The sequence below is a fragment of the Pteropus medius genome, unplaced genomic scaffold, assembly GCF_902729225.1.
Source record: "Pteropus medius unplaced genomic scaffold, Ma_sr-lr_union100, whole genome shotgun sequence".
NCBI lineage: Eukaryota > Metazoa > Chordata > Mammalia > Chiroptera > Pteropodidae > Pteropus > Pteropus medius.
The window spans coordinates 27,222,825-27,367,003 of record NW_024344378.1 but is presented as its reverse complement, the minus strand read 5'-3'; the positions used below and the strand labels follow the sequence as shown (position 1 = coordinate 27,367,003).

The 144,179-nt window shown below is 36.8% G+C and overlaps 1 protein-coding gene across 2 annotated transcripts; it reads right to left on the bottom strand.

Annotated features, from left to right (window-relative positions):
• Window positions 1-76,181: 76,181 nt before the first annotated feature.
• Window positions 76,182-137,643, bottom strand: HTR7 (5-hydroxytryptamine receptor 7). Of its 2 annotated transcripts, none has more exons than XM_039871756.1 (3): window positions 136,753-137,643; window positions 85,356-86,119; window positions 76,182-77,928 (listed from the first exon to the last, which is right to left on the bottom strand). In XM_039871756.1, the coding sequence occupies exons 1-2, from the start codon at window positions 137,628-137,630 to the stop codon at window positions 85,357-85,359; spliced, it is 1,641 nt and encodes a 546-aa protein (XP_039727690.1). In that variant the 5' UTR covers window positions 137,631-137,643; the 3' UTR covers window positions 76,182-77,928; window position 85,356. The 2 variants fall into 2 exon arrangements, with proteins under 2 accessions (XP_039727690.1, XP_039727689.1); XM_039871755.1 differs by having other exon boundaries at window positions 85,361-86,119; window positions 136,753-137,642.
• Between the last annotated feature and the right edge of the window lie 6,536 nt (window positions 137,644-144,179).

Here is a 144,179-nt window from a genome sequence, read left to right as displayed (position 1 = left end):
GGCCCGGCCCATCAAAGCCATTTCCAAAAGGGGATGGCTGGAGAGCAGAGCAGCAGCAAACACTGCGAACAGGTACCCCATTCCCTCTAAATTAAAATCCTGTCATTCCTCCACTGCCAGATACAGCAGCTAGATGTTGTACTTGACCTACTTTTGATTCCATTTGTCTGCTAATGTCATTGGGCTCAATTTATTGATGGTTAATAGGCTCTTTCTAGAGAAAGAGTCATGACTAGAGAAAAAGAACTTAACGTTGTTAGTCAGAAGGCTTTTCCTGGAATAGTAAGATCAAATATCAGAGGGGCTCAGTCTGTAAGGCTTGGCCCGGACAAGTCTTGGATACCTCAGCCTGTGTGTGGTCCGCACGAATCAGCACCAAGGCAGTGAGGATGGGGAGGTGGCAGACATTGGTCTGGGGATGAGAATGGGATAAAATTGAGGGATATGCCCTGATGATTAGGCTTCAAACTGAACACAGGTCAGCAGCCTGAAAAGGCTATTAAAATAAGAATATTCTCCATCACTTTTTGCAGAGGTACAAGCATACTGCCATATCATTAATAATAGCAGTGTGGGTTATGGGTTCAATTGTGCATATTTAAATTCCACCTTGAAATCCATGAAATCCACGAAGAGCAGAATTTGTCCAACCGACACTTTTGGTTGTCACAGTGATGAGGAAAGGCAGGAATGCTAGGTGTCCCAAAACACATGGGATAGCCCCACCCAGCAAACAATTGTCCCCAACTGCACATGCTTTTTACATGTTACTCCAGAGAGCTGTGAGGAACAATACCTATGTATGATTATCAGAGCCTAGAACATAACTCTGTTACCTTTAAACACAAAGTATCTTTTGCAAGATATTAATTTTTTAAACTTTAAAATGTTTTACTAGAGTTCAAACAATTAAGATTGTTAGAAAATATTTTAGAAGATGAATAAAGTTAGAACTATGAACTCTCAATCAGAAATATTCTTATTGGGCTAAAAATGATGCTATTAAATCAAGTGAGAACAGTTGGTTGATATTGTGTTTTCTCTGTGTATACATAAGCCAAGTTTGCTGATTCATTTGAATTCTGGTAGTTTGCTGGAATCTTTTTTTTGAATTAAAGTTTTTCAATTACCGTTGACATACAATATTATATTCATTTCAGGTGAACAACATACTGATTAGACATTTATATAACTTTCAAAGTGATCACCCAATAGGTCTAGTGGCCATCTGGCACCATACATAGTTATTACAATATTATTGACTACATTCCTTATGCTGTACTTTACATCCCCATGACTGTTTTATAATTGGTAGTCGTACAGCTTAATCCCTTTTGCTTTTTTGCCTATCCCCCGCAACCCCTCTCCCATCTGGCAAGCATCAAAATGTTCACTGTATCTATGAGTTTTTCTGTTTTGTTTGTATGTTTCTTTCAAGATTCCACATATAAGTGAAATCACATGGTTTGTCTTTCTCTGATAATTTTGCAGAAACTCAGCCACTATGTAAATCAAAGAAAGAGTTTCCATTGTTCGAAACTTCCAAGAGTTGTCTGGACAGTACCCTGACTTAATAGCAGCACCGATAGTAGGCTGTGAGTCCCAGACTGTGAGAGCCTGCACTCGTAGTCTCTGCATTCACAGAGGTACCATGTATAAGTGAGTATCTGACATCTTCATTAGGTCTTCTATTGTGGTCATGTTTTGAAAAGTTACATATTGAAATACATATATCATTTTAGTAGAATTACTTTCTTTTTCTTGCTCCTTCATATTATCACTAAGATGTTATATTGATGTTTTAATTGTGTAAATAGGTATTTCATTTTAGAAAAATAAAGAGGACATTACAGAATATAATTAGGCATTAGGTCTGACAAGTTTGAGAATCACAGTATCAGATACGAGGTGGCTAAGAAACTGGGAGGAAAGCCCCTCTCAGCTGCTTGCCTTTTCCACTATCTCCAGGAAGAAAATTAAATGGCTCTGGTGGGCTCTATTATCCCAGGGAGCTTCTGGACTGCAAATACAAGTGATTCTGCTTAAGAAAATTCCTGGGAGCAGAAGCCAGAGTTAGCTCCAGGACCATCTCAGAAATTCGAAGCTACCCTCAGTCCCAATTAAATTCCAAACATACTTCAGAAATGTCAGAGGAAATCTCATCTCCTTAGGGTTGTGAGACCTAGCCATGAATGTCTTCTCCTTTAAAAGAATAACTCACAGAGAGACAAAAGGAAGCCTAATTAAACAATTTTCTATAAGAGGGCCAGCTGGAGGCTTACCAAATTTTTCTACACTGGGTATCAGTACCTTAGCTGAAATCATTAAGTATATTTCCTTTGATCTGATAAGGTTTTTTTTTTCATGTTTATGAGGATTTGGCGGTGATGATGATGAGGTCAGTAAAGACGAATGTGCTCGCTATGATACAAGCTGGTACACGGTGGACTAGAAAGGTCCTGTGGGTTCTGTTGTTAGTCTCCAGCTCCTCCTCACTAAGCAACATGGAGACAGCCTTTAACCGGTGTAGCCAGGGGATCAGTTCTGACCCAGCCAGGCTCCTCCTCTGTAGGTACCACATTGTTCTTGATCAGCAGAGCCTCACTAAGGTCTTTGGTTCTCATATCAGGGTAGAGCGCACAGCTCTCAGAAAAGAGGACCTGGAAAAACTACAAATGAATAATGCCTACCACAAGGCCCCACCAGAGTTGCAGGAAGACGAGACCTCAATGTATAATGCCTGTTTCAGAAGATTCTGGACGTTGACACTGGGTGGGACTTGGAGCCCCAAATATCATTTCTCAGGGTACTCATGATTTTACTAACTTGTCAGCAACAATATTACCATTCCCAATCTCCCAGGGGCTTGTCTGATTCCAAGTGTGTTATTTCCATCCATTTCCCTTAGTGAAAATATTGAAAGTTCAGTGCTTAAACTAGCTGAGGAAATCTATGTTGTACCCAAAGCGTGGCACATTAAACCCAATCAATCTCAACTGAAGTGCTTCTCACAGAACTTGCAACGACTTATTACTATCATCACCAAAAGCCATTTACAGAAAGAGCTATAGATCAAATGTTGAACTCTTAAAGACTTGGGAACTTGTATGGCAGTTTCAGAGAAATTTTCCTCTGAAGGCATTATAAATAACAGCAAAAATAACAAAACACCACTACTAATAAAATGCTATAATGCATCCTACTTATATTACAGATGTAGTGCTAAGGACATGTGGCTTATACCAGCTCACTTACTCCTCACAATAACTTCATGATAGAAGTGTTATTTTCCCCAATTTTCAGACAAGCAAGCTGAAGTTCAAGCGTGTTAATTAGCTTATCCAAGCAGCTTGGAAGAAGAAAATTTGAACCCAGGACTATCAGGCTCCAGTGCCCTGGTTTTTATCACTAAACCATGTGAGGCAGTGTGGACCATGGATAGAGTATGAATCCCAACATAAAACATGTCCCAAGTCACTGGCTGTGTGATCTGGAATGAGAATCTTGACACTGAGCTTCTGCTTCTATAAGACTGTGGGCTGTCTGAATTGGTCAAATCAAAGGAAAGAAGAGAGTTGGCTGAGGCTGGGCTGGCTTGTTTATTCTCTAAACCAGCTCTGGGAGTCCACTGAAAGGTCAAGCAGTGGATACTGCCAGGTACACACTAACTGGGAGAGCTGGATGTACATTGCACAATGACGGTGGCAACTAATTTATGAATTTACATTTGCAAGGCCAGTGCTCTAGATGCTATTCATTTCCTGGTCTGGCCCTTTATACAAGGTGAGGAGTTGGAACAGCTGTGCTCTACAGTTTTTTGCTCTCTTGAGTGTTTGCAATCTGAACACAGCTGTGATAACCTCAACCTTCTGGATTTTACTGCTATCAAGTATTGGAAACTGCTGAATGAGCAGCCCAGCTACCACTTGAGAACTCGTGGGAACCAAATCCAAAGGAAAAAATACAGAGATGTATAGTACATATATAATCTGTAATACTATGCTATCTATACTATATATCAGCCTGATTACTAGCTGCTTATATACAAAAGTATACAAAAGTTAAAACTATATATCAAATTGAATACTCTATATCACATGACTGAATATAAAATGAAAATAAAACACCCAGCAAAATAAAATTAAAAGAATATAAATTTTATCTAACTATAGTTCTTGGGAAAAAAAAATAAAACAAAAACAAAACAATAGCATGGTTCTTCTCCAGCTCTGCCACTAACTAGTTCTGTAAACTCTTTAAGACACAATGAGGTCTACAACTTAAAGATCAGATGATTTAAATTACAGTGTATCACAGCACTGATTCACTTAATACAACAAAACAATTCAGATGTGCAATAACAACAAAACAAACGGAAATTCTTTTTTTACTCTACCTGATCTCATCTTTGTGGGGCTCTCATTCCCACCCATGATGGCAAAAGAAACACTTAAATTTGACAATTCAAGGTAATTTAGTCTCAAGTTTTTAAAAACCTCCTTCAGTGTAACAATTTTTTTGGAACAAATAATCCATTCAAACTCCCTCTCAGAGCAGTTTTGCCCTTTCCCCAATTTCAAGGTTCCCCTATTCCCTCCTTTTTCACAAGATAATATCTGGGTAGCAGAAAAGTTTGCCAGGAATCTTCTCCTTGGTAGGGCTGGGCCATCTGGTCTACCTGCTTTCCTTACCTCACTGTTCTGCAATGCAAATCTTGTTGGTGCAGACAGGTTCCTAGGCACTCTACTGGTATCTGTGGAGATGCAGCTAATCCTGGTGATTTAGGGTGTCAGGCTGAGCCCTGCTCCTAAATCTCCTAAAGATTGTGGTCAAAAGTTCAAGAAATAAATGTCTGAGAAAGTACGAGAGTCTATCTTATTCACCATTCCTATTATTCCCACGACACCAATAACCATCTATAGTAGATGACTCGACATGTTTTATCTCCAGTCCAGACTATTCCTAGAGCACCTGACACATGTAACCAATGACTATTTCACATCTCCATGATGGTGTCCGAAAGGCACCTCAAACCGAATATATTCAACTAAATTTATCATCTTTATTATTCCTAATTCTCCTAAATCTGGACTTCTTTTAGTGTGCCTTAAAACAAGAAGTGCATTTACCAACCACCCAGCTATTTGAGCTAGAAATTTACAGTTCATCCTTAAAAGCCTCTCTCCCTCAGCCTCTATATATGATCCATCATCAAGTCCTATTGCCTTGACCTCCTAAATAACTTACAAATCTGTCCCCTTCTCTGAGTCTGCTGCCACCTCCTAGTCCAAGCCACCATTGTCTCTCATCTAGACTTGTTCAACTGCCTCCTGACTGGTTTACCTGTATCCATTCTTTCCTTCTTCTAATCCATTTTTTCCACCTCAATGTTTGCTAAGTAAACACTATACCATGAGCGTTCTCTCTCTCTCTCTCTCTCTCTCTCTCTCTCTCTCTGTGTGTGTGTGTGTGTGTGTGTGTGTGTGGTGAGAGAGAGAGAGAGAGAGAGAGAGAGAGAGAGAGAGAGAGAGAGAGCGCGAGCGCTCTTAAAACTCTATTTATCTTCCCATTACTCTAAGGTAAAGACCAAAATATTTAACATGGCTCTCAGAATCCTATGTTACCTGGTCCCCATTTGCCTCTGCAGCCTCCCCGCACACACTCCTCTTCACTTTTTGAGTTCCAGTGACACTGGTTTGATTTCAGTCCCTAAATCTGAAAAGCTTCCTCCTGACACAGGACCTTTGTCTGTGCTATTCTCTCTGTCCTAAAGGCTCCTCTTCCCTTTGCCTGGCTAACAAACTCTTCCTTTTGACCTCACCTTATCAATATTTCCTTGAGGGGCTTTTTCTAATCTTCCTAACAATGTATACTCTCCTTGTCATATGTGCCTCTTCTCAGGTATGTATACGATTCTTTGATTAACATACATCTCTTTCACAAGATTAAAAGATTCAAGACAGCAGGAATTAAAGGCTTTTCTCATCATTATATTCTTGACACTCAGAACAATGTACAGTAAGATGCTTCCATATATATTTTTTATTCATATTCATTGAATATATAACTGAATTAATAAAATCAATCCAGAAATTATTTATTATGTTTTTTTAAAATTCAGTTAATGGTATTTGTAGCATTGATTCTTAACTGGAGAATGTTTTCATACCAGAGCATTTGAGTGCAGTCTATACCATCTATTAGCCAAGTAAACTTTGGAAAATCGTTTAACTCAGTGGCAGCACTGTATTAATACCTGTTTTCAATCATAGCACTACAAATAAAGTATCATGTTATTTAATGTAAGGCATTATAACTGTATTAGCAAAGTTTAAAGACCTTTTAGGTAAATGCCACAAAAAATACATAACACATAATTAATGTTGAAAAAAGCCTTATAATCTGCCCCCCACAGACCTCAATTTTATATTAGTTAATATGGATGTTTAATCAAATGTTACATTAAATATTTATGGAGGTGGAGGAGGAGTAGAAAAACCAAAGCTACCTACACAAGAAGAAAAATAAATCTGACTGACATTTATCATATTGGAAGTTAGAAAAAAGTAAAATCAAATCTACAGTTAAGCACAAAGGCTGCAATTTATATACCCTATCAAGGTACGATTGCCCTTTCACGGAGAATATGCAAGACTTCGGAGAGTGACTCATCAAAGTAGTCCATCTAAGGAATATACTTTGGAACATTAACCAAATGATAAGTGAAACCAAAAAGAGGTCTCAAGATGGAAAAAGGGAAAGATAAAGGGTTTGTGAACAATTAAGCATAACTGATTTGTGCATAGATGTGGATGTAGAGATAGATAAACATAAAGATATTGATAGACATAAAAAGATAAGGATAAACTATCTGACATTGCTTAACATAAGAGTTAAAGAAAGACTCTTGAAATAGCAGGGACATACTATAAAGCAGGGGTCCCAAGTCCGTGGCCTGTTAGGAACCAGGCCGCACAGCAGGAGGTGAGCGGCAGGAGAGCAAGTGAAGCTTCACCTGTATTTGTAGCCACTCCCCAGCGCTAGCATCACCGCCTCAGCTCCACCTCAGATCATCGGCATTAGATGCTCATAGGAGCACCGGTTCCTGGTGCCAAAATGGTTGAGACCACTGCTGTAAGGACAACTCCCATAGACATTTTTTTTTTCATAGACATTAAGTTATGAAGGAAAAATCTAGCAGTTGAGAGTAGGAAAAAAATGAAAGTATTCCTGAATTTTAATGGTTGAAAGAGAGGAAAGAAAGTGGAAAAAGTGAAAGTATTTTAATAACTTATTCTGTAGGATGTGAAGAACTAGAGAAACAGAGCATCAAGCAATTGGTGCGTCCCACACTAGGAAAATAGTTGGGTTTATCCATCTGCTGGAAAACAATCATTAATAAAAGGGAAAAATACAGTAGAACTTCCAAATTAAAAAGGAGAAACTGAATATCTAGGTTAAGGAAAAGGAAACAGGAAACAAAATTAAAAATGCAAAAATTGAAGAAATGAATATATATATATATATATTGCTATTTACAGAAAACACAGAAGCTTAGGTGATAAAGAAAGATGAAAAATAAAAGAATCAGCACCATTGATATCAGATAAGGTGAAATTTAAGGTTAAAACATTACACAGGATTGAAAGAATCATTATGTAATGATAAAAAACACCATTCAGGAATTTAGCTAAATTTTAAACTATATATACTAAAAACATGGCAGCAAAATATGTGGAGTAAACACTATTAGACATACAAGGAAAATCTGAAAAATATGCAATTGTAATAAGTAACTTCAACACAATTCTCTCAGAATCTAGTCATTAAAAGTAAGGATATAGAAGAATTGAATAATACGGTCAACACCTCTCTGCTAGAGCAATGTCTATTCTCCTCTGCATTGAAAGGACTACCTTTCAAATGTATTCAGAAAGTCAGCACATTTTATTAATTGTATTAAAGGGTATAAAAAATTAATAATAGTCAATAAACTTGATTTAAAAGATACATGTGTAGTGGTTACCAGAGGGTAAGGGGGATGGAGGGAGGGGGAGGAAGATGGGGTCAAATATGTGGTGACAGAAAGAAACCTAACTATGGGCGATAAACACACTATACAATATATGTATGCCTTACTGTTGAATTGTACACCTGAAACTTACTGGATTTCGTTAACAAATGTCACTATAATAAAAAAAGAAAATTACATAAATTTAAACTGGCGAATCCAAAAATAAGTAAGTAAGTAAATAAATAAATAAATAGATAGCTAGATAAATAGATAAATAAATAAATAAAAGATATATGCGGTGGGTACAGGATCTGGTTTTACCAGCTTTGAGAGCTCTGAGTATCCCTTCCCATCTCCATCTTCAGTGATGTTAACGGTGGTAGGTAGAAATAGGCTGTGGTGGGAGTTCATTCACCAAGGAAAATGAAAAATGCTACAAATGCCACAAATCATCCTGTCGGGAGAGCTGGTTTTTAAGCTATTATCAGCACACCACTGGGTCTATGCATGGAAATTTACATTCAAATAGAGAACATACTTTTTCTCATATACTCATGGAATATTTTGGAAAATTAATAATGCACTTGGTTCGATATTTTAATAGATTCCAAAAAGAGAGATTTTTACAAACTCTATCTTTCCAATCATATCAATGAAACATGAAATAAATAATATAAAAGTGGTAAGAATTACTACTGAGAAATTTAGAAATATATTCTTGGTAAGTCTTACATCAAAAGAACACAATGAAAGAATCACTATAAAGCAATGAAAGAACCAGTCATTCCAAATCAATGGGATAAAGGAAAAGCTCTACTCCAAAGAAATTTTATAGCCTTAAATGCCTTTATTATTAAAGAAGTAATAGTAAGGGAGAATAATGCAAGGGGCCTAAGTACTAATATCCAGAAATTGGGGAGAAAAAAAAGAAGAAGAAGAAAAAGAACCACAAAATGAACAAAGAAGCATTGAAGAGAGAACTAATAATAATAAAAACAGGAACTGAAAATAAAGAATAGAACGGATAAAAAATAAAGAAAACTACAAACTAATTCTTTGGAGAGAAAAAAATAGATAAATTTTTTCATCAGGATCTTGAATAAGAAAAAACAAGAGCAAAAATAGAGCAATATTAGAGTGAGAAAAGAAATATAATCAAGGATGCAGGAGCAATTAAAAAATTATAAGAAAATTTATCACTAAATTTTTTGTTTAAAATGCATTCAAAACACATCTGAAAATGCTTCCAGTTGAAAAAGACAAATTTTTAAAACTGATCTAAGAAAAAATGGAAAACTCAAATATTCTAATCACCATAAAATTGGAAAGGAGTTTAAAAGTCTACTTAATTCACAGAGGCATCAAACCAGATGGGTCCATAGCCATGTTTTAAAGAACTGACAAATATTTATTTAATCTATTCCATTTCTACAAAGAAGATGAAAATTTCTCCAGTTAACTTTTAGAAGATAAAATTATTCTAACTTCAAACCCAATAAGGTATTAACCAAAGATGAGAGAGAGAAACTTTCTTCCGGGTATAAACTCCATAAGGACAGGGATGTTTACCTTTAAATACTATAACCTCAGTACGCAGACTAATACATGACATAAAACAGGTGTGTGATATACAACTTTTGAACGAAGAATGGAAAAAATTCTCCTTATGAATATAGATAGCCAAAACTTAAAATAAATTTTAGCAGAGTCTGACAACGCATCAAAATATTTTTTATGTCAAGATGATGAAAGGACATTTGATATTCTAACATTTTAAAGTATTTTAATTAAAATCAATATTATAGAGAGAATGATACATTATACCAACATTCTTTATAATTACCATTTTTTTAGAAGGGTCTAAAAAATTCGATAAGTAAAAAAAAGTAAAATAATTAAGATAAGCACTGAAATAAAAAAAAGTATTTGTTATTGCTGATATATGTTCCTACACCTAGAAAACTCTGATACCTTGAAAAAATTTTCATAGAAATCATTGAGTGACAAAATCAAAATGTACTACCTAAAGTGAGTATATTTCATTTTCTAAGATAAGGACAAAAATATGCAAAAGAGAGATAATACTTAAGCATGGATATATACAAGGTTTTTATTTTGGATTATCACATGGCAGAGAACTGGGTAAAGGAAGAACAGAAAGGAAAAGATAGGCAAGCTTCAAATTAAAAAAATATAACAAAATTAAGTTAGATTTTTAATTTTATTAGTAAAATGGTTGTAAAAGATTCATTTATTTATTTTCAAAAGATTGCGTTGCTTCAAAAGATGGTATAGAATAAAATATTAAGAGGTCATCCTTTCCAACTCCAACCCAAGCAAACACCCACCAACTGCCCAGTGATATATTAGCCATAAGAGGGAAGCAGCAGGCCAATCACAGGTATACGTGATTTCTCTCCCAGTGGGCCCCAACAGAGGGCTGGTTTCACTCCTTTATGTTGCTGTTCAAATAATAGCATGATTAAAATTTCTAATTGTTTATTTTCCCTAAACTGTTTCTAATCCCACTGCATACTTATGAAACTAGGATTCAGTGAGCCTAGTTCATTCTAAAACAACATCCTCTTACCTCCCACACACTATTTGATCATGATATTTATTTAAAAAGATAGCTTATTAAACCATTCAGATGAATGCTCATAAATACAATCCATGATTGAATGAAATCAGGAAAAAAAAAAGAAGAAAAAATGTCACTCTGAAGTGTTAAGTGATGTTAGAAATGTTCAGCATATTTTACCTTTTAAGGTAAGAAAAATATTAGAGACTTAAATCATCTCAGTTTATTAAGATCAGAATAATATATTTGATCCTACATTTTTGTTTTACACTTGGATATAAAATATTTTAATACAAGAAGTCAATCCCTTATCACATATCCCCTATTAGGTATATTTCTGATTCTAGTGCAATACTAAAATTATTCTTGTATTTGTTTTCAAGGTGCCATTATATAAAATCTCAGTTCACACAAGTCCATGGGAACAAAAGATAGAAGCACACAGATTTTATGTCTTAAGATATTTGATATTCTTAAATTGGACTAAAAGTTTTAATTCCAAAAAGTTTTAATTATTTTATCATAGACTACTAACTTTTTCATTTCAAAGAAAATAAGGGCTTTAATTGTTCATCTTTAATTTTGTAATTGTCCTTCTTTATGTCTTTTTAAATTAAGATAGCTTTGAAAATCACAAAATTATTGTTTTGATTAAAAATCTTTAAGCTATACCTAACTTCGTGACAGACTCATTTGTTTAGTAAAAATATATAAAAATTAACATTAAATAGCACAATTACATTCCTCATCTTTAACCACCCTTCAAGAATCAAGAGACACATATCTGTGGTGGTTAGAGAGAAAGTGAGGGGTCTGGAGCCATTTGTTGGCAGAATCAAAACCAAGCGACAGAACTAAATTTATTTCCAAAGATCTAAGATACCTAATCTATATATTTTTTTAAAAGTTCAATTTCTCCTATTAATATGAATCTGACCCAATTCTTTGCAAAAAAAAAAAAAATATCCAGGACATGTCATAGTAAAGATACACTTGTCCTCGTTCTTCATATTCATAAGCAGTAAATAGTTACACACCGAAATCATTCTTTAGTCCCCAAATTTCCCCTTTGTTCAAAAAAGGAATAAAGATAAACATTTCGGTCCATCCTGACACAACACATTATTGTTAATGCTTAATGAATATCCAACTTTCCCCACAAGAGTGATTCTGTGAAGTCAGAATCCTTGTCTATTTAGATCTCCAATGCCATCATATCTTGAGCTTTGTTTAGTTCCTGGAACACCAGTAGGAACTCAATACTGGTAGAAACAAGAAGAGAAGGAGTTGAGAGAGGAGGAGAGAGAAATGAAGGAAAGAAGGAAGTCAGCAAGCCAGCCAGCTTAAATGATGAATTATAGCTTATTGTTCAATAAGTGGTCACAATTATTATTTCTGTCAGTACTCATATTTTATGAAGAAAGTTGTTAAGTCTATTTGCTTTCATTTATAGACTTCATTAGCTCTTCAGACATTTGGTGGGACCTTAGCTACAACATAATCAAATTATCAGGCAACATCCGTAAAAGAAATTTATTGTGACTTCTGTTTTATTTCTAAGCTAAGTATAGAGTACCCACATTTTAAAACTAAAACGACAGCAAAAGTTTCTCTGAATGAAGAAGAGCAAGTTCTGTTTTTATGAGGAAATGGATTTTTCGTTAAGTAGCAAGTTTGTTTTTTCATAGAGTTCGTTCAGCAAAACAGTGTTTTTTAAAAATACTTATGTTTAAATATAGAGCACTGAAAGTCCAATTCAAGAATGTTTTCTGACCACAGAAAGAACATCTTCACTCAGTTGCAAAGACGACCAATTTTCACCTACTTTATACTTTCACTCTCAGTATTTTGTTCTGAGGTACGAAAACAAGCAATAACACTCTGTTAGCCTTTAAAATTTCTATTACAGTCCACATAATCATCTCAAGAGTTCTATTATATTTAAGCACATTTTCAGAAAAGTTATCATACTAAAAAAAAACATGACTATTTGTCAACATCTTTTCTCTGTTGCAAAATGAATTTTCCCCTCCCCTGTCCTTTCTCACCTGGAACACTTTCTCATTGTTTGAAATCATTTTAAACTGAAAAAGTAATTTTCCATCTCTATTGATTTTATCCAAGAATGAAAACTATGTGTCACGAATGTCAGTACTTTCCTATCCCTCACCAATGTCAGACATCATTAATTGATTATGGCAAACCTAAAGCCTAGACTTGATCACAGAATGCATATCAACTTAGGCTTCAAGGCAGTCACCTGCAATTAGTCTGTTTAGCTGAAAGAATACTTGTTTTGCCATTGCTGATCTAGAAACTATCTGAAAGCAGTTAAGCCAATTAGATGTCTTGACATCCATTTCTGTTCTATTATTCGTTCTTATCTACAAATCATTTTACCCCGAGGATTTAGGAGAAACAACTAAAGCAATCCTTCATACTCAAGAGTAATAAAATGTCAACATTCTTCATTCGGAGGTCAGCAATCAAGTAAGAGAATGGTGACTAGGTACAAGTTTAAATACTGAGAGTTGTGTGTCCTAGGGAAAAACATTTAACCGCATTTATCTTCTGAAATTCTGCATTTATCTTCTTCAACTCAAAAATTGGAATCAAACTTTATGATCTGAATTACACTATCCTTCCCCAACCCAGCCTTTCAGTGATCAAGACTGCAGTGTCTATTTAGATCTTGTGTGAGTACAAGAAAAAGTAAGTACATGAGAAGTAAGTAGTATGTATGTTATTGGATACGTGGAGTAAGTTGGTCTTGGAGACAGGGGAATGGAAAGGAGATTCTAAGAACGGGAGAGAGTATGAAACTAACTCTGCCTATCCAGGTTGACAGACCATGGAACAAGAAAGGATTGAATGCTGCTGTAGGATGGAAAATCCAGGGGGTGGAAGCACTTGAAATTGAAGAGAGGATGGAGAAGAAATAGAAACTCTGCTTTCACACCTTGATCTTAGTTATTTAGGAGCCATGTTTTTCTCATTGATGAGTGAAGTGATAGGCAGTGGTGACCGATTTTTTATATATATACATATATAGAGAGATAGATAGATATTAAATATATTTACATATTTATTTTATATCAAATATAGTAAACATATATTTATATGTTTAATATATCAATATGTATGTATTAATATATATTTAATAAATACATATAAATATATTTATATATATTTACAATGAAACCAAAAGCTGGGTATTAACCTTTAGAATCTCTAGAAGTTTGACTGATTCTATTACAGAAATGGGCTGGGGCAATAGAACAAAGTGAGTCATCTCAAGTATTCATATCCCAATTCCAGAAAAAGTACCCTCCATATCAAGAAAAATATCAAAAGACAATCTTAGTACAAAATATTTGAATCTATGATCTTAGAAGTATATCTACCAAATCCTTTCCAGTTTTCTCCTTCATATCATCTTATTTTATGCACTGGAAATGATAAAAATAGTGTCATGAGAGGGATGCTGCCAATGACAGTGCTCCTTGACCCCCATATTACAGAGAGATATTCGCATAGACACCATGTGAAGCACTGCTACTCCCTTCAGGACAGGCTCAGGACTCATGGCATACCAGCCAGACCCACATGACAAAAGGACCAAAGAACCTGCTTAGACGTATTCAATTTGGAGGGCAGAAAATGACAAATCTCCCTTTAAAGGGACCCTGAAGGATAGTCAACTTCTAATGGCTCTTAAAAAGAACTAAACATGAATCTGCACATGGGATTCTTCCAGAGTGTCAAAGTTTTCTAGCATCTTCTGTTACCTGTACATACATGCAAACTAATTCGAAGAGCAAAACAAACATTAATTCAACCAAAAAACACTTATAAATTATATCTAAATGAAGAGTGTTGGCAGAGGGTGAAAGAAGGAATGGCCGCAATCACCTAGCCAAAGCCTACCGTATATTTTATTTCAGAAAGCGTGGTGTCTGTGGTGCTTTTGCATCTGTATTTATATACTGCGTTATGGTCTATCCAAGTTACTCAAGCATTCATTTGATGGTACAGTATGTTTTTATATTTGAAGCTATGGGATAGGGATGACTCCTCATTACAAAATAAATTGGAGGAGGAATTGGGCATTTATTTGGGTTGATAATCTTTAGAACCCAAACTCAAGCAATCATCACACATCCCCACCATTTTTACTCTTACATAGAAGTAGCAAAAACGTAATTGAAAAAAAAAAAAAAGTTAGGAATCCAATGAATACCAAAAAGCACCAACATAGGCCACAAATGATACAAGTAGAGCAGCATACTTGCAGGCAAAAATTTTATCAGGTTAATATGTTTAAAATGAAAACGTGCTCTCTGTAAGACAGAAAAGTATTGATCCCTGAACTACAATAAAATATTTGAGTAGAAGAAATTAATTTCTGTGTACATCCATTTCTTAATCCCTAAACATTCGTGGTCAAAACTGTTCTAAGAATTGTAATTAATAATGTAAGTACTACTTTCTTATACAGAGAGATGGTCTTCCCAACACAGTAACATGGAAGCCATCGTTTGAGTGGTTTCCACATAATGGGGATATGTCTGCTCCAAGCTGCCCATGTCATTTACCTGTACCCCATTACGATCATACTTGCTATGTAGTATATTTTGAGATCATGGCTCCATTTATGTACTTTTTGCAAACTGAGAATCAAGCATGTGAACTCAATCTCATATAAACATCATTTGTGAAGGATTCAATTGAGATCCTTTGTCCTCCCTATTCCTATGAAGATAATAATCCAGCTTCCAGTCACCTCAAATTATATGAAGTCCTGGTTTAAAAAAAAAACAAAAAAACACTGCCCTGAGATCCACTTCCCATTCCTCTCATACAGGCCCCTACCTAATTCTGAAAGCATAATCTGATTTTTATAAATACGTCAATGTGCCTCAGCATAAAATGAAACATAGTATCATCAGAAGAAAGCCCAGGAGAGTTTATGAAGGCTCAGAATCTTCCCCATATTTTTCTGTTTTACCAAATATATTTTGAATCAATGAATCAAGTGAATAGGTGAATTCAGTGTTCCTCTCCCCAGTTCTAAGTTTTTCCTTTTGGGAGCGGGCAGCTTGAAGAGAGGGACACTGCCACAGCTTCCTTTCACATCTTTCAGAGCAGTTGAAATCTAGAAACCATTACTAATTTTTTTGTCCAGTTGGAGACATGATTGCAAGAGAGAAGAACCAGGTTGTCTGTATCAGTCAAAATTCTCCAGAGATTCCAAATCTCTCGCTCGCGCTCTCTCTCTCTCTCTCTCTCTCTCTCTCTCTCTCTCTCTCTCTCTCTCTCTCTCTCTCTCTCTCACATCTATCTATCTAACTATATGGATAATTATATGAATATATAGGTAGATATAGGTTAAGATATAAGAGATATATATATAATATACATATAATTGGATGGTATATATTAAGATATAAGAGATATATATATAATATACATATAATTGGATGGTATATATATGAGGAAATCTGTTTGAAGGAATTGACTCATGTGATTGTTGTAAGTGAGAAATCCAAAATCCCCAGGGCAGGCTAGCAAGCTAGAAATTCGGGCAAGAGCTGATGTTGCAGTCTTGAGTTCAAAAATCTATAGGGCAAGGAAGCGGGCTGGAAATTTTCTCTGTTACAGTCTCGGAGCAGAATTTCTTCTTTTCCCTGAAATTTGTTAATGTTCTTAAGTCTTCAACTAATTAGATGAGCCCCACTCAAAACATCAAGGGTAATCTCTTTTATTTAAAGTCAACTAAAACTATAAATATTAATCACATCTACAAAGTACCTTCGTAACAATACCTAAACTAGTGTTTGACCAAACAAATGGACACTAGCCAAGTTGGCACATAAAATTTAACTGTCACAGGGAGAGAGAGAAAAATGGCCTAGATGATACAGGCTCTGTTTATCCTTCCAGCAACTAAATCAAAGTTGTGACAAAAACAAGGAGCAGCAGCAAGAAAAAATCACCTGGGATCTAGATGAACAAGCCATAAAACTACGGAGAAATCCAAGAAAGCACCTGCAATGGCAGAGAGTAGGACGCGGCAAGGACATGAGGCTGCCCGATCCCGAGCAGCTGAGTGAGACGGAGGCTACAGAAGTGGCAGACGCCTCTTAAAGAGGCCGTGTCCGTGAGTGGATTTTTGCAGTGACAGACCTGCTCTCTCTGAGCACCAGTGCTGAGTCGGCTGTGCACAATGGACACCAGGGACTTACAGGGAGACGTTGTCGGAGTGAGGGCCGAAGTGAGATTCGCTTGATACAGAAGTGTCGGAGGTATCTATTGTTCCCTGTTGAGCCCTCCCCGCTCCCAGTGCGAGGACACAGCACCGCCATTGCTGAGACATCATCAAACTGGATAACAAAGGTTGCTCCACCCAGAGGATTCCCTGAAACTCCACCTCCCCCAACTAGGGCCCCACCCAAGCCACACCCAGGTGTATCCTCAGTGAGTCAGGTGCTCCTTGCTGAGACCCACACTGGTAGAAGCAGCTGACCTTGGTTTCTGGTGTGGCCTTTTGAGACAACTATAAGCACAGCATCTGTGGATTGCTTGCTAAATCTTAACAGGTGGCTCCAGAGGGGTAAAGGCGTGGGCTAAATTTGGTCTACAGCTGAACCCCTCTCTTGACTGTGCCACTAGACACCTACTTCACAAGTCCACACTAATAATACCCGAAGACTTAGGACCTTTACTTAGTACATAGAAATAGACACGGAAAGGCAGCCAAAATGGGAAGACAAAGAAGCAGAAACCATATGACAGAACAGAACAAAGATCCAGATATAATGGAGTCAAGTCATCTAACAGATGCAGAGTTCAAAACACTGGTTATAAAAATGCTCAATGAACTTTTGGGAAATGTAGAGAACTCCAACAAAGAGACAAAAATAGAGATGGAGATTGTAAGAGGGAACCAGTCTGAAATGAAGAACACATTATCTGAGATGAGAAGTATATTAAATGGAACAAACAAAGGAATAAATGAAGTGAATAAAGAAGAGGATCGTATGCCCTATCTAGAGGACAGGAAAACCCATCAGGACACTCAATCAGAATGGCAAGAAAAAAAGATGCCAAGATTAGAAAAATAATTTAAGGATATGTGGGACACTATTAAGACTCCAAATATTTGTCTGCTAGGTGTAGCAGAAGAAAATCAACACATTGAAGAGCTGTTTGAAGAAATAATGATGGAAAACTTCCCTAACCTGGTAAAGGAAATGGACATAAAACCCCAGGAAGCTCAGAGAATCCCAAAAACCAGGGGTCCAAAGAGGCCCACAACAAGACACGTCATAATTAAAATGCCAAATGTTAAATACAAAGAAAAAGTTTTAAAAGCAGCAAGAGAAAAACAAATAATTACATATAAGGGAACACTCATACAACTGGCAGCTGATTTCTCAAAAGAAACTATGCAGGACAGAAGGGTTTGGCACAACACATTCGACAGGACGAAGACCCAGGATATACAACCAAGAATAATTTATCCAGCAAATAATAATTTATCATTTAGATTTGAAGGACAGATAAAGAGCTTCCCAGACAAAAATAAACTAAAGGAATTTATCACCACTAAGCCAGAATTACAGGAAATTTTGGAGGGGCTTCTTTAAGCCTCTCCAAAATAAAAACAGGAATAAAGAATGGTAACAACTACATTCCTATCAATAGGTACCTTAAAGAGAAAAGAATTAAGTGCTCCAACCAAGGGATGGAGTGGCTAAAAAGATAAGAAAACAAGACCCTTACATATGAAAAGGAAGAGAATGGAAAAAGATATTGCTGTGATGGACCTAGAAGGTATTTAAGTCAGACAGAGAAAGATAAACACTATGTGATTTCACTTATATGCAGAATTTAAGGAATGAAAAGAACAAACTAATCAAAAACAGACTCACATATACAGTGGACGATTTGGTGATGGACAGAGGGGAAGGGTGTTTGGAGGGCTGGGAGAATGGAATGAAGGGTTAAAGAAGTACAAATTAGTAGCTGATGGATGGTCACAGGAATGGGAAGCACAGCATAAGGACTGCAATTAGCATTAATACATCGGCTAGGTGGAGGGTCAGGGGAAGGAGGAAGCAATTGGGGAGATCATTTTACTAACTATATACTGTACTGTATACTTGAAACTAATTAAACTTTAAAAGTAAAATAAAATAAAACTTAGGAGATTTGTCCATGAACACACACACACACACACACACACACATACACACACAATTAAAAATAATAAAAAAAGAAAAATAAAAAAAGAAAAGGGTGAAATACATGAGGTAGAAAAATAACATATAAAACTCTTTGAACATGTAAAAAAAACTTAACTGTCACACAGTCCTACTGATATCACAAATTGTTGATCTTCCGAAAATAAATTCTTTACATATCATTCTGATAAGTTTATAATTTTTCTTGTTCTAAAGTAAATTCAAGAAATGTAAAAACGATTGCTTCATGCACACAGCATAGACCTTTTAGAAGTAAATGAGAAATTTATGTCACAAGTAAGCTTTAGAGTTTTTTAAAGATAAAAGAAGAGCTCTAAAATATTGCAAGTTTCTTCTCTATAAATATAGGAGGAATAAATTGGAATTTGAAAGCATTGTAAGGTCAGATGTCCAATGCTGTATCACCACAGAAGTATATGACAAGAATTGAAGCAACAGAGCTAAAGTCAACACACACATAATACAGGCTACACCAGCACCTTGGGGTTCTTTTTATTTTTACAGAAAAAAGAAACACATCTGTTTTTAGGGGTTTACATTCTCTGTGATTGCTTTGATTTCAGTATATAAAACCAGGGGAAAAAACGAAAGAGTTTTATTATTGCCAAAAATTTAACAATAGAGAAAATGTGGAACTGATTTATTTAATCACACCACAGATTCAACATCCTATTGTTCTAAAAGTTCCTTTCATTTATTCATCAATGTTATTCAACATTATTGCATGCCTGCTATGTCCCTGGCTCTCTCCTGTGGCTTGGCAATGTAATAATTCTCAGCATTATGGCAGTGACCCTCAGAAGGAACTGCTTGTGTTTATAAAATAACTGTGAGGCAGAGAGATAACAATTTTTCTTTGCATAAATGCATAAACATTGTCTGAATGGCTACCGCCACCTGCCAGATAGGTGCGACAGCCAAGCTGAGGCGACGTTTGTGTATGCTTGGTAACATTCCTCTTTGAAGCATGCCTACCCAACACATCCACCATACATGCTCCCAAATAAATCATTTTTCTTTCTCTCCTGGCCCCTTAGTTTTTCCTCAACATAGCACAAATGATCACTTATTTATTTTCATCTCTTTCTTATGAAGTTCTATATCTTTCGCTCTTTGCATAGTACCTAGAATAGGGCAAGAGAGTAATAGTGATTTGTTGAGTGAATGGATAAATGAATAAATGAATGGCAATTCACAATTACATGAACTCCCAAACCTGCCCTGGGGCAGGGAGATGAAGAAAACATATCCTATTCCCTGACCAAACAGGTATTCCCAACAGTGGACTATCTACATGACCACCTCATCTTTGAAACATGTACTGCCAAGAACAATGTGGACCCTTTCTTCACTAGAGAGAATTAAGCTCTACTGCCTTAAGGCATCTATTATATGCCTTAAGTTAACTTCTCTCTTATGCATCTAGGATGTTCTGCATTATCCTTAGGAAATCTGAGAAGACAGTCACCCAAATTATTTTCTGCATTCAGTGGAGAAAGGCTGAGTGGAGGTATCCCCCATGGCTCTGGGGCAATCCTTCCATGCTGTAAATGCAAGTACACTGAGTAACTATAGACACAAATGCTCTTCGACTTATAATAGAGTTGTCTTGATAAACCCATTGTAAGCTAAAAATATCGTAAGTCGAAAATGCATTTAATATACCTAAACTACCAAACATAGCCGAGCCTAGCCTACCTTAAATGTACTCAGAACACTTACATTAGTCTACAGTTGGTAACTGTCTTGAGTTTCATCACGAGAGTAATTGCCTTCCTCTTTTTCCTTTCACCAGAAGCAGAGGAGCTCACCCTCGTGATTGCATGGCTGACTAGCAATTGCAGTTTGCTACCGCTGCCCAGCATCATGAGAGTGAAGTATTGCATATGACTAGCCCTGGGAAAGATCAAAATTCAAAATTCGAAGTACGATTTCTACTGAATGCTTATCACCTTTAAACCATTATAAAGTCCAAAAATCATAGGTCAAACTATCGTTAAGTCGGGGACCGTCTGTAGTTGCTCTTCAGTCTCAGTTCCATTTCCCTATATCCTGTTTAACCCGACTGGTTTAATTCTGTATTGTTGGAAGGAACCCACATTTAACTCGATTATTTAATTCATCACTCTTAGGTAACACTTCTTCCCTCCTTAAGTCAAAAGCCTCCTTGTCAGCTTTTCTACTGCATGATAATGGGGCCCTAGGCAGAGTGAGTTCCATGCTTCTTGTCCCTTCTTAGAGAAGCTATGTTTTTCATGCAGTTTCTGATATTTCTGATATTTCTGCATTAGCCATAGAGAACAGTTAATGCCAAGAATTTCGGGAGATCAGGGAGGTGGGGGTGAACACAGAACCTGTCTATCAAGTCTGTTGCAGTGTATGCAGCAATAGGAGCTAATTTGGGGGCAGTCAGAATACCAGGTGGAGGAGGCGATAGCAGTACTGACTGTTCCCCATGCAGGGGATGCTTGCTGCCTGGCTGACTCACCATCTTATTTCCCTTTCATCATTCTTCTGAGGAAAATAGGATTCCTTTTCCTTCTGTTATGCTGCTCTTGGTAGGACCCTAAACCTCAGTGCAGCTGAGAAAAGAAGATGAAAACAAGAAGGCTCAGTCACGTTTTATGAAGCTTCGATGTAAAGAGAAAAGAACCCACTTCCTTCTGTTTCCATTAAACAAAATACAGCTCAGCAGTTTGCTTATGTTTTTCACATATCCCTTTTGTGCTTTTGAATTTCTAAAGTTAAGATCCTCATATAAAACCCCAAATAGTATATAGAACAGCCTAGAGTGGTTTTCTAATGCCAGTTAGTTTTTCTTTGTGTTAGAGATATTTGCCATCATTGGGTTTAACATTGGGTTTAAATATGAAAGATCAGCCGTACACGAACTGCCCCCTTCCTTGAAGGCCTAAGTCTATTATGGGTGTGTTGACCACACCAAGTAGGTCCCTATTTGGTGTGAATAACTGAGAAAAATGAGATCAAGTATACTTCCACGCTTCCTGATGATTTTCCTCTTCAAAAAAACCATTAGAATAATAATGTACTTGGTTATCTAAACAGAGTTTATTAAATATAAATATATATTATAATAGCAATAAAAGCGAATACGTCTAGACTGCTTACCATGAGCAAGCAGGTACTATTTTAAGCATTTTACATATGTCAGTTCATTTAATCCTGACAAAAATCCCATGTAATAGAGGCTACTATTAATCTCATTTTGCATATAAGGAAACTAAGGCACTGAGAGATAAGTACCTTCTCATCTACAGGCCCACAGTAAGTACATTGAAACAGTATTTTAAAAAAGACAGGTGAAGAATAGTACTTGTTGTCACTAAATTTAGTTTTTATCACCACTTAATTAAACTTCAGCTCAGGAAAAATTTTATTTTCTTAAAAAAAAAAAAGTCCTTGCCATAGGCCAGACCTCCCCTCTCAGCTATTTGCAGTTTGCTTATTATAACTGGTGCGTCCTCCCGCTGACAAGTTAAATTGAAGCCTGTTCTCACTAAATATTCATGCCAAAGGTAAGGGGAAGTACTATCTGTTCATGTGGATTGTTTCTGCATCAGAAATAGAAAAACTGAGACTTCTGAACTAACTCACCAAGAGCTCCCTCAAAATGGGCATTCTCGCCATTATCATCTCCCAACCCAAAAACTTTCTCTAAGGAACCAAGTTGCTTGTTTATTCAAATAGCTATCCTCCCTTTCCCAAGGAGTTCCTTGCTATAGAACTATGCTGTTTCTGGCTAACTTCTGCTTAGCAAAGATAATTCCTTACCGGGACTTGACCCTGGAACAATTAAAAGAACCATTTAGAAAGAATGGTAGCTTGTAAATACAGTTACATACTGCTCCCCTCACTAAATGCAAGTGTTTGGGGAATTTTAAGTGAGCCTTTTACCTAAACCAATTATACAGACCACAGTCTCCAAAATAAAATTTGCTGCGTTTTAAATCCTAGGCAAATTCAAGATTACAAATGGCCTCAGATTGCACTATGGACGAAGAGGAAAATTTATAGATCCTTAGCTTGGATTATAGTTCCTACTTTCCTCCCCAAATGATGAGGCTAATTTAATTAGAGATTCTAGACTCCCAAGCCTTTAAAGCAATGGCCCATTTAGTGCTGAAAACAGGAAACAACACACCATTTCTCTTCCTTCCTTTATCCCCATCTGCCCCTCCACCCTAGGTATGGGAACATCTCACAGACAGTATTCTGGGGGTTGAAGGAATAGAGCAGGTCAGAGAAGTCTCAGACTAATCTTATATACATGGCTTGTTGTAGGGACCCACAGGTTTTTGTCTAGGAGGATACATTAAAGAGAAAAGTCAGGATGATCAGAAGCTTCGCAACATAATGAACCCCATAATCAATGACAGCTAACTGTTAGAAGCAGAGCCAAACATTTGTACCCAGGCATTCCAGCTTCAGAATCCTTAAGCTTAACCACTATATTCCAGCTGCTTCTCAGAGTAGAAGTTTTATGCTGACTGTCTTCCTCTTCCTGGCCTCAGAGATAAACAGTTAGCGAATTACTTGGGGGTTTGTAGAGAGGGTAGATTTCAGAAAACCCTGTTTTTTTTAAGGGGGGGGTGTCGTTTTGTTTTTGGAGGGGCCATTGTTTATGATACTGACAAAAGACTCCTTATAATAATTATAATGTTTGTCTACCCTTTGGACACATCGATCCGACTTTCCAGGGTAGAAGTAAACAATAGTTAAGGCCCCCATTTGTACTTACAGCTAAGACACTTTAAGAATGACGTACTGTGGGGATCATTTCATAAATTATATAAATGTCTAACTGCTATGCTGTACACCTGAAACTAATACTGAATGTCAATTGTAATTGAAAAAAAAAATGTTAGGAATCCAATGAATACCAAAAGCACCAACATAGGTCACAAATGATACAAGTAGAGCAGCATACCTGGAGGGTAATTTCTGATCCCGTTTTATCCCACTACATCCAATCAGTAAGAATTTGTTAATAGAAACATTTCAGTTTAAAGTCTTTCAATATTCCTGACATTTACTTAGACTAGCAGAACAAAGAGTAAATTTCATTGTAATCTAGGGGGTGGGGAGGTAGACGGGGTAAAGGGGGTCAAATATGTGGTGACAGAAAGAAATCTAACTATAGGAGGTGAACACACAGGGTAAACATATATATGCCTTACTGTTAAAGTATACAGCTGAAACTTATTGGATTTCGTTAACCAATGTCACCATAAAAAAAAATTAATTAAAAAAATTTCATCGTAGTCTATAAAAGCAAACATGTCATTGTACCATCCCCACTGTAGAGTTTCAAACTATCAAACTCCATTCCTCCAGAAATCTAGGATAATTCTGGAGCTTTCGGAGCCTTGAATATAAACCAGAATGTAAAGAAAGCCCAAACTTTATTTACCTTACACACTAATGTGTTGCAGGTATCTGGAAGGGTGCCCGGCAGAGAGTGGCATTGAATACACTGAATGAATATTGGTAAATGAATGAGTTGGATCAACAGAGTTCTCTGGTTCCATTCCTGCTTTGAAGGAACCAGATAAGATCCTTGCTTTAATTTATTGTAGAACTCCTTCTGCTGATTGCAACCTGAAACATGGCACACAAAGGATATCTTTGTTCAAATTTACGTCTCTAACACTATTTTAGGAGCCCCAGAATGCATTGACTATGATTCCAGTATCTGACCACTGGTTGAAAGTAAAAGCCTCCACCCACCTAAAGCAAGTTCCTCAAACTCACTTGCATAGTAATCTAAGATAATGGTTAAGAATTTGGTCTTTGGGATCAGACCTAAATTCAAGCGTGGATGCCACCAATTATGAGCTATATTTTGCACCTCTCTTAATCTCTGTTTCTTCATCTTTAAAATCAAGGTAGTAATGCACCACAGAGGTATTATATGAATTGTATTAGATAAAAATCAAAAGGGTTAGCAGAGTGCCTGGCATATAGGAAATGCTTAATAAATGGTTGGAAAGAGTGGAATGGGAACATGCTGAATACTTACTCTTTCATTCTGATGTTCAATCTCCATGTAATATTTTAAAGTCCTCATTTTGATCATTAAGAGCACACAGATTAGACAATTATCATTTTTTCTTTCAGTCTGTGTCCCTCAAAGCTCAGTGAACCTCTCAGAGAATTCTGATATCTACTAGCAATGTGCCATGGGAAACTTGGCAAGAATAGGGCTCAACACCACAGTATTGTCAGTAGTGTCATGCTCATAATATGTTTCACTAAATGAAAGAATTTATGTGGTTTCCAGAAATACTTAGCTTGTTTCTAGGTCAGGGATGCTCATCTATGCTGCTCTCAGGCTGCCTTTCCAAATAACTTGAATAAAACTGTTCTTGACTATTCCATATCCTGAAGAATCCAAACTAACGTGTCATCCTAATATCAACATGTAGAGGAACCTCTTAAGACTTTCTGGTCCCAATCAGGAATTTTGTTTCGTGTGCTGAGGGTATCTGACTTAGTCACAGAAAATATTTGTGTGCTCATTTGGTGATATGAGCCATAAAATATAAGACATGTGTTGCCTTTAATCGCATTTAATTTGCTGAAGATTATTGCTATCACCAGTAATGTGATCCTAAGAGAAGTAGATTGCTGGATTCAAGGAGGAAGGGAAATGAAGCTAAATTTTTTAAATTCATACAATGTACCAGAAGCTAGGATATTTAACTACCAGCATTTACTGAACTTAACATGTGCCAAGCTCTGTGCTAAGTGCTTTCATGCCTGTGATCTCTCATTTAATCATCACACCTATTCTTTGATGTTGGTAAAAACAGATTCCTATTTTCCGGCTGGGAAAACTGCATCACAAAAAGGATAACTTACCTAACATTCCTTATCTAAGAAGTGGCGAGTGCAGAACTTAAACCTAAAATCTGGATCCCATGTCTAAGATTTTTCTCACTACCATTGCATATTCTCTAAGATTGACTTAAGCAGATGTTAAAATCTTGACCCTCATAATTGGACCAAGTAGGGGCATAGGATCTAATTTTCTGACTGATATACAGCAACAAGTATTATCACATAGGAGGATAACTTTATGGCCTCTCTACACCAACGAGATGAAGATGCATCCCAAATTCTCTGTCAAATGACGAATAAACTAGATCTTGATTTCTCTAGAGATCAACTGGTTTGTAAGCAAATTCTGAAATTCTGTAGTCTTTGTTTATAATTTTGTTGTTTGAATCATGGTCCAATTTCAGATCAACTGGTTACATGAAGTAAGCTTTCTTTACTCATTCACCAACTTCTCCTAGCTCATGGCTTTTCCTCTAAAACCTTTCCCGGGTATTTTCATAAAAATAGGTTTCATAATCAGAAATATAAAGACAATCATAGCAAGGCCAGTTCCACCCCCAGGACTGGCTCCTGAAGCCATGCCTCAGACCCTTCACTTGCTTTTAAGACAAGAGTAGAAATAATTGGGCTGCACTAGTTCTATTTTTATGAAATTATTCTGAAGAACAGTCATTATGTTGGGAAAATTCTGCCTTATCCATCTCCATAGGTCTGCTAAATGAGGATAGCAGTTTGTGAAAAAGAAGTAGTAAGCTTTTAAAACCACCACATTTCATATAGTAGTTGGTTCCTTACATATTTCAATGGGGATGGCCTCGAAGCCAAAATTTAAAAAATATATATCCATCGGTAACTCTAATTTAATGACAAGTCTTCTCTGTAATGCTCCAAACTGTATGACATGTTCGGGGTTGGGGAGCGGGAATCCTTATAAACATATAAATTCACATCATAAAAGCAATGTTATGAGTATTTAACTATGGGATCGTCTATCAATTAGTGGGATATTTATTTTTATGATGGGTCCCTAATCTGTGTTCCTGAGTGGGTGGTGGACTTGTGCAGCATATGGTTTCCCAACAGAGCTCTTCCGTATCCTGAGATTTGCAGTGACTTCAGCAGCTTTCACATATGCAAGTGGTGTAGGGCAACTGGAAGAGTTTCCAGGCCAGAGATGTTGGCTCTAATCCTGGTCCTGCTGGTAGAATTCACTTCATTTAAATAAATTTCCTCATCTCAAAAATGTGTGGATTTAATTTCAAAGTCCTCCGGAAGTCTCACGCTTTAGAGTCTCCTTCTTCTAATTCCCTCACCCCAGACACACAACACAGGCTTCTTCACCTCTTCTTCTTCCCATTGCAAACACCACTGGAAGCAGGGGTGCCTACTCAGGCTGGTCTGATTGTCAGACTCCAGGCCATTCATGAGGGCACTTTCAATTCTGAGTGGGGTCATCGTGCAGTGGAATGCATACTTGGGAGTGGAATGTACTTGGAAGTGGCTCTTCTTTCTTGCTCCCATCCACATAGCTGAAGTGGAAAGTTGTCCCAGGCTTGTTTTCTGCACGGCTCCGCTCTCTCTTCTCTGTCAACAGCCAAGCCTGAGACCACAGCTCCAGTTGCAGCCTAGGTTATCCTAGGCTTTGTATGGGAAACAATTGCATTCTTTCTTACAGTCTTTCTGTCCTTCTCCCTCTTGCTGTAGTTCCATTCCCCTGCAGCTGGCTGATACGATGAATTGGGTATAACTAGCTGGCGGGAAAAAAAAAAATTATGTTCATATAGTCCAGTTAGCTTTACCAGAGTTCTATGGGCTGGGACCTCAAGCCCAATTGTCAAACATGTATCTTTGTCAATTTACTTTGTGTGCTTCATATAGGTACACCTTACCAGAGAGAGCAGGAGGGGGCCTAGGTGGAAGGCAGATGTTCTGAATCCCTTGTCTCTAACACTTTGTTACCAATAATACCATACCAATGAGGTGATTTGGAGAATATTCCTTGATTTCTAAAACAAATATAAACAATTTGATCACAAGTTAGCTTATACCCTGATTAATGTAGAGTTTGCATAAAATATAAGCTCTTACCTGATGAATGTATGGCAAAAATCTGTCTGAATTAGCTCACATGAAGCTCAAATCTCTCTCTTTCTCAGAGTATCTCTACCTCTATCATTTTTTCCACTGTCTGTTTCTGTTTCCCATGCACACACACAACAGTGTGACCATGTAGGTACACCACTGAGAGAGACTAAGTCAGCTCCTTCCCAGACAAGCCATCTGAACCAGGGAGCCTCCTTTTGTGGCCCAAAGAAGAAATAATATAATTGGTCCCAGTTTTTCCTGTCCATAGCCCACATTCACACACACCCCCAACAGAGCATCTGGCTTACACAACCTAGCATTTTCCCACCCACTTGAAGCTGTGCACCTCAAATAAATTACTGCAACTATGGAGAGTGAATTCTCAAGAGCAAAGACCTGGACTGAGAAAATGTACAGGCAGGAGGCAGCTACCTTCTATGCCCGGTGGAGCTCAGAATCAAACTAAACTCCCTTCTTGCTTTTCCTTAAGGACGTGACTTATCAAAAATGAAACTTTCCCCCCCCCAAAAAATGGAACTTTCCAGATCCTTGGCCTCTATGCTTTCATGAGTATCCTATCATTTCCACACCATTGCCTGGAGCCTAAATGCTGCTTTGGGTGTAAAAGAAAAAAATTAAGCTGAAAGAATATTTAGCAGACATCTCTTCAGGCAGTTATGAAAACTCAGCTAAAAGGATTATGTCTAGCTTCCCAGAGAAGAAAGAAGAAAGACAAAAGTATTCAAGAACTGTCAAATTCCAGAGCCCCTTTAGTAAGTACTTTCTTTCCATAGAGGTAACAGATGCAGGCTATGTCAAAGATTTTTCGTTTCTCTAACTCTCTCTGAACAATTCTCCAACTCTTGCCATTAAGTGACTCTAATGTTTTCTAATGCACAAGCACATTTATAGAAATCAGATATGGGATGTTTCCGACCGTTCCGGAACCTTAATGTTGGAGCCTTGTAGAGACAGTTTTAGCAGTCTTCTTAGTTATAATGGCTACTCTCTTATCTTTTTTTTTTTCCAGGAGGAAAGTGAGACCTGGGGTACAAGGACAGCCGAGTTCCAAACCCAGGCTGGAGCTGGCTCCCCATAGGGCCAGGGAAGCTGTGCCAGGGACCACCTTCTGTACTGCACCACAGCCTTGGACAGCTCTGGTGAGGGATAGTGGGAGAGAAGTCAGGAAAGAGGAGAGATGGGAACTGTGTTCCTTAGAGACTTTCCCATTTCACCTCAGGGCTGACCAAATGTACTTGGTAACACTGTATTCCTTAGAGGTACATGAGGTAAGTCTTTCTTTCTGGAGTGATCACATGTGTTCCTTAACCCATCTGGCTTCCTCAACTTCCAGGCAAACGCAAATACCTAGACCTCCTACGAGACTGGTTCCAAAGATTAAGTTTGTTATATATTGTAAAAGTATTATATATTTAGAGTAAAATCTTCAATTATGCAGAATGGTATATGATAAAAGGTCACTATCACCTGACACCCCAATTTACCACCACCACAAGTAACCACACTTTCCAGTTTACTTTATATCCTTCAAGAAATGATTTATACATATGTAACTGAATCTATATATAATACTTTTTAAAATATTCAAATGGAAATCACACAAAGCATACTGTTCCATTGCTAGCTTTTTTTAACTTAATGTATTTGGACATTTTTTTCATATCGGTACACTCAGATCTAACTCATTCTTTTTAAGAACTGAATATTGTTTGGGCAGACCATGATTCATAAGTCCTCTAATAAGTGACCACTACCTAACTTTCAGTTGTCTATTACAAGCCATGCTGCAGTTAAATTATTTGTACACATATCTTTGCATATCTGTGCAAGCATATCTTAGAAGTGAAATCCATAGCTTAAAAAGTATACACACTATAAATTTTGATAGATGAAGTCAGATTGCACTCAACAATAATAATTGAAAGTAAAGTCTTTGCTTTTCCACATCCTTTCCAATACCCAGTATTCACCAACAGGTGAAAATGGTTTTTTTATTGTTTTAATTTACAGTTCTTCGATTATAAATAAAATTGTTAATATACCCACTCATAAATCCTAAGTGCTCCCTATTTGTACACACACAGATACACACACAAAAATATATTTTCTCTGTGAACTACTTATTCATATGCTGTACTCGTCTTTTGTATTGTTCATTTACTCTTCTTGATTTGAAAGAATACATACATACACGTGAAATTACTATGTTTATCATATATAAATTTTTTCTACTTTATCCTTTGGATTTTTTTACTTTGTTTGCAGTACTATTATAATACTGAAGTTATTACATTTTTAAAAACATAACCCATTTTATTAACCTTGTGTTCTATAACTTCTAGGTTTAACCCAAGAGCTTTCCCACTACAGAATTGTTTTTTTTAAATTATTGGTATTTTCTTCTAGCATTTTATTACTTAATCCTTTAAGTACAAATGTTTTAATCATTTGGAATTTATTTTGGTGTAAGACATAAGGTAAGGATCTAGCTATATATTGTTCCCAAATTTCCAGTTGTCCAAACATAATTCATTACCTTATCTAATTTGCCTTACTGATTTCAAATACCATCCTGAATGTCAAATTCCAAAACATATGCAAGTCTATTTCTAGACTCTGTAACCTGTTTCATTGATTTTTCTATTTCTACCTTGATTATAAACTGATTTAATCACTCTAACTTTATTATGCATTTTAATATCTGGTAGGGCTAGTTTTTCTTCATAACTTCTTTAGCATGTTTTATTTTCAAGCTGGAAAATTTGCAAGCAGACACTAGCTTCAAGGGTGATGGCTTGGGTTTGCCTGAAGGATGACTATTCTTTAGTTCTGTGAAAAGCCCCTTGAGTGGGTCCTATGGTTATACAATGCCCACGCACATCCTGGGGAAGACCTAAATGCAAACACAGATGCAATCTGTTCCATGGAAGCCAAGGGTTCTGTTTAGAAATGGAAATTGGGCAAGATCTTTTAACAGATCTATGTTTCTACAGTTTATATAGTCAACAGAGAAATGTTTCTTCCCTAAGTGTGAATTTATAATGTCTTACTCATAAATATGAGTACATGTAGCAGAGTGATGTGTGTCTCTGTCACCGTTTGTGTCCGAGAGCTGCAGAGATGGGATAGGAGATGTAGCATCAGAGGGAGGTCTGTGTGGAGTCCTAATGCTCTCTTCACCCTACAGAGCAAGAGTATGTAAAAAGAAACAGGCTGGGACTGATGCGGCCCATCCCAGCCTTGGGATCTTTATTCCACAATTGGTGCCATGGACAACTGAACACCCTGAATTAGGAAAATGTATATTGTTAAATTTCAGAGTTCTGATTTATTCTAGAGCCTTCAGAGAAAAACCTAATTCCTGTGGGTGGCCTTTTTCCTTCAGGAAATGAATATTCCCAGTCATTCTGGAAGAGGTGTAGAGAAAAGTAGGTGTTTGGAGTCATTTAGGGTTTGGAGGTCTAGACCCCAGATAAGGGAGATGTGCTAGAAGGCTCTGCACTGTAGGTGGTTACACAGCAGGCCGAGGGCCACACTGAGAGGGAATTGGGGAAAGAGGTACACCTTATAGATGACCTCATGGAGGGGGCTTTGAAAGCTGCCATATTTGGAATCTTTTTGCACTCTCTCTACTATTGTTCCCTTCTGAAACCCCCAAAGCTTCATAACGCCTTGGACCATCTAGCAGGCATTAAAAGAAGTGACTGTGCCTATCTGGCCAAAAACAGTCAAGGGACATCCAGCTGCAAGATGAAGAGAGCTGTGAAAGCAGCAGGCTGAGGGTGAGTCAGCAGGAAATGAAGTGACAGAGGACAGAACCGTAGGTGGCTGAGGTGGCGACAACCACCAAAACCGATTTCTGTAATGTAAGAATTTCCCAGGGAGTCCCAGAAAGACTTAGGCAGGGAAACCTGTAATAAACTGGAATTTCTACAGGAAGTCAAATTTGGTTACTAAGGGGAAATGTGGCCTCCACCTATCAAAGAAGAGTCTTTTCTATAATAAATGTTTAAATTTTGTAAACTCTAGTTTTGTTCCTTAAGGTGAAGTATGCTTTTACTCGTTAAACTAAGTTTTTCAAATAGGCCAACTTCAATGTAGGCTCACCCAACAGTTTTCAAATAGTCCAGTGAATCCTATCAAGACAGGAAGATTCTTTACCTTAAACAAACAAATGAACAAACAAAAGTTAAAATCCAGCTTATCCAGATAGTTACCTCAACTCTACCCTTTCTTATCTTACTGAGGACTCCGAGATCCATCTTGGTTGCAACCTTTGCTGGTGAGCAGGGAGAGGCCTCTGATGATGGACAGCTCTGGCATTTCCTTGTGAACATGGCCTGTGGAGAAGGACTTTGCTCTTTCAGGTATTACTAAATAAAAATAAGTAATATTGAGATTCCCATGAGCCTGCACTGTCCTTTCTCTCCTACCCCTCCTCTACCTAGGTGAACAGATCTAACCTCTCACCCTTCCACACTGCCCTCCGACTACCTTCTGAGTCTTTGTTTCAATACAAGCCTCCTTTGATATTCCTCTGAACTCAGTTAAAACCAGACATAAATGTGGATTGGGGGATATTCCTCTATTCCCTATAGACCACTTTGTAATGTGACTCTCAAAGTTACCTCATCCTTACACAGTCATGAAAAAGTGTCATTTGACTCAAGTGCCATCAGTCTCTGTGAGTTCACTCATCTGTTTAATAAACACTTGTTAACACGTGTTTATTGTATTCCCAAGTCTATACCATGAAAAATAGAGATGTGGATGGTAATATTAGCTTTTATTTTGACAATGTTTTTATTTTAAAAATAATGTCAAATGCATTACCTCATCTAATCCTATGTAGAAGAAATGTCTGTGCATTAAAAGAAATTTAGATTTCTTAGGAAACAATATCTTTGTTCCATGCCAATGGAAAAATATAACAAACTTCATAGTTTCTGTTATATTTTACAAAATAAGAAAATTAACATGAGGTCAGCTTATCCTTAGAAGGTTTCTTGGAGGGAGTTGACTCAGAGTAAATTTTTTTTTTAGGGATAAATATAAGTGATTTTTTTAAAAGTTATTTTTATATAACCACAGCATGGAAATTTTGAAAAGAAAAAAGAAAAATCCACTATTCTAATTGATATTATAAGCACATACAAGGAAAAAATAATGAAATTATACTGGACTATTACTATATACTGGACGATGTCTTTCCATTAATCGTCCCTCATATGTTATATATAGATATACCTGGGTATATATCTCTCTCTGTATATGCGTGTGTACGTATACATATATAAATTTAATATTCTGATTTTTAACTTTAGGGCATAAATATTCATATGCTACTGCAGTGTTTATAACCATCACTTTGATATTTGTATACATTATAGCGAGTGATTGTATAATAAAGTATCATATAACCATTGCCCCATTACTAGGAGTTTTCCAACGTTCCAACTATTTTGAGCAACGGTCTTTCCATATTGTTGTTTCCTTAAGGAAATTACCTACAGGAAATCTATTTTAAATAATCTATCTTCTTTTGAGTTTGGGCTTTCTTGCTGAAACTATGATAAGTCCTCACAAAATTAAGATGATTGAAATCTTCACAAAAATTTTTGCTGCAATTTTCACTTGTTCAAATCTACATCCATTCTTGAGTAACTTGTACTTCTTTATAGACTATTTTTTCTGACTGCTCGATTCCTCTGCAAAGTAAACAACATATTTTTCTGTCAACTTTCTGTTTTATAGATGTAGAACCATTAACATCAATAATATACACTGATTAAAATAAAAGTTTTGGAGTCTTTAAGAAATAAACATTAAAAAATGAAAAATGAATCAATAGCAATACCAAGTGCTTTCTCTGGATTAAATTAAACAAGAAAGTATTTTCATCCTGTGGAATCAATCCTGTGCATTGATGACAGACAGATTTAGGAACACATTTTTGTAGGTACTATAGTGGATTTGCTTCTGCTTCTATTTTCTCTTTATTCCTTAAGTCTGCATGAAAACAAGAAATGTTCCTCATTTCCCATCTGCATACTACTGTTCTGCTATTCCTTTAATTAATATGTCCCCCTGAAATCACCATTTATATTCCTCCCACATTGTTCTAATTCCATCCAAAGATCCCATTGGTGAGCTGTGCACAGTGCTTGCTAGCATGCTATTGGTGGTAGATTTTATAAGAGAAAGCAAATCAACACTTCTGTTACCTTTAAAGTTTCACATCCAGAGATGGTCCCTGCAGTAACTCCTAGACACTTTTTTCGTGCAGGGACTTGCAGTGCAGGTTACTTAAAAAGTGAAGAAATGTGCAATTATTGCAGAAACAAAACCTGCAGGACCAAATTCCTCCAGCCAAAAAAATAAGAGACCCACAGGATACATGCATTTTTAAATGTCTCTATATACATCTCAGGATGTGAAATATAACTTCATAAGGTTGGTTAGCTGTTTAAGCTCTATATACAAAGAAAATTGGAGAAATTACAAACAAAAAAATGTTAAGGTCTTTTTTATGTTTAATGTTATTGTTAAAGAAATTCATGTTCACTGTAAAAATTTTAAATTCACACAAAAAGCACAATGAAGAAAATAAAATCACCAGTAATACTTTAATCCTTTACGTTAAAAGAACCCCACTGTTAAAATGATGGATTTTTTATAAAATCATAATCATGTTCTACATCAGGATCTACAATCATGCTTTTTTCAATTAACAGTATACTGTGAATAATTTCCTGTGTTGTGTCCCGAAACATGACTTTTGTCATATATTATATATGAATATACCACAGATTAATTCCTAGTTTTTAACAGTTGTGGGTTTTTCTATTATAAATAACTGTAATTTTGACTTTATATAAATTTTTGCACATTTCTTATTATTTCCTTAGTAGAGGTTTCTGAAAAAATTCCGTATTTTGCTGGTCAAAAAATATGAACAATTTTAAAGATTTTTAGCGTTGTTGAGCTGCCTGTGAAGGACATTTCATTCTTTTAATCTATGAAAATGTACTGCATATAACTCCTTCCTATATTTAAATTTTTAAAAATCAGTTGTGATATTGTTAACCAACTTGTAAAACGATCTAAGCGTGCCTATGTATCTTTTCTTCAGTTCTTTTATACATTTAATCTTTTTGTTTCTATAAAAACTACGTAACTAGAAAAATGCCATTTCTAGTCCCATCATGCTCATATCTGGAAGAGACTCACAATTTACTTCAACCTTAATATTTATTCCCTTCAACCAAACTATGCTCTCAGGAAGGGAATTTTTAAGATTAAAATGAAAAATCACTCCTTCTGATAGGAAAAAAAAAAGTTTTAGACTCTAAGATGGGCACCTAATATTTTAGCTGCGCAGCATCCCTTCCTCCCTTGGATTATTTATTTTTGGTGGAAGGCGTGGGTTAACAACACCTGCTCTATTCCACCTGATTACAGAGCACTTGCCAGTCAGTGTCCTGCTCCTGGTCACAGTGATTCATTTATCCCTTCAATAATTATTTATTGAGCACCTGCTTTATCCCACACATTCTTCTATGATCTTGAAATTTGGCAGGGAGCAAAAGTGAAAAATGCCTTGCTTTCTTGGCATTTAGGTCCTAGTTGGGGGAGTTGGCCAAGTTAGACCAGTTGGAATTATTATCTAGAATTTTATATGCAGACAGGGAGAAAAATACTCTTTCTTTCCCCTTGATTGTTATGTTAATATTCTAGAACTCCCAGCTGCCGTGTCCTCTGCCACGTGAGGGCGCCACAAGAACGAGGCCAAGACTATTGTAGAAACAGAAAAAAGGCTGAAGAGTGATGGAGAGCCACAGTCCTGAAGCTGTTCTTCATCCCCAGACCCATCCCTGTGTTTCCGTTATGGATACAAGGTCAGTGGCCTAAAAAGAGTGCTGAGTTTTGCTGCTCATGCTTAAAAATGCAGAGAGTAATGCTGAACTTAAGGGTTTAGATGTAGACTCTCTGGTCATTGAGCACATCCAGGTGAACAAAGCTCCCCAGATGCAGCACAGAACTTACAGAGCTCATGGGCAGATGAACCCCTACAAGAGCTCTCCATGCCACAGTGAGATGATCCTCACTGAAAAGGAGCAGATTGTTCCTAAACCAGAAGAGGAGGTTGCACAGAAGAAAAAGATATCCCAGAAGAAACAAAAACTTGTGGCCTGGGAGTAAATTTAGCATCAAATAAATGCTAATAGAAGTTAAAAAAAAATTAATTTTAAATAAGGAAGGCAAGGAAAAAAATGAAAAAGCATTAAAGGATGTTGTATAGATTTAGTAAACATTGAAGCTTTTTTTTTTTTTTTTTGCTATCACCTTTAAAGGTAAGGTTTATGAAATGTTATTGAAATTCCTGTTCTGATAAAGAGAGAAAATTTTATAATTAAGCTGGGATATCAAAATTATCCTTTTGGCATACTTAATAAGAGCTCCTCATCTAAGTCACCATTGGTGTCCAGTCCACCTTCCCTCACCCCTTTCCTTGCCTGCAAAGTCACTGAGGGGTGAAAAAGTTTAGTTTACACTGGATTGAAATCTAGAGTGGAAAGTTCTCAGCTGAAATGACAAGAAATACTAATGGCAAAAATACCAGGCAAAATCCACAAGTTCAGGGACAGACACTGTTAGGATATATATATTCTAACACATATGTACATAAATGCAACATACATATAATATACATATATATTATTAAAAACAAAATTCAACTAAGCAAATTTTAAAGATCTTATTGAGTTTATTCAATGATTCATGAACCAGGTAGCATCCAATCTAGCAGACAGAAAGGAGCTCTGAGAAGCTGTAAAAAATGAAAGACTTATAGACAGAAGGGAGCAGGAACAGAAAGTTATATTAGGAAAAAAGTAGGTTGGTTATTGCAAGGTTACTTTCCTTTAGGGGATGACAGGGGTCTATCAGGTAAATTACCTAACTGGTGCTGATCGAGTGATCCCTGATTGACTGGTTTAAGATTCTGTTTCATGGGAGAGCTGAAACTAAAATTAAGTCTCGGGTTGGAGACACGGGGCTTAGCATAGGCAATTCCACTTCAGACCTGTTTCATACACACACACACATATATATTTATCCTGGGTATTCAATTCAAATACATACATATATATATATATATGTATGTATGTGTGTATATATATATATACATATATATATATATACATATATATACACATATATATATGTATATATATATATACACACATACATACATATATATATATATATGTATGTATTTGAATTGAATACCCAGGATAAATTGAAACAAGCTTCCTTTCTCTGTCAAGAAATGATTCCACTATTAATTGAAACCCCAACCTCCACCCTTCAAAAAAAGAAGTGAGTTATAAATGTGCCAGAGTTGCTGCCCTTCTAAATCAAGGGCCCTCCCCTTCCCTAAATCACATTTTTATGAAACGAAAAAGAGATCAAATTAAATTGCTCAGAGAGCCATCAAGAGATCACTTGGATTTAAAACCCTGGAGAATCTCAGAACCAACCTGTCAAGTAATGTGTGTTATCTTATGGGCCGGCAGTACCGACAAAGGCAAGCCTGTGAGGTTGGTTAATCAGAGAATCACAAATGCCTTTTGAAACATAACCCCCTCTCCTTTCTTCCTATTTGGAGTCCCCTCTATTTGTATGCACCCAATGCCCTCTTATTCTACTATCTCATGCTTGGCTTCATTTTTTCACTTGTAAAATGTTGGATCAGATTTCATAAGATCCTCTTTAGCTTGGAATGATAAATTCATTCACTTTTTGGTGTCATGAACCTAATGATCACCAGACCCTGTAAGGAAAACTACACTCCACAAATATTTACTAGAGACTGAACATGCTCAGTGTTGTCACTCAAAGAAGCTCCAAAGAGCTCCCTAGTCTAAAAACAATACTTTTTAAACAATACTTTTTCCACTTAGCTTGAACGTTTTATATATTTAGAAGGAAGATGTCCAGTCTCCTTTAAAAAAAAAATCCTCTAGTTAGAGGAAAGAGGAACCATTTTTGACAATATTGAGAAATTGCGAAGGTTAGAAATCATGTGGTAAGTGATAACATACCACTCCCTTTGTGATGCACTTATAGATAAAATACTAGAAAACCCAGAGGTAAGCTAAAAACAGCCCAAACCACAGAGGCTTGGAAAACGATGACTTCTGTTCCCTGGGGCGTGACTAATAGTGAGTGGCCTTGCAGGAAGTCTCAGAGCCACACTTGAGAGCAGTACTCTGTGGTGTATGGAGAACTGAGTGAGCCTTAAGTACACTATTTGTTATTCGATTTTAACATCTACGTATAGCAGTTACTGTTTCTAAGTAGATGGTAAAGTTCAAGAGACTAATTTTGTTCTTTAAAAAAATATATATATAACATTACATAAAAAGCACAAGGCAACATGTTATCTCCTTATCCCTCTTCAAATAGTTCCATCTCATATAAGCCTAATACAGACCTAGGTTACCCAACAGATACACAACTCTCTGAGAAGGGAACTAGTGCTGGGAGGGAACACTTTAGTGAGCTTAGCTGTCCATCTCTAAACTGCATCAAAATTCCCCAGGGGATGGCATAAAAAGGAGATTCACAAATCCACATAGGCCTACTGACTCAGAATGAGGGTAGGGCCCAGGAACTTACATTGCAATAAGCACACTAGGCCATCCTTACACACACAGAACTGAGAATGACTGCATTAACCGACAGTACAATGTCATCACAGGAAGCATCCAAATAGAAGGCCAAGATACAGAGGTTCTAGCCCAGATGTCATTGTTAGCTGTGAGGCCTTAGGGAAATATCACTTTTACAAAGGAGCCTCTGATTAAATTTTCTAAAAGATGGATTTGAACACCTTTATGACCACTTACACTTCTGTTATTTGACATTTGAAGACAAAATCTTAACGGGACAACTCTCCTGGAGAAATGTTATATTCATGGCACCATTCCAGGCATTTAGAGGTAGGAGGAGGGAGCGGGAACCTCCTTGTCCCCGAAACATATGTGGATAGCCACTCTGCGTAACAGGACGGGAGCTGATTCAGCGGTCAGGCCCGCAAGGTCTAAAAGTTCTAGAATCAACTTGGCACCTGGGTGTGTAGTAGGATAACCAGTGACAAGGGGCAATTAAATAAGGTAATTTGTCTGGAATATCTTCTGGGTTTTTTTTTTTTTTTTTTTTGCTAATTCTTGCACGTTTTAAGTGCCTGTTATGTGAAAAAAAAAAAACTATTAGAGTTACTGGAGACACAAACTCAAACAAGACAGTTTTTTTCCTTCAAGAATCTACAGTTAAGAGGGAAAGACAGACAAGTTCACAGATGACTAAAGTACTATTTGACATGTGCTGCGGGATAAGTGAAGATAGAAGGTAAATGGAAATGGGGGCACCTAAGCCAACCTATGGGAAGGAAGAAGTAGAGAAAGCTACCTAGAGAAAAGCATGCTTCCTCTGAGTTAAGAGGTTGTAGAATATAGCCTGTTAGATGAATAACAACATCAGGTACATGTAACAGCAAATATATGAATGTCAAAGGCAGCAAATACCATAGCACCTTCAGATAACTGCAAGCAATTTAGTCTGGCTGGACAAAGAATACCTAAGTGAAACATGAAGCTGTAGGAGAGGTTCCATGTTAAACTTCTGAAAAGTATAAGGAGAAAGTGAAAGAGTCTAAATCAGGAGTACCATAATTAGTAACAGTTCTACTCAGATAGCACTATAAAAGGTAGGTCGAAGGGTGGCCAAGATGGAGGCAGAGAGACCAGTTAGTAAGTTGACAGACTGATGTATTTGAGAACTACATGAGCTTGAACCAGGGCAATGGCAGTGGGATCACAGACAGGAATGGAGATACATTATTGAAAATGTGGGCCCTAGGGGCTTGTGATAGGTTGGATACAGCAGTAGAAAAACATAAGCACCCATTATTTAAAAAAAAAAAAAAGACAAAAATTCAATAAAATTTAAAGAGAACAAAAAATTTTTGGTTCAAACATGCCAAATCAACAGTTTGATCTCATGGAGCTGTCTTCTGTTGCCACTCTGTATCTCTCTAACAGACAATTCCTAAATTAATGTTTCAGGAAGCTAACCTTCTCTTGGACATGGACCTGCAACCTGGAGCTTAAAAAATGGCTCATGGAAGTGCTTAGGTATTCCCACAAGTGAAAGATAAGCTGTCAAACACTCATGTTACTTTGCTCAGGTTTCTTCAAGAAATGCTATTTGTCACTTCACTGAGCTCCAGGTCTAAGCAGCCACAAAGAGTGAAATGACTCCTTCCAGTATATTAACCACCTCTATCCACTGTTGACCAAGAGTAAAATAACAAAAAGAGACAAATGGGAGAAATATTCCAGAGAACTTCATATCATTCAGAAACAAGAAAACAAGATTGATTCGTAACAACAGAAATAAACAAACAAAAGCTAAAAGAATAAACTCCCAAAGCATCACTTCCTCTCATTTTTCCAATCCCTCCATTCATTGCACTCACCAAATACTCCCTGGTAAAAGGTTTTGATGCGTTTTGAGAATTCCCAGGAAAGTCATAACATGAGAGTGTCAGGAAATTGTGCCACAGAACATGTCAAGGGCATGTAGTCAAGATCCTCCCTCTGTTTTTTTTTTTGGATTCTCCTCCAGCAACAGTAAGACTCCTGCCAAATAACTACACTGGTGTAGGGACAGGGTACTCCACTGAGAATCAGGAGAGCTGGAGTTCAGTCTCAGCTGTGTCGTTCAGTCTCTCTAAGGCTTGGTTTCCTAATTTGTAAAAGGAGAAATTCATAGTTCTTGTCTTGTCAACTTCAAGGGGCTCCTGGGAGGATCACAATAAGATAAGGTAAATACAAACCTCTTTGCAAATATTAAAACGCTACAGTAACATATGCTTGTTTAATTATTGTTCTTCTTACTGTCATCAGATGAGGTATTAGGCTAGCTCAACTGGCAGATAGACCAAATCTATCTTCATTCCTGATCAATCCCCAAACCCTCTCCTCCTTCTTAAGGTGAATTACTATTGTCTGCCATTTTCATGTAAGAAAGATGATATATGTGAAAACCAGTGAGAGCTTAGAAATTTATTCTAGTGCTCCTTGTGCTTTGTTGACCTCAGATGGATGTTACTAAATATGTTTCAATTTTATATCAACTTGTAGACCAAGTGGAACAATAAATGCAATGCCCCGCCCTCCACTATAAACTTGGCACATCTCGTTATTTAGAAACTGTCTGAATAAAATTCTCAGAAGAAGCTTGGTTTATTCATAAGAATTAATGTGTTTGCTTCTATTTTCTCCTACTTTATTGCACTTCTTAATATGTCAGTGAGTCATCTGATTACTCGTGAGAATCCTTATAGATAAAATGGAGTTAATAAATTATAATACAAATCACCCAGTTAGCAAACTCCCTAGCAATCCTAAATTACTTTTTGGATTCTAAGTTTTTCTTAATGTTCTAAGATAAAAGTTTTAGTAACATATCAGTATAACTAGTAATATTAATATCCTCTTCTATGTAATCCCATTCTTAAGAGAATATGCCAAGAAAGGAATGATTATAATCACAATTACATGCCACCAGAGCTTAACTGTAATCTTATAGTAGTAACCTCTAGTTCTACAATGATGCCTCCTATCTTTTAAAGGTGGTTTGTATTTTTAAACAAAACATAGAACACCAGTGAAATGACAAGATGAGCCCAAACCAAAATAGATGAATTGTTCTTATGCCTAATACAATAGCAGCAAATCAGGACATGGAAATTGTTGATATGTCTAAACGACATCACACATTTTAGTGATGAATCTAATCAATTATCTCAGTGTTGGACCAGCTGCAATATATTGAACATCCAGATTAATGGCTGAATTTCCCCTCTTTTCAGACTCATATAAACCTAGGCAAATACAAATAGAGAAGGGGTGGTATGTAACAAATGCAACCATAATATAATAATCATTAATAAAGTCACTTTAGAATCACAAGTTATAGAATGACAACGGGGAGACTTCGGTATCAGTGACATGGCTGACTAGAGTTTTATAGAAACTACTCCTGGAACAGCTCTAAAACTTGAAATTCTAGATTACATATTTTTAAACCCTTCTTAATTCATAGCTGAGTTTGTGGGGAATGAAGAAATACTTAAGAGTCAAAAGCAGGCACAAATCTGTGATAACATGAATGGATCTTGAAGACATTACGTTAAGTGAGACAAGTCAGATGGAGAAGGACACATTCTATACAATGTCGCTTCTACGTACAATCAAAATCTGAACTTGTAAACAGAGAGTAGAATGGTGATTACCAAGGGCTGGGGCTGAAGGATGGGAAAATTGGGGAGATGTTAAGGATACAAACTGATAACTAGTAGATAAATAAGTCCTGGAATCTAACGCATAACACAGTGATTATAGTCAACAAAATTGTATTAAAAACTTCGAATTTCCTAAGAGACTAAATCTTAACTGTTCTCAACACAAATAAGAAATAATATGTAACATGATAAATGTGATAAAAATATATAACAAGTTAGCTAATACTACTATAGCAATCATTTTGCAATATATAAATGTACCAAATCAATTTGTTGTACACCTAAAACGTATACATGTTATATGTTAATTATATCTAAGTTTTTTTAAAAGGAGGTACAAATCAATTATTAAGCCCAAGAGATTTAAAGCCTGGGATTTAACAGACCTCAGGAAAACAGGAAAGGGTAAGAAGTCTATTTGAGATTCTAATTAAACCTAGAAACCTCCTTGCCAACCATGACCACCAAAGTGTTTCATCCTTGAGGGAGACAACAGGTATACCTCACCTTCTTGGCTTTGGCAGTAGGAGTTGGGCAAAAGGCTCCCTTTACAATTCCTAATCACAAGCCCATGATCAGGCAAATTTGGGGCCAAAATGCTAATTATCTGTGTGGACCAGGTCAATCTAAACTAAAATTTTAGTTTAAAGTGGTTGCTGGTTTGTTATCTCCCAGGAATCCATCGGCAGCAAAAGAAAACCCCTTCTGTATTCACAGACTTTCAGCAGTGAACTCAAAGAATTCAAGATAAAGCTCTCAGGAAAATGAGCATACAACGAAAAATCCCTAAACTCATTAGATAAGAAGACATCATAGTAAAAATGCAACAGCTGAAAAAAAAAAAACTATAGAATCAAATCCACAAAACTTCAGATACTGGAATTTTCAAATACAGAATACAAAATATGTTTAATTTATTTAAAGAAATAAAAGAGAGTTCTTAAGTATAAGGCAAGAACAAGTTACTATCGAAATACACAGATATGAAATAGAACTAAATAAAACTTGTTGTTTCAGTAATTAGAGACTAAGGAACACACACAGAACTTTCCACTGGGGACAATTAGAAAAGCAAGGTAAAATGTAAAACACATCTTAAGGGCATTCTAGAGCTCACAGGATAGTGAGGATTATGATGCTAAAATTCTAGGATAACTGGAGGTTTTAGAGTGCTTAAGACTGCCATTCTGCTGTGGGTGTTCCAGGGGAAAACTGACTAGTGGAAGCTAAATGGTGTTAAAGAGCTAAACAGAAAGACCTAGCTGCCAAAAAAGAAGACTGGTGAATGCCTCTGGCTTCGTTCTAGGACCCTGAGGAGCTATACCTAAGATATAGGAGTTTCCTAGAAATCAATAGGCACTCACAGAGACTCCAGCTCAGCTTTGAGTCACATCAATCTTTAAAGTTTATCTCGAATGCCTATCTACATCTACCTAGCAGAAGCAAACTTAGGTCTTCATTAGAGGAAGATAATATCATCTAATACTATTTCCACAAACATTTCTTTCCACATGGAAATCAATAGCACAAAGAAAAAGAATCCTCATGTGTTTGCAACTTCAGAAATATTACATTTAATTAATATTTCATCAAAGAAATCAAGTGCAAATTGGAAGTTATTTAAATTGTATTTAAAATGACATATCAAAACTCGTGGAACACAACTAGAGACAAATATAACTTCAAAGCATGTATTAGAAAAGATTGAACATCGATGACATAAACGTCCATCTCAGTAAAGTATAAAAACCTCACAAATTATAGCTGAAAGACATAAAGAGTAGAAATTAATGAACTAGAAATAATACATACAATAGAGAATATTAACAAAGCCAAAGTTGTGTGCTTAAAAAACTAATAAAACTTATCAACCCTTAGAGATGTTAGTCAAGAAAAAAGGAGAGATGAATTAAATTCCTAGAAAAAGAAAATTTTCAAAAACGATGCAGAAGAAGTAATACATCTGAATACTTTATAACAATTTGAAAATGAGTCTTTAATTAAAAACCTGTACTAAAAAAAAAAAATATCGTTGCCCCACAAGAACTTGACCTCACAGGAAACTATTACCAAAGAATACACAAAGAATGAACATTATCCAACTCATTTTATAAGGCCATAATAACTTTATTATTAAAATTTAACAAAATGTCACACCAATAAATTTAATTTTAAAAAGCAAAATATACAAATAAGTAAAAATAAAACTTGAGAAGAACATTGCAAGAAAAGAAAGAGGCCAAACCTCACTCATAAGCATAGATGCAAGAAATCTGAAACAAAATATTAGCAAAACAAACCTAACAATTTATTTTAAAAGGAGGGGTAGGTTTATATAAGAAACAAGTCAGGGAAACTACTTATGAAGGCAGAAAGCTATATTAAATTTGTGTACAAAAATACAAAAAACAGCCCAATTGAAAAATAGGCCAAAGACCTTTATAGACATTCTTGCCAAAGAAGATATACAGATGACAAATAAGCATATGAAAAGATGCTCCACATCATATGTCATCAGGGAAATGCAAATTAAAACAACAAGATAACAGTACACATCTATTAAAATGGCCAAAATCCAGAACACTGACAACACTAAATGCTAGTGAGGATGTAGAGCAATAGGGACTCACACTCATTGCTGATGGGAATGCAAAATATTACAGCCACTTGAGAAGATATGCATTTTGCAAAAGCCATAGAACTGTACAACACATAGAGTGACACCTAATGTAAACTATGGACCTTAATAATGATGTGTGAATTTTAGTTCATCAACTGTTAACAAATGTACCATTCTAGGGGGAGATGTTGGTGGTAGGAGAGACTACGCAGGGGGTTTGTGGGAAATCTCTGTACCTTCCACTCAATTTTGCTATGAACTGAAATCTGCTCTTAAAAATAAAGTCTATTTTTAAAGCTTAGACTGTAGTATTGGCGAAAAGATAAAAATATAGGACAATAGAATAGAGAGCCCAGAAACAGACCCATACATTTATGGAAATTTGATTTATGACAAAGACAGTAGTTCAGAACAGTGAGGAAGAATATTATTTATAACACATGGTCCCAGAACCGTTGGATAACCATATACAATAAATGAAACATGACCCCCTCCTTCACACCATACAGAAAAATGATTTTTAGGTGAAACGTAGAGCTAAATGCAAAGGCCAAAAATAAAGGTCCTGAGAGATAATGTAGGAGAATATCTTCATGGCTTAAAGGTGAGGAAAGACTTCGTAAACCAGACACACAAAACAGTAACTATCAAGGGAAAGATTAATTAATTTTAATTTTAATTTGCATTTTCCTGATGACATATGATATGGAACATCTTTTCATATGCCTATTTGCCGTCTGTATATTTTCTCTGGCGATGTGCCTGTTTAGATATTTTCTTATTTTTTCAATTGGATTGTTTGTTTTCTTATTGTTGACTTTCAAGTGTTCTTTATATATTTGGGTACAGGTCCTTTATTAGATATGTGTTTTGCAAGTGTTTTCTCCCAGTATGTGGTTTGTTTTTGTTTGTTTGTTTGTTTTGTTTTTACTTTTGTTTTAATTTTCTTAAAGATGTCTTTTTTAAAAAAGTTTTTTTTAATAGAAAAAAGGACTCCTAAAATAATTGAACATAAGAACTTCATGTTCAAGTTGAATAACAAATTAGATGGCTTGAAAAGAGAATTAGTGACTAGAGGTTAGATGTGAAGCAGTAAGTCAGGAGGCAGCACAAAGGAATAAAAACATGGAAAAGTAGAAAAGAGGCAAGAAGGATAGTATGAAATCCAAAACATGTCTATTCAGAATTCACGAAAAAAGAGGGCAGGGTCAAGAAGGGAGAAACACTATTTTTAAGACATAATGTTTAAGAATTTTCTAGAAGAGAAGAAATATGCCAATTATCAGATTCTAAAAGCCTAGCAGGACAGACACACATTGACATAACATGAACAAAGTACAGATTCCAAAGACAATGAGAAGATATTAAAACGATAAAGAGAAAAAGCATAATTACCTATAAGTGACTAATAATTATTTCCCAGCAGCAATGATAGAGGTCCTATCACTAAAGTGCTGAAAGACATAACTGTCAACCTAGAATGCCATATCTAAAAACATTTTTTTCAATAATGAGGGTGAAACCAAGACATTTCTAGAGAGACAAAAACTGAGCATTTTCCTTTAATTTATACTCACACTTAAAAAAAATGTTTCGAATGACAAGAGGGAAAGTAACTAAAATAAACCAATGCCTTAATGAAGGCATCTTTTTGTTGTTTTGTTAATTATTCATTAGTGGCTATAACATTTTTAAATAGTCGGATTGGGATAAATAAGCAACGTGTTCCAGATCATTCAAATCCCAAATCTTGTAATTGATTTTCAGAAGAGTTTGTGTCTAATCTATGGCATTTGACTTATTCTGCCTCAAAAAATTTCAGTAATAGGGCCTGAACTAGTAGGATTTAGGCATGTCTGATCATATGTAATGAATGCGTGGGTAGCCTCCCTGAGTTGATTTTCATGACAATGATTTGTTTGCCTGCTTGCTTATTTCTACTGGAGACTGAAGAAGTTAGTCTTTTTCATAAGTGCCTAAGAGGAAAGACTAGGAAAATAGGAGCACAGCATGATGTTGGTCTCAAATTTGGTCCTCTTTTTCCTGGACAATGTCTGCACTGTGATAAGAATGTTTGGCAGTGTTCCAGAGAATTTATTTGCCACTACTATTTGGACAGAGGTACTGGCAGCAGTACTCAATGAGCTTCTTAGGCAGCAAACACTGATGAGAGCCCAGAACAAAAGATACCAGAGAGTTTACATGAGCACATGAGAGAACACCCCTGGGAATTCTCAAAAATAATGGGAGAAGTACTCTTTTAGACAGATCCTGCATAAATAGAGAGGGCAGAAGTCAGTGGAGAACAGTAACACCTTTGCAAATGCACCTGCACATAGAGGGCACACGTAAGAGAAAGCATGTATGGCGTATTCCTGCTCTGGCCATGACATCTGCCATTGGACCAGCTCTCACAGCCTTCCTTTCTTGAACTTATGCTCTGTAGCTTCTACTAAATATGCTTTCAATTATTCTTGAGAACCAGGACAGAGGAAGTTTTTGGGGAGAAGATGAACTCTGGTGGCATAGAGCACTATATCAGTCCTTTCTGTGCAAAATGGCAAGCATTCCTTACAAGTGCAATAAATGGCCTCATTGCATGAGTGAAAAAATAGAAGAGAAAGTACAAGAGGAATAAATCGAAGCCAGAGCATGGAAAGCAGAGCCCTACAGAAAGAGCAGGGAGAAGTGGGGGGAAAGCAAGAGGTAAAGAAACAGAGAGAAGCATAAAAGCAAAGAGGAGGAAAGTAAGGGAACAAAGAGAAGAAATGAATAGAAAGTTGATAACAAGAAAAAAATATTTCCTGGTGAGAGTAGGTTGTCTCCAGCACTACACCCCAAGGAGGAAAAAGAATGATGAATCTTTAGGAAGAGAGCATTCCATAGGAGAAACCGACCAAGTGGCTAATAGATAAGGAGCTAGAGTGCAGAGAAACCAAGACCCCTTCTCCGGTTCATCAGCTTTTGCCAGCTCCCTAGAGGTGTAAGCACAGAATTCAGTGTTTATGCAGGTTTGCCTATAAGTTCAACGGCATAACACGTTAGGAGTTAATTTTGCATAATTATGTGTAGAAAGTAGGAAAGAATGACTATTTATTTTATAAATTATACATTCTCACAAAACAATTCTAGGAATACTATATAGTAGGGGGGGAAAAAAATAAAAAAGTACCCAATCCCACCAACCAGAAATTAACATTGTTACCACATGATAGATATCATTTCAGGTAAATCAGATAAATCTATCTATGCACATACAGATGTATATGCATATATATGTACATACATATGCACATATAAATATTATATAATATATACACATATATTTATCCATGTATAGACACAGATACACAAGCGCACACACCTCTCTCTAAACAAACACATACATATATATTTGACACACACATAAATGTATGCGTGGTTGGATATATAGAAGGATGTACAGAGATATACAAATAGATGAATGATAGAAAACTAGGAAAGAAGGAAGGAAGAAGGGAAGGAAGGAAGAAAAATGGATGACAGACTTGAATAAAAGGACTTACACTATCTACTATTTTTAATACCATAATTTCAGGAAGTCAAATTACCTAAGCATTTATCCAACTTACACATATACAATCATATAAAAGAAGAAAAGTAAAAGTGTACATAGAGCAGACAATTAAACTTACATTCCCCTCACACATAAGCAAGAGAGAGTGAGTTCCATCTGCTGCCCCTCATTCACTTTCAGTGAAAGTGTACCTCTCATTGGTTTGAAACTTCCCCTCCCCCTATGAGGACAAGAAGAGACCAAAGAAAGGCAGGCCACTCCAAATAGGTAAGTGGCAGGTTTAATAAGGAAGAGAACTTACCAGGCTTGTCTTGGTGCCACAAAGACAGACCTCCATACCCACCTGCCAGAATTTTAAGTTTATATAGAGGCCTCAGCGGTGTTCAGTCAGGTATTCAGTCCAGATGGTCTCAACAACACCTCACTCTCTCAAGGCTCAGTTCCTGGAAACGGCTCCAGCTGAGGAAATAGTGGGCGCAACATATGTTTCAAGGACTAGGAGGGGATGAGGAGCCTCTGTTTGACTCGATCCAGTTTGCGGGTCAAGCGACAGTCACATCCTCCCGATGATCTCCTCCATTAGTTCTTGTAGTGCAAGCCTCTCACAGCACTGAATGTGCGCTTCAGTATTAAAAAAGAGGTATTCTTGGCGTAATATGGTCCCAAACACAAACTTACTACCTTACTTAGTACAATAAGTCCTCATTTAAAGTTGTCAATAGGTCCCGCGACTTTTAAGTCAAACGGCATATAAGGAAACCAATTTCGCCACAGGATAATTAATATAAACAAGAGTTAAATTCCTAGGGCATATTTCTGGTCACAAAAGTATCCCCAAACTAAATAAAGACTCAAAACACTTCTAATATCGCACATTGAAATAAATGTGAGCTACACATACATTTAAGAAAGATAAATAAAAATAAGTAAAATAAATAATAAATAAATAAAAAGATTTAAAAAAAGGTTTTCCCACCCATTTATTCTAGGTCACGGTTACAGTGGCCGGAGCCTCTCTCAGCAGCTCAGGCCACCAGGCAGAAACCACTGTGGACAGGACGCCCTTCCACTGCAAAGCGCACCCACACCCACACCCAGACCGGGACAGTGTGCACAGCTTTGGGATGTAGGGGGAAACGCATGCGACGGGGGAGAATGTGTAAAATCCACACAGACGGCGGCCCAGCAGGGCAGCAGGTTGTTTTTCTCATCAACATCAAAACAAAACGACGCTGAATGAAGTGATGGTGATCAAGGACTGACTGTGCACACACTGAGTAAAGTGGTCTCTTCTGAGGCTGGAAATTAAATTGGCTATGTTGAACTTACTAAGCAAAAGTGACCTTCGCCACCATGTACTTTCCGCGAATTTCAAAGAAAATTTTGACTAGGTTTAACACCCACATTCTGAGATCATTTCGAAGCTTATATCTTAAGAAAGATTCCATTTTTCACTTTAGATTTAGATTTTTTAATTTACCAGAAGGCTCTGACGAGCAACTGAAAAATCACTAAATCTCAAATTAATATTCATTTACAAAAGATTTCATTTATAAAAAGTACCCAAAAGACATAGTTATTTTTTAAAACTATGCTTAGAATTCATTATCTATTTTAAGTTTAGTTAATATTTATTAATTCTCTTCTTTGAAAGACATGGAAATTAATGCTATACTTTCTTTCATCATCCCTCCTTCAATGTCCGCTTTTTATTAGTTATATAATTATTTCACAATGTCAAGATTTATAACACCGTCTGTTCTATAGTCGTACTCCCCATTGTCACTTGTTCTCTCTATCCCTGAATTCTACCACTACTGCACACGCCACGACATCACCGTTCATCTCGATGTACTAAATTTTGTCACTGAGTAGATTTTTCAAGATTGGCTCGCAGAGACCACATCATTGAGAATGCCTGTTCTATAATTTCCCACTAGCATAACCAAATCACTGGATATTGGTAGCTACTCCATTGTCTTCAGGCATTACATGGTGATATTAAGAAGCCTGAGGCCAGACATATTTTCCCCTCATGTAAGACCTTTATTTTATAAGATGGGTGGAGAAGTCAAAAGAAAAAACATAAATAAAAAGAAAGCAATCTCATAAGGTCAAGGCAGAACCATTTCCCAGTCTCTTGTACAATTTGCAGTGAGTTTTAAGATAAAATAACTCATTCAAATCTAAAACAGATTGCAGATTAAAAGTCTGTAGGCAGATAATTCAAATGCAAAAAGCAGAACATGTTTCGAAAATTCCAACTACCAGAAATATAATCTCAGCTAAGCATTTAGCAAAATAAAATGTAGGTAATACTGAACATCACAGTTTTAATTATAGTAATATTTAATTCTTAAAATGTTTCTCTCATAATGTTACTGCTTTGACTTGCAGTCTTAAACCTGACATAGTTCTATGGCAACAAATTACAAAAATTGGGAATTATTTCCATTTTTGATCCTTTAATGTGGAGTAATATTTATTTACAAGCAGTTTCTTAGTTGAAAAGAGTAACGATACACAAACATTGGTGCTTATGTGCGTGGATAATATCTTGTAGCATAATTTGTACTTTTAGGGAAATGACGCCTAAGATATTTGTAGAATTCTGGTTTCTAATATTATCCCATTTAATTTTAGTACTATGTAGTCCTAGAAAAATTTTTTTCATTTTCTTAACATTGGAATTTTTTACTCTTAAAATTCGGTAATTTGCCCTAGATATGTCAGAATTTCAATTATTCTATATCGAGATTGGTTTTTTTCTTTCTAAAATAAACACTATCTTCCTATCTGCAACTTCATGTTTTTATTTAGTTCAGGAAAGTGGTCTTTTATTTTTGTTCAATACTTTTTCCCTTATGTCTAGAGTTACAAAATAGGTATACAATAAATATTCCTTGAATGCATAAATGTTTGAATATTTTTCTATTCCATTTATTCTATTTTCTTCAGAAAATCAATAATACTTATGTAAATTATGTTTTCTGTCTTCCAGTTTGATCACTTTTTTTTACTTTTTAATCTTTGTATTTTCCATTTTGTTTTTGTGATTCCTCAAGCCTGTCCAGCATTCATATCTCTGGCTGTGTTTTCAGCATTGTTACTTTATACTTGTTGCTTCTAAAGTGTGTTTCATCTCTGTAGTGATTTTATTTTCTTGCAGTACTTTCCTAAATTCTACTGACACTACTCATTTTCTGCTTGATGTGTTATATATAGTCTCAGAACCCTTTGAGATCCCTTTAACAGAACACATGGTCATTTTTTTTTTTAAATATACAGACTTATTCTGAACTCTTCCTATGTTTTGGGGGTGTTTTTGTGATGTATTTTTTCTACTTTTAAAATGAAACAGCGATACTTATTCCAGTAGAGCCAACCATTAGCTAAGGAATAAATGTGGGAGGGAGAGATTATTCTAGATACTGCACAATGTAAATTCAGGTTATGGCTGTCACCAAGCCTGTCACATCTACCGGTGGGCCACGAGCTTTGGTGTATATGCTAATAGTTTTAATTAGAATAAAAGAAAACAGCCATTTGGACCTCTTCATCTACTTGGAAAGGGTGCTCATCTCCAACATTCCTTCCAGATAACACATATAAATAACAAAAACAGATTGGAATAGGTACAGCCCCCACTGTAGATCCATCACGCCCAGCAAAACAGACCCATCTCTATCATTTTTCAGCTTTCCACAGGAGTAAACGTTTATGAAGATTATACTTCTGCTTGTTGTTGTTCAGCATCACAGTGGAATATTTCCTCCTCCCCAGTGAACTACTGAAATGGTAATGAAGACAGTTGGTAAATAATAAGCCCAGGGATAAAAGGGGAAAAATTAGTTAGAACCAAAAAATGTGTAACTGAAAGGAATGCTTGGGAGAGAAGGAAAGGGGATGACTCATTCTCCGAATTATGCAGGAGGCAAAAGTAAGTGTATAGGAAATTCTAATACTGGAACTTAGAGTTTGAATATTGCAGAATGTTTGAACCAATCTATGCCACTAGTGAGACAATCAATTAAGCTCTGATTACCCTGTTCACCTAAAAATAAAAGACCAAAGTGAGAGGCAGTAAGCATTTATTTGAGATGCAAAAGAACAGCCATTCAGGAAGCAATGATTCAGGTAGAAACCCAAATAGCGTTCTGATTAGGGGCGAAGGCAAAGGTTTTTTATGAAAAAGAGACAGAAAATAGTTACATGAAGAGAAAAGAGGAATTTCTGTTGGTGTTAAGTCAAGGAATGAAATTCTATAGGTGCAAATAAGCTAAGTTATTCTTTAGGTATACATGGTAGTGCTAGATTCTAAAGAATGTCTTTAATTTTCAGTCTAGTAGTCAAAATGTCTGCTTGCTTGCTCTATTTGCACAGTTGTTTGAAATACAACATAGCTTTGGCCCAGTCCAAAGGTGATTTTGTCCAATTTAAACATTTCAGAGATTTGAGGAGTAGGATGTGCAAGGCAATTCCTCTGGGATGACAGCTCTGACTCTATTTTGAAGTGCCTCCATTTATATAATTTGTCACAACCCACATTCATCCTCCTGACTCACATATCCAGTACCTATATGGAAAAGCCAAAAGCTGAACAAATATTCAAATCACAGCCCTGACTTGTTCTGCTCCTTCCCAAGTGCTTCCTCTCGCCATGCTGCAGAACTAGGGATTGAGAAACCTCAGCTGATTCTGACCAGGAGCTGAGAAGCCTCCGGGAGGGCACAGTTGCTGAAATCTACCAGAGGGCAAGTTCAGAGGTGGAAGATCAAATGCTTTGCCCCTTTGTCTCTGAGGCTTAAAACAGCTGTCAATCGAGTCCTTTCTATGATATTGTAAGTGAACACCACTTCCGTGCTCTCCTTCCTCCTGCTGCCAGTAGGATGGATTTAGACACTATGCAGTGTCAGTGAAGTTTCCCTTTCAGAGATGCCTTTCTCTGCCATTGAGAACTATTAACCCAGGTCTCCACGAGGGCAAACTCACTCAGTGAACTGGGTCCTCCCAGAGCCACAAATATCCTATGATTCTGAAGAATGATACCACGAATCTTTAGATTTGGAGCATATGAGGGAGATCTGTATGTTTCTGCTCTCAGGTCCCTCTTTTGGTCCAGAATACAGTTTGGAGCATAAATGTCTCATAAATTGCAGTTTAGAGTGTGACCATTTTATTGTTTCATTGAATATGAAAGGTTTTTTCCTCCCATTTTTTTTTCATTTTTTGTTGCTTTTGATAAGTTTTAAGAGGAGTAAAAATGTTTTTATAAGGACATATTTAACCAGGTACTCTATAAGTTTGATTCAAATATTTAGCACCTTTTGATTACAAATCAGTACATATACAGAGGAAGTTTGGTGGTTTAGAGCATGGAGTCTCAAGTTGATTTAAATCTGCCTCTATCAGTTATGAGATCTTGGACCAGTAATTAAATCTCTCTATGCCTCAGTTACCCCACATGAAAAAAAGTGGAGAAAACAGAATCTTAATGATAAAGTTATTTTTGGACTTAAACAAAATAACCCATTTTAAACATTAAGTATATATATAGTAGGGGCACAAAAATGCTACTTACTATCATTACAAATTTTCCTTTAAAGTGCCCGTTTAGAAAACAATGAAGTATTAATTGATTTGCCATACCTAAATCTAGGTAGACTCTATCAATCATCAAATGTTTATACTTATGTCTAAGTAAGAAAATGAAGCACTCTTTCCCTGAAGGAAAAATATGCAGCACTTTCTTTTATTTCTATCCTACAAATGTATCAGTGGAATATACTACCAACCCTTGATAAAATTATAGCACTTCACAAGGCACATGTATAGTCATTATTATCTTTGATGCTTCAGTAATACTCTGAAGCAGATACGATTCCTATTATGTAGATAAGAAGTGACTTGTACAAGATGTCATAGAAGGATCTCAACTTAGACTTCTGTCATCCCAGCCTCACTATGACACATGAACCCTAATCAGAGAAGAGCAGAGGAGCTAAAGGAGCATGAGTCATCCTCTCCTCCTCTAAGGTAATGGCAGAAATAAAATAATAAAATAAACAGAACCAATATACCTCTCTTCTTTATGGCCATGCAACTTAGGAAGGCTTAGAAACTTTCTCAAATCCTATATGCAATAAGGAAAAAAAAGGAAGAAAGAAGAGAAGGAAGGAAAGAAGAAGAGGAAAAGGAAGGAAGGAAAGAAGAAGGAAAGGAAGGAAGGGAGGGAGGTGGGGGAAGGAGGGAAGGAACAAACCTATTTCTGACCTAAAAAACTTGACAGCCAATCTTATACTCTCATAGATCTAAATAACATGACAATTGTATTTTCTATAATCTCTGTGGAAGCAACTTATAGCCGTGCCTGACATTATCAACTGATTTAAAGCTTAACTTCCCCCTGGTTCCTGAAAAATAAAAAAAGGATGAAGCTTGAAGAGATGATAGCAAGAGAAATTAGAAATGTAAGCCTACAAATTGTTCAATAACAGCCTATCATTGGGAATTGAGAACTGTTTCACTAATGGACAGCAGACAAGATTGGCTAGGGCAGCACTGCTCATGAGTTAAAGAAAGAATTTTGTAACTGGCCTCTCTATTTTGAACTCCAAAAATCTCGACGTCTATAGTAGTCAGTGGGTGTTCACTCAGAGTAGATATTTGCCTGTCACAATAAATGGAAGAGTTCTTTAATACATGCCTTTATAAAAATGTCAACAATTTTATTAGAATGATTGATCCCACCTTGTAACAAGATCCATGTACAGGTTTTGTAATATAGCTAACATAAGCACATGAAAATGCAGAAGATATTTTAAATGGGTTTCTTCCCCCAAAAGATGCTCTCTCTCTAGCTCTCCTATCAATGTTTAGCTTACGTTCCTGTTCTGATCCATTTTACAGTATAAAGGAAGGTTTTGTTTCTTAGCTTTTGGGCAAGAAGCATAACTCTCAGATTGAGTTTGAGTTGAAAAGAACAATCACTGTTAAACATCCTTGCGGAGATCAGAGCTTTAAATGTTTAGCTGTCCTAATCGCACTCATTAATCAGGAAGGCCAACAATAGACTATTTTAAGAGCTGCAAACAAAATAAGTGTTTCAGTGAGGAAGATCCATTTAGGATACCTAATAGCATCTTTGCTGGGAACTTCTCTAAAAACAATTGAGAAATGAGCTACAGACACATTGCCAATAATATTCAATTGGTCAAATATTTCTTTTAGTTGAATTTTCATATTTTTTCTTCATGTTTTAATCTCTTAAACTAAGTGAACAATGTCTCAGAAAATAATTAGGCATGATAGGCACCATGAAGTTATTAATCTTCAAAACTTCTGCCTGGCAATTTGATACAATGTCAAGACAATTTCAGTGTCTTAATATTCTTCATATAGCAATCACTTAAATAATTGAAACAAATTTTCTAAGTCATATTCTTCCCTATTTATTCATAATTATCCCATCAATTGAAGTACTTTCCTGTAACTTCAACCATAATATAATAAGTGCTTTAATCAGATAAGTTTAAAGTTTAATCAACTCAGACTTCTATGTCTATGGAAATGTTTTAGTAATCTAAATTAAAATCACATCTGATAATTCACTCATTCCTCTCAATGGTATTTGGTAGTTCAAGGAGAGACTTATGTCATGGGTTAGCATTTAATGGCTTTGTACTGCATTAAGCAAAATTCATTTTCTTTAAGTATAACGTAAATTGCATTTTAATATCTCTAGATTTCTGTATTGATGAAAGTGCAGCAAATTTACTATAAAAATTTGAACAGAACTGTTCAGTGTTATTTTTTCATCTCCATATTTTAAGGATATGAATTTGCTTGCTTAAAGACCGTCTGATAAAATTCTAGTGCTTGTATTTTGAAGGGCAGGTAAGCTCAATTGCATTAGAATCCATGGTGACATAGTCAAAGTAAGCATATGCAAATTGTTTATGCTTTGGGAATAACCCACTCTGTTATAAAATTCTAATTGGAATATGTATATTCTATACACATAGACACAGACAGACAGACGAACAGATGGTGGGACACACACACACACACACACACACACACACACAGACACACAGTCTAGGTCTACAGAGCTATTGGAGGCCAAAGTCTGTGAAATCAGGAAGCCACTATGGCAGACAGTCTCTCAGTACACAATAATATCAAGTACTGTGATTTGATTGATGCTTTTTTCCAATTATATGTTTCATCAACATTTGGAAAATGCAGGAAACTATAAGGAAAAGAATAAGAATAATCTGCAAATTTCACTTAAAATTAAAAATGTACTTACCATTTAAAAAACATAGAAAAGTATAAAACATCTTGAAAATATAGAAAAGTATAAAAAAAGTAAAAATCACCTGCAATGTCAATATCCAGAGACAACCGCTTTCAACAGTTTGAACACACACACGTATGTGTACATCTACATCAATATTCAAGGACTTACACACATATATTTTTTATTGGGATATTTTTACTATGTACGCAGCTTCTTACCTGGAGTTTTTCACTTGAAATTATGCCATTTGTTTATTATTATTATTATTATTAACTGTATTTCTAAAACATGTATTGTTAATAGCTGTAAAATATTCCCTTTAGACTATTAGCTCCATGAGCATACAGACTATCTTATTCATATAACCAGTAACAAGTATGACATAACTTAACCGTTTCCCTATTGTTTGACATTTTTACTACTATGTTACAATATTAATGTATGACTTTTCCCAGACTTCTCTCTGCCTGACAGCTGTTTAGTTTCTATCTCGTTCCCACCCTCAGAGAGGAGTTCAATTTTACCTGATGGTTCCTTGAGCTTCTGTGATGCAGATTTGGAAGGAAAGCGACGAAGCTGAAGTCATAGAACAAGAGATGGTGAGCCAGGCCTGGAAGAGGAATTTTCTGAGAATTTTCGAGGACAAGATGAATGTGGGAGTGAGGGAATTAGATGGGAGATAAAAAATATTGCAGTGGTCTATGCAACCTCTTCACAGCATTTTTAAAATGCAAGTACAGAAACTGAAGTAGAATCAAGGTTTTTTGCCTGCTTGACATTCATCCTTGAGTATTAGGGCAGCCTAACTGCTGAAACAAAAAATCCCCCAAATCGCAATGGCTTAATTAACATCATTAACGTTTCTGTCTCACTCATGTCATGTCCAATGGGGTGTCAGTGGGTAGCCTTCTTGTGGTGATGTAGAACTCAGTTCCTTTCATGTGGTGGATCTGACATCCCCCAGGGCCTGTGGGTCCTGCACTAGTCCTTCCATTTCCTGCCTGAAGATGAAGAAACAGAGAGAGCACAGAGGACATTGCTGGAGTTTTCATGAGCCAGACCTGGTCCTGGGTGGACATCATTTTTGCCCCATTTCATTGTCCAAAACTCAGTCATGTAGTTAGTCCCCACCTAGCTGCGAGAGAAATCGGGAACGTAGCTTATTGTGTCCCAGAGATGGCTAGTCTCTGCTATCACTGCCTACTCGCTGAAGTCTTGGTAAAACTTTTACTTGAGGTGTCTGTGTTCCCCTGGCCAAATGGTGGACACAGGGCCCAAAGAAGGCTATTTTAAATCTCCCTCCCAAGTGTTTGTATCTTGAGTAAAGTAAAAAAAGGATGGAAAACTGGGCTGGTTTATCCTGATAGCGCTGACCTATCATGACCATTCATTTCTTCCTAAAAGCAGGATCCCCACCGTAGCCTTGGACCTGTCTTTTATAAGAACCAGATATTCAACTTCTCATTCACATCCATGATATATATACCCAGACCTTCCAACAATTGCCTTTGTTGCTTGAGTTAGCCGCAGTTGTTTTTTGTTGCTTGTAATCAAAGGACCCTAACTAATACAAAACTTGAATTATTCTGGAATTATGTTTGGTTGTTATTGTTATTAATCTGTGTTTCTTTACTCATATCACCACTTTTGGATGATATCTTTTTAAAGGTTACACAAATAATGTTGAGATAAACTAATTTGTACATAAATCTTTACCTTATTTCTGATTATTTTCCTAAACCAAATGCCTAGATAAAATATATTTTTAAAAGCATTTTGATACTGAGGAGAAAAAAATGGCATAGATGATAGAGGCTCTGTTCATCCCTCTGGAGATCAAATCAAAGTTGTGATGGAAACAAGGAGCAGCAGCTCTGAGCACCAGCGCCCATTCGGCTACACGCAGAAGGCATGAGGGACTTACAGGGAGATATTCTCAGAGTGAGAGTCAAGGTGAGACTCGCTCTGTACAGAAGTGCAGCAGTATCTATTGTTCCCTGTTGAGCTCTCCCCACTCTCAGAGAGCAGACACAGCGCCACCATAGCTGTGACATCATCAAACTGGGTAACAGAGGTCGCTCCGCCCAGAGGATTCCCTAAACCCCACCTTCCCCAGTTCACAGCAGCATCCACATCACATTCAGATGTATCCTAAGCAAGTCAGATGTGCCTTGCTGAGTAGCTACTACTCTCACACTGGAGGCAGCTGGCCTCGGTTTCTGGTGTGGCCTTTTGAGGCAACTATAAGCACAGCATCTGTGGATTTGCTTGCTGAATCTTAACAGGTGGCTCCGGAGGGGTAGAGGCTTGGGCTAAATTTGGCCTGCAGTTGAACCCCTCTCAGGACTGTGCCATTGGACACCTACTTTACAAATCCACACTAATAAGACCAGGAGACTTAGGAGCTTTGCTTAGTACATAGAAACAGACATGGAAAGGCAGCCAAAATGGGAAGACAAAGAAGCAGAAACCATATGACAGAACAGAACAAAGATCCAGATATAATAGAGTCAAGTCGTCTAACAGATGCAGAGTTCAAAACACTAGTTATAAAGATGCTCAATAAACTTTTGGGATTATAAGAGGGAACCAGTCTGAAATGAAGAACACATTATCTGAGATGAGAAGTATATTAAATAGAATAAACAAAGGAATAAACGAAGTGAATAAAGAAGAGGATCGTATGCCCTGTCTAGAGGACAGGAAAGCCCATCAGGACACTCAAACAGAGTGGCAAGAAAAAAGAGGCCAAGACTATAAAGATGATTTAAAGAGGATATGGGACACTATTAAGGCTCCAAATATTCGTCTGATCAGTGTAACTGAAGAAAATTAAGACATCGAAGAGCTGTTTGAAGAAATAATGATGGAAAACTTTCCTAACCTGGTGAAAGAAATGGACACAAAACCCCAGGAAGCTCAGAGAATTCCAAACATCAGGGATCCAAAGAGGCCCCACCAAGACACATCATAATTAACATGCCAAAGGTTAAATACAAAGAAAAAATTTTAAAAGCAGCAAGAGAAAAACAAATGATTACATATAAGGGAACACTCATACAACTGGCAGCTGATTTCCCAAGAGAGACTATGCAGGACAGAAGGGCTTGGCAAAAAAATATTCGACAGAATGAAGACCCAGGATATACAACCAAGAATAATTTATCCAGCAAATAATAATTTATCATTTAGATTTGAAAGACAGATAAAGAGCTTCCCAGACAAAAATAAACTAAAGGAATTTATCACCACCAAGCCAGTATTACAGGAAATGTTGGAGGGACTTCTTTAAGAAGAAAAAAACATGTATTAAAAACTGGAATAAAGAATGGTAACAACTACATTCCTATCAATAGGTACCTTAAAGAGAAAAGAATTAAGTGCTCCAACCAAGGGATGGAGTGGCTAAAAAGATAAGAAAACAAGACCTTTACATATGAAAAGGAAGAGAATGGAAAAAGATATTGCTGTGATGGACCTAGAAGGTATTTAAGTCAGACAGAGAAAGATAAACACTATGTGATTTCACTTATATGCAGAATTTAAGGAATAAAAAGAACAAACTAATCAAAAACAGACTCACATATACAGTGGACGATTTGGTGATGGACAGAGGGGAGGGGTGTTTGGGGGACTGGGACAATGGGGTAAAGGGTTAAAGAAGTACAAATTAGAAGCCAATGAATGGTCATGGGGATAGGGAGTATGGCATAGGGAATGCAATTAGTATTAATACATTGGCTAGGTGGAGGGTCAGGGGAGGGAGGAAGCAATTGGGGAGATCATTTTACTAACTATATAGATGTTTAACCAATGTACTGTATACTTGAAACTAATTAAAATTTATTTTAAAAATAAAGGCATTTTGATACTAATTACATATTTTGGTCATTTAAATTTCAATACATCTTTTTATATCATAAGCTTTCTATTTCAGCGTTAGAAAAATCCGTTTTCATCATTATAAGTAATAGTAAATACAAGAGCGCATTCACCACACAGTCTAGTGTTAAAATTAGATTATGAATATAATCGTGAGTGAGGAAATCCTAGATACAGTATGAGCTTTCTTAGAAAGCTGTGTCCTCGGTTGCAAGAGGAAGGCAGGGAAAGTGTGACCACATCAATAGTGCAACCATCTGCTGCTTATTTGATTTTGGTTGTGGCCAGTTCAGATCTAGGTTTCAGTGAAAGCCATGCCTTGTCCCCATTCTCTCTTATTCCTTTCTCTTTTCTCTACACTGTCTTTTAGCCTCCGTTAAGTACCAGTCCACTAAGGTTCTGCCACAGAAGTCAGTCAGATCTTTATGAAATCACACATGAGGTCATACTATTGCATGAAGACACATTCTTCCAGAGAGGGCTGGTCTGGATTATCTTCTTGGCTTTGGAAACAAAATGGTAATTTTTGTGATACAAATATTCATGTATCCCAAAAATGGAAATAGAAAAAAAGCTTTAAAAAAATTCCTAAAAGAAGAAAAGATTTTTTGAGCCCTGCATACCTAGCACAATTCTTATATAATAAAATTCAACTGTAAAATTAGAGCAGCTGCCCCTGGTTAACATTTACCTCAGGTGTGGTCAACTCAGCCAAGTATTTTGTTGTTGTCCAAACTTCTTGTCGTGCTGTTTGAAAAATACATTCTTTATCAAAATATTAGTATAAATTACATAATTAGCATTTAACCCAAAATATAATATGCTATATATTTAAAGAACAAGCACAAAATTAACTAAAGATTAAATCTTTAACAGAGCACTGAGTAAATACTTTTAATAAGATTAGAGCGGAAAAAATCTTTCTTAATTTGAACCAAAGCAAGAAAAAAAAAAGTTTTAAAAAGCCACCTATCAAAAAGACCCGGTAGGATCATTTTGTGAGAAAATTTCTAAAATCTATATGTCATAAATTTCTCTTCTGAGCCCTGGAACAGTTTAAAGAAAAAGAAATACTGCAAATATATGTTATAAGCAACATGACACTATTACCAGATGTTACTAAAAAAAAAAGCTACTAACTAATCTCACTTACAAATATTGACCAAAAACTCTAACAAAATATTAGGAAATAGAACTGAATAAGACAGCAAAAGGATAGTAAGTCATTAATAAGTATAATTCATTCTACACTCTAAGGATAATTTGATATTAGTAAATAAATTAACATAATATACTCTCTTACTTGCCAAAAACATTTAATTCCAAATATATTTCTGATTTTTTAAAAAAATTGTAATGAAAGGTTGAATGGATAATGCCTGAATAGTATGATATGTACGTATTACAGTACATATTGTAAATGAAAGGCCAGTATTACACCTAGTGGATAAATAATGGAAGTATTTCCATTAAAGTCAGAAATAAGATAAGAATATCTTAGATCATCGCAATTATTTAACATTGTTCTGAACATTCAAGACAATACAATTAATCAAGAAAATGAAACAAGAGGAATATATACTTGAAGGGAGGACACAAAATTATTAATATGTCGAACTAATATAATTTTAAACCTGTGAAGCCCATGAAAACAAACTGAAAAACTTTTGGGACTATTAAGAGAATCAGTAAGGTAGTTAGTTTAAAAAAAAAAAAAATATATATATATATATATATATATATAGCAATAATGGTCTTTTTTTATACCAATGACATCTAGTGAGAAAACTACTACATTTACAATAGCAACTAACAACAAAAAAACAAATAGAAAAAATCTAAAAAGAGACGTATAGTAATGAAAATTATAAAATTCTACCTAGAAATACAAAATAATTATTGAATAAATTAAAAGACATACCTTGTTTCTGAACAAAAAGATCTGGTATCACAAAGATGGAATTCCTTTAAAGAGACTATAAATTGCATGTAATCCCAATCAAAATCCCAACAAATTTAACAAATTTATCTTAAAATTAATCTGGTAAGACCATAACAAAAATTATGAAAGGGGTACAAAGGAGGGGACACATACTTCCCCTCTTAAAAAGTAACATCTTTATTTAACAATAATGGTTAATAACAACAGCAACAACATAGATGGTATTAAGGGAAAAAAAAAAAAAACAGACTGCCAAGGGGCAGTGTAGAAAATCCCAGAAACAGACTTAAAGTAGTATGAAAATTTAGTGTGATAAAAGTGGCATTTCAAATCACAGGGGAAAGGTTTGTTACTCATTAAATAATTTGTGGAAATTGACTAGCCACTTTAGGGAAAAAATTAAATTTCATAAATTAAATTCCAGTTAGATTAAATTTTTTAATAAGTGTAAAAAATGAAAAAATATAAACAAACACCTGTAATAGTAATAGAGTGGAACAAATTTTTCCTGACACCAGAGTCAGAAACCATAGAAGAAAATGAATTTTCATAGAAATTAAATATTTCCTAGCAACATAAACAAAAACAAAATAACACAATTCTTGAAAGATTTAGGAAAAACTAGTAACACAAATAATGGAGGAAGAATTACTACTACTATTGTATGAAGAGCTCTTATGAATCAATTATTTTAAAAAATGGTCAGAGACATTAAATTCATAAAAGAAGAAATTAAAATAGACAAAATAATATTAAGATATGTTTAGTTTTGTGATTTTCTAAAATGCAAATAATAACAACAAAAACAAATCTTTTTAAACGATAAGACTGGCATCAGATAAATGATAAAAACCAAATATTACTGCAGAGGAGCCAAATTTTTACCTCTGCCCTTTTATGAGCTTTTGGCTGGGCCTGGGAAGTAAATTGACATAAAACAGATTAACAGGAGAAAAGCATATATACATTTACATTAAGTTTTACATGACCCAGGAGCCCTTATAAGGAATGAAGACCCAAAGAAATGGGTGTTTATGTTTGCTTGTTTGTATATTATCTGTAAACATGGTCCTTGAAAAATATTAATGGGGATTTTTTGAAGACTAGGCATTTCATTCTTCTAGGTGCCTGGAAACATAACTCATCCTGAGCCACTTCAAATTAGATTAAGAGATCTGGGGTTCCCTAGACCACAAGAAAGTTTTTTCCCCCTTTTCTCCCTTCCTACCAACTCAAAGCAGCCCTATCTGAAGACACCTAGGGGTAGAAAAGGGAATTGAGGTATGGATGAGATTGAGGGTGAAATGGGGTTAGTTATGGACCTTTATCCTGAGGATCTCTTAGTCCTGTAAGGTCTGAGCTTAATATGGGGAGAGTCTCCCATTAAACTCCCATCTTGGAAGATCCTTTCATTTCTGTACCTCGAGTTCATGGTAAGTGAACCCAGGTTTGCCCTATAAGCAATTACTTCAAAACAAAACAGCTTTGGGCTCTGCTTACCTCTCAGCTACCCTATCCTTGTCAAATGCTTTCAAGATGTTTTTCTGTTTCGACTTTATCCAGCTATTTTAGTTCTTGCCACTAGAAATGGTCTAAATAACATCGCCTACAAATTATACTTCTTTCATTTATTCTTACCAACTTTGGTGTTTTTATGATGTGAAAAGAATTTCCAAAGTTAGGTCACATTTCATGTTATTCTCATAAAACATAAAGATACTTGTTACTGTAAAAGGAAGACTATAACTTTTCAATTATCATGGAATTTCAGAATAAAGCCCCAAACTGAGGACAAAAAAAAAAAGATTATTTTCTTCACATTCTGAAGGGAGGAACTATGGATCTGTCAGACACCTCCCTTCAAGTCTTGCAAAATGACAGTGGGTTCTTTGATCCTCACTCCCACCCTTAATCTAGTCATTCTAAGCAAAAAAAAAAAAACGGGTTTGTTACGAGAGTGAGGGAGTCAGGGACTTCTAGGCCATATAGGAAAAGTTGGGGATTTCCTCCTCTCTATTCATAGAGAAAGAAAAAGTACTCCCCTTCCAGACCAAGTAACAAAGTCTCCTAAAAAAAGGTCTCATAGAAATTAGGGGTTCCTGCAATAAGGTTCCCCAGCTAGTTGACACTGAGCTATAGAAGCTCGGGGTAGATACAAATAGGGTGCTGTGAGAGAACTGGAGAGAACCTTACATGAATCCTCTGGAGGTTAGGGGTCAACCTGAACACAGAGACCAAAGCCATCCTCTGGCCTGGGTCAGAGCTTGGCAAACTTCACTGTGCATACGAATTACCTGGGGATTACTATGTAAAGCAGATTCTGATTCAGTCAGTTGGGGATAGAACCTGAGTTTCCATATTTCTAACAAGGTTCCATGCAATAACGTTGTTGCTGGTCCCTGGACCACACTAGGAGAATAGACACAGCCTAGGGAATTCTGAAGTGGGAAGCCTGGCTGGAACAACTCCCACAACAAAGAGAGAAGAACGCATTTTCTTGAGTGAGGAGCACATACTCCTAGCATTTGGATGAAGTAGACATCACAGAAGCAGGTATGCTTGAGCTGGCTTGAAAGTCTTACCAAGGATTGTATGCCAGAACCAGAAATATACCAGCAGCCACTGGGGTAGGAACTGGGGGTCTTATCTAGAGAGCACAGAACCTACATCAGAATGGATGTGTCCAAAAAACATGACACACAAAACAGCCAGTACCCAGACACCTGCCACATGAAAGAACCACAAACTACACCTGCGAAATAAAAAGACTTTTTGTCCCTTTGCTTTGTGTCTTCTTTTCTTATACTCTGATCTTCCCTCTTTTTCCAATCAGAGAGAAAAAAGAAAAGATAAATGTGAACCCAGAGACAACACCCTCTTTCCCACGAAGGTCTCTGAGTTACAGACCTCAAATTAAACTGAGCTAAGGGGAAGAAGAGATTTAAACTAGCTTTGGGATTGAAATTTTCAGCTGGATCAGAATGAAATTTTTAACACTTTAAAGTGAATCCTAATCACTGAAAGAAAATTTCATCACTGAAAGTGACTAGAAAGATTGAGGCTTGCTTGGTATCCAGGGTCCAGGAAGGGAGATCTGACCATCAGCATTGAACAGAGTAGTGGGAAGAAAATTAAGGCCATTATCTATATCACCCATGAGGTTCAGTCCATTTCATAAACCAGTTATATTTCAATGGCTCAATTTATGCCCACTGCCCTGGCCGAGTAGCTCATAAATCAGGGATTGCCTATATTTCAAACAATCACTAAATATCCCTTTTCCTAAAGGGATATTTAGGAAAGCATCATGTTTAAAAGAATCAAATCTTATTAAACCAATCAACAATCCTAAATTTTTAGTATGGTAACAAGTTGCTTCTTTTTTTTTTTTTTCATTTGTACCAAGTTATCTATATATTTAGCCATTTAAAAATATATAATTATCATCATGTAGTCAGAAGTGTCCATATGATTCGATGCTTTGTATGGGAAGGAAAATTAGCAGTTCATTTCTATAGAGGAAACCCTCTAGTAACAGATCAAAAATATGAATACTTTGTTAAAGGAAGTATTTTTGGCTAATTCAGTCAACATGCTGTAAAAACTAGTTCCCTCCATTACAAATACGTACATTAACAACTGACAAATGGGCATAGATATAAGAAGGCAATCCACAGAAGAGGAAATACAAATGTCTAAACAACACATGACAAGAAATTCAACCTCACCAGTAACCAAGGAAATGCAAACTTAAAACCACAACATGATAGCATTTTATACCCCTGACTAGCCAAACCTTAAAAGCTGACAATACTGTGTCTGAGAAAATGTAAAAATATGAGAATATTCTCATACACTGCTCTTGAGAGTGTAAAATGGGGCAACCACTTAGAATTTGGCAAAATCTAGTTAAGTATATACACACCCTCCTCCACAGCAATCCCACTTTGGGCATATCACAGAGTTGTTGGGCATCTGCATTTTTTGCACATTTACTCTATAAAATAATTTTGGAAAACTATTCAGCCACTTGCAAATTTTTAAATAGACATGTAAATTTTTAAATTACAAATGTAAAAGCTGCAAAAGATTGTTATCCCGACATTTCAAAAATAAAACTGTGATGTCATATCTATTCAAAAGTAACATCAGATAACCAATACTATTTTAAAAAATACATAAACAACTCTTGTTTAACATTTGAAAATTTTTCCTTTTTTAAATTGTATTTCCATTCTACGTCACCAGTGAAGTTTACCTTAATGTAATATATTTTTATGTTTGAACGTCTTTCATTAATCACCTTATAATTTCTGTTACAGAAATGTATATGTAATAGTAAATGGCCAGAAGTTTTTCCTGTACCTAAAAGACCCCGAGGGTTCAAAAATTTTTTATTTAAAAAATTATCACTAAATGACTATGTTAAATAGTAATTTAAATATAGATAATATGGCTTATTTTGTATTGATAGTAATGACATAGTTTTCTCTGAAAATATATCAAAGTAAATAAAATAAGTCAGCTCAAAGAAAAATATTTAGTCAATGGCTGTACTGCAATACTTGGTGAATAATTACTATTATATTAAGTACTACTAAATTACTATTGGTCAAAAATTAAATATATTGAAAATTTTGAAAACTATTAAACATAAAAATGTAAATGTTTTTTGGAAATTCATCTTTTAATGAAATGGGAAAGGTTTTTTCATTTAGTTCATGAATCCAGATATATTGTTTATTGCTAAAATAAAACAAGGCTTGTAAGTTAACAACAAAATAAAAGGAATGAGGCGGTAGTAGTGCAAAGCTTTCAACAGCATATTAATAATTAAATGCATTTTTATAATAAATTACACTAAATATACCTGTTATATAAATCTAGTAAGTACATGATAGGAATGAACAAATAAGGTGAGAATTGGTTGATGGATGAAAATGAGCAGGAAATCTGAGTCTAAATGAAGACTGTATATGGAATTATATCTAGTCATCTTTTTGCAGATAATGGAAATGTTTCATCTACAAGTGAATAAGCATTCAAGAAAATATAAAAACTAACTTATTTCCAACATAAATTTCTTTTACTTAAATATGTAATGTTGATCTCTAAGAAATAAACATGGAAATGTTTGCTATGTGTTCACTGTCCCAATAAAATGAGACACCATGCCCTCTATATGTCTTTACGTGTTTTGCTCTCACAGGAGTCCCCACCTCAGGCATGACATGTGTTTTGACAATCAGGAGAAGGAAGAGCAGTGACCATTAAACAAAACCTGTGTCTGGCTACCATCTCTACAATATATCTAAATCCAGATCATCCCTTCATGGGTCATAAAACCGTCTCTAACTCCACTAAGTTGGCCAAATTTAGCAAATGCTCACTCACTTAAAACAGAGGACATGTGAGTTAAGTTAAATTTGAATTTCAGTAAACAACAAATAATTTTTAAGTATGAGTATGTTCCCATGGCACCTATTGAGACATATTACTTTAGAACATACTTATATTAAAAATAATACAAAATTACTTGTTTATCTGAAATTCAAATTTAGCGGGACATCTATATTTGACCTAGATTTTAAATTACACCCAAGAAATATGTTCAAGGAAAGACATGAAGCTCTATTGCAGATTTTATAGGCCCTCAATTAAAGGAGGCTGTGTGGACCCCAATATTTTGAATTGTACCTTTGGGGAACAATATTTAAACTGTTCCAAAGTGAGTAAGAGACTTTTCTTTTGTAAAATGGGAAAAGGAGATGGTGAATGAGGAAGTGAGAACTTATATGTGGCCCTCGGGCAGGTCAAGTTAGGGTCTGGAAAGCTGATTGCTTTAACAACCATCCATACTGGGAAAATCCATATGTATGTGTATGTGTGCGCGCGTGTGTGTGTGTACATGCACAAACACAAATGTACATGTTTGCACATATATAAATAGATGTTCTCATATGCGTATGTGGGGTGGTGGTGGTGGAGTATTGGTACAGGGCAAATATCCTAATTTAAAGATCAGTACTCTGGAACAGAGCTTCCTAACAGGTCTACATTATATGGGTAAATGGATTATGGTTGTGCCACAAGATATTGCCCTCTTTAGTCCTCAGGGCAGCCTTGGTTTAGAGGCACAGTGACATCTGGCAGGGTGACCCAAGTGAAAAGGGTTAGGAAGCACCATATAGAAGAAACTCTCACTCACATACACAGGGTGATACGTCTATAAATGCTCACAGCAACATTCTTTGTAGTTAAAAAAAAAAAAACTAGACATAAACTAAATGTCCATGACAGGAAAAACAAATGAATAAGTTACAGTATATTCAGCTAACCAAATTAAAATGGATGAACTTGAGCTCATTTCTCAATATGAAGGGATCTCAAAAACCTAGAATTAAGACAAAAAAAAGCAGGTTGCAAAAGGATGGCAATACATGTAAAACTTATACACTTAGGTAAATTTTAAAAGATGACAATCTGCAGTATATTAAAAACATACACACCTTGATTAGAAGGATGTACAGTAACTTTAGGAAAGTGTCTGCCTCTGGAGGAGGGATGGGATTGAGGCGGAAGAACAGAGCAATGACAGAGGACATCAGTGCATTAGGCTCTGTTCTGTTTCTTACATTGCTATTCATTTAATCTTCTCAACAACTCCATGATGTGCTGGACAATATTATCCCATTTTACAGATGAAGTAATTGATGCACAGAAACACAGAGGCTAGGGAACTTGCCCAAGGTCACATAGCTCTAATAAAGTGTACATAAGGAGTCCTTAATTGTGTATTAATTTTTTTCTTTTATTAATAAAGATAAAATAAATGACAAAACAACATAATATGTGAATGGGTGTTTATTACACTTCATCCTTTTCAACTGTTTTGAAATATTAAATTTAAAAGCTCCGTTTTATGTTTTCAGAAGCTCAAACTTGTCTAACAAGATCATTCTAAAACTCTAGTTATGATTTCAAGGAAATATGTCTTTTTCAACTGTCCTCACGAATGGTACATAAATTAAATAAATTAGTGTCCTTTTTTATATTTGCTGTGGTGAAATAGAAATGAAAAGATTTTATGTGAATCTATATTAGATAGTATTGCCATAAAATTGCATGCCCCTCTATAATTCATTTTATAATATTTAAGGGATGGTTTTCGTCCAAAAAAAAAATATGTGCTTCGCATGATCCAAATGGATAAAGAGGAATTAGGCCAATTTTTCCCTTGATTTAATTAACTTTTTTCTTTTTAATTTCTGCAGATAAGTTAAAAGCCAGTATTTAAAAGCTTGCTAAATTAAATTTCTAAGAGCCAAGGGAATAAGCAGTACAAAAAGTAGTCTTTGATCATGCACCCAGAAATAGTTTCAGGTGTTAATTTTATCTTCACTTCCAAAATATATTCTAACATTTCATACAGATCCATTGATGAGGAAGTTGATGGAATAACAGTAAACATGATGACAGTAAACATTCTTCACTGGAATTGCTCTCTTAGGCCAGAAAAACAGCCAAAAATGTCTCCTGGAAGATTCCCACAGAGATCAGGATCAGGAGCAACTGGCCAAAACTCCCTGACAAATCTCAATTGCTACCTAATTACCTTCATTCGTGTTTGATTTTAAAAGCTAGGGATGCCCTCAGTTATGGGCTCCAGTGTGGCCAGGACAGAGACCTAGCCCAAGTCCTGTAAGTGGAGTTAGATAAGAGCATACTCTCAGCTACAGGGACACCTAGGGGGGTCTGTAAGTAACTAAACAGCTATAGGGTTCACGGAATCCTGGTCAATGAAGGAGGCACACAAGGTATGATTTAATCTACTGTCGCCACCACCAACCTATCACACTGTCTGAGATTTCTATCAACACTCTCAGGTTCAGATATTGATCTAAGGTGTTGGCCTGTCCCAATGTAACTATGTAAGAAAAGGACTTTGCCCCTGAATAATAGTGTATTTGATTAACTAGCTGACAGTTAAGAGATAGCAAAAGATGAGAGAATGAGACATAGGACAGATAAGTTTTAATGAAAATATGGAAAGGTATACATTATATGGCAATAGCAGTTAGGGTAGTGTATCAGTTAGGGTTCTCCAGAGAAATAGAACCAATGGGTTATTATATATTATATAGAGGTTATTAATATATATATATCATATGTATCTTCACATGCACATAAAATAATGTCCTATTGGTTTACATATTATAAAGTTTTATATGTATAAAGAGGTTATGAAGAATTCTTACGTGATTATAGAGGCTCAGAGTCCCATGATCTGCCATCTGCAAGCTGGAGACTCAGAAAATCCAGTGGTGTAGTTCAGTCCAAGTGCAATGGCTGAGAACCAGGGTCCGATGGTCCCAGTCCAAGGGCAGGAAGAGACCGATGTCCCATCTGAGCTGTCAGGCAGAGAGTGAATTCTCCCCCTACCTTTTTGTTCTATTCAGATCTTCAATGGTTTGGATGAAGCCCACCCACAGTGGGGAGGGCCATCTGCTTTACTCAGTCTATGGATTCAAATGCTAATTTCATTTAGAACAGTCTCATAGACACACCTGGAAATAATGTTTAGCCAAATATCTAGGCACTCCATGATCCAGTCAAATTAACACATAAAATTAACCATCACAGGCAGGCTACAACAAAAATGTATAACCAAGAGAAAGCACTGAGATACTAGGCACCTGGAAATAAGGAATCCAAGAATAGGATTAGGAAGCAGGAACCACAAACTTTGCTCTAGTCACAATTATCTGGGATTTGACCTTAAACAACCACTTTGGAGTATTCAGTGTAAGAGGAAGTATTTGGAGAACCGAGAGTCCCCTCAGAGTTCAGATACATATTTCCAGCCCACAAAACCAGTCAGTAACCAATGAGATGCATTTTGTGGAATGGAAGGATGTAACAAAAAGAACACATATGCTGGAGAGCTCGGTTTTGCTCCTTACAAGTTAATGTCCTTGAGCTCTGTAAGCCTCAGTACCCATAAAATGACATAACAACATTTTAGGGTTGTGAGGATTATCAAAATGGCTGATGAACAATCAACACTCAATTACTGTGAGCTATTATTAATCACTGCCATAACCTATACATACACACACATACAATGGTGAAAACATGGACCTTAGCCAAGGTCAGCATCTCATTCTCAGTGGCTAATATTCAACACATATTTCACAAAGATCTACTCTGTTTTGTTGACAAACATTTGATCAACTGCTTGAGCATGGTGACAGAAATGATGCATTCATTCTCAGTTACCTCTGTGCTAGCATCAATATTAATTAATTAATGCCAGCAGCTACTCAGTAATGTAGAAATTAGCCAGCTATGCACATGAACCTAAGCATCACATATCTTTAAATATAGCTGAAAACTATCCAAGGTGATTTGTGGATTCTTCCATAAGCTTGGATTTTTGGTACCAATAATAAACACTGAATACTGAAGGAAATGTAAGAGTTCGTGAGCATGTCGTATATTTCTCTGACAAGATTCTACAACCATATACAAATGCTTTAGATATTATTTCATATTAATCATGCTTTCCACACTAGTAGCACAGAATCAACCAGATAATTCACTTTGCTGGTACGTTTGGAAATGGCAATTCTCAGTGTTTGGGACCCAGGTCAGCTTGTACCAGAATCATCTGGTAGGCTGGTTAAAAGCCCTTTCCAACCATCCACTGTACCCCAGGACATAATGAATGAGAATCCTTGGAAATGGGGCCAAGGAATCTTTACATTTAACAAGTTCTCTAGATAATTCTTATTCAAAGTAAAGTTTAGAAAATACTGAGTTTAAGATATAAGGTGGTGTGGTTACTGGATAGAATTATCACAACCTTTCGCCTTCAAACTCTGACACTTTGTCAAAATTGAGTCTCTTTTCTTACTTAAGAACAATCTGGTTAATATAATCATCCTAAAAATTAAATACCTTTCAGTGTCTTTGGGTCAGCATTCTGGATTCAATTTAAGTGTAGATAACTGAAGAGCAGAAACACAGAGTGGGAAGGAGGGCGAGGAGTTTAGTCGTTTAAAGGCTTTGGTTCAGGGCTGCAGGGAACTCTGCACCATTACTGCTCCAGGCACAATTCTCAGATGAGCTGTTCCTTCCCGTCCGCACCCTCCCTGCTTACATCACGTGCATCACAGCATGCTGTGGAAGAGCCAGCACACTTAGTGTTCGGCACGTGTCATGATTATGCTACAGTCATTTCTAAGCCAGGGAACTGCTAGGTTTTCCCTAATTAACAGCACACTTTCAGAGGACAATGGTCAGCTTTTGGTGATTTTCTTTTTCTATATGTTATATTTGTCCTGACCATATTTACTGAAATGTAATTTTATGTCTATTGAACCTAATTAAAAATAAAAACAACTGGACTTACTTTGTTTTTTTCACTTTTCTTGTAATTCACTTTTACTATATTTTTCAAATACGTTAGCTATATGACAGATTAAAAAAAATTCTTCACTAGAAATAGTTTGCAAAGCACAGCTCTGCACCACTCCTGTAAATAAAATAAAACACAGCTCTAAATTTAACATCTTTTCACCTGCTAAATAATAGGGGGTTACACCAGATCATCTATGAAATTCTCTAGCTCTGTAATTCTCCATGGATAGTTATATCTCACTTTCTTACAGGTGGATTATTCACTTTGTAAATGATCCGGGACAAAACATTATATTTACAGCTTACTTTCTGCTGCCTCTCATTGTAACTCTGCACTTTCTCTCCCACTGTGAGACAGTGTGGGGTTAAAGAATAAACAGCATTTTAATAATAGCCTCATCAAAATGTAATTAAAAAAGGTAATTTGGCACCAAAAATATTACATAATACACACCAAAGATAAAGTCTAGACATTTCATACCGTCTGCTATTTTGGATTACCACTCTTTCCTACACTGAGTTTTAAATATTTATATCAATATACTGAAGTATTTCTTTCTGAACCTTCTTGTGCTTGCCTTAGAATACATACATTTTATTATAATCATTGTGTAACATTCAGATTCTTTGCTAAACTTTTAGCTTCATGAGAATTGATTATTTCTTACTCACCCCTGAGTTCTAGTGTTTTAGAGTCTCTGATATATTAATAGATATTTGTTTGAATGAATGAATGGATAAATCAATGAAATTTTTAGAAGAATCATGAATTAGGCTTTCATTGCTTTACAGTATCTTGAACATTCCTTATCCATTATCTCACTCTTGTTCCATGATCTCTGAGCATAAGTTCTATAGTTTGAATAGAATCTAAGATTTCATGCATGTGTCCAAGGAGCCATAGTTACAAGATGTCTTAATTCCTCCAATTCAGCTTTTTTTTTAAATGCCAAATGCCTAACATAACTGTCATCTTCAAGTCTATATCTAACAGCTGTCAACCTCCATCACTTTCTGCTTCAGATTTTGCTTTTACATTTTTATTGAAGATCACATCACATTTCTGTTGCTTGTACTGCCAGAGCAGGGTTGTTGTTGTTGCTTTTTAAATTTTTATTTAGCCAGCAGGAGCTTGAAAATCAAAGTATTTTAAGTTAAGAAATTACTTTCCTCCTCCAGAGAAAGTATAGACAAAACAAGTTTAAAGAAAGATCTCACTAAATAAACTCTGTCTCTAGGAACTGGAACCCTTGAGTTGTTGCTCAGGGTCTGCATGATTCACACATAATATCTAACAAGGTCTCCCTTTTTTGATTTACAGTGCTTACAGCAAGTAAGGCATGACATCACAATATGCACAACTCCCAGTGCTTTCAAAATGTACTGACCCTCTGAAAGTTTCCGACTGGTTTCTTTGTGTGCTGTTAGGGACCATCCGGCTAGCTGTAGATAAACAAGTTTCAACATATGGGCCATAACACATACACCGCTCTGCTCCACTAGTGCAGAAAATTAAGAAAAGGTCGCTCTCTTGATATGAGAAACTCACGCAAAAGCGGCAGCACTGTGGAGCAGAGGGCCTGCCCTAAGGTGTGCACAGGAGAACTTAATTCCAGCTCCTTCTCTCCCACTCATTGCAAGTGTCGCTCAATCACTCCAGGTCTCTTTAATGTCCTCCCCTGAAAATTAAAAAAGGGGGCCAAGTCAACTCTGGCCTTCCTCTCTCCCTTTCCAAGTCCTTCCTTTGCTCCCTCCCTTCCTATTAAAAGATATTTACGATCTGCCTACTATATGTGTTCCAAGTGTAGTGCTAGGTGCTGGGCATATTGGTGAGAGAATCAGACATGGTTCCTGCCCGTGAAGAATTACTAAACAATGAGGAAGACATATATTAAATAAAAAATTGAGAACAGGAAAAATATTCCAGACAGAATGGGAAAGCATATGTAAAGGTCCTGAGATGGGAAGGTGCATGGACAGTTTTAAAATGCAAGATTTGGAGTAAAAAATAAGGGATTGTAAGCTGACAAGGACCTTGCAATCTGTGAGGTCAACCAAGGTTTGCCTCGCCTAGAAATAAAATAAAATAATAAAAATGCAGGATTTGTAAACGGTTCTATCCATTGAGGACTCAGTTGACAACCAAAATGATGAAAGGAAAATTCCCACCATTTCCAGATGGCAGTTCAGATAATTGTTATATTAGCATAAACTATTTGAAAAATTGCCTAGATTTTCTATCTTTATTGTTGATCTCATACATGCAATCAATGAATCTAATAAAATTGCATGAAAATATAAAAACATATACAGACATCTCAGGCACATGGCACTAGGGCAAATGCTTTACGAATTATGAAAGTTTCCAGAAAGCCCAGGAATTCTACGAGTGCCTCCCATTTAATATTTACAGAATAAAACTAAACACTAAGGCAACACTTATTATCTCTTACAAGTACTTTACTCCCCAAGCATGGTTTCCCAATACTCAGCCTTTCCAGAATGACGGCTGATACCCTAGAGTGAGAAGAGAGATTAGTCATAACAGTCATTCTTGTTGAACTGTCATAAAATATATGCAAAATGTTTATTTCAGTGATTTTCTCAATTCTTAGTTAAAACAAAAGTTGTACCTTTGCACAATTTATGCCACATGTGAAGTAGTATTATAAACTCTTTGATCTTTTTCTCAATTTCTACCTTTTCATTTGGCTGCCATACATGTGAAGCACAGTGTACAGTGTCCAGTCCCTGAAACCAGAATGAAGCAGAGTTCAAGAATCAGGTGTTCAAGTCAGGTGGGATAAAGAGCCAATTTGAATAACTAAGGTCCTAGTAAAAAAATTAAACAAACACATTTGAAAACCTGAATCAAACCAATTAACCATAATGCCCTGTCTTGTGGACAGGAAAAAAACCTGTCACTCTCTGCAACTAACAGCACTTACTGTATGATGAAAATCTGAGAAATGTCCCCCTTCTACCTGAAGGCAACCTCCTTAAAAGTAAGAACTTGCTTTACCTGTCTTTGTTCCTTCAATGTTCAGTGCTGAATGTAGGAGCTCAATAAACCCTCATTAATCAAATCAAGATATGAACACTCATTCTCTTAAAAAAAAAAGTTACAAAACGGATGAATCTTCAAAGTGAAATGAAATTAATTACAGAACTATCTTACTACCTGTAGGGTTTAGCAAATATATACAGCTTGCCCTCTGCTATTCTACATATAACAACATTTATGACATCAGACCTTCAATTAAAAATCATTACTTATTACTTTATTACAGCTATAAATAAGCTTTATTTGATATAATGTAATAAAACATTTTCAAATTTAACAACATTTATCTGACCAGAATCAATCATTTAAATTATGAATATAAGTATATACAGTCACTTTAGCAACTCTGCAGTTCAGGAATTTGTACAAGCTTTGTCTGCAAGGACAGGGCCCACCTCCCCTTTCGGGGAAGGCAGACCCTTCCCTGAGTCTGGTAAGAAGCGATGTCAGTGAAAGTTGGAAGAAATCCATAATCCACACTGGAATTCCACATTATCCTGTGAGGGAACAGCTACATTTATGGTAGGAAAATAATATTCTCTTTCAGTTCTCTTTTATCAAATAAAAGTTTGCATTCATTTTTTCCCCCTTAGAGGTACTCTTCTTTTCTGATCTACTGTCTTTCTGTCTCCTTAGTTCATAATATTACATAGTTCCACAAAAATAAAAAATAAAAATACTATCCATGAAGGGACCTCTTCTGTTTGTCTGCCCTTAATGCTTACCACTTTGAGGAGGGAGATGGGAGGACGACAGAATTGGCCAGGCACACATTTCATTTTTAGATACAGAGAACACAAAAACAAGTCCTTCCGAAGGAACAGAAGGGTATTCTGGAGCATTTACCAGTAGCGGGCCCAGGTGACCTCCGAGTCACACAATTCAGTTGAACACAATGCTGCTCAATGAGAATTAACCTATTGATACTCCACTTGTAGAAGCATCACAACCTTTCATGGAAACCCCATTATTCCCCTACTTCCTCCCCAAAAAACACACAGTTATGGACCAGCTCGTGGGCCCATTGCACCCCTGTGTAATGAGAGTCAAAAGTTCGGTACCAACTACCATATTAATGTACGATGTGGTTAGGTAGCACTAGCTCTTCATCCTGGTAAAAGCCCTCACGGAAAGAATCCCCCTCACCTCTCAGGACCCCTCAGAAGAAGTATGAGCACAAAAAAAAAAAAAAAAAAAAAGCTTTATTCAGATTTTATGGTTCTCTCCATCCTGAGATCTTCTATTCCTGAGTTATACCATAATAAGCGACTTAACAAAGAAAGTACATTGCTGGGAAAGTCACAGGGACCCTGCAGAAAAGCCAAACTGTTTGACAGAAGCTTGAAACAGACACTGCTCTAGGAAATCATTTGTATGAACTGATGACGGGATTCTGTTTTCTAACACGGACATGCAACATATTCAACACTATGCTTACCACAGTTAGCTTGGAAAAACACTCCTCGGTCCTACAACAAAATTAATTCTGTCTCACAAATGATTCCTGAATATTCACCACAACACCTAGACTCAGAAGCATGGGAAGTGTGCATTGGAATTTGCTTCCACATGCGTGACTTGGACATACGTGAAGCACCAGAAACTGTTTCCTTTCTGGAACTCAGCTCTGCCCCGCGCACTTACTGCCGAACTGATCTGGCTGTCTTAAACTGAGAGCTATGTTCTTTTGCACAACAGCACTGATCCACAAAGAAAAAAGAGAAGTCACCATCTTCCTCGTAATATACTTTGTACAACAGATCACCGTGCTTGTCATGTTTGAGCCATCCCAAGAAAGGACGGAAGCCGCATTCCATAGTCTCAGCAAATGATTTCGTTCTGTTTCCACCTCTGTCTTGCCTTGTTTCTTTTGTCTCCACGATTTCGCTTTTGATCATGAATCATGACTTTTTTTTCTACAGTAGTCAGAGTTTCGTCTAGAGAGAGAGAGAGAAGACAAGAAAATAATTTAGCAGAACTGTAAACATGTTTGTTTTGTGGTGGGTGGATTTAATTTTGACAGCATTCAGTAATATGAATCACTTGTGGATTCTAAGTTATGAGCATCTCTAAAGGGAAAGAAAAAGTGCTGTGGCTCTTCTCATAGATTTTATAACTTTTACAAATTGCCACAGCCTTAATATACTTGCAAATTCACTTTCATAATACAGCTATAGCCAAAAATGGTTCCACTCTCAAAATTCCCTGCCAAATACTATTGCACCTGCCCGACCTGAAAAGAAAAATGATGATTACTAATAAAAAAGTGTTCTCTTCAAATCTGGGAGGGGCATTCTCGTAAGCCGTAAGCGCGGAGACCGGAAACCTCACTCCACTCTCACTTCCTTCATCCCAGATTCACAGAAGGGGCATGAGTCACGGAGAAGTCTTAACCGGCTGCTGAGGAAGTCTCTTTCTCCTTGGTGTAGAGTCACTTCCCCTCTAGAACCACACTCCCCTAACTCTGAACTCTCACAGGACTTGACTTACCAAACTACGTCCTTGTTCTTGAGAGCTAGGTCTGTGAGGTGCCAGGGCCTGGCACTGCGCCCTTAGCCTCTGCTTTCTCGTCCCATTGAAAGTGCCCTTCTCACTTGGCTACCAAGATTCCACAAATGGGGTTTCCCAGTGACGGGATGAGTTTCTCCACAATACACCACCTCTCACTTTGTCCCTCATCTCACACGGTGATGACCCAGAACAAGACTGAGGCCATGTTTCAGCTCAGACCCACAGCTCCAGGCACCTGGGCATCTGTGAGCAGGCAGTGAAAATAGGCTGTATCCGCGATGGTGCTCCACACTTATTCCTCGCAGGGGCCTCTTCTCAGCATGGAGGAGAGACTGCATTTTGATCACAGCTCTCAGAAACTCGTGAACGCTACTGAACCCCTCCAGGCCTAGAGCCTCAGGGCCACCTCGGAAGTCTCTCTTTCCTCATCACCCACCTGCTAGCCAACTTCCAAGTGTCCAGATACCCTTGGTCTCTCCTAGTCTCAATACCACTCTCCCAGGGTGGGCCCTCCTGACAGGAGATCTCACTTTTACGTTGGTCTCCTAACCCACTTCCCATCTCCATTGTGAACCCCTATTTACAGTGGAGTCCTGGTCTCACTCCTGCTCAGAAGCTTTCATCTCTCCCCCCACCCACACTGCCTACCCAGCCCTTTGTAACGATCTCAATCTACCCAGCTTCAGGTGCTGCTCAAGACATGTCCCAGGTTCCTTATCTACCTCCATCCATACCTGTGCACCTCACCTCTCCTTTGAGTAGCCTCAAACCCACTTCCACCCTGCCATCCCGTCTTGTTAAAATCCTACTCTTTATTTAAGATCCACCCCAATTATCACGTCTTTCATGATTTCTACCATGGCTATTTTCTTCCTAAGACATTTCCCCAAGGCTTCTTTTTCTTCTATAACCATCTGTACTGCTTCATTTTACTTTGTGCTACGTGTATTTACTATCTCCTAAGGAAAAATAATTTAGAGACAGCAAGGAAGGTCAATTGCCTGTCTTTCCTACTTTAAAGAGATGTTGCAAAGTTAAAGCGTCGGCAACTGTAAAGCATGAAACAAAAAAGCTATTATTATTACTAATAGGTGATCTAACAAAAAATAAAATGCTGGATTCTAGCTAGTTAAGGATGAGAAAAATACTACTGTGGCAGGGCGGGGAATCCACGAAATAGCAAACTTTTTTTTCTTTCTTTAAGGCAACATCCTACAACGGATACCCAGGGTTTCAGGGGCCTTGATGCTTCTTTTCCAGTTTCTACTGAGACTCATTTCATTTTATTTTTCTAATCACTGATTTCCCTAAAAAAATAAAAAATAAAAAAAAAAGGTAGAATCACCCCGAACTCCAAAGCCTCAGCGCAAACCCTGGAGCAGCATGACAGAATTCATAGCAGGAACCCAAGGTTTCTGTGACTAGTTCCGCTGTGACTAACCACTGCAATCAACAGAGGTTATAAGAGGTTCTTTGAAGAGAAATATAATACATCACCAAAGAGAAGAAGGGAGAGGGAAAGGCAGAGCTACTTCAAAACAATTTCATGAAAGTCTTTTATATGGTAGTTTAGAAATTGCTTTTCAATATTGTTCACAATAATGGTGTCAAAGAACAAAAGTCGTCAAAACCTGACACTTAAAAGCAATTTATGGCAATTCAAAAAAAAAAATCCATAAAGTCGACAAAAAGAAAAAAATCCCTGCTTATACCACATTATCACATTTAGTTTTATATTACCGGTATTTGAATACTTGTGAAAAAGGGACAAAGATTATAGAATAGTGAATTAAAATCACCAATGAAGTATTCATGGCCTTTTCCCTCTACTCATTCCTCATCCCCAGGAAGATTCCAAGTGCCTGCTGGATGCCTGAGTCTTTTGTTATGCTGATCCAAAAAAAATAAGAAGTGGGTAAATATCTGGAAGCAGTAATACACAGGCTAGTAGATTGTTTACACAGGAAAGGAAGAAAACTATTACGTAGGAGAAAAAATAGAGCCAAGGCAGAGTGAGGGGCAAAAGTAAAAGAGATGAGAACCCAAGCAGCCAGAGGGGTAAAAAAGGGCTAGAGAGATTAGTGGGAAGAGCCCTCAGTCCCTAGGCTGGCCCAAGAAGTATAAGTGCTAGAGATATGCGTAGGGGAACAAAGGGTTCTAAGAAGGTTTGCTGTGAGTTATGCATTGGACACCATGTCTATTCTTTCAGAGACTCCAGTAGAGTTATGAGTTATCCAGCTGGTGTTTACTTGAATGCAACTGTGCAGAGTGTTGAGTGTATGGGGTATTTTGGTGGCCTTTTACTAGCCATCACCCCACCAAGTCTACTGCCATCCCAGCCCGCTGGACCATAAGATTCCTAAGGCAAGAACTATCAGTTATTCATCTTTCCATTCCCTGCCATGCCTGGCACCAAGCCTTGTACAGTAGCCCTCAAATGTTCCTGGAGAAAACAGGCATTGAAAAGACTCTACTTCCAGCCTCTACTTTCTGATTCATCCTACATGGTGCCACTGAATCGGTCTTCATTGCTTTGCTAATTCCATTCTCCTATTTGCAGATTCAGTGGATGACTACTGTCCACACTAGAGTCTCTCAACCTTAACATCACAGTAATTAGGACCAGGTAACTCCTTGCCATGGGGCTGCCTGTGTAACACAGGACGGGTAGCAGCATCCCCAGTCCCTACCCACTGGATGCCACTAGGTCCTCCCCTCCTCCAGGCGTGACAACCACATATGCCTCCAGACATTGTCAAATATCCCCTGGGGACACAATCACTCATGGTTGAAAACCACTTGTCTACACCAAAATCCCAAATTCTTGAGGCTGGAAAGGAAGACCCTACACAATTTAATTTCATTCTTCCTTTCCATGTGATCTCCCAAATCTTCCTCCACACCAGCACTGGGATTCAGCCAGACTGTCCTTTGTATAAGGTCCTACACTTGTGCCTCTTCGTCAGTGGTCTCCAACCTTTTTGGCACCAGGGACCAGTGTTCTTATGAGAATCTAATGCCTGATGATCTGAGTTGGAGCTGAGGTGGTGATGCTAGCACTGGGGAGCAGCTGCAAATACAGGTGAAGTTTTGCTTGCTTACCCTCCACTTACCTCCTAACAGTCCATGGACCCATATCGATCTGGTCCATGGCCCAGGGGTTGGGGATCCCTGCTCTACATGAAATGTCCCCTTTACCAGAGAAGCCATTTCTACTCTCCTTTAGTTATAAATGCTTTGACCACCTTCACAGACATATTCAAGCCCATATCCTTCAAAGAAGTCTTCCTTGACCGGGGTTAGGGTAAGCCCTGAGTTACTTTCCTTTCCTTTGACCCCTGTCTCCATCTTTCCTTTGTCCTTATTTTAAAAGGGGTGAGTGCACATATGTGTGTGTTTGTATACAGCCTGCCCAAGAGAAATATATGCACCAAGACAGGAAAGAAGCATATAACTTCCGTATCCTCCTCAATGCATGGCACAGTTATAAACAGAATTTAAAAAGGAATCTTCCTACATTGGAACTGACTAGAAAGCTTACTGGTATAGAATTTTTTAAATAGCACCTATTCCAACTCTCTCATTAGAAATTTCTTAAAGTTAATGGCTAATTAGGCTGATCATCCCAAAGGACTTCAATATTCTATAACTGTAAATAAAATCAATAATTATAAATTCAAACAGAGAAAGATGCAATGAGAGGACAGTCATTTTCTTAGACCAAGAGATAGCAAACTATGACCTGTGGGCAAAATCTAGCTAGCCAATTGTTTTTATAAATAAAGTTTTATTGGTATATCATCATATTCATTTAATTACTTGTATCTATGACTGCTTTCCCACTACAAAGGCAGAGATGAGTAGTTCCAATAGAGACCTATGGCTATCAAAGCCTAAAATATTTACTATCTGGCCCTTCACAGTTTAAAAGTTTGCTGACCCCTGTCTTAGACTAACTGGAAAACAATACCCAAGCATCCGCACTAGCTAAAGACACAGAGGTAAATATCCTTGGACATTATGTTAGCTGATTACTTTTATAAAAGCCACAGTAGCACAAAGTTAAAAGCAATTCTAAACACAAATTTCCCAGGTTCAAATCCAGCTCTAACACTCTCTCCATGTATGACTTTGGAAAAATTATTTGACCTCCCCAAGCCCTTTGTTTTGTCATATTCAGAACAGAAATGAAGAAACTCAACTTCTCATAAAGTTTTAAGGATTAAGTGATATAATTCACACAGAATCTCAGCATAGTGCCTGAGAGTGAATCTTCAATAAATATAGGTTATTATTATTTTAAACTGGAAATTCTACTTGCGTGACATTTGAAAAATTTGCATTTTGTTAACTACCTTCATTATGTGTGAATTATTAGCTAAAAAAAAATCAACGAAAATATTCTCAAGTTCTTTGTGTAAGAGGCATACAAACAAGTGGTGTTTTCTAGTTCAGGATCTCCTTTGTTCCTTCCTATTTTCTACATTGGCTACTTAACTGGACCCTCTGCCACCAGTCTTTCTATTTTAATTGCCCATCACACTGCTGCCAGACTTTCCTCAAACACATCCCTCAACATGTTACTCCTGAGAACTGAAACCAACATGCTTTCCTGTTCCTGTGCTAAACAACTCTGGGACTAGGCCAAATAACCCAGCTACTTGTCCTAGGAAATAGCTGCTTCCAAAAGATAAGACTGTGCACCAACCAGGATAGCTTACTTATCAAGACTAATAAGTTTGCTCATTAATACTGGCTCTAAGGCCCTCACTTAGGTACACCTGCCAATCCGAAGCTATTATGTCATAAACTATGCCCGGTCCTCACCAGTTCCCCACCGTCACATCATCCAGCACAAGCCCTAAAGCTCTGTGAATATCCTTTCCTTACCTTGTCTAAGAAACTACCAGGACTCTGTCAAGGTGTCTTCCCATACAGCAGTAAGTCTAATAAATTTAACATACTTCTATTAACAGGTTTTTCTAATGGTCTTTTTAGAGAGCTGATGGCTATAATTCCCAGCTCAAAAACATTCAATAGCTCTTCACTGACTACAGAATTAAGTCATTTGACAAATAATGTTGCACTGGGGTGATGCATACCACATCTACCACTTAAGGACTATGTGACCTAAGGTAAGTTACTTAATGTCCCTGAGCTTCGGTTATTTTTCTGAAAATTGGGGATGCTAGAGACACCTACTTTACAGGTAGAATGGTATATAGCATGTGACAGGAGGTGTTCGATAACTGTTGCCATTATTACTTTTCTCACCTATTATCTGTCGGGCACTGTATTAGATCTGCAAATAGAAATCTAAGACATAACTTCTTCCCTGAAGAAATTTAGAATCTGGTGAGCAAACACTAGTGCAAACAATAATAATTTTATAGTCCTGGAAATATCCCTGGGGATATAGGTTGGTCACGGTGCATATTCTAGAGCCAAAAATTATATTCTTTAAAAAAAATTTAAACATTTTTATTGTGAGAAGTTCCATATGTACAAAAGAGTATACATAATAGATGTGAAAATCAATACCTGTGAAGCTACACCCAAGTTCAAGAACTAGCATAGCTGTAGTCTCATAACTTCAAGACAAGAAATGATGATCTCTGGTTTCCCACATCCCGATTATGAGATGTTTCTACCTGCTTTATTCTAGTCATGTTAGAGACTAGGATGAGTTCCTAGAAGTTTTCAGTCATTTGGGGGAGTATCCTACGTGTGGAACCTCTGCAGTCTATTATAATCCATGAGGGCACTTTGGTACCCTCCCTGAGCAAGGCTGTTCCTCTGAGATAGCTTGGAGCACAAAGGAGTCCTTTGCCACCTTTATTACACATAAAGGAGTCTGATATATGAAAAGCAGAGAGCAGTAAGATTCACGTGATGTGGGATCTAGACCTCGTGGTGCCATAAGCTCACTGTTACTTCTTCTGTCAAATAAAGGGCCTGGACAAGATGACTGGGAAGGTCCCTCTCAGCTACAGTGGTCCCTGGTTCGCTGGTCTGTTCCTTCCTGCCAGGTCTAGTGAAGAGGAATACCTCCCCTTCTCACACATCCAACACTAGACTGCTCTCTCTCATCGGCATCATCCATTTTCTCATTCCAGTGCCTTTCCCCTCAGCTTTCGAACATGAAGATGTGTCCTCTTCCTCAAATTTAAAGCAAAATCTTCATGTGATCTGCTGACAGCTCTAAGTGCTATGCTGTCTCCTTCCTTCTTTACAACGCCAAATTCATTAACATGTGGGTTACATGGGAAGGGTCTATTTCCTTATCACCACTGGCCCTTCACAGTCTTTTTTCAGAACCCACCACCCTATTGCGATTGCTTCCTGGAAAGTCACTAATGCCTCCTAGACAAACTCAACAACTTTCTACCAGTTCTCAACTCCTAACAAGGCAGACAGCACTTTCTAAAAGCTCCGCAGCTTTCAGCCTCGGTGAATTTGCTTCCTTTATTTATCAGTAGAGGATGAGGTCATCAAAAAAGTTTTACGGGATGTAAGAGTAATAGCAATGAAAATTATAATGTTATAATTGGGAATAGAAGGACATAATTTAGATGTTATTAATGGAGAAAGGATGGGAAACATCACCTTCTTTGTCATCAAGCATATCAATTGCAGTTCATCAGCAAATCAGTCTTCCAAATCAGCTAATTACTTATCTTTGGCTTTCAGAATTCTGTTGCGTAGAGGACTGGAATCTATAGAATTCTGAATTCAAATCTGATATGTTTCGTAGAAAATAAGCTGTATACTGATTCAGGAAGCCTTCTGAGATACACTTCAAGGAGTTCAATAAAAGGGCTAGGAGGATAAAAGAAAAATACTGATAAATGACCTTACAGCACAAGCTCGGGTCTCTCAGGCCTCTCGGCAAGCTTCAGGGCCTCATGCATGCCTGCAGCTGAGAGCTTCCGGTTGATATTCCGGTACTGGCACTGGAGCAGGCTGCGATAGGTGGTCCTCAGGTCCCGGTTAAAGAAGGCATATATAAAAGGGTTAATGAGAGAGTTTGCATAGCCTAGCCACAGAAATGTCCTCTCCACCCATAGTGGGATGCAGCTGCAGGCAGTGCCACAGATGAAGGGTCTGGCTGTTGAGAGGAGGAAAAATGGCAGCCAGCACACAGTAAAGGCCCCGACGATGATCCCCAAGGTGGTGGCTGCTTTCTGTTCCCTCTTAAAGATGGAGATGTTTTTCCTTTCGTGTTTGAGGAGTCTCGAAAGGTTGGCACACTCTTCTACCTCCTTCTGGAGCTTCACCATGCCGTTCAGGGAGATGATGCTGCCTGGCTCCCGGAGGCGCGGAAAGCCAGGGAATTTGTGTTTGGCGGCGCTCTTCCTGGCAGCCTTGTAAATCTGGTAGTACATGAAAAGCATGACGGACATGGGGATATAAAATGCCACTGCGGTAGAGTAAATCGTGTAGCCAAAATCCTGGCTGATCAGGCACACCTTGTCATCATTCACGTTCTGAGCCCAGCCAAAGAGTGGTGGTAAAGTGATGGAGGCAGAAAGGAGCCAGACAGAGAGAATCATTTTCGCCATGCATTTCCCATTCTGCCTCACAGGGTACGTTAGCGGCCTCGTGATCCCAAGGTACCTAGGTGAGAAATGGAAAGAAATCAAGTGACTACAGTGATCACAACTCGTCAGCTAGGAAATACCACCAGCTAGGTGCGAGGCTTTACACCTGGTAGCTCTATTCTTCGCAACAGTCCTTCTAAACAGGCATCATTATTCTGATTTTACAGAAAGGCAAACTAAGGCTGAGATGTCACCTATTTTATTTCTGGTCACACAAGTAGCTAGAGGCAGTGCCGGGATTCAGTCTAAGAGCCTGCAATGCTAGTCCATGCTCCTTGCTTACCTGTAGCTTCTCATATTTCATGTTGTTAATGAACCGAATATTAAATATCTGCCCTCCTCTTATGACCACTGCTACTGAAATCAGCCAGGAACATAACGTTAAGCTTAATGTGGGATGCTGTAACACATCCTCAGGAATTAACCAAGGTCTACTACTCTCTGATATTATACATCCACTGATCCACTGGGCTGTCTTAACGCAGGCCAGGTTTTAATTCACGTTAACTGCTCCTCTGCACTGTAGTGAAAGCACTTCTTTAAGATCACAGAGATTTGTGAGATATTTAGGAAATCCTAGGGTTCTGGAATGGAAAGTAGCAAGTGATCATTCTTTTACCCGCAGAAGGTTCTCACACAAGAATAATGTCAGAGGAACAATCTCTCCTCTCCTGAGAAGGCTCACAAGAAAGGGTAAAGTTCTGAAAAATATTACATAAACCCAACATTTTTTTCTGTGCTTACTTAGTTCTATACAGAGAATATTCCCCTGTCTCTGTTATCAAAGATTTATAATGCAAAAGAGACTCGGCAAACAGAGAAAACATCCAGTAAGACATTTGCCAGGTGCTTATCGTTCTTAGCTTTCCAAATATGTTTTCTCCACTGTAGTTAATGGTCTTGGCTTCTATTTTGGAGAGGATGCAAAGAGCACTTGAGAAGTTAAGATAGGTAAAAGCTGGTCATTTTCTTGTTTTTTAACTTCATTTATGTATATAAAAGATAAACTCTTGAAACACGAAAAGGAAAAGTACAGAGAGTCCCCAACTAACCAACAGGTTAGTTTCTAAAAGTCTGTCAGTTTGAAGGTTGAAGTTTAGAAAATAATTATTTTTGTGCTAGAAAGATCCTGTGTTACGCTTAAATTATCCCAAAAAGTCAAAAATTATGCTTTTTCGATGAAAATTAGCATCACTGCAACACTCACGAGGCAAAATTGAGATACAGTAAAAAGGAATAAGCCAGATTTGCTTATTCATCGGGAATATTTATTCATTCCTTCAACAAATATTAATAGAGCTCCTTCTATATGCCAGGTGCTGTTTTAAATGTTGGTGATATGGCAGTGAATAAAACAGACAAGAATCTTGAATGCAGGCACATGGGATTGAACGGGAGGGACTCCTGGGCCCCTGATCCCTTCTGAGGATTCAGATGTTAGTGGGACCTGTTCATTTTACAGCCTCTGCTTTCCTTTTTCCTTGATAAAAGAGACCCATAAGCACTATTGCTAGGTTTATTAGCTATAATTAGGATTATGTTCTGGCTCCCAAATAGAATGATGAGAAAGAGGGAAGTTTTCCTAAGAACCCAAGAATTAAGAGCTGAAAAGGAAGGGAAAAAAGAAAAAGAGGAAGGCAGGAGGGAGTAGGAAGGAAGAAGGAAAAGGGAAAGAGAGTAGGAAAAGGGAAAAGAAAGAGCAAGAGAAGGATAATATGAGGCAGACTTTGCCTTATGCGGAATTATTTCAAATTATCTGAGTTTTAAACAATGAAAAAAAATTTTTTAAGAAAATAATAATAATAATAATAATAATAATAAAAAGTAGCTGAGGAAACCCCTGAAGAAAGGTGTTAGAACTGACCACAATTAAGCTGATCCCTTCCCCAAGGCTGAATGCAGATGGTCCATTAAGGAAAAAAAAAAAATTCCCATTCTTTGCTTTAGTTCAGGAGTTCTCTCACAGTCTGGAACTCCTTTGCAAACATCTCTTTTTGGACCTGGTCCTTGCTGTCCATCAACTCCTGCGGATGCAGATTTGGGCTCCTTCCCTGTTTCCCACCTCCCCCAGGCAGCCTTTGCCAGGACATGACTTTGATTATCTTCTCCCTTTGCCTGTAGCTTATACGCGTAAACTGCTTTTCTCCAAGCTGGGATCTGGTTTCCAAGTTACCAACCCAGGCTGGAGGTCCAACAGGAAGAGATTAGTTCATACAGTTCCCCAGCTAGCCACCAGATGGCAATGTCACACCATTTTTCACCTATTTAACTAGGGGGTCTGGATGCTGGGTAGCAGGAATAGGTGTTTGGTGGAAAGAGGAAATAGGATTACTCACAAGAAAAGAAGTTACATTTCATTAGTGGGGTTATACAAAAAGATTAGCAAGCCTGGAATTCACAACCTGGTGACTATTCTTGAGGAAGTCAGTTCAGTTTTCCCTTCCATCTTCCATATTTTTCTTACTCAAAGAGGAAGCTAGATGTTTGGGCTTAATTAAATCCAGCCTTTCTGCAGCTCACATAAATAACATAGAATTCACAAAGATTAATCCTGAGAGATGGAGTACCAAGGACATCTCGGAATAGTAAATAATCTCATAAGAACAGCATGCTTATTCATTCTAATACACTTAGTCTGACTTACGTTACATTTCAGTGACATGGGGTTGGCCCATATATGGTCTTTCCTGGATATACAAATTATATTCCATAAACTCTCCTATTTTACACTCCATTCTCTGATGGTCTCAAGTCATGTCTTACAGTGAGTGAGTTAATAGTTACTTCTTTAGCCTCTTGGGTACCACTTGGTAAAACTTTTGAAGGCTAAAATCAACCAAGAGATGATAAGAAAAGAAATATGAGTGCTCATTAAAGTGTCTAGAAATAAAATAAATAAACAAAAGTCAATAGTTTAAAAACAATTAACAATTGGAAAATACTGTAGAAGAAAATAATTCCATTCACAGTAAAAATTTTAAAATTAAAATATCTAGAAAAAGCTATTCAAATGGCCAGGCCTATGTGAAGCAAACATACACTGCTACTAAGAGACCTAAGAGAATGCTTGAATCCATGGAGGAAAAAATTGTTTTTTAAATAAGAAAATCGAGTATTATAAAAGTGCCAATTTTCCCTCAATCTAAAAATATTATCCAACTCCTGCTGAAAACCCTAGGAAGGCTTTTGTTAGTTTGACCAAACGTTTTTAAGTTCATCAAGTAAATATTGCAAAAGTAGACAGAAAACCTGAAAAAGAAGAAAAATGAGGGATACTTATCCTATAAAGAGAAGAAAGCCACAGAAATAAAATCTCTAATAATTATTCAGAAACAGACAGATCAATACAATAGAATAGATCCCAAGAATAGATTCAAATATATAAGTAAATTTAATATAAGAAAATGAGTCATTTTAAATCAGTAGCCAAAGACTGGATATTTATAAAGTCTAACAACTGGCTTGCAATTGGGGTAAAAATAAAACTGACTAATCTTTCTCCTTATTCAAAAATAAATGTCAAACTATCAGAGAAATTAAGAAAACAATCTCATTTACAATTACATCAAAAAAATATACCTAGGAATAAATTTAACCAAGGAAATAAAAGACTTCTACTCTGAAAACTATGACATTGATAAAAGAAAATGAAGACACAAATAAATGAAAATGGATATACCGCGCTCATAAGTTTGGAAGAATTAATATCATTAAAATGTTCACACTATTCAAAGCAATCTACAGATTCAATGCAATCCTCATTAAAATATCAATGTCATTTTTCACAGAACTAAAGCAAATTACCCTAAAATTTGTATGGAACCATAAAAGACCACCAAAAGACAAAGCAATCTTGAGAAAGAAGAACTAAGTCAGAAGTATCACGTTCCTTGATTTCAAACTATACTAATCAAAACAGTTTGTTACTGGCACAAAATCAGACACATAGATCAATGGAACAAAATAGAAAGCCCAAAAATAAACCCATGCTCATATGGTCAATCAATCTATGGAAAAGGAGCCAAGAATATACAATGGGGAAAAGACAGTCTCTTCAATAAATGGCTTTGGAGAAACTGGACAGATACATGCAAAAAAATAAAACCAGACCACTTCCTTCCACCATACACAAAAATAAATTCAAAATGGATTAAAGATTTAAACGTAAACCTGAAACTATAAAACTCCTAGAAGAAAACACAGGCAGTAAAATTAACTCTTTGTTATCAGTCTTAGCAATATCTTTCTGGCTATATTTCCTTGGGCAAAGGCAACAAAAGCAAAAATAAACAAATGGACTACATCAAACTAAAAAGTTTTTGGACAGCAAGGGAAATCATCAGCAAGACAAAAATGCAACCAAATAAATGGGAGAAGATATTTGCAAATGTTATCATGGGTTAATATCTAAAATATCTAAAATATATAAAGAATGCATACAACTCAACATCAAAAAAAACCCAAACAATCCAATTAAAAAATGGACAGAGAATCTGAATAGACATTTCGCCAAAGAAGACATACAGATGGCCAACAGACACATGAAAAGATGCTCAAAATCACTATTCATCAGGGACACACAAACAAAACCACAATGAGATATCAGCTAATTGTCAGAATGGCTATTATCAAAAAGACAACAAATGACAAGTGTTGGCGAGGATGTGGAGAAAAGAGAACTCTCATGCACTACTAGTGGAATTGTAAATTAGTGCAGCTACTATGGGAAACAGTATGGAGATTTCTAAAAAATTAAAAATAAAACTGCAGTTATGACCCAGGAATTTCACTTCTGGGTATTTATCCACAGAAAACAAAACAATAATTTGAAAAGATATATACACCCCTATATTCACTGCAACATTGTTTACAATAGCCACAATAAGGAAGCTACCTGGGTGTCCACTGATACATGAATGGATAAGAAGATGTGATACACAGACACACGGGAATATTATTCTCCCATAAAAAAGAATGCAATCAGTTATCTGTCACATATAAATAAACCTAAAGTGTATTATGTTAAGTAAAATAAGTCAGAGAGAAAGACAAATACCATACGGTTTCACTTATACATGAAATCTAAAAAACAAAACCAATGAACAAAAAATGAAACAGAAACAAACTCAATAGATACAGAGAACAAACTGATGGTTGCAATGTATACAGGGATTACAGTCAATAATATCGTAATAACTATGTATGGTGACAGATAGTTACTAGACTTATTATGGTAATCACTTTGTAAGGTATGTTGATTCGTTATGTTGTACAACTAATATCTGCATGTCAACTATCATTAAAAGTAAATTTAAAAAAAAGAAAAAATATGCTAAGAACTGGAGAGAGTGCAAAGGCCCTGGGATAGAGTTAGAGGTAGGAATAAAATGTTTAGTGTGAAAAAATAACAAATAAATCCCAGATAGATCAAAAACTATCATTAAGAAAATTAAAGCTATGAGGAAATATGCCTATTCATGCAATCGCAAAAGGACAAAGGTCTTTCTTAACCATGATTACAAAAGCTTGAAACTACACAATGACATATCGATGAATTTTTGACAAAAGTTTTACAAATAAAAATAAAAAATAAATGACATTTGGTTTAATTTAAAAATCACTATTTGCAGAGCTAAAAGTCAAATGATAAACCTGGAGTCCAAATAACAATAACCCAATACTCAAAGATCTTTCAGGTCAATAAAAAACAGACAACTATTCCAATAAAAATATTGAAGCAATTAAACAAAAAAAAGAAATAAGAATATTCAATAAGCACTTGGAAATATGTATAACTTCACTAATAATCGAAATATGTATAACTTCACTAATAATCAGAGATGAAAAATTTTAAATAATGACAGAATTTTTTTGTCATTTGTCTATGTTTAGGAAATCCAATACAAGGCAAGTGAAAAAAACAAGCACTCTATCATTTTGCTGGTGAGAGATCCAATTGGAATAATAGTTCTGGAGGGCAGTTTGGTAATTGATATACATCCACATTTACCTTTAGGCTGAGCAATCAGACTTTTAGGAATTCGTCTTAAGATATAATTATATAGGTATAAAATGATTAATGTGCAAGGATGTTATAACAGGGGGAAAAGGTCCAGTCTTAATATTTATCAAGAGGAGATTAAAAATATATATATAGTATATAACCTATGATGTACATATTTATTTATTGATACAAAGACAAAAAAAGTGGATAGAAAACAATGTCTAGCTCTAAAATACAACAATGTTATATATTAATCTTTTTATGTAAAACTAGGTGTTTGCATGAGTGTGTGTGTGGGGTGGTACTGAAATGTCTAGAAGAATATCTACCAATATATTAATAGCAACTTATCTGAGTTGTAGAACTTTGAGTCGTTTTAAATTTTTTAGTTGTACATTTTTATGCTTTTTAAGACTGTATGTAAAACATAAAAAAAAAAAAAACCACGTCATTTTAATTCTAAGAACAAAATAAAAGATTTAAGAGGATTCTGTGATTCCTAAGTCACTTAAATGATTTTGGCAATAGAGACGATCTGGTTCACAAAATCTTTAAAAAGTTGATATTTAAATATTAGATTTTTTTATTTGATTAGCTTTTCGAAACTTTTATTACATTCATAAATTCACACAAAGGAAACAAAGCTCATTGGCATTTAAAATTTCATAATTACTATATAAAGTAATACCAGTATTCAGAAAAGTATCCAAATTATACATTCATTCTCCCAAATCTTGTATTGTATAAAACCTATCTTTGAGAGAAAGAGAAAAAAGGAACCTAGATTGATTCTGAATATTCCCTAGTATGCGTGGTTAATATTTGTCATACTAACATTTTATGCTCACTGTTAATTAGAAAGCAGGGTGCTTACAAAGCCTTCAGAATTTAACTTTAAAATGCATACGACGTTAAAATACAGTAAATCTCAGAAAAAGGCATCAAAGTATTATATAATTGAGAAATGTATGCAGCTCACATCAGGAGTTCCATTAAAGTAGGGGTTTGGAGAAAAAGAGGATTAGGAAGTTATAAATCTGTATAGAGAGGGATTAGAAAGCGAATTAACTCTGCTGTCTGTCCTCCCTTCTAACTGTATAGAAATTATAGATACTAGTTCTCTAATTAAATGACTTCTGAGTTTTGTTGCTACAGAATATTAACTTAGGGGTAAAATAAACTAGGTAGAATTATTCTGATACAGTCCTTTTCGGACTGTTAGGCTTAAAACTGTTAGGTTTGCACACTTAGAATACCTCTTCTGTGAGACCTCCTCCTTCACGGTAGGTAAAATCCACCGGAATCGTCAGCCCGTATCACTGGCTCCCAAAATTGTCAGATTATCAGACTCACCGAGAAGCTTTTCAAACATGCTGGGCTACCATCCACAGATATTCTTTCAAGAAGGTATGGTGACCCACGGCTTTGTATTTAGGACTGACTGTTCTGGTTCTTTACCCCATGTACTGCCATCACAGTAGCATTCCTCATTCAATAACAAAGACTTTTTACAGTTATTGTATAAGAACCTTACTTTCACTTTGTATATTTTTATCCGAATGGTTTGCTTCTAGTTTGGCCTAACAAATCATCACATATCATGTTTATATTATCTCAGCTATTTGTTCTATCTTCCAGTATTATGCCAAATGCAAATGAGATAAGCACGGTTTTTAATCTTAATCAAGATGTAGGTTTTTTAAAAATGCATAATACACATCAAAACTTTATAACTTTTCTGACAATAATAAATATTTCTCACAATAAGAAATATATTTTCCAGTTACTCAGTACAAACACTTATATTTATGTATATAAATAAGAACTGGGGGCATACATATGTGTGTACATATATATGGTGCATATAGATGGTAGGTATATATAGAAATGAATATATTTATATATATGAAATTGAAACAAAAGTTTCACAGTATTATACTTACCATTATAATTTGCAATTCACTCTCTTTTATTGTATCCTATTCTACTTCAGATTTTTTTAAATGCTGGTCTTCTAGAGGGTATTATGCTAAGTGAAGTAAGTCAGAGAAAGACAAATGCCATATGATATCACTTACATGTGGAATCTAAAAAGCAAAATAAATAAACAAACAAAACAAACAAATTCATATACACAGAGAACAAACTGATGGTTGCAAGGTAAGCAGGTTGGAGGGGTCTGGGTTTAAAACTTGGAGGGATTAAGAATTACAAATTGGCAGTTATAAAATAGTCACGAAGCTATTAAGTACAGCATGAGGAATATAGCCAATAATATTGTAAAAACTATGTATGATGTCGGATGGGTAGAAGACTTATCAGGGGGACCAATGTGTTAAGTTATATAAATGTCTAACTACTATGCTGTACACCTAAAACTAATATAATATTGAATATGAACAGTAATTTAAATTTAAAAGAAATGTTTTTAATGCTGTCCTTAATGCACTAAACTAATTTCGTGATCCAAAGTATGAAAGTAGGTAGGATAATTATAAGTGCAATGGAGAAACATAAAGCAGGGGAGAGGAACAGAGCATAGAGGCTGGAGATGGGAGCAAGTTGCAGTACAGATTTGCATTTCGGTCACGACCTCAAAGCCCTTTCATCTCTACTTTTCCTTAAAACTTAAAATTGGCTGTGCCTTTAGGATGAAGATCCTCACTATCCCAAGCAATAGTTTCCTACCCAAGTCTTATTCAACAGAACCCAAACCCTCCCTCTGCAAGGGCATAGTTAAAGAACACTGACTTTGGGCCTATGTTTCTTCCCTCCTCTACAGCCTGGCTTCTAAATTATATTTTTCTCTCTCTTCTCTGTCTCTCTGTCTTTGAATTGGTGAAGTGGCAGTATGACTGGAGAAAAGACGACAGGAGCAGAAGATACTGCTGAAACAGAACAGATAGAACTGGAAAGTGGTCTAGCAAGATGAAAGAAAGGGACAAAAGGGGGAGCTGAAGAAGCTCAACAATTTTCAAGCCAGGGTGACTGTGGGAAAGACTGGGGAAGACTGTGGGGCTATTCCCTGAAGTATAAGCGGTCCTCAATCCACTGCAATACACCTTCCACCCCAAGAGGCTTCTGAGACAGATCTTGCTGGGATCACTAATGACCTCTCTAGATTCAGTGGACATTTCTCCACCCTCATACTTAATAGGTCTGCAGCCCTCAGTCTGTACTCACTGCCTCTTTTTTGAAAATCTTTCCTTGGTTCGACATCGCCACATTCTCCCAGTTTTCCCACCCCTCTGCCCACTCTGGCCCGGTCTTCTTTGCTGCCTTATCTTCCACAATGGGGCCTTTGTGTTTTGGAATTCTCTAAGCCTGGGTCACAACCTCGCTTTTCTTCTAACGCTATATTTCTTTGTCGTTCACATCTTCTATTGGCAGATGATCCCCAAATTTGAATCCCCAGCCCGGATTTCCTCATGGAGCTCTTGACCCACAAATCCAACTGCCTCCTTTACATCTCTACTTTGATATCTCTAAAGCATCTTATTCATCTCTTCATTCCACAGACTTTTAATAAACACTTTCTACATGTCTGGCACCATCACAACATGTTCAAACATATCATCATCTCCCCAGACTGGGCCTCCTTCTATCTCCCCAATTCAGTGAATCCATCTAAGGGTGTAATCCAGATACTTGGGAGTCATCCTTGACTCCGCTTTCCCAATCATCATTCCTCTCCCAGTTATTAACTCAGTCCTATCTATTTTACCTCCTCGATGTTTCTAAAACCTATCCACTTCCCTCTGTCTCCATGGCCACCACTCTAGAGTCATTCTCTCTCCACGGATTACTGCGACGGCTTCTAAATTGGCCCTCCACCTCTTTTCTCTTTCCTGATCCATTCTCCTCATGAATCCAGAATGATCTTTCCTTTATTAAACTTTTTAATGTGAATTTACCTCACTGAATATCTCCACATACTTGAAAATTTTAAATACCATACAGTATATACTAACCAGTCTTGCTTTAAATCTTGTTTCCACTCTCCTCATCCCCCACTCCTATATGTATCACTTTTATTAGACTCATGTGTACTCTTCCAGCTTTTCTTTGTACAAATGCAAGCAAATGAGAGTAGATAATCTTAGCTCCCACTTTCTTATACATAAGACAGCATACTGGATACACTATTTTGCACACTGATTTTTTTCACTTAACAATATTTCCTCGAGATACTTAAATACTGGTGCGTCGAGAGCTCCCTCATGCTTTTTAAGAGCTGCACAGCATTCCATTGCAGGGTTTTGCCATCATTTATTTATCTGGTAATAAATAATAGGATAAATAAATTCAAATAAGATACACGACATTCTTACCCTCCTGTACTCCAATCAAGAACAAAAAGAAATCCACACTTCAGATGGGCATGCCAGGCATATAAAGAATAAAATAACTCCAACACTTTCCTTGGTGATGTGACTCTAAAACGTAGCGGCTACCTGTCCTTGGTTGGTCTTTGAAGAAAAGGAAGGGTATTGTTGGCCAAGGCTAGCTGGTCCCACTGACACAATGCACAGAACTGGTATTTCTTCCCATTAGCCAAGAACACTCCTAGGAACGCAGGGCCAAGTTCATAAAAATTCTTCAATTATTGGGGGAGGGAGGAGTGTTCTTGAGCCATCCTTGCAGAAGAGAAAAGAAGACAAATTTCCTCAACATACCTCAAGTTGCTATACTATTTGAATTTAAGGAGGATTACTTTACTTCTACTTTAAGAATATCAAGCACAGCAGTCTAAAACATTCAATATTCAAGTTTTTAAAAAGCACATAAAAATATGGCACCTCTAGCTTTGAGTAAAACATTTGTCTTTGTATTTAATACTTTGATAACAAGATTTCCCTTTCTTAAACGAATTGTATGGAAAGTTATGAATTAAATTTACTCACCTTCTCTTTTCTGTTCATTACTGTTGCTAATTGTTAATTAATTTGCCCATTTCTATTAATCTTCCTCCAAAGCCATCAACTAGCAAATACATTTAAACTTGAAATGCAGATTATGTATGCATATATATGCATAATTTCAATGTGTTTTCTTTCTGAACTAAATCACTTATCTGATCTAGGTCTATCACAGATGTTCATATATTTCCACTGAAATAGAGTAGAATATAAATCAGCATATACTTACCAAAATGCATTTTCTGGGTTTTAAACAGAATAAGCTTTAGACCTTACAACTAACTATACCCAAACGTATTCTTTAAAATAACCATGAGAACAAATGGACAAAAGAATTTTTAGATTTAGGAAATTGATATAATATATTCCAACCTAGAAAAGGAATTTTAAAAATTAGATTCTAAAAATCAAAGCAAAAATAAAACAGTAACAGCAGAAACAGTTGGCAAAATAACAAATACCAAGAGTTAATGCTCTAAAATGAATAAAATTGAAAATCTCCTTTATATACTGAAATGAGAAACTAGAAGAGGAAAGAAATGAAAAGGGAAAGAAAATATCATGCAAAAATACCACAACTTTCAAAGTAAATTAAAACATAAAAGAATTTTTAAAAGCTTTTTGATAAGAATTATATTACATTATTATATGTATAAAAGTCAATATTTATAAAGACATCGTAATTGAAAACTGATGACGAAATTACCATAAATTAATTAACCTCCTAAATTCCGAGAGTATTAAAGTACATTCCTAAAAAAAGAACCCCACATCATAGCAGCATAATTTTTACTCTTATCTATATAATACTTTAAAAAAGCAATTAGCATTAGATATTTAGCTGGTTATTCTCATCCTTCATTCTAATCCTTTATTCTCATATCCTTTTAATATTTTTCCTTAAAACTGGTACTACTCTACTAGTATGAAATAATATTCAGTAGGAGTAGCCTATATGAGCCATTAGTCATATACTTAATAACTTAGATGTCTTCCTTCTCTTCTAGGAAATGCAAAAAGAGCTGGAGATTATTCTTCTCCTCTTCTTTCCCTTTTAGCACATTAACTATTAAAAAAACACCACAACTTGAATCCAGAGGCTTGTTTCTAGTCTCTTCTTACCTTTAGTTTCTTTTTACATGCCTTTACTCCAAAGCAAAACTTTTCCGGAACTAAAACTGTAGCTGATAAAGTTTTCTACTTTTATGGGGAAAAAGTTATATTCCTTTTTTATACATGTGTTTACCCAGAAACCCAATCTGCTTTGTGTAAACTTAATGAAATATGGCATATATTTTTCTCCATTTATCCCCAGAATGACTATGCTAAAAGAACAAGAGCAAAAATAAGTCTGCCTCATGTTTTCATAGCATTTGAAAAATACTAGCTAACATTTACTGAGCATACAGCACACCAGGCTCTGTGATAAATGCTTAATGCAGCATTGGAATCAGTCCTTATAACCCTGTAGGGTATATATTACCCCCATTTTACAAATGAGGAAACTGAGGATCAGAGAGATTAACTTACTCTCTCAATGTCGCACAGCTAATAAAGCTCAAAACTTGGTTTCAAACATGGGTTTTCCTGACTCTAGAGCCTCCTCTTAACCAACACACACTTTTCTACTTAATCGTTTACAAAGCACGTCCATATACATGCTCTTGTATAATCCCTGTTTTCCATTTATGTTGAAGAACCATTGAAAGCGTAGTTGAAAAAACTTAGAAGCCCTGACTCTAATTCAATATAGAAATTCCCATTTAGAGTATCCCCTGCTTTTGGATAAAATCATGCATTGACTGAGAAGTCACAGCTGCTTGAAGCAACCAGCTACACTGTAGGATAGTGCCAAGTGTTAGTTTGCAACCTCCTCGGGAGCTTACTGCATGCAATCTAAAATCACCCCATACTTAGTAGAGAGAGAGAGACCAAAGAAAAATCAGACCACTATAGATATATAGGTGGCAAGTTTAAATAGCAAGGGAACTTACGTATGAGGCTTGTCTCGGGTGGCTGCAAGATGAGTAGATTTCTGCACTTACCTTCCAGAATCTTAAAAGTTTATATAGAAGCTTCATTTATACACACAAGGGGCCTTAACTGGGTTCAGTTATGCACACAGGGGGCTTTAACTGGGTTTAGTCATCTACCCAGTCTGGATAGTCTCATCACCACATTACTATCTCAAGGCAGTGTCCTTGGGGCAGCTCCTGGGAGTGGGGAGGGCAAGCAGAGCACAAATTCTAGAGATGGGGTGGGAGTTGGGAGCCTCCAATTACCCAGTTCCAGCTCTCTGGCCAACTGGTGGTCCCATCCTCTTGATGTCCTCCTCTAACACCATGTCTTTAAAAATTCTACATTATGTCAAATACAAGTGTGCCTTTTAAAGGATTCCCTTCCATGGGTGTCGTTCTTTAGAGATACTAACATATGACAACTATTCAGATGCTTGCAGACATTTATGATAGTTTTACATCTTCAATTTGGTCATTTCCATTGGAGATGACAGAACCCTGAGCTCAAACAAGAGTAAGCAAAAAGAAAAATGTAACTGTTTATGAATAAAAGTTGAGGTTATGCTTCAGAAACGTCTTGATCCAGGGGCTCAAATGATGTCATTAGAATCTAGGTTCCATCCAACTACGATTTCTGTACTCATCTAAATGGCTTCTTTCTCAGGTTCAGTGTATGGCTATATGGCTGTCAACAGCTCCAGAGTAATATTTTGTAAGATTTAATCTGATTCAAAAGTGTGTGCTTTCACCCAGAAAAATCCTTACTGCATTTTATTGGCTCTGATTGGTTCATATGCCCATCCCTGAACCAATCATGCAGGCCAGGAAAAAAATGACCTTTCTATGTGACACCCCAGAGTAGATGGCATCCACTCCACCGAAAATACATGGAGTAAGAATAGGGGTAGTGACCATTTCCAAGATGAAAATCAGATTATGAGACAATTATGGGCAGCAAAAATAATAGTTGTTCCATGCATCTTCCTTGTTTTCAGGAGAATCTGTCAGTGATCTTTAATAATGTGACTACAGATTTAAACTCAGGACTCCAACTATGTCTGAATTAGCATAGGTTACATGAAAAGTGGAGTTATTTTTCCACTTTTCTGCATTATATTTATAATTCAAGTTTATATAATTATATCGATAATTCAAAGTATTTCTTCTTTTTTCAAGTTGTTTTTCCCTTCAGTACTGTGCATTTATTTTGTGCTAATTATGTCCCTAGCCTAATCCTTGGGGAAATACTATTCTATAATAGCATCTCTTATTATGATTACTGTACTTTTGTCTGACAGGTTTATAATTTGGAGGCTGTTTCACTTGAATTTTGTTATACCATAGTATCAAGTTAGGTACATTAAGCTGGAAAATTTTTCAGAAAACCTAGCTCAAAATGGCCTTAGCAATGAGAATGATTTATTATCTCTAAAAACATGAAGTCACAAAGTAGGACAGCTCTGAGATAGTTCATTTGTCAGCCCATCAACATCATCGGGGACCAGGTTTCTTTCCATTTTACTCTGTCATCATCCTCAGTGTTTGGATTCAGCAGCCCTATGGACATTCCAAGTATCGCACATAAACCAAATCCACTACAACTCTTGACAAACTGTGTCTTTATAAGCATCTCTTTTAAGCAATGAAACTTTTCCCAGCTTGCCTTCTCAGCAGCCCTCTGTTCACAGCTCACCAGCAAAAAAATAGATCACATACCTCACAGACAGAAATATGACAAAACCATGAGTGGTTTAGTGAAACATAACCATGTATAGATGAGAAAGTACCTGAACAAAATAAGGTTCTGTTAACAAGGAAGAAGAGGGGATGTGCCTAGGTAAGCAGTAAAAATAAAATAAAATCATTTATACTCTCATCACTCAAGAAATAGATCTTATTATTAACATCTTGGTATTTTTCCTTCCAAATTGTTTTCCTCTTTTTTCGGTTGCTTCACTTAAAATTATTTCATTCATTCATTTGTTTGACAATTATTTACTGAGGATCTACTATGTTCCACTACTGTTCTAGGCAATGGATATACAGTGGTAATAAAGGCAAGGAAACAAATAATTACACGTTTTTTTCAGGCAGTGTAACATGCTGTATAGATGAATTAAAAAGGGGACAGAGACAGGGAGTGAGAAGGGTGTAGTAGGGCAAGGTGAGATATCAAGTTGAGAGGATGCCTATCTGAGCAGAGTCCCGAGAGAGGTGGAGAGACTGAGCACATGAGGATGCAGAGAAAGTGAATCCGACATGCAAGAGCAGCATGGCCATGTTCAGACATCAGCAAAAGGGTCAGAGTGGCTAGCACGGCATGAGGGATAACGAAAGACGTTAAGTAATAAATCTGCCAAGTGGTGAAGAATCAAACCTTTGGGGGCCCTGGCAGGCCATTATGAAGCTTTGGGTTTTACTCTAGGTGAGATAAGACCTGGAGGGCTGAGCAGGAGACAGGGCCCGCCTTATGTTTTATAATGCTCACTCAGGCTGCCATGTGGAGAAGAGACTCTGTGGAGACATGATTATAGAAAGCAGATTTTTCAAGAATCTCTGACAGCTTTTTAATTTCATTTTCTCCTCATTTATAAGAACGATGCTTTCTATTCACTAACTTTCTCCTGTTATTTGAATCTGTTTCGATTACTTGTTTTAGACTAGCACTCTCCAAAAGAAACATAATTTGAGCCACACCTGTCATTTAAAGTACAGTATATGCTTAATAAGTGTTAACAGAGATAATGACAATGATGATGATGATGATGACGACGACGATGAAGCTACATCTCTCCAAAAAGCCTCTGGAATTCCTGACTTCCTTGAGCAATTAGCTCCTTAAGAATCATGGCGCATCACTTCTCCTATATCTCAAGGAGTGAAATGGCCTGGATCCTTCCAGAGGAAAGGCACTTTGAAAAAGCAATGACAGTACCCTTAAATGGCCAACGAGACTCAATCAAGATCTAAAACAAGGAAACCCCTTGCCCCATGCCATGTTTCTAAGGCTCCCCAAGAGTTCATTCGTTCATTGTCTAACACCCATCCTGGAGCCTTTTTTTCTCCTTACTACAAATCTTCCTGGTCATTTTGAGTATTTTGTTCCTTGCTCCTAGTTTTGATTCCATGGTTTATTTCTTTAAATGCAGTAAAGGTGAGTATCTTATGTTCGGTATTTGATAATTATATGTGAGGTCTGCAGATCCAATTGGGCTGTGTGTAGTTTTTGTTAGTCCCTGGTTTCTTGAGGAGTTTTATGATCTGGTGGTTGTGAGCCCATGCTTACTAGGACCTTAACTGTGAGAATTCTTAGGCCTGTATCAAGTGTGTGTTTCTCTATAGTTTGTATCCATTTTTACCAGGCAGGGCAGCGTTGTCAATCTAGGATCACTTTACACCAAATTCTAGTTTGGATTTTGTGTGTTTGTTTTTCTTGGGCCTCAGAAGTAGTATGAACTTAACCCCAAACCCAAGAGTGCCTGTTTATGGTTACAGATTCTCAAAGGAGACTTCACACTCCCCAGTGCCAGGCAAATTTCTCTGCTAATTCCCTAGGAAGCCCCACAACCCCCACTGGCTGACCCTTTCCAGGGTCCCAGATTTTGGTGGCACTTTCAATATCACTCCCTACTTTGTAAAATCCCTGGGTTTATTTCTTACCTCCAGAATGCAGCCTTTATAGTCAAGGCTCTAGGTAACCAGAAATCCGCAGCCATTCACAAGAGGCCACCAGCTTCCACATTGCTTTAACCTCTGACTGCGTGCTTTCTCTACAAATTTAGGCCTCTGAGGACTCCACTTTCTTGCCAGATCACTCATACAATTAAAATTATATATATATATTGTCCAAATTTAATCTGGAATTTTTAGCGTTTTGCATTAGATGCGCTTTTTAGAATATCTAGTCCCTCCATAATACTATCAGAAATAGCCTAGATTTTAATTTGATGTTAATATTTACTCAATGTTTTCTTTACTCCATTATTTGAATGGTTCATGTTTGCCTCTCCTTCTCATCTGCTTCAAAAATCATGATGTTACTGCTGTATTTTGGAGCCCCCACTAACTCACCTCTGCCTGAGTTTTCTCTTATTGTCTCTTCTCATTTGCCATTAAGCTATGGTGCTTCATCATGAATTTTTCCAACTAGGTCTACCCTTAGGAGAAAGGTACTATATAATTATTTTTATTCTGTAACTTCAAGCAAGATTTCTAGAAAATTTAGTTCCTGACAGGTATGATATAATTCCACAAAGAAAGATGAAGATTAATTACATTCTTACAAAGACAAGTCCTAGTAAATAGATGAAGCAAAACAATATAGCATTTTATGCATTATCTGTCATAAAATACACCACACACAAAACTCTCCAATCATGTTGCCAACTACCTCAGAAGGCACAACTATCTAACCCCTAAAATTCTTTCATTACCTTAAAATTCATCACAAAGACCTTTGAAAAGATCCATTAATAACCCTGTATCACATATTAAATATCTCCATGTTGTTCTTTTTCTAAAGCTCAAACACTGGGGTTCTTTGCTCAGCCTTCAGCCCTGAGAGCTGGTGTCTTCACCTCTCGGAGCCCCTGGTACTCATTTGCATAACAGAATAACAGCTCCTCCCATAAAAGAGGCTGTCAGGGTTTAAATAAGAAAGTTTATAAAAACCTTGGTACAGTGCCTGCCTGGCACATAGGTTGTCTTCAATCAAAGGCAGCCATAAGAACAAATTCTATTAATACCTAGTTTTATAAAACTATTCACCCAGAATTATCATAAACGGATTAGTGATCACAACTAAGCCAATATCAGGAGTATAAGGAAGCCAAGAAGTTTGCTTAAAGAATGGAGATTAACGTGTGCTGACCTGACCACCTCTTCTACTAGGTCCTCTGTGGAGCCAATCCGCTCTCCAAAATGGTTAGTCAGGATCAAGCCTGATGGTCCTTGCCTTGATTCAGAACATGTAATAACTGACCATCTGACTCAGCATCACTAGGACATATAGTTCTATATTACCGCCCAGTTCATTCATCAGCCATTCATGCTCTTAACAATCTGGGAAAGATGCAAGCTCCCAGCCGTTACACAGTCTGCTTCTCTGCCTGGAACATTCCATGGTCTTTTTTGGGCTAAGTCCTACTCATCATTAGATATCAGCGTGGATGCCACTTCCTCCAGAAAGACTCTCCAGTCTAAGTGCCCTGCTCTGCGTTCCTAGGGCATCTCCTCATCACAGCAACAGCTGCCCTGGACTATGGTTACCTGCTTATCTGTTTAATCCTCAGTAATGTAAAGTGCATTAGGGCAGGAATGATATTCTTCTGTGCTCAGCACTAAATCTAAATCCTAGTACAAGAGCTGTTATGACAGTCATTAAATAAATATTAGCTGGATGAATAAATGAATGAAACATGCAGAGAACTGTAGCAAGAGCCTTATCTGTCCCATAAACATCACTCAGAGGCATTAGAAATATCAGAGGTGTTTGATCACTCAGACAGACCTAAATACCTAATTGAGATAATCAAACTGAAGAAGTGGCAGAGACATACACTTGGAACATTGTCTTCTTGGTGAAAGCCAAGTAGAATCTATGGGATTTTTAAATTCAGATGCAAATTCCTTTGTTACCTATGTAATGTCCCCCATCTGTCTGTCTGTATTCCACTCCACCTCCCCCCCACACACACTTCTCCATATAGTACATGTTTCAGTACCTCGTAGATAGGCACTAAATAAATATTATCTGAATAAGTGAACAGCATCCCTACATTTTCTCCCCATCAATCCTAATGCTGTGCCTTGTTGCAACAGCCCTTCAGCCAAGAACCAGCACTGGACTTCCAGCGATCCACCTACAGCATCCATTTTGTGATATATGTTAAATAACACTATGATTCATTCTTATTCTTAGTTAGTTCTTAAAACTGTGTTGATTTTACTCCCAAACATTTCTTACTGCTCCTCAAACTGCATCATAACGCCTGATGACGAGGACTGAGCAGGGAACACAGTAATCCGCCAAGTCCTGTGGCCCCTCCGGCACCGCTTCTCAGGAGAGCCAGAAAGCAGTCACTGCTGCTGGCTAAGCAACCCACATCAGAATGTGTCTGACCCGAGAGAGTGCTTTCTCACCTAAATTTATGTGACCAAAGGGATGAAGCCTTTCTGCCAGGTGCTTTCACACCACCTGGCTTCCAACTTAAACACTCTCATTCCAGACATTTCCGGGGAGGAAACTTCCTCAGCACATTATGCCCAGGTTTGTCTTCTGACCTGAACCAACCTGTGTTTTCATTTTAAACACATATAATTTAGAAGGGCAGACAGGTTAATACCTAATCTCTGCTTAGCATTTGCCCACACATCCCACAAGCAGGATAAACACCATGGGGCATTAACAAAATGCCACCTGGCTAAGGATGGTTCATCCATTCCATCAGCAGGAAAACACTTGTGATACTTGCTAGATAGCTGTTCCCATCTCTCTATGCAGGTCGGTGATTTTTTTATACCGCACACATTCTCCTGGGAACTTGGAAGCTAATGAGGCGGCCAGATGTGGCGCTTAGGTTATGTTTCCATGTGTGTTTGCTCCTGATATCAGGGTACATAAGACATGCTTAAATGGATGGAAGAACGGGGAGACAAGAAAAAAGTGAGAAAACCTGATAGAGTTTAACTTCCCTTATTCTTGGTCATTACCTGAACTTTTATTTTTAAACTACAAAGCCTTGAATTTCATGAATAATACAGAAAATCTGTTAAATGCCACTTTTCTGGAATAAGCAGGACATTAAAATGCAAATTGCAGTTTCACACACAGCTGTATTCAATTTGACAAATTAAGCTCTTCTTATTCCTAGTCCTGACATTTGCCTTCAAGATGTCTATTCTATGTAGACAAAAAGAGCAGGGGAAAAGCAGGCAAGAGGAGTGGTTACAACAATCACCAGGAGGTGCCCCCCACCATAAGATGTCCCCAGCAGGTGAAAGGTCACTCTGGGAGCTCTCCTCCCCCTCCAGTAGAATACATGGGGAAAACCGTCTTCAGTATTATTACACTTTCTCAAGAAGACTTTATAAAAATGACTTTCTTTAATGGTGAAGATACCTCTTTAGAAAGAGCAGGACAGAAATCTAGAAGAAAGTAATTAAACTAGAAGCTTATGAGTTCCTCTTAGACTCATAGTTCTATACTTTACTAGATTTATCTAAGTCCACTCTCGAACCCACCCTTATTATTCAACATATCTGTTCAGGAGGAATGCCTACTATTTGCCTGGCAAGCTTGGGATCCATCAGGAAATAATCCAGATGAAGCTTACTGCCTTCACTGGGCTTATGTGCCAGCAACTGGGGGTGGGGAATGAAAAGCCAACACTTATGTGGAATGAAGAGCCAACACTTATATCAGCTGCAGAGCTACGTGCTTTACATATTTAGCACATGTAATTCCCTAGCAGCCCTATGAGGGAGGTACTATTATTATTCACCTTTTACAGATGAGGATGCTGAGGCACAGATAGGTTAAGTAATTTAGCCAGTAAATTAGTAGTGGACAAGCTGGGATGCCAACCCAGGCACTCTGGATGCAGCATCAGCATGTTTAACCTCTTCATTAGATTGCCTCTTTCACTTGCTTTCTTGTTGTTTGTGTACACAAATATCGTCCCAAGGGTAGAGCCTATACACCCTTATCTTTGGAACCCACTGCTCAGAACCCCTATAGAGTTTGGCTCATATGTATTCAATAATATTTACTGAATAAATCACCATTTATTATTAAATTACTCTGGGCTGGAGCTGCAACAGCAAATATTAGCACCATCTAGTGGAATGAGTCCTAACAGGAAAGATGAAGGCTGCTGAGTGGTGGACAGCACAAAGGCAGCCAGAAGTTACAGCAATTACCTGGATAATTTAGGAGAATGTCTCCATATAGGTGCTTTGCCATCATTCTATAGACCTCTGACACTTAGTATCTGAAGTTAGCAATATTCCAAACCCAAAACAGATCAAGCCTTGATATTCTTAACGGATCAACAAAGCGGAACATTTTAAGCAGAGCTCTTCTGAAAAATCTATGATCACAGTCACATTACAATGGAGAAGATCTCAAGTTCTTACAGAGAAGACCTGCGTATATGTTGCTACAAATAACTGCATCAGTCTTGTGAAAGCAAATAAAACCAATCATTTGCAGACCATGAATTAGGTTGGGTCCAGACAAAGCCTGAAAGAATGATTGTTCCGGATCTCTACTTCAACAGGAATTCAACTTTCTTTGCACATTCTTTTACTAAATATTAGCTAATTGTGATATAAATGTATTTGGCTCTACCTATATTTTATTTAAAGTAAAACAACAGAAATCGAGTTAACCTTTTTTTAAAGACCTTATCAAAAATAACAGGGAAAAAAGAAGAGTAGTTTATTCCAGTTAGTCATTTCAGTTGTTTTTCTCCTTTGACATAAAGTGAAGATAAAGAGAGAAAGAAAGGAAATGAAAAATGCAAGGAAACCTAGTAATAGGCCAAAGTGGAGACGTCAGAAAGTCTGCACTTCTAGTCCCTATTTCTAGTCCCTAGCAAACTCCTATTCATCCTTCAAGATCATGCTTGAGTGTCACCTCCACAGTGAAGTTCCTCCTTTCTGTGCCCTACTCCCAGATACTTACTCCTATTATTGAGACTCTATAGTATTTATACATATAAATACTATGAAAGAATATGATGCCCTGTTATAATTATGCATTGACTTGCCTTTCTCCTCCAGAGACTATGAGGCCTTTCTCTGAAGTATCTCAGCACATCTGTCAGCTAAATGACTACTGAAATCAGAAGTAAACAATGAGCATTTGAAATAAATATCAATTCCTTCTTCCTAAGTTATACTTTGTATGGTTATAGAGCAAAAAGCTTTAAAAAAATGTAGCATAAAGACCCAGCAAGTCTCAGGGCCTTTGCTTTGACTCTTGTGATTTTTTTTTCCTATTTGGTCTTGAAAACTAGTCCTCCCAAGCCACAAAATCAACAATCATTGAAATGTAAAGTAGGAAAAATAACCAAGGACTTTGGTTTTCAATGCTATTTTTGTCTTTTCTGCTCACAATAAAACTGTGTCAGGAGGGACGCCCCACATACATCAGTGCATCTGCCTGAACTGAAAAAAAACACGTGGAAAGACTCACTGGGAACATCAAACCCACTTTATAAATCCAAGTGCCCAGACAGGAACTGCTCCTTGAAATGCTTCTGGCAAATATACTGCTGAAGGTTAACATACAATTAAGAATCACTGTAGCTCCATAAAAATGATAAATAAGACAGAAAGATCAGCCTTGCATGATTGCATAAGATCAGATATATTCAACAACAAAAATAAATCACTAGGAAAGCACTGTACTATCTAAATCCATCTTCTGGTATAGTGTAATGGTCACAGAGCCAGAATTCAAATCCATGCTCGGCCATGTATAACCCGGGCAACCTTGAACATGTTACTTAATCTTTGTGCCTCAGTTTTCTTAACTGTGAAATGGGAATAATAACAGTACAATCTTGGGTTTATTATGATCACTTAACAGAGCATCTGGCATGTAGTAAACATTCAATATATATTAACAGTTATCATTCTTTTATTGTATTCATTACTTTGAGAAAATAAATATTAAGTGCACACACTAGATATTGTGCTGGAAACTTTCACACACATCATCACAGTTCCAATCTGGAAAAAGAAAAGGGTTAGACACAGTGAATGAGCCTTTCTGATGTCAACATCCTTTTATCCTAATCATGTGATAGTCAAACTGTGCTTCCAGGTTTCTGCAAACATTTGATTTAAATTTCATTGTTAAAATACATAAATCATTTAAAAAACTATAATATAGAGCATCATACTCATTTGTGTTCTCTATCAAATTTAACACAAAAGAAATTCCCCGTCCCCCCAAAAATGAATTTCTGCTGCCTGGTTAAGGTTAACCTTTTTTTCTGGAACCCGCACAATAAAAATTCCTTGAGGATATATTTGAACTTCTTGGGAATGTGAAATAGATTAATAGATCGCAGATCTTGTTTATTTTGTTTTAAATTCAGACCTGCACAAATCTAACTCACATAAAACTGTACAAGCAAATACAATCCTACAACATATGTGTGCTCTACCCAATTAAATGACAGGATACAATCATATGGTATTTTCTGCCAAATAGTGACAAATTAAAATGGCTGAGGAACCTATTAATTGACTCTTTAAACTGAACACTTAACAATTAACAACTATATGCACTTGTTACTTGCTGTGATGTTAATTTGAAACAAGCATTCTCTACTCTTCGGAGCTACTGTATCAGTTAAATTGGAGAGCAAGCTACAAAAAAATACTGTCATTTGCATCTATTGATTTGCATCTCATGAAAATCTGAGTCCAGATTTTCATGATAACCATATAAAGAGAGCATGTTTCCATGTATGTATGCATGTATGTATGTATGCATGTATGAGAGCGAGAACAAGCGAATGAGAGAGAAAGCATATGAGAAGGGGAAAGAAATAGATACAGAGTGAAAGGGAAAATTAAATTGAATGCTTAGACTGATGTGACTGGAACTGTCTTCCATAAACACAAATTTCATTGGCAGTTTATTAAATTAGCCTCATTGTTTATTTGGATGACTTTACAATAATCAAATGTCACAAATTTGAACTAACTAATTTATTCTAATAAAATACCACTCTTAGTCTATTCTACATATTTGACCCCTACATGATATTTCATTTATGGGGCTGGGGGGTTGTCAGAAAAATTTGAAGCCATTCTCTTTAGTGAGTAATTACCACACGCCAGTAACTATTATGGTTCCTAGGTGGAAGACAAAGGGAAAATTGCCAAGTATCTGTCCACAAGGTTTAAGAACAGAGAAAAGATATATGCATATAAGAATAAGGCAATATGGAAGAAATGACTCAAAGTGTGTGTGTGTGTGTGTGTGTGTGTGTGTGTGTGTGTGTCTGTGTCTGTGTCTGTGTATTACATACATTAATACCTAAAAGAGTGAGGAGGTAGATTGGGGGATGATGAATTTCAATTGAGAAGTTAAAGGAAGGTTATATAAATAATAAGTATTTAAGTCACATACTTAATACTCGATAGAATTTAATAGAAAGATTAACTCAAAAATGTCAAGGAAAAATTCAGAGGTAGAAGATTTGGGAAATGCTCAAGAAAGATGAGTTAGTTGTCTGAGTGTACATGTCTATGATTTTGTTCACATGCAATGAAGGGAAAGGTGGGGGGAGACATACAATATGAGATAAGGCCAGCCAAAATTAAAATGTGTTGTAAGCCCTAAAATTGTACCTAGAATAAAGATGTACATTTTGTATTTATTCTGTCTAATGAGCTCAAAGAGAAGAATGTTTAATGTTAACTGTTGATATTCCCTTCCAGAATCTTCTTTCACTCAAGATACTATTATCATTTCCAGTGAGTTGAAGCTTGATAATCCTCCCAGTTTTGATCTTTCCTAACAACTTCTCACAAATCTGAAAATTATTCCAGTATTTGACAGGAGTTTCGGTTCTTCAAATTTGAAATATATCTGGTCACAGCTGCTTTCTCTGCTTCTTTGGTATTTACCTGAGAAATCTCCTAATCCATTTTCAGTATAGTTTACAAATAGAGATCATGAAATTAAAGGACTTTAAAGAGGAAAAAAACCATAAAATCAGTAACTGAAAACTCCTCATCTTTAGGGACAGCTATGACCCCGGAAACCCTAATGACTCTGTTGAAAAGATGAAATGAAACACAATGTGAAACCATTCTTTAACTCAAAAACCACAGAAAAAAATGTTTTTCTTAAGTGACATAGGAGTTTATCACGCATGTTCTCAGTACTGGGAACATAGTCATGACAACAAACATTCAAATATCTTGACTTCCAATCCCAGCTTATTTTCATGCAGGGTACAGTAGGGGGTTAATAATAAAACAATGCTAAGTCCTGGATTCTAAGACTTCAATAACTAATGGAAAAGATAATGAAATCTACAAATAGAAAGAGATATCTATTTATGTGAGAGGGAGGGAATATAGCTGTACCAGATGAAAATAATAATAATTCTTGGCTTATAACACATTAACAGCATTACTCCATGTGTGGCCCTCTTTTTTTTTTTTTTAATTTATCTTTAAAAATAACGTGAATAATACCATGAAAGCACCATCCATCCCAAGAACCAGAATGCAGACAATCATATCTAACCATGGGAACCTTCCTCGTCCTGTTTTTTGCCTTCCCTTACACGAGAACAAAAGCCCACTCCTGTGATAAGGGAAGACTCACTGGAGTTGGTTAGATTTGAGCCAAGGAAAATCACTAGCATTTGTATATATGGAAAAGCATATCCAAATGTGAATAAAAGCTTAAACAAAATTCAAACATAAAAAACTACAAGGCAGGTTTGGGGAGGAAGTAGGAGGAATACAAAGATCAATTCAGCTCGAATAATTTATGTTTATTGAAAGATAACAGAAGATACACCTATGGGTAGAGAACTCTAAAAGCCACCTAGTATGTCTTAAGTTTATTCTGAAGACGATAGGGAGACTTTCAACAGGGAAATGAGTGATCAAAGTAGTGTTTGGGGAAAATCAACAGGATGGAAATAGGCAAAATAGATTGAAAGAAAGAAACTCAAAATCAGAAAGTTCAGTTCGGAGTTGTCTAGGAAAATGTCACTGAAAATGACATCTGGCCAACATTTCAGTAGTAGCCACTCCCTGCTCCTCATGAAAATACTCACGCCCCTCATTTAAAAAAAGAAAGAAAGAAAGAAAAGGAAAAAGAAAAAAATTTATAAAATCGCTTAAAAGAATAATCTATTTACAAGGACCCTCAAATTATTTCTAAAAACAGTCAATGAGCTATAGCTTAAAATAAATATATCTATTAAAATCATAGAAAGTTGAAGGATAAACAGATTCACTGGGCAAATATTAATTTTTTTAAAAAAGCATAGACAGCCATATTAATTTCAGGTAGAGTCTAAATTCAGCTGCCTTGAACTGTCCATGGGAAAATATAAATTTCCAAAACTGCTCCCAAAAGAAGTAGACAGTGTAAATTGACCAACAATAAAGGAAACTGAAAGATTAAAGAAAAAAAGACTCCGGGATCAGATGTTCTAATATAGACAAAAAAATGTTAATCCACTCAATTCATTTTATGCATCTAGTACAATTCTAATTTCTAAAAAGACTAGCTCCAGATAAGAACAAACTGCCAAAATTAACTACAGACCAGTCCTACATCTTTAATTGTTCAAGGTATTATATAGGGCCTGTTACCTACCAGGCACAATGTCAAAATACAAGAAAAAATATGGTTTCTGTCTTCCAGGTATTTACAGTCTAGCCATTAAACAAATAATTTTAGGTGTAATGAATAAGATATGTGATATATGAAAACCACAACAAAATACTGAAACGAAATGTTAAAATACACGAAAAGAATCATTTATAATGACCACGGTGGAAATTAATCCCAGAAATGCAAGCCTAGTTTGATGTTAGGAAATTTATATAATAGTATATCAATCTACCTAAAATATATATATTCATTAATATAAAAATAGTGAAAAGAAATTTAATTATAGAATATATACTCATTTATAGCGAAAAGAAACTGAATTGTATTAAAAACAATTTTTAAAAATTCTTAAAAAATAAGATCAGCTCAGAATTACAGACCAGTGTATACTGCAGCCTCGACTTCTATCCACCAACTCCTTGATGTGTAAAGAGAGTTTTTAAAACATCTATAACAGTATTGGAAAGCAAGAAGGGGTGCTTTCAACAAACCAAAAACCATATGGAATCCCTTAACTCTGAAAGGTGGACTGGATAAGATTTAAAGAGGAACCACAGTCCAAATTGCTCAGAGAAAATGACTGCTGAAAAATATGGCAGAGCCTCTGGGGGTGCTCTAGCAAATAAGTTACAAATATTTAAATTGCCAAAGGATAAACAAAGACATCATAAGCACAAAACCAATCTAAGAATAAAGGAAGATAAATTTGACTGACTATATTAAAAATATCATAAAAATTAAAAAGCAAATGATAAACCAGAAAATATACCTGCAACATATATATAAAATATTATCCTTCAAATATAAAAAGCTCTTACTAGTTAATTTTTAATGACCATAGATACTGAGATACAAAGAAAAGATTATTTGAATAGTTATCATTTCAATGGTATTTACTTCTAAATGGTAAAATTAAGAATTTCATTTTTTAATACTTTTTATACATCCCAAATTGAACATAGTATTCTTATAATCAGAAATCAAAGTTAGTTCTAAATTAGTAAAATGAAGATGAACAAAAAAGGCAGTTCACAAAAGAAGAAATACAAAACCAGTCAATATAAAGTTGGACACCTCTAATCAAAAATACAAACCAAAATGGTATGCTATTTTGTTTCTTAAATTGTCAAAGTTCAAAAAACAATTTTTATAATGATACTATACAATGTTGGCAAGAATGCAATGAAACAGATACTCTCACACATACTTGGTGTAGGAATATAAATTCACATAATCTTTCTGAAGAAAGTGGCAATATGTGCCATATACATTAAAAATACACAAACTCTTATAATTTCTACTTATAAGAAATTATCCTGAGAAAACAATCAGAGCAATAAAAATGTATTTTCATCATACTCGTAATAGTCGAAAACTAGAAAAAAACACTTAACAGCAAAATCTAGGGAAATTACTAAATAAATTGTGGTAGACAATTATGCCAAAAATCATTAAAAGTCATAATTTTGAAAAATGACTTAGTGTGGCAATTGCTCCCAACATAATTTTTAGTGAAAAATAGCAAGATATAAAATTTTATCCACAGTGGTAATATAGAATGGTATAGCTGCTGCGGAAAACAGTATGGTGGCTCTTCAAAAAATTAAAAACAGAATTAGCATAAGACCTAACAATTCCACTTCTAGATATATACCCAAAAAGAAAAAGCAGAGTCTCAAGAAGATATTTATATGCCCATGTTCACTGAAGCATTATTCACAACAGCCAAAAGATAGAAGCGACCAAGAGTCCATCAAAAGATGAATGGAAAAGCAAGATGTGGTGTATCTATACAATGGAATAGTATTCAGCCTTAAAAAGGAAGGAAATTCTGACACATCCTACAACATGGATGAACCTTGAGGACATTATGCTAAGAGGAAAAAAATTAAAATGTTGTATGATCTCCACTTACTTGAGATACCCAGAGTGGTCCAATTCATAGAGACAGAAAATAGAATGTTGGTTACCAGGGGCTGATGGGAAAGTGAAATGGGGAGTTTCATGGATATAGCGTTTCAGTTTTGCAAGGTTAAAAAGAATTCTGGAGATTGGTTGCACAACAATGTCGATGTACTTAACACTACTGAACTGTACTTTAAAATTATAAATTTTATGTTGTATGTATTTCTCCATAGTTTTTAAAATGGGGAAAAACCTAAGTATGAACCCACTTTTGAAAGACATTTATATGTAAGAGAAAATAATGACTACCTCCTTTTACCATCTCTACAACCACTATATTCTAAGGAGAACAATGATATGAGCACAAAGGTTTAAAGGTCCTCTGAATAATAAATAATAAAAGCTTTAAGATATCAGAAGTCTACAAAAGAACTAGGAGGAAGAAGACAAGAGCTAGCCAGATGGGAGTCCACAAAAGGGAGAGGAAGATTAAAGGTGAAAACCAAAACTCTATTACCAAAGAAAATTTATAATATTCAATAAATTGCTTTTAAATACTTTTATGCAAGTGGATTCTCCTGGGGAGGATCAGAGAAGAAGGTGGATGGCAGCTGACATTTGGGTTATACAAATTATGTCTAAGAAAAAAGACTGAAAGGATATACCCTAAAATGTCAACGTTGGTTATTTCTGGACAACAGGACTCCAGATGATCTTTTTTTCCTTGTCAGGCATATTCACTTATGTATTTTCTAAATTTTCTACCACCAGCATGTGCCGATTTATTTATCAGTAGTGGTTCTGGATTTCAGTGAAAAAATAGGGTAGTGGTGATGGAAATGGGAAGAAAGGTAGCCAAGAGGCATTGCCTTGTCAAAGGCAAAGCTACAGAATTTAGAAGCAGGACCACTGAAGAACTTTATTCTTTTGTAGTTCTTTCATTCTCTGATTCACTGATGTAACACACATGTATGGAGGCTCAAAGGACACCAAAATGAAGAAGACCTAGTCCTTGCCTGTCAAAGGTTGTCGGTCTAACAGACTCATTAACCGCTCACCATAAAACCATGTGAGAAACACTATGAGAAGGCTGGGTACTAAAGGTACACTGTTAAGAACTAGAAATTTTATCAAAGTAATAACTGCAAACTAAGATGGAAAAATGTTTTGAATTAGTCTAAAGCAATATACAGATGCAAGGCATTCTCAAAACTATCTGAATTATTTTATTGAGGACAAAAACCCCATAAGGCAATGAAGAATGTATCAAGAAAGATGTCCCACTATGTAAATTTTCCAAACAGTACATGTTTAAGCAGCAAATATTTTGATAAGCAAATTTGAATGAAGTCTTTCAAAAGTAATTTGTGCGCTTTTTGCATTCTGAAACAAAATTCAGTGTTTTCTTGATGACTCAATGTCATCATTGAAAGCATCAAGTATTGCACTGTCTATGATACAGTCATGCCCTCAGGAGCTACTGAGTTTTCTAGGATTATTTACCCCACACTAGGTCCAGATTTCTAGGATTTTCCATTCTTAGGTGTTTTTCTGCAGCTTTTTATAGCTTTTATCTTAAACATATTGAATTTTGGAGCTGGAAGGGCCCTCAGAGATTAACCAATACAACCCACTCATCTCACAGAAAGAAACTATTTTCCTTCTCCACTGTGAGGCTCTGGCTCCAATGATCTGCCATTTTAATGCGCCTACCGTGAGCAACTCTTCTCCCTGTTCTAATTTTCTGCTTCTAATCTGACAACTTGGAAACTGGATTAAAAACCTCATTAGAATTATACCAAAAATAACGATAATCTAAATGAAAAACTATTCTAAAAATACAGAGTACGAAGTGTAATATGGTTCTCTGGGGCCATACGCTGTGTTAACTCAGAGGCCTCTTCCAGGTTTGGGGGATATGTTCACAAATATGATCTTGGGTAAACTGTAAAGGGGTTCACAACAGGCCTCTCCAAGATGTGCAACTTTGGCAGAAAATTATTTTGAGCTGAAAGCAACTGAGACCCTACAGATTCACGAGAAACTTTTATATCTCCCTTAAAGTATTTATATTGGGGCCTTGCCCATAATAAGTGCTACCACCAAAAATAACTTTACATGACCTCTCTGTAATTATTGAACATCTGCTCTTATCATCCTGCAAATGACCTTTCTTCCCTCTGAAGCCTTACCTCATCCTTAACTCAGAATCTCATATACCTCATTTTAACTTTGTCTCTATATCTTTCATGTTCATGGGGTCTCTGACTCTTAAGTATATGGGATTCCCATATGTACATATGTAATAAATTTGGATACTTTTCTCTTGTTAATCTGTCTCAGGTCGATTTGATTATCAGACCAGCCGAAAGATCCTAGAAGTATAAAGAAATTTCTTCCTCTGCCACAGCTGGTGTTATGAGCAGGACACCTCAATGGCTAGTCACTGCTCACTCTGAAGCTGCAGCAATTGAATGATCCTGACATGAGCTACCAAGTTAAGAATTCTTGCCAAGTTAGACTCCCAGGCGGCTACCTGCAGAGTTCTATTGAAGCAGAGTAGTTAAAAGTCCTTTTTTTTTCCTCTTCTAAATTTAGATTAGCAGGAGAAAATATTTGTGTATCTATCTTCTTGGGCTTAGCCACTCCTCGTTATTTGGTGTGAGTACTCATAGATTTTAATTCTATTTTTCTCTGTCTGGTATCTCTCCTTTTGTCTGGTTATATGTCCTGAGAGCTTGGCCTCTGTGGCCAGTAAAAATATTTTCTCTGTGGCCTCCACCATATGGGGAGTACACTTGCCAGAGCGCACCTCGATAGCCAGTCAAATAGACTGCGGATTTCAGGCAACTATATCCAGGACAGAAGCACAAGAATTCACCTGGAGCTTATGACTGGATTGGCAGTTGCCAGTAGGTTAGAAGCACAAGGTTTTACCTGAAGCTTGTGACTGATATCTCTTTGTCTTTAAGTTTGACTGTCAAACTTTCAAGGGAGTTTTTATCTTGTGAGAGTTGAATCTTTTTGCACCTTCCTTTGGGGATGCCTCTTGCATCCACAGTTAAGCCATAAAAAGGCTTATTGGTTTGAGTCACTATTAAGATCCTACTCACCAAAGCCAGACAATGGATCCTTTGAATTGGAAAAACTTCTAAATTGAAAAGAAAGAAAAAATGTTTCTAGAGAGCGCTCATATTGTTATAATGGCTAGTCATTAAGAGTCCCTTAATAAAATAGAAGGAAAGAAATTAGAACAAAAATCTAAGTCCACTCAGATCCCTTCCTATTTGTCTTCAGACATTCGTAGATGTTGTCAAAAAAATCAGGAAATTGGAAGTACAACTGTCCCACACTTAGGAAGAAAAAGGGGGAAAGTGGCAAATTTTTACTAAAAGACAACCTAAAAATTTTATGTCCTAAGAACTCGGATTGGTAGCTATTGGTTTAGAAGCTTCAAAATATGGCCAAACAGAAATGTGGGCTAAACTCCATTTACGGCTAGGGTCCTACCGAACTACTTCCAGCCCTTAATGAAATTATAACCTAAAATTACAATGGCAATTATGAGGAACATTTCATTAACTGGATCATTTAAAAGGACACTTAAAAGCAATGACTTCCCAATCAAATAAACAAAATAAGATACCTATTTTTAATTTGCATCCATTAGCCCCCATTAGGCTTCAAAATTTCTAAAATAGCTTCAGTGAATGATTTGTTGCAAAAGGCTAATGAAAAATTAGAGAGATAAAAGGTACCTGAAACAAGGGACTGACTATAAGACTGACATTACCCCTTAGAGGTGATCCTCCTAGATATCTTACATTCCTTGGTCTAAGACCAATCTAAGGGCCATAATTAGAGAATTTCTTAACCCATTTCCCATTTAGAAAAAAAAGTGCAGCTCGCTGCCATTGTTAATTTAATTTTACATAAACACGCTCCTTGAGGCTAAAGCAAATCTGAATGGTTTTCAGTGTGAAAATAAAACATAAAAACTGTTCTTGGGAGTTATTTCTAAATAGAACTAGTCTAGTTCTAATGTAACAGAAATGTATATAATGATTAGTATTTAATAAATTTGTTTCGTGTGGTAAGTTGCAAAGCATGGAATAACACAAAGCAGAACATCCAGGATTTAACATTTTCAGCGATGGAGAATTTTGTAAATGGAAATATCACTACTAAAATCAGAATGCTATAAATAGTATGATATCATTTGTTTCCGAAGACTATCGATATACCAGAGTGATGTAGAAATACTAATACAAAGTGAGATATTTCGTGGCAAACTTTGTGGGTAAGGTTAGGACTGTAACACATTAGTTATCTTGGGGTAAACACTGCAGCCACAAGTGCTGCCAGCGAGCATTCTCGGGGCAAACAGGAAATGGGTTAAACCCAGAGAGGAGCTTCAAGTTTTTATAAATGGATTACCTCCTGAGCCCAGTGAGGGAAATAAAATTTTACATTGTCCCTTCCTTCCCAAATCCAGATCAACCAGTTATTGATCCTTTTTCTCCCAGGGATAGCTATTGCCTATGCTCTAAGGGCTTGGTTTGGCCTCTGGCTGCCTGGAACATGCAAGTTGTTAGGTTTGTTTTTTGTTTGTTTTATTTTTTGTCAACAGAGGGAATGACTCTGGAAGTTAATAACCCTTGCACCCTCTTAATTCCATGGTATTGTTTAATACTGACAAATATTTACTATTTGTCTTAGCTGAAATCTAACAAGACATTAGAAAGGATTTAATAACTGATCAGGAATTTGACCAAATTGGAAGCTGAGACTCAGAGCCTGATAGGAAATTTTTAAGCCTTCTTCCCTAAGCTAAAATAAAACTACGTGCCCAGAGGGAAAGAAGCAAATTAAGAATAATGTTGTTGGATGGGTAGATCAGCCTATGGTATCACTTAAGTTACAACCCAATTCTTTGGTAACTGAAAGCAATTGTCCTTATCTTACAAACTATAAATGCAGCTCTAGAAGGACTTTAGAGCCTACCTACCTTTACCATCACCAATTCCTAAGACTGAAGGGAAAAAAAAGGGTTTTAAAAAATACAGATGGCTATAGAAACTCTCTTGACCAAAATCTAACCCAAAGCTTGCATAAGACTGTGTCCTCTCCACAAATATTGACAAGGAAAAGCCTCAACCATCTGAGTATATAAACTTAACTTACTTCCTGTCTTATGGTAATTTTAAAAGAAAGGCTAGGAGGTCTCTGTCTGCACCTTTCTATAGATTCATTGTGTGTTATGTGGTATTTTCTACCTCTTTATGGTATTGCGAATTTATAAAAGAACTCTATTTAATTAGCTTAAACGCTTGTATAAAAATTCTCAAAAATATAACAGAAACTGACCCAAATGCTTTTCATAATTATGTGAACTGGGAAAATATTTTATATTAAAGCTGGTTTGAGTTTGGTTTGGTTAAATAGACAGACATGTCTTCAGAGTTATCAGAATTAAATATAATACTTTCATTCTAACTGGCTTTATTGGTTGAGTAAGATCATGTCATCAAGAAAAAAGTAACTTAAAGTGATGAATAACTGCTTTAATGTCTCATAAAATTTTCATGATTAGTCTAAATAGAATTGTTTCCACAGAGACGCCCCTTCGTAAAATACCTGACTACTTGCACCATAGGCCTAACTTTGGGAGCCCACCTGCACCACCACCTCCTGAAATGAGACACGATTGTTTAATGAACTGACCTATGCTCAAGACTGAAACTGGTTTAATGAGATATAGAACAATCTATCAGTCCAACTTCTGGAATGTGAAACTTCTCAGGACATTTCAAAAGTGGGGCTGAAGGGGTTCAGAACAGGCCTCCCCAAGATGTACAACTTTGGCATATAACTTATTTTGAGCTGAAGGCAATCAAGACCCTATGGATCGTGAAAAATGTTTTACATCTCCCTTAAAGAATTTAAATGTGCAGACTTGCCCAAGATTAAAACTATTACCAAAAATAACATTTATGACCTGCTTTTGGAAATGTACAACCACTTTGGAAAACAATCAGCATCGTAGAAAGTTAAGCATACACTTATAGTTATCTACCCAAGAGAAATAAAAGCAATGTCCACACAAAGATTTATTTGTATATAAATGTTTATAATAGAATTTTCATAATAGCCAAAAATGTGGAAACATTCCAAATGTCCTTCAACTAATAAAAAAAAGTAGAATATCCATACAACAGAATACTATTCAGCAAAAAGTAAAACATAAAAAATAAAGGAGCCACTGATCCATACCATAGTATGGATGAACCTCAAAACTATGCCAAGTGAAGCAAGACACAAAAGAACATTCATTATATGATTCTATTTATATAAAATTTTCAAAAGAAGCAAATCTACAGAAACAAAAAGCAAATGAGTGGTTGCCTGGGACTAGAGGATGGAAATAGCTATAGACTAAAAGACATGAAATTTTGGGGGGCATTGGAAATATTCCAGAACTAGATAGTAGTGACAGATACACAACTCTATAAATTCATTCAAAATCACTGCTCTGTATATTTACAGTGGGTAAATTTTATGGTATGTAAATTATATCTCATTGAAGCTATTAAACAGATGAAATAAAAACCATTGTGGAAATATTTTTCTACAACCATCATGCTGTGGAACCATATGGGAATGAACAATTGCATTCATCTGCACCCCTTCCCAGAATATCTCTCCTATTCCCTTATCACTAATTCTGCCTCTTTATCTATCATGGCAAGCAGAAATGCCATGGGCTGGGGACCAAAAGTCAATAAAAATTTTCTGGGTTTGGGACCTTGTGTTTGAACAGCGTACCCCATTCCTCCTTAACTTCTCCCATATATCCATTGATTTGTAGATAATTCAGAGTTACAACCCGAAATTGACCCATGAAGGCTTAAGCTGATGTCTGGTTTCTACTTCAGGGATTCTATCCATGCCCAACTATTCTCAAGAGAGTTCCCGAGCTCACTTTTGCCCTAAACGCTAGCTTTAGTTCAGCCCTATTCCTCAATGCATAAACCTGAAACATGATCCTGGACCCCGGGCCAAGGATCTCATTCAGACTGGCACCAGCTAGCTTCCCACTAATTCTGAAGACGGGTGAATTTCAGGCAGCATCTCCCAAGCTAACAGGAGGACCCCTTCTAAATGTCAAAACATTTTTCAAACCCACACTTAGTAGTAACTGTACTTTTACTATCAGTTGATTGGAAAAAATACAGAATGACAAAAAGCTACTATGATGGCTTAAATGCTCTTAATAAATTTGCATTTTATTAATCATAACCAAATTTACATTTATCAGGATGGAAAATCTGTTATTTTTTTTAAAAGGGAGAAATATACCAGTTGCTTCTGCATTCTGGAAAAGTACAGAATTTATCTCAGGGTGAAAAAGTCATTCTTTTGCTCAGGATGACACAGGTCTGGAAGGGAAGGCTCTAGGCTAATAAGATGAGAAAAATAAGGCTGAAGGGAAATATATTGTTCTGCATAATTAAATAATACAGATCGTTTAAGTTGTTCCAGGGCAGCTTAAGAGAGTGACAACTTGTAGATATTGTTTATGTTGTGTGAGGGGCTGGGGTAGGCAAAGGAGGGAGGAAGGACCTCAACACATTGAAGGAGGTGTTGGGGAGAAGTTTTGATGGGAAGAGGAGTTGAATGTATACTCAGACCATTATTACTGCTTGGAGCGAGGACCTGGAGGCTGCCAGAACTCAGTCCACAAGATGGGGATATGTGCTATAGGAAATGTGGTTCCTGAGAACATTTTTGAGTTATCTCTTTAGAATTATAAGAACTACAGATACTGGAAGAAGATCCCAAGCATCTGAACTAGTATGACACATGATCAAAATGTTCACATAGGCCCCACAGAACAGTCCTGCCAAGTCTGTTGGTTAAAAAGATAGGTGTAACACCCTAATACTACAGTAAAGGCAATAATCTCTATAACTTACAAAAAAAAAAAAACCCTTTTGTAAGTGCCTTTTTTCTTTAACCACCAAAATACCCTATGAGAAACGTATTATCAACTCAAACTCACAATGTAGAAATTGAGGCACCAAGAGAGTGAAATGATGTCTTACAGCTGTTAACCTAAAAAATGAAAGGTGAAAGTGAGAGGCAACAACGTTTATTTGAGATCCAAAAGAATAGCTATTCTGGAAGCACTGATTCAGGCAGAAACTCAAACAGTGCTCTGATTAGGAGGTGAAAGCAAAGGCTATTTATGAGAAAAGGAAGGGGAATAGTTACATGAATAGAAAAGAAAGGGAGGAGGGAAAGGAATGTACAGGAAGGAGTCGTGTATGTAGCAAGGGCCACCTTGAGAAGAGCAGTGACTTCCACTTAAGGGGCACAGTCAGTGCAAGGTGACCCTATAGGAACTGTATCTACAGATAATAGCAAAGTCCCCTAATTTTTTTTAAAAGGATTATGTAGTCATAAAAAAAAACCAGCAGCCAAAATAAAGCCTTTTGAGAAGAATCCAAGTTTCCTTTTTCTAAATTGTATTTTTCAAATGGCATTATGTGATGATTGATTTTTATTTTATTTAAATTTGATTTGATTTTCAAAGTGTAAAGTCCTTACTTTCAAAATGAACAATTTTTTCACTGAAAGCTATTAATTTCATCTTGTCTCTGGTGCTAACTCTTCAAACAAATTCATTTAATGCGTAGCTTCAGTAAAAACTCCTGATTGATGGTTGGTGTTTGGGGAATCCTAGTAAGTCATGTAAAGGAGTCTTTCAGAGTCAGAGTGAAGGGAAAAGAAGGTAACTCAGATAAAAGTCATTAACGACCCCCAAGAAAGTTTTGATAAATAAATGTCCAGTGAAAGACTGATTAAATGTACTCTGTATCAGTCAGATCCTGTGTAACAGGCTGACCATCTCATGGACTCTTCCCAACAGCCCCATGCAGTAGGTTCTATTATCCCCATTTTAGAGAGTTTAATCAGGTTACCCAGGGTTACAACCTGAAATCAAACTTACATGTGTCTTATTTCAGAGCTGGTGTCTAAATTCTCATGTTTCACAGATAAGGGAATAGAAAATAATTCATTCCTGGTAAATCATGTATCTTATTTTAAAGATGAAAATCAAGTAACATATCTAGACATTGGAGTTTCACCTAGGGGCATAATATCAGCACTTTGAAATATTTTGTACATTGATAGGAAAGGGGCTGACCTTGGTGTGTATGTTGGTTTATACCCATTCCCAATGGCCCAGAAGTTCCAGGTTTGGCATGCTAGAGGTCAAGTGAGGTCAAGGTGTCCCCTCAAATTACCAGCCAAACAGAATCAGAGAATATTAAAACTGGAAGGGATTTGCACTAGTTCACATCTCCAGGTCTATCTACTATCTACCCTTCTCCACTTCGTTCTTTTCCCTGGGAAACTGATGTATTCTCTGGCTTCTGGTTGGGTTCAGCCAATGGCAAGTCCAGGGAAGGATATCAAAGAGAGACCCTACCCTTCCCAGTTTATCAGACTCATTTAATCATTCAAGAATATTTTTGCTTCCTGACTAGTGTACATGAGCCTGGAGAAGGTGAATCAGACATGGTCTTAAGCCTAAAGTGTTTCTACTCTAGTAGGATATTCATTAACTCATCATTAATGAATAATTAATATTCATTAATCCATTCACTCAGCTAATATGATTAAGTACCTACTGTGTGCCAGGAACTTTAGAGCTAAGAAGTGCAAAACGAAGTCAAAGTTCTTGTCCTTTCTAATGGAATTTAAGACGTGTACATAAATAATTATCATTAGGGTACAATGCAACAGATACAAGGCTGGATGGAATCTAGGTTTCCTGACACCTTTGACTGGATAAAAAAGATGTGCAACATATATACAATGGAATATTAGCCATAAGAAAAGATGAAATACTGCTGTTTGCAACAACATGGATGAATCTTGAGAATATCATGCTAAATGAAATTAGAGAAAAAAGTTGAGAACCATATTTCACTCATATGTGGGTCAAATATATGGTGACAGAAGAAGACTTGACTTTAGGCGGTGAACACACAGTGAAATATACAGATGAGATATTAAAGAATTGTACACTTGAAATCTATATCATTTTTATTAACCAATGCCATCCCAAAAAATTTAATAAAATTTAAAAATATATATTTCCCTTAATTTCCATGATAGCACACTCCCCAGGTGTTCCTCATATTTCATTGATCATCCCTTTTTAAATTGTTGGTCTAGCTCCTCCTTTCTCTTGATTTCTAAATATTTTATCTCCCTAAGGCTTGGTACCCGGACCCCTTTTCCTATCTCTTATCTTCCACCCTTAAATATCATTTATGATGACACCTAAAATTGTATCTCTAGTCTTGACTTCTCTCTGAAATTCTAGGCTCTTACATCCAAATGTCTATTGACATCAAATGGACCATTCAAATGTGAACTCTTGATTTTACTATCAGTTCTACTGCTCCCCAATTCAGTAAACAGCATCACCATCTACTGAGTTGCTTTAGCCAAAAGCACAGGAGTCATTCTTTATTTTTCTCTGTCCTTCACTCCTCACATCCAGTCCATCAGTTAGTCTTGCCAATGCACCTCAAAGACCTATCTTGAATCCCTCCACTTTTCTCCATCTTCACTACTCCCAATTATATCTTATTTGGATTATTGCAGAAGCCTTCTATTTGGTCTCCCAGCTTTCACTCTCACCCCTTTCCATTTAATTCTCCACAAAGTAATCACGCTGAACTATTAAAACGATAAATCAGATCATGTCATCCCAAACTTCAAATTCTCCAATGGCTCTACTGCACTTCAAATAAAACCCAAACTCTTTACCTGGCCCAAATCCCAATACAATTTGTGACCACTGCTCTACTCTCATCTCCTTCCAGGCTTTCCTTAGATCCCTTTACTCCAATCACATTGGCCCAGGGCATTTACATCAGCTGCTGCCTTTCCCTGAAATGTCCTTTCTACTAATCTTCACAGAGCCAGCTCCATCATTTCATTTACATTTCAATGTATACGGCACCTCCTCAGAAAGGCCTTCCATGATCACTCACTCTAGTACATCACTCCATTTTAATTCTCCTTGTGGCACTTACTACTAATATATTAGTGTGTGTGTGGTGTGTATGTGTGTGTTTTAATTTATCTGCTTCTTGCCTATTTCTTCTTACTAGAAAATTCAAGAGAGCAAAGACTTCATTTGCCTTGTTAAGGAAATGAAAGAGTAACCAGTGAAGATTAAATAATCAATAAATGTTGAAGAAGTGAATAGATGAATCTCCTATGACTCCCAAAAGAAGAATAGATTATTTTGATATCTTAAGAGTTGCTAGTAAAGGACAATCACCTTTGTGACCCGGAAAGGAAGCCGAGCGGTAGGGGTCTGTAGTATCCAGAAAACGGTCAGGTATGAAACTACAAGGCAATCTATTTATCAAAATGGAAGAACTTTCAAAGATGTTTATTGAGATTATAAGAGACTTTTTCAAACCAAACATGCAGAAAATACACATTTCCCTAAAATAAAATTCTAAAATACTCAGGCAGCTGAACCAGATTGATTATAGATGGATTGGAGCATGCCATTTAAGTCTCCCCATAACCATAACCATAAATATTGATAGACCCCTCTGGGTAGACGGTTCTGCCTGATGTTCTAGATTTAAAAAAAAAAAAAAACACTGGGAAGGAAGAAAGTTGTCCAGGTGCATCTCTTTAAAAGAGTGGAAAATATTGAAATGCCCAGAAATATATGATGCTTACTAACTGAATCAGAACAGAGGCCATGGTGAAAATAAGAATGCAAACCAGCTATGTGGGCAAAAATATAGCTCCCTAAAGAGATGCGCTAGAGACATTCCCCCAAAGACCCACAGCTGCTCAGCTCCCAGAGGTTGACATACTGTACTTCAACACAGAACATCAGAAGAGTGAGCACTTAGGTCTGACTAGAAGCCATCATTTTGCAGCAGTCCTTAACAAGAATTCTTCAAGCAAGGTTGTTCAAAAACAGACCACAGAGTATCTGGGTTTTAATTGATGGAAGCACTCAAACACCACAAACATTTACAGCCAGAAGCTAAATGACTCATAAACTCCTTCAAGAAATACTGTATCACACAGGGATTGACTGCAAAGCAATATGTATAACCTAACTTTTTAAAGAGCCAAATTTTCTGATGTATTAAAATAATCTTAATTTATGATCAAGAAGATAACCTCATGAAGATGAGGCCGTATCTTTATTCACCTTTGTATCCCCACAGTACTTATATATCTAGTAGAAAAAACAAGAATTTGCTTATTAAATAAATCTCACCTCCACTATCTCCTCTAGCTTGTTCATATATGCAATCTCTCTCCTCCACTCTCTCTTTTCTCTCTCCCTCTCTTTCTCTCTCTCTCTCTCTCTCTCTCGCTCTCTCTCTCACACACACACACATACACATACATACCACACACACACACACACACACACACACACACACACAGCTATGTTAGGGCCCAATGCTCAGATCCTATCTTAAATCTGTTAAGGAGTAGATCTTGATATTCTATAATGACCTCACCTTAACTCTAACCCAAAAGCTAACAGATGGACTAGCATCTGGGATTCCCTGGATCAACACTGGAGGTGAATGGAGGGAGTTATAAAACTGTTTAAGATAGTCTGGAGATTCTAGGAATACTTCCATCAGACAGTGATATCTAATCAAGGGCCTGTCTGAAGAGTAATAAAAATTAACCAGCCAAGGAGGTAGAAAAGTGTGCTGGGGGTAGGAGACTTAGGCAATAAAAAGACTTGTGAAGGCTCTGAACATCAAAATGTCAAGGAACCGAAAGAAGACCAGTTACCAGAAAAAAAAAATTTTTGTGGTGGGGTGGGGAGGAGCTGTTTGCAGGGGAATGGAGATAGATCACTGGTAAATAGATGAATGGGGAGTGGGTGGAGTGGAGTGGGTGGAGTGGAGTGGAGTGGAGTGGAGTGGAGTGGAGTGGAGGGGACTGGATCGTGGGCAGAAGTCAGCCAACTCCAGCAGATCAAATCTGGTCCCTGCATGTTTTTGTACTGCCCCCAGCTAAGAATAGTTTTTACATTTTCAGATAGCTAGAAAAAAATCAAACGGAAGAATGATATTTAATGGCATGTAAAAATTACGTGAAATTCAAATGTCAGTATTCATATGTCAGTATTATTAGAGCACAGTGATGTCCGTATATTTACATATTGTCTAGGCTGCTTTCATGCTGCAATGGTAGAGTTAAGTAGTTGCAACAGATACCATATGCCACAGAAACCTAAAATATTTACTATCTAGCCCTTTCACAGAAAAAAGTTTGCCAACCCTCCATCTAGTAAAATAGGTACAGTAAGAGTATACAATCTCTTAAGTCAATCAAAAATGTAGGATCTTATCTCAAGAGCAGGGCGGGGGTTGGGGGGATTTATTAGCCCATTGAAGCGTATGAAGCCGGAGAACGTAGATACCACAGAGTTGCTGGAATCCTGACTTCTTACTAACTGATGAACAGATAGTCTATCACAGGCAGCTGAACTCAAACTGTTATAACTGATTGAGTATATCCAGCGCACTGACCCTCCTTCTCAAGTGTAGCCCTGGCTGTCCATCTTGACCAAGATGATAACCAGAGCTCTAGCCACTGTACTCACATTCCAGTCTAACAAGATGAAGGAACAGCCAAAAAAAGAAGAGGAAGAGGTCACACACCAACTGTCTTGAAGGAAATTTCCAAGACGCCAAAACACAATACTTCTACCATCAACATCTGGGTCAAAATCTAACAAGGCCAGACCTAGCTACAGGGGAGACAAGAAAATGTAGTCCTTGTTCTGGGCTGCCATGCTCCCAGGTAAAAACAAGAATTCCTATAACTAAAGACAAAAAGGAGGATGGGGGTTAGGATAGGTAAGCAGCAGCAGTTGCCACAAGGAGTAAAAAGTCTTATGGACTTGGGCTTTTCCTTTGCTATTCCCTCACTTGGAATGCCTTCCTGCTCCCTGTCTATAATTTCACTCACCGACTGATTCGCTGACTCCATGCTCTTGGCACCTGCTGTTCCCCTTGCCTGGAAACTCTCCTGCTTTTTCATCACCTAATTCAACATTTCTTTTAAGACTCAAGTCAGGATTTATCTCCTACATTGTGGTCCATGTCTAAAGTTTTACTATTTTCCTTAAATATGGATACATAAATACATGCCACTTGAATAGGCCTTGAATACAGTTTCCATTGATATAAACCGTGTCCTTGGACAAGTCACTTCCCCATTCTAGCTCTTCCTACATCAAACAGGGATAATAATGCCCACCTCATCATTATGCTGTAGGGAGGATCAAAGGAGATTTCTGTGTCTGGGAACGGCTCAGTGAACAATAAAGCACTAAACATCTCTTAGCTGCCCTCAGGTGTTACTTCCTGATAATGAACATAAGAAGAAATAAAAGTAGTTTGTGCGAAGTGTTACCTCATGAAAGGACAGAGCAGAAGACTTGTTTTTTCTACTCCCTCTCACCTTTCTATCACAAAGCTAGAAGAGGATTCTATCAACTCTTAAAGAGTATCTACGAGCTTAAAATTAATTTTAGAGATGAATAAGGATGACTTCCTTCAAAGAGAAAGGCAATCCAGAGAAGCCAGAATGCACCCCGCACTGCTGATCACAGCAGAATGAAAGCCAAAAGCAGAACCCAGATCACCGAAGCAAATGAGTCATAGTACCTGGCGAGGAAGCAAGGCTTCAGCCAGACATCAGTCAGAACTAAAGATTATGGCTCTTGCAAATAAGCCAGATGAGTTCCTGTAACCATGAAGAACCCAAAGATGACCCCTGTCCTCACACATGAAGCTAAATCTAATAGTTGCTGATAGCATTAAAACAGTAACTGCCTCTGCTTAGATTAATCACACATCTGATGTAAATCCAAATACAACTCACAAGATATTATCGAATAAATACTTTAGTCCCTTTTATTATAAAATAAAATACATATGCAGGAAAGTACCTAAAATATGTATGGATATCTCAACAGTAATTTAAAAAGTGAACACTCATGCAACTACCACTACAGTCAAGAGGTAAAATATTGTATCACCTCAAAAGCATGCCTCTCTGATCACAATCCTCTCCTTCACTCCTGAAAGTAACCACTATCCTCATTCTCTTGATATGCATTTCCTTCCTTTTCTTTAATAATATTGTCTCTATTATGTTTCTAAACAACACTGTTTATCTGTTTCAAATTTTTATATGAATAGAATCGCGTTATGTGTTGTTCTTTTGTACTCTTTGTTTCTGTTCAGCATTATGTTTGTGACCTGAAAATATTTATGGGTAAATGACATGACATTTGAAATTTGATTTAAAATAGTATGAAGATGAAGGAGTTGCAAATTATACATTGAGTAGATTGTCCATAAATTAATCACTGTTGAAGCTAGGTTATGAATACTAGGCTCTTACACTATATTCTTGACTTTTAAATGTTTCAACTTTTTATAATAAAAAATGGTTCGAATTACTTTGTGAGATTCATTTGAGCTATTGTTTTCAATTTTCATTGCTTTATAGCAACAGTTCTCAAAGTAAAGTCCCCAAACCAGGAGCATCAGAATTATTCAGGGATTTGTTTGAAATGCAAATTATTGGGCTCTACCACAGACTTGCTAAATCAGAAACTCTTGGGGAGACATACAATAATCTGTGTTTTTATGATCTCTCTGGATAGTTCTGATGCATGCTCAGGTTTGATAACCACTACTGAATAGTGTTCTATTGTGTGAATGTACCATCATATATTTATCCATTCTATTGATACACATATGTATTATTTCAAGTTCAGGGGTTTCAAGTTTCTAGATATTATAAATATTCTTGTTTTAGACTTTTGGTGAAGAGAGTCTCTCTGATACATACCTCATGGTAAAATAACAGAATCATAGGTTATATGTATCTTCAACATTACACAATAATGCAAACTATTTTCAAAGTGGTTCACCAATTCACAATTCCACTAATAATATATAAAAAATTCCCTTTGCTCTACATCCTTGTCAATAGTTGGTATTTTTAAGACATTTTAATTGTTGCCATTCTAGAGGGTTAAATACTTTTAAGCTTTCCAACTTGTGATCAAAAAACATACATTAGAACCTCAGACATGAAATCATAGTTTTGCAAATATATTAGTTGGTAGGTTTGTGTGGAATGGGCCTGATGTAGGAAAGAATTTGGCATGATGGAGAGATTTAAAAAAAGGTCAATATGACTACACTATGGAAAGCAAGATGGAATATGGTACAAAATGTTATTTGTGAGTAAGACAGGAAAAAATCAGGGAACTTGAAGATGTGCTAAAGAGTTTGAATTTTATTCCAAGTGAAATGAAAAGCTAATGAAGGGTTTTAAGCAGGAAATTTACATGATTATATTTCTATATTTGTACATATTTAAAATATTTGGGGCAGACATACACTTCTTGCTTGATGCTTCAGGCCAATGCGTCTGACGAAAACAACTAGAAAAGCTGAATAAAGCATAAGTACAAATTCACACACACCTGCTTAAAGGCATCACAGAGTTGTTGAGACAACCAGGAGTTTAAGAGACAAAATTCTGGAGAAGAGAGAACCAAAGAGTAAGTGACTCAAAATTCTACAGCCACTCTTCCTTGGGACATTTTCCAAAACTAGGTGAGGAATTAAGGGGCTGAGGATCCAGGCAAAGTGCCTCAGCAAAGTTGCTATTAAGAGGCAAAAATACCAGAAGAAATTTTGGTAGTCTCTTGAGAATAAAAGATAAAAATTAGAGAGCTGAGTGGCCAAAATCCCATTTAGAAGAAAAGAGCAGAAAACTAAGCCCAACAGTTGTCTGGTATTCCCCTGAATTGCTGAATTCTGAAGTTGTGCAGGAGAAAGCTCCCAAAAAGCTTTCAGTGGGAGTTTTGACAGTATCACAGCTGATAAAATAATGAAGAGTTCTGAACTAACCAGAGGGAAAAGTCATCAAGAACACCCAAGAAGGCTACACCCTAGAAAGAGGAAACAGCCAGTGGCAGACAGAGCTTTATCAAAATTAAAACATAACATACAATCAGCTCAGTCCCTAATTGGATTACAATAATCAGTTCCCCAAAATGCCTGCCTAGCAGCTATTTTTCTCTGGAAGAAAATAGTATTATCTATAATATCTATAATTTTTCATACAAAATGTTGGGTATACAATCAAAATTCACTACACATGCCAAGATACAGACTCAAAACCTAGAGGGGTAAAGGCAAAGAACAGATTACACACAAAAAAACCCCACAAGTGATTCAGATACTGGAGTTAATAGAAAAAGAGTTTAACTATGATTAATATATCCAAAAATATAATAATAAGATGGAGAAATTAGGTAAAAAAGCAGAGAATGTCGCCAGAAAATTAGAAGAATTAGAATCAATAAAAAGGATCAAATGCAAAAAAATTAAAAAAAAAAAACAAATGAAATTTCTAGGATTGTGAAATTAAGAACTCAGTAGATAAGGCTGAGCAACAGACACATCAGAAGAGATGGTTAACAAACTGGAAGGCAGGTCAAAATTTCTTCAAAATTGAAGCACAGAGAAAGACTCAAAATAAAAAATAAAGAAAAAAGGGTAAGAGACGTGTGAAAGAATAAAAAGGTCTAAATTATATAAGTTTGAAGACAGAAGAAGAGAGAAAGAATAGGACAGTAAAAGTATTTAAAGAGATAATAGTAAACTGATGAGAGATATCAATACACAAATCAAAAATTACTAAGAAATCGAGGACTGACAGCAAAAAAAAAATTACGAAAAATAATCAATAATGCCAGACCTAGGGACCTCACAGGAAAACTGATAAAAACTAAAGACAAAGAGAAAATCCTCAAAGCAACCAGAGGAAAAAAGACATATTATCTTCAAAGGAGCAATAATGATGTTGGTTAATGGCTAATTTTTCAACAGAAGTGACAGAAGCCTGAAGACAGTGGAATAACATTTTTAAAGTGCTGAAAACTCCTCAAATATAAAATTCCATACTCAGAAAATATCATTCAATAATGATGGTAAAATTAAGACATTTTCAGACAAGTAAAAATTGAGATTTGTCACCAGTACTCACTTTTACAAAATGCTAATGAAAGTCTAAGTGCGTACAAGAAAATGATCCCAGATGAGAGCATGGTAAGGTAGGAAAAAATAAAGAGCAATGGAAAAGGTAAACATGTGGGTAAATAAGAATGAGTGCTGATTGTTTAAAATAACAAAATAAAAATAATATCTAATAGGTTTTTAAAATACGTCGATTAAAATGCATGACAGTGATAACACAAATAGCATGAGAGGACAAATAAAATCAAAATGCAGTAGGTACCTTATTATCCAGTATTTTATTTACCCAAAAGAAATGAAAATATGTCCACCCAAATAACCTGTACAAATAAATGTTGATAGAATCACTATTCGTAATATATTGAAACTGGAAACAATTCAAATGTTTATCTACAGGTGAAATGATAAACAAATTAAATGGAATACTACTCAACAAAAAAAAAGATTGAATAAAATATCTACAGGGTAAAAACTATGAATGAATCACACAAACATTATATTGAGATTTAAGAGTACATAATATACTATTCTATTTATATGAGGTTCTGACCACGCAGAACTAATTTATGATGCTAATAGTCAAGACGATGGTTGTCTTTGGGAGTATCAGAAACTGGGAAGGGACAGGAAGGGACTTCTGGGAGGTTAGCAATGTTCAATTTCTCCATCTAGTTGCAAATTATATCAATTTGTTTACTTGTGAACACTGAAGTATAGTATAGTACACTTTTCTATATGTATTTCCAAAGCAAAGTTATAAAATGTTTCAGATATACAGAAAGTTATACAAAGAATAACAAGACTATATCAAACCACCAAGAGTAAGAAACAGTACATTACCGATACAATTCATTGTGTGCTACTCCATGATTAAATCTCCACCTATCGCACCAAAAATAACCTCGCTCCAGATTTTGGTGTTCACCATTCCTTTGCACTATTTTACACTTTTACTCTTTATATAAGCTCAGCTAAATAATACATAAAGCTGTTTTTGCATGTTTTTAAACTGTATATAGAAGGTAATTTGATTTCTATTTTTAAAAGATCATCCTAAAAGGGGCACAAAGGAAATTTCTGGAATGGCAAAATATTCTATATCTTGATTGGAGTTTTGGTTATATGGGTGGGTGGGTGTGTGTGTGTGTGTGTGTATATTTGTCAAAATATACCAAACTGTACATTTAATATCTGTACATTTCATTACAAGTGAATGTTATCTCACTTAAAAACAAATTCTTAAAAAATAGATCCTTCTAGCTTCTTTATAGGCAATAAAAAAGATTGGACAGAAGAGAAACCAGAAAGGCCAGTTAAAATACTGCAGTGGATCTGGTGAGTGTCAAACTCATCTATTTGAGGAGTAAGTATGTAGAAGTTGTAGACACAGTTCTTTGAGCAGCTTAAGTGTGAAGTGGAGCAGTAACTGGAGGCAGAAGTGAGGCCAAAGGAGTTCTTAAAATAGGAGAGCAAGCTTGACTCAGATGAGAGGAAACAATGAAGACAAGAAATGAGGGATCAAGGAAGAAACAAAGTTCTCAAGAAGGTAGAGGAGATAAGATGTGAAGTACAGGTCATTTGGTCTTTGCTGGGGCACAATGTCTTCTTGCTTTTTAACCAGAAGGAAATTAAAAGGGTCCAGATGCAAGAAAGATTGTTTGGTGGTGGAAAGATAAGGGAGTTCCCATGCAATGGCTGCTAATTGTTCAATGATCATGAGTCATTATCTGAAAAGAGTGGATATGGGAGTGTTGAAGCCTGTTAAGAAAAATGTCACAAAATTGCCCTGGAAAAGGCCAGAAAAGCATCTTGTATGGTGGAGAGTAGTTAAGAAAAATCAAAGTTTCCATTAACCAAAGGTTAAATGCCCAAAAGAAATCCAAACTCTCACAATATAGTAAGAGCTCAAAAGCAGAAATATTATTCATCTTTGATTATGCTGCACGAAGCACAGCATAATCTATATTGGTTAGGTCCTCAAGAGAGAATGAATAAATGAAGATTCTATTTTTTTCATATTTTCTTAGCATATTTTTATGTTGTTGGTCATATTCTACAACGGAAATGAAGTAAACAGTCTTTTCAGAAATAATTCACCTTAAATGTCAAATGCATTTTCTTCTGACCCATTTTCAGTTCTGTGTGTTCTTGGAAGAAAAGCAATATGTGTCTTCCAATGCTATCAATTCCGTTTATCTAACAAAATGACATGTTCATCTTCTAAAATAATTTTTAAGCAGAATTCATCAATGGGACAATTTTTACAGGAAATGAAGAGATAAAAATCTATAACCCTATATTCCCACAATCTGTGACATCACGAGGATATAGTCGATGAAGAAATTAGAAGCTCTTGTCAAGAAGAATTACCCTCTTCTCTGTATTCACAACATTCCTACTGCTGGTAAGTCACACATGCACACTGAGTGAAGAAAGCCTTTAGCTCATGTATGAGAATCTCAGGGTGGTCCCAGCCAAATCTGAATGTGCCCAGAAGAACAGAAGCACTGGATGTCTTAAGTCACCATGAGTTATCACACTGTTGTTTATTTATCATTTATTAATTACAAAATGAAAAGATATAAATGCATTATTTGCAGCATAAATTGTTATTTGTTTTACTACACTAAGTTCCATTTAAAAGGACTCCATGCAAGAAGCACCGTTTTTGGTTGGCTGAGCAGTGGGATTTTTGCGCTTATAATTCATGTTTATACTTATTATGTATATTGAGTGTGCTCTCCTAGTTCCTTGTTGCCACAGCCAGACTGTAAATGCATATGTTTTTGTCATTCGTAACTACAGTAATTCAGAACTTCAGCTGTCAAATTTAGAGCTAATATTCTCATATGCAGTTCATGTTCTACTATTAAAAATAATTCCTTGCTCACTGTCAGAAGCTCCTCACATAATATATAAAATGGCAGGATCAGGTCTTTAAAAATAATCTAGATCTTTAACTAAACACAGTTACCATGTATTTTGTCCTTGAAAATATCCCCTTTCTGATCATTCCCTTTATTTAGTAATTATAAACCCTCATAAAGCAGCAAAACAGAACATGTTAAATATCAACAAACCACAAATAGCAGTGTTTACAGGAAGGAAAAGGAAGAAAATCTCAGTTGCATGCTAGACCACCTCTGAGACACTGTCATTTTAAGTGTGGAGGCATCGATTATTTCTCCTATGCTGAAAGATCTACACATTTAAAGGTTCTGTAGGTCCACAAAGAAAATAAGAAATCATTTCTCTGTATCATTAGACACAACAGGATGTTAGTCTTGTTCTGGTTTTAAAATACCAGCCGAATTCTGAGTATGAATATTAAGGTTTAATATTTCAATTTCAAGAGAAGCAGAGTTGTTCTGTGGCCAAAAGACACTGGGACCATACTCCAAGTTGTCAATTGCACATTTCCAGGACCAAGGATCAGCTCCACTGCAGAATCCTGTAATCCTAGAATCTGAAGAAACCCTGGAGACCTCCTAGTCCAATCTGATATGGAAGGCAGGAATTTTTTCCCCAGTACCCCTGACAGACGGTCAGCCTCTGTTTCAATTACTCCAGTGTATGTGTGTGGGGGGCAGGGGTGGGAGTAGGGGATGAGGGCTCAAAATAAGATTCCCAAGGGATATGATGAAAAGCTAGAACCAACCATTCAGACAGGAAAGCCTGCAGGATGCAAACCGCGTTGCCAAAACACTAAAACCAGACTTCCAAAAGAATAGGTCTCAGAATCAGCAATCATAGTGGTGCAATATTAAGACATGTAGACCCCCAATTCTGCGACCATCCTTGCTCTTTTCATTGGCCTCAGGAGTAGTTCTTAAGAATCAGGGAAGCAAGGTGGCTTTTCTCTCACTGATTTCTTAAAGTAAGAACTGACTCTTTCAGGCTCACAGCAAGGGTTTGTCAAGCTCTGAGAGGATCAAATTCCTTCCTCTTGAAAACCAAGACAAGGGACCCCCTGGTGGAACTGCTAATGCTTGAAATACTCTTAACTTTAGTCTTAAAACGCTCACTACAGAAAACCAAATCATTTCGGGCTCTTCTTTTAAAGGTGCATATAAGCTTTGGGGTAACTGAAATTGGTTGGTGTACGGTTGATTTGTGGGGGCTGATGTTTTAAGCGCAGCCCTTCATCCCGCCGTTAAGTCTGGCTTATCCTCCCAGGAAAGGCGAGCGCACGGCGTTGAGCTACCAGCAAGCACATCCCCAGCCGGACCCCAGGACGGGACGGCCTGGCCCTTACCTGTCGATGCTGATCACACACAGGGTCATGATCGAGGCCGTGCAGCACATAACGTCCATGGCGATGAAGACGTTGCAGAAAAAGTGGCCAAAGATCCACTTGCCCCCGATAAGGTCAGTGACGCTGACGAAGGGCATGACCGCCACAGCCACCGAGAGGTCGGCCAGCGCCAGGGACACGATCAGGTAGTTGGAGGGCTGGCGGAGCTTCTTGACGAAGCACACCGAGATCACCACCAGGCAGTTGCCGGCGATCGTCAGCAGCGTGATGAGCGTCAGGATGGAGCCGATCACAACTTTCTCGACTCTGCCGTAGTTGATCTGCTCCCCGCAGCCCGAGGCATTGTCCGGGGACGCGTCCCAGGAGGGCACAGGGCTGGCGGTTACCTCGGGGACCCCGCGCAGCAGGTGCGGAGCCCAGGAGCCCGCGACCAGGCCGGCGCCGTCGGGGCTCAGGTCCGGCAGCCCGCGCCCCACCTCTGGCAGGAGGAAAGAGCGCAGGTGCCCGTAGAGGTCCGGGCGGTCGCTGCTGTTAACGTCCATCATCGCGCCGCTGTGCGCTGCTGCCCATGGAGCCGGCGCCCCCGCCACGCGTTCCGGCTGCCGGCCCAGGGGCTTCACCTCGCCGGTTCCGCTCCGCCCGGCCCAGCCATGGGGCCCGCGCCGGCCGCTGGGGGGCGCCCGGCAAGGCCTCGCGGCCCCGCGCGTCCCGCGCCCCCAGCCGCTGCGGACTACGCGGGAGCGCAGCGGGGCGGGGAATCCCTGCAGGAGTTGCCTCAGACACCCGACGGACGGCGGGACGCGCGGGGTCGCGTGCTGACGGACGGGGCTCGGCTGGCCGCCCGGCAGCGCACACCCCGCAGCCGCCGTGCGGCTCATCCGAGAGCGCCGGGGCGGCAGCGGCTGAAGTTGCGGAGGGCGCCCCGCCCCTCGCGCCCGCCGCCGCCACCGCCGCCGCCGCTCCCCTGCGGCAGCCGCGCCGCGTCCCCGCCGCCACCGCCGGCCCCCGCGCCCCTCGGGCTCCCGGGACGGGGTCCCCGCGTTGGGCGGGGGCCGCCGCCTCCCCACAGGGCGGGGGGCGGCGCTCCACGCGCCTCCCAGGATCCCAAGCCGGCTCGCTCGCAGGTCTTTCTTTGCAGCGGGAGGCTCAGACCCCCCTCCGACAGACCCAAACCTCCTCACAGTAGTAAACGACCAATTCGGTGGGGGAGGGCTGGGGAGCTGGCGAACGTTCGGACTCATTGCAAAATGAGGAACCTGGAGAGGAGTTATTTTCCTTAATTAAAAAAGCCTTTTCGAGCGCTACAGCAAGAAACAAATAGATACTTCCGTTTCCTATCTGACCACTTATGGGAGAAAGCGAAGATGGAAAAGCACCCGAATGGGATGGTGGGGAGGAGAACTCAGAAGAAATTAAAACTGGGAGAGGGAGGGATGCCTTCAGGTTCTGGCATCAAGGAGAAACGGGACTGAAGGAAAGGGGGTCTCCAGGGATCTTAAACTCATTCTGACTAACCCTCCAGGCGTCTAGAAACAGGCCTCTCTTTCTGGAAATAGACCCTGGCTGCTTTTATATTCAGACTTCAAAGCCTAACATATTGAAACGAGGGATAATTTTCCCATGGTATTATGGAAATCTTGCACACAAGCGAAGAAATGACCAGTTACAATGTTCTGCAGAAGAATCCTGGAGGTGTATGTTGATTTAATGCCTACTGCCTAGAATCTCCTTGTTATTCAAACTCGTCAGAGTGGCTGTTTTATTATTTGTGAAACTTACTTCACTTCATTTTTAAAGGTTTTATTGGAAGCCAGCAGGGATGTCTTTAGTTTAAAACTAAAAATAATCGAATCTGTTTTCTTTTCTAGTTAGGCCCTAGCAGATTATAAATAAAAAGAAAAGGGCAGAAACCTCAAAATGTATTGATCTGAGTACTAATACTCTCATTCTTCGAGGTGGTATTAGCCCTATTTTTCAGATAAGGAAACAAGTTGCTATTGCTATCAGCTGAGAAGTAATAATAAGTTTCAAACGCAGGTTTTTGTTATTACTATATCCATATTCTTCCCTTTACACATTTAAAAAAAATTTGAGTAGGAAAAAATATAAATCCCTAAATGGTGACTAATGTTCACAGCTCTCTCATTATTATGAAAATGCCAGGGGCTCTCCTTTGCCTGGGATAAGCAGATCAATATATTGAGTCAGAGGAAGAGTAGAAGTTAGTATGTAGGCCACAAAGCAATACTGTTTAATAGTACAAAGGTGGATGAGAAAATTTCTTCAGCCTAACTTATGTTAGTTTTAAACATAATTTCAGACAAAAGAAAACTAGTTTGTAGCTAGAGGGCCTTTAAGAAACCATTCGTTGACCCTTCAATACAGAGAGGGAAATAGAGACTCAGAGAGGTTTAATGACTTGTCTAAGATCATAGCGAAATGACTCAGCTTTTAGTTTTAAGGTTTAGAACTGTCTCAGGCCCCTTAAAAATTCCTTGAGGTAGTAAATTTCACAAGATACTTGAGATTTTTCTCATTGTTGTCCTTGAGTATTCTAATCAGGTCGGCTTACATTGTCTTGGCTCTTTCATGTTAATTATACAAAAATTTGAAAAACAATAGTTTTATCTTTATTTGAATCTACAGCTATATCATTTGTACCTACACTCTTACTAGCCTTTACCTGACTCACTTTTATTTCATAGCAGCTTCTAATTTTGTTTTTGCTTTTTTTTTTCTAATTGTAGGACATGTAAACTCTCCAAATAATCAGTAAAATGCTACTTTCAAATTCATTTCCTCTTTCATTTCAATACAGCATCAGATCCAAACTCCCCTTTTTATAAAGCAGTCACCTCTATTATATTATCTCTGGTGATGGCTAAATATATTTCCTAGGAGTTCTTGGTTTTCAATTTATAAGCTGTCACAATGCATAAACATAGATATCGAAAATCTCAGCTTCTGCAGGATTACCTTGCTTATATTGAGTTTAAATTTCATCTATCATTGTATTATTCCAAAAGCCAGCAGAAAAATCTGGAATTCTTTAAGTTTTCCTCCAACCTTGACTAACAAATAATCTTATCTTCATAAAAATGCTAAAACTCATGTGTACTTTTCCATAATTTTCTCACAAAGGAAAGCTAAAGATACAGCTTCACGAAATATTCGTAAAAGACCTAAACGTTCATCTAAATTTGTTATTTGTTTTGCCCTTGATTTCCTGGTGTTTAAAAATCCATATCAAGCTGTTGCTTCCTTCACACATACACACACCCCTGCTTACTCGTTGGCACTTCTACTGGAGGTAATAAGAAAAATGTTGGCATCTAAATCAAATTATGTTTTGGGGTTTTAATCCCTTTTATTTATTTCATTTGAAAAATAACTGCTACTTTAAAAATACTGAACCTTGTCTAGACTCTCATTGCCTATAACAGCATTTTCATTAAATTGTCAATGAGGGCACCTGAGACTACAGCTCTGCAATGCAATCTCCCAACTGGCAATCTCCCTCTGCTCTGGGGGAGTACAGAAGAGCAGCCGAGTCCTACAATAGGAATTATGTCTTTTTATAAGCTCTTCTTCCCTCTAGGTACTCATCTAGCTCATCTAACTGCATATGCTTAATCATATCTATGCAGAACCACACATACCCACCCATAGAATATAAGCTTAGGAGAGTTTATTTTCCCATAGCATACTTTGATAATCTAGATTTATTTAAGTAACAGGTCAAATAAAGCTTTCTATGCCATAGGATTCATTAGCGACTCACTAGTCAGTTGAGCATACTAACGTCATGCTGACTGGGGTTCTAGTAATTTCTAACGACAAGGCATCTGACTTCCAAAGTTTTTCAGCAGCTCACTTTTATACCCTCTGCCTCATTCAACTAAACTAATTGTTTGGGTGTCCCTTGGCCCCAGAATTGGATAAGAGACTAGGAAAACCAGAATGCTTAGACAATTGTAGTGCTAAGATTATTGTATATAAATATCCAGACATTACCCTATGGCTGCCAGTCAGGCTATAAAACAGAAGAAGCATGGAGACAGAACACACATCTTAGCAACAAGGACTGAAATCTGTCAGCAGAAATATTGGGAAGGCTCATTTGGGTTAAAAGCAATTAGTCTAGGAAACAGGAATATCTCTTTCTCATTGACAATCCTCACCATAGCTAATCTCATCCTTTCTAGGCTCTTAAAGCTTTTGTTTTTTTCCGATCTTTAGCACTTACTATTGCATTAGGCTTTGTGTTTACAGAGATTGTTTTCTCTGTTAAGACTGTGAACTTCCCAAAGGTGAGGATGTTTTCTTATTCCTGCCACATACTAGGGGTTCAATAAACATTTGTCAAAAAAAAATCTAATGTAGAATAAAGCCTATAACCAAGAGTCATTCATGATTCAAAATAATTACTCAACTTAAAAGTGAATTGTGAGTTTTGTTTTTTTATTTATATACATGGATCTTTTCATTATGCTGCTTTCATTTATATTATCCCTTAATGCTAACTGTAAAAATGTACTTTTTTCCTTTGGGTCCTTCCATTTAGAACATTTTCATTCTCTTTACAAAATAAATATGAGCTTTAAATTTTTTTTATTAAAAAAGATAACTAGAAAATCAGATAACAGATCCAAGAACATTTGTTTATTTTTTTAATGACTCAATTTTTTATACTAACCATTTGAAATATGAATGGTGCATGCACACCCCCTAGTGGGGAATCTGTTCGTGAATACAAATTCCACAATGAGAACGTCCATGGAAAGCTTTATAAATGAGTAACTTTCAAGAGTCCAAAACTTCCACAGCATTTACTACATCTGGTAGTTATTTGGAGCATGAACTGTATAGGGGCATGGTTAATTACTATGGCTATTATTTTGTATAGTTTTAAAAAGTTTAGAGTTCAAAGTAGTTTCTAGTCAATAGTACAAACACACAAAAAAATGGCTAAAATTCCATGTCTTGGCAAAATCTCATCACACACTCTTATTTTGCGTAAGTTTGATATTAACACTGACCCCTGCAGGAGTCACTGTTAGTCAGGGTTACCAATTCTGACAAGTCTACTTTAAAATTCTCGAAATTCTTCTCTGTACCCAAAAATAAGCTACTTCCTAATGGTGTGCTTATTTGGGGGCACCATTTCCAAAAGATATTTAGTCAAGTCAAAATTCTCAACACAAATAGCTTTTATGTATCTACTTGCTTATCAGCTGCAATAGAAAATATCAGAAATAATTTAGTTTTTTCATGTAGTTTATCCTGCGAGTTTTAAGCTATATCCCCAATGTACTAACAGTAACATTTATAGTTATTACATTTGCAAATGCTACTTTCTGTTTAGGACCTATTCTTTCTCTTCAATAAATATTCATTGTAAGCTTAACTTCAATAAAAAGTTTTAGTCTCCTGAGCAATCTTTTTTTTCCACTTAAAATGCAACAGATTCAAAGCAGCATCACTATGATGGTAAATTTTACCTGTCAACTTGACTGTCATGGGTGACCAGATATTTGGTCAAACATTATTCCAGCTGTGTATATGAGGTTTCTTCTGATGACACTGGCATTTGAATCAGTAGACTGAGTAAAGCAAGTTAACCTCCCCTAATATAGATGGGCTTCATCCAATCAGTTGAAGGCTTGAATAAAACAAAAGGGCTTGACCTTTCTTTGAATAAGGCAGGAGTCCTCTTGCCTGATTGCCTTAAGCTGGGACAATGGTTTTTTCCTGTCAGTAGATTTAAATTGAAATACCAGCTCTTCCTGCATCTTGAACCTGCCTGCCTTCAGACTGAAACTACACCATCAGCTCTCATAGGTCCACAGCTTAGGAGCTACAGATCTTGGAACTTGTCAGCCTCTATTGTTAAGGGTAGAAAATTTTCAAGTGAGCCAACTAGCTAAGTCAGCTACAGGGAAGAAATATCTTTAGATACCAGAAATTGTCCTACTTGCTTGTGTGTGGTTTAGGAAGTGTATTGTATAAGATATGAAGATGGCCAATGTCTACTCCTGAAATCCATTTACTTGTTAATTAAGGGTGTTGTTCCGGGCAAAAATATGCTAACAGCCAACTTCCACTTCTGTAATCTGCTTGCTTGTTCAGGAGACCACCAGGATATGGTCTTAAGCTTTATCAGCTGCCTGCTCTGAAAGCTCGGGGCTGATCTCCTCTAGCCCTGTGTGGTAGAGAGTCGCCGGCCGGCTAATAAAGGCTCATAATTAATCTCAATTGGCTCCGTGGGTCTCAGAATCGTTCGCACCATAACACTGTAATCATGTGAGCCAACTCCTTTTTAAAAATCAACTTCTCTCTCTTTCTCTCTCTCTCTCTCTCTAGATAGATAGATAGATATACATATACATATATGTATCATATGTATTATATATGTATGTATCGTATATAACCACATATACGATATATACATATAATCTTGGTTCTCTGGAGAACCCTGACTTAATATAATCACTGATATTACTTGCATTAAAAAGCCAACTCTGTTGAAATTTCAGTTCTTTTTCTCCATTCATTAAGTTTATCAACACACATATTTTCCATATACCAGTCATAGTTCTTCCTTTGGTTTCTTTCATAAGGACTTCTTAAGTTTATTCTTTTGTCACAACATGTATTGCATCTTAAAGAGGTAGGAATACTCTTTATTTTCACAATGCTGATTTTTGTAATACAAGCCTTCTCCATCTGTCTTTCAAACTTTTGATAGAAACACAGCAACAAAATTTTTTTTTAACTTTCATATTAATTGCACTTTAGAAAAAAACATAACATTGCAAGCAGGAATAAAATATCCCAGCTCAGAATATGGACAGACTCTCATGATATTATGGTTCAGTTATGGGAGTTTCTGGGGGAAGACAAGAAGACGAGGGAGGAATTATTCAGAGATGCTTCCTGGATTGGTGACATCCTATGGAATCCCATTAGAGTTCTGGGCTTAGCAACTAACTCCTCTGGTATGCTTTATCAGGGCCTCTGGGAAATTGAGCAGGTGGTTTATTGTACAAACTTACTAGGCATGTGGTGAATATGGGCAAATGCAAGTCTCCCTGGAGGAAGAGTGTCTTGTTTTAATCTGCCCAGGAGCACCTATATAAGTGCTTTATCATTAGGAACGAGAGAGGAATTTCTGTTTAAGTTGTTAATATATCGTGCAAGTGCACCACATGCACAGTTCAGTGAATTTTTTGCCATGTGTTTAGATAATTGAATGTATCCAACAGTGCTACAGTTTTGTTGGTGTGGATGTGAAGATGAACAAGAGGTCATAAGTTTAATTATTAAATCTGCAAACTTTTGACTAAATACCACCTACTTTGTGCCAGTTCTAGATACACCCCAGATCTTTGGATCTTATTACTCTTTGATTTCATGCATCAAAATTT

Bases quoted from the DNA above. Each gene is read 5' to 3' on its own strand.
- HTR7 (XM_039871755.1), bottom strand. From the start codon at position 137,630: ATGAGCCGCACGGCGGCTGCGGGGTGTGCGCTGCCGGGCGGCCAGCCG. The intron at 86,120-136,752 runs GTAAGGGCCAGG...TTTCTCACCTAG, and splicing joins TGTGTGATCAGCATCGACAG to GTACCTTGGGATCACGAGGC. The intron at 77,929-85,360 runs GTAAGGTCATTT...CTCTCTCTCTAG, and splicing joins GAGAGACCCGAGCTTGTGCT to ACGAAACTCTGACTACTGTA.